This window comes from Pollicipes pollicipes, unplaced genomic scaffold (genome assembly GCF_011947565.3).
Source record: "Pollicipes pollicipes isolate AB1234 unplaced genomic scaffold, Ppol_2.1 Scaffold_7231;HRSCAF=8579_pilon_pilon_pilon, whole genome shotgun sequence".
In the NCBI taxonomy this organism is placed as follows: domain Eukaryota; kingdom Metazoa; phylum Arthropoda; class Thecostraca; order Pollicipedomorpha; family Pollicipedidae; genus Pollicipes; species Pollicipes pollicipes.
This window is the reverse complement of record NW_023597034.1, coordinates 41293690-41437868: the sequence shown is the minus strand read 5'-3', so window position 1 is coordinate 41437868 and position 144179 is coordinate 41293690. Positions and strand designations below refer to the sequence as shown.

The 144179-nt window shown below is 49.8% G+C and overlaps 2 protein-coding genes, 1 long non-coding RNA gene and 1 pseudogene across 5 annotated transcripts; 2 read left to right on the top strand and 2 right to left on the bottom strand.

The window, feature by feature from the left end:
- Nucleotides 1-25723: 25723 nt before the first annotated feature.
- Nucleotides 25724-61225, top strand: LOC119109565 (NADPH-dependent diflavin oxidoreductase 1). Of its 3 annotated transcripts, none has more exons than XM_037233238.1 (6): nucleotides 25724-25779; nucleotides 27184-27337; nucleotides 27745-28828; nucleotides 46859-47020; nucleotides 57490-57713; nucleotides 59430-61225. In XM_037233238.1, exons 2-6 carry the CDS (start codon nucleotides 27204-27206, stop codon nucleotides 59656-59658), a joined length of 1833 nt encoding a protein of 610 aa, XP_037089133.1. In that variant the 5' UTR covers nucleotides 25724-25779; nucleotides 27184-27203; the 3' UTR covers nucleotides 59659-61225. The 3 variants fall into 3 exon arrangements, with proteins under 3 accessions (XP_037089133.1, XP_037089131.1, XP_037089134.1); XM_037233236.1 differs by having other exon boundaries at nucleotides 25772-25847; XM_037233239.1 differs by lacking the exon at nucleotides 25724-25779 and adding an exon at nucleotides 26595-26671.
- A 1061-nt stretch (nucleotides 61226-62286) lies between these two features.
- LOC119110139 (plasma alpha-L-fucosidase-like) lies at nucleotides 62287-63725 on the bottom strand (annotated as a pseudogene).
- A 774-nt stretch (nucleotides 63726-64499) lies between these two features.
- On the bottom strand, nucleotides 64500-66029 carry LOC119110138 (uncharacterized). Its single transcript, XM_037233875.1, has 2 exons — nucleotides 65932-66029; nucleotides 64500-65835 (listed from the first exon to the last, which is right to left on the bottom strand). The coding sequence occupies exons 1-2, from the start codon at nucleotides 66027-66029 to the stop codon at nucleotides 65064-65066; spliced, it is 870 nt and encodes a 289-aa protein (XP_037089770.1). The 3' UTR covers nucleotides 64500-65063.
- A 55807-nt stretch (nucleotides 66030-121836) lies between these two features.
- On the top strand, nucleotides 121837-123015 carry LOC119110605 (uncharacterized). Its single transcript, XR_005095517.1, has 2 exons — nucleotides 121837-121957; nucleotides 122516-123015. It is a non-coding gene; the product is annotated as an uncharacterized LOC119110605 (long non-coding RNA).
- The last annotated feature ends 21164 nt before the right edge of the window (nucleotides 123016-144179 follow it).

Genomic DNA, 144179 nt, shown 5'->3' with positions numbered 1-144179 from the left:
AATTAATTCGCACCGTTCAAACAGGAGATCGGGTGTATCTTTTTTACATTTTTGAGGTTGTCCTCTGGACAAGTTGGCAGTTGCGCCAACGCGAAAAACAGGGATTCTACCTTTCCTGTTCCAGTACCACTTCCAGATTCCAGATGTCCAGACTACCTTCCAAAGGTAAGATTTGATGTCCTAGAGCACTTGAAAGGTGCTTCTTGCAGAAGCGTCCCCATTTTCGTCCATCCGTTGGCCACGGCTCAGTGTTAGCCAAGAGATCAATACAGCGCGGTCTTCGGAGAGTGCAACGCCTGAAGTCGAGGTTTTTGTTGCAAGATTTGCGGGCGCGCATGCTTTATATTGTGTATCCCTAACCGATTCTGACCGGCTGTTGAACATTTTCAGACAAACATGACTTGGCCATGTTAATGCAAACTGTTGATCCATTTCGAACCAGAGTCTACATTCACCGGGTCACTAAATATATGTGAACAACACATACAAGTTCGGAGAAAGCCTCCGGGCTCCATCGGCTTAGAAAGAATTCATTGGACATCATAGAAGAAGAGCTCCGGCGATTTATTTCACGCAGTTATTTAACGCACCATTTCTTCACTCTATTGACTTAAAATTCAGGGAGAAGAATCTCGTGACATCTTCTGGTGTTTATTCCAGCTATAGAAGGTAAACTTGAAAAACATCAAGGAAAACATGCCCTTGATAACAAACGTGCCATATCCAGCAATTTTTTCCGGGGGGGGGGGGGGAGCCTTCAACTGTCACGGGCCTTTTGTCAACCTTGTGTCTCCCCCTTGCCAAAGCTCTGGCTGCGCGCCTGGCTTCGAGCATGAAGCATCTCCCAAACACTTAACAGTCATCTTGAAACCTTCTGTACCTCCGATTTCAGTGAGTTCATCACGCTGCTTTCTTACAAAGACAGTAGAAGTAGACTGATTTCTCGGAGAAAACCAAGAGAATGGAAAAATAGATTTGTTGACACCTCGGCAACATGCCTGTATTGAAACAACAGAGAAGATAATTCAATATTTTGAATTATCCGGCCCCCAGTCGCAGCGGCCGTGTGCCGCTGCGACTGGGGGCCGGCAGAGACGTGGCCTGGCGCGACGACCCCCGTCGTCGCCGGGCTCGTTTCCGGCGCGAACCGGCGCCTTCGGACTGCTGGCTGCGTAAGTAGACCTGTGCTGCATGCGGCTGACGTGGAGTATGCGCGCACTCGAGGTTTGTGTGCCATGGTGCTCCATGAAGCCTGATATTTACGCACGGGTGACAGGTGATTGTAAAATGACGAATCGACGTTGCCTCCGGTGAGGTGATGTTGACGTTGCCAAAATGACGTTGCCTCCGGTGAGGTGAAATCAGCATGTTTATTAAATGTGGTAAACTGCTGTTGTTCTATCGGTGGCCATTTATTGCATGCTAGATGCACAACTATTGCAGAGGTGGATGATGAAGCACGGGGAGGATCAATGAACCGAAATTGAGGACCGGGGATAATGGCTAAGATTTGAAGCGAAAGACTCTTGAGCAGCTTGTTATTGTTGACTGCGAGTATCTATGAAATTCCGGCATGCATCACCTGTTGTAGCGACCAAAGTACCAAATTAAAGTGGCATGGTAAGGTACAGAAATGGTGGGGAGGGGGGGGCTGATGTTGTATTCAGCGGACGTCTCAGCGGAGTGACGAGCACGCTTTCAAACACCAATATTGTGCCTCCGATCTGGCTCCTGTTGGGACGTGGGCAAGCATCACAATATGGAATAGAAGGGCAAATGCCGTTATTTGCATGATACAGCCTTGCGTAATGAGAGACTCCCAGATTTTTAGCGATGCCATTGCCGCATAACTTATTTAAAGAATTCCCACATCAAATCGTGCGATGATGCAGGACATTAAAGATGTAACTGAATATTTCCAACAGCAAAATGCTGTGCCCCAAACATTTAGGGGCTGTCCGGTTATTTGTTTGCTTTAACTTCGCGTGGTTAGTTACACCGTGCAGCAGTGTTACATTTTCTAAATACGGAATGCGTTTCACGTTATCACCATATATTGGTGATTTCTACTAAACCCGTTGCCTACCTTGTACTAGTGACGTCGCATATGACGAACTCAAATATCATAAGACAATATTGCATGGTTTAATACAAGTGGGAAACATTGAACTAGTTTTGCCTGCATGTGATAATTGTGCAGACTAGGCTCGACTGCACTACACTCTATGCTACACTCCACACTGCTTGCATTAATTGCCTCGTGAAGTTTGCACCATCTGGCCACTACCTGACGCCTCACGACCCGTTCACAACCAAGCGAATTACCGCCGCTGACCCGCATCGCAAGCATTTGCCTCTCTCTTATTGCTATGGGGATTGAATTGGTATTTTTAACGGCTTTTTAAAGTGTCATTAGCTCGGTGTATTTTTCAATTCGCTTCATATGTTTTATTATTCACTCGACATGTTATTATTTAAGAGCCTCTGTTGAAGCTGAAAGCACACTTTGTAACTGAATTTTTGATCGATTATGCTTGCGGTTGTTATAATGTGACCGGCTTCCGAATCGATGCATGCAATTTTCAATGTTCTCTCCGTGATAACCTTGTTTGCAGCTTTGCATTGCCTTGTTTCAGCTGTGGGTTTGTGGCGAAAATACAAGTGTCTATTGCAACACAACAAATAAAGATTTGCGCGCACATACGGGACCGTCTCTAAAAGTCACTTGTAAAAGTTTTAAACATCAGCCCTCTATTTTTGCAGCGTACTTGCAAGAATTTCCTCTGCCTCGACTCACTCCGAGCGTTTCTCCTCGATATTCTTGGGTCGCACTGAAAAACATTCCTCTTCCCCGGTCAAAATTCCTGCATCTGACAGTGCCGTGATCGCACCCTGTCTTTAGTGCCGTCCATAAATTACTCGACGCATCTTGGCCACTCCCCACGCCCCGGCCTACTTACGCTGGTCGATCCCACCAGCCCAGTTGCGCTGTTTTAAGTTTAACGTTCCAAAAAGGTAACATCCGTTTAGCCCCTAATTGATATTGGCATGCAGAACAAGACATGCGTGCTGCTTGTCATGAGAGGAAGTCAACAGTTCCCGGCTTTATGGTTTTAAACACTTGAATCGCACATGAGCGTCACTTTGACCTACCCGACTCCCTACCCCCCCCCCCCCCCCCCCCCCCCCCCCCCCCCCCCCCCCCCCCCCCCCACCCTCTCCTCCCCTGTTACGCTTGGGTTAGGCTCTATCAAACAGTTCCCCTCCATGCGCAATGTATTATGTGGACGGTCCCTGAGCGTTGCCTCCTCGAAGCCTCCTTATTTTTACCTTAAAATGGAAGATTCTATCAACAGAAAAAATCCATATCAAAATGCATGTGAATGAACAGCGGTGGCTGGTCGATCCCCCTGCACAGTGTACGGGCTACTTTAAAATTATTTTACATTGACTGCATTCATCACACATTACTTCATCACTCTCTTATCTACCTGTTGAGTATCTTTCAATGTTCATGCAGCATGCTGCTCTCCCCCTTTTTAGGTGAGCAGCATCGCCTCTTTCGTTGTTTTTGTCTTGGCGTATTAAAGGAATTCGCCCGCAAAATATGTCTGGGCTTAATAGGTAAAAAAGTTGCGCATCTGTCTTTATCCATTTGTGATTTGGGAAATTCATCCCATGCTTTGTTGACACAATCATTCATGCACGATCAGTCGTACTTATATTCCCATGCATTTTCTGTTTCCTGTACAATAGAGCAAGTGAGGAATGGGACGCGAGAACTACTTGACACTAATTTCAAATTCACTGTCACTGGGTCCATGGTGTCGGAAAACAATGCACCACAATTACATCTCTTGTGCTGTTCGCGATCTGTTGGGGTGGAAAACCATATCTGAAATTAGCATCGTAAACCTATGCCAGGCAAAATTGAAAAAAAAATGTAGTCGGCCCAATCGCCTTAATTCTCGTGCATAGAGTTTCACGTCCCATTGGGAAAGGGCGCATCACGTGAAGAGTTTGCCATTGCAGACGTTCCTCGCAGCTTCAGGAGTGGGTGGAGATGTAATGCATAAACGTTCAGAAATCACGGGTGTTTCGATACCCCTTCGTGAGATTACCCCATCATTTTGTTATTATTATTTCCCAATGAAAGGTTCAAGCACAACAAAAACGTCTCTCAAAAATCAGCAATCAGCAACAAAATGGAGAACTTTCACCTTCTACGAAATCCATGTCTACCTTCCCTTTCTCAGTTGAACTTTGTAGCGCCTCTTCAACCATTTTATGTTTACATATGCATGCACACAGCATTCCTTTACTTTCATATGGACCAATGAGCAACCGTTGTGGGGCTAAAGAAACTCACACTTGCTTGAGATACGACGAGCGCATGATCTCAAATCCCCCTACTTCGACCAACCAACATAAGTCCCGGCACTGACTCCTCCCCCGCCGCCATCAAAGCTGTTCGCGATTGGTCAACACGACAGTCGCGAAGTTCAGCCGCAGTTTATTCGCGGATTTTCAACGGCTCCACATTTTTTCGACGCCGAGAACCGGCTCACGAGCGTTGAATGCTGATGTGGTCCCGATCGTAAGCAGCCGTCGTGCTTGCGATTAGACCGGTGTCCTCGAGATCACCGCGGGGTCGGGCCGATATCCATCTTGAGCAGCGCCCATGCGGATTGTTTGGCGGCCGTGGCTGGACCATGAGCCTCAGGGGTAAAAAGCGTCCATTCGTGCTCTCATTCTTTAGAGTTTTATTTCTCATATGCTCTCACAAGGTGTCGATTGTGATGAAATTGCGCGCATGATGACACTGAAAGAGGAAAATAAGTTTTAGTGGCATAGACATTTTCAGCCCTGCCGTGTGGGAGACAGTTTGTAGGCAAGATGTGGGCAACACTCTACTGTCTCCTCATCTTTTGAAGGGTCATTCAAGCCCAACTTGAGACGTAAACTCATCATATGAACCCTAACTAACGTCATGCAACCATCAAGCAGAAATTGTGCATCAGGTTTGTTTATTGGAGGAGTTAGAGAGGTAATTCAGTTAACTAGTAAAAGCCTTAAGTATATTTCGTATTGACACAAAACGGTGTGGTGTAGTAATGGTGATTTAAAAACTAGAGACGTCATTGTTATCTTTGTACATGACTTCGTTCTTGTCAGAGTAGCGAGGTTCGCCTTAAAATGTGTCATTACGGCGCTGAGCACAGCCAATCATTTGGGTTCGCGTTCCGGTGGGTGCTTTTCCAGAGCCATTTGAGGAGCTCGTAAATATAGACAATTTTGAATATAACATTCGGTGGGTGAGTAGTGTGAATTCTGAGTAGAAGTTAGCTCCATAAAAAGCTTGGTCGAGGTGTACAGATAGCGCATACCCAATTTTGCGGAGGTGTCTGTCCAACAATATGTGTGATGTATATGGCTTTGAATGGAGCGTGGGACTGGATATCTAGATTCTGCTCATTTGTTCTGCTATGTGAATGTGTTAAGTTCACTGCATTTTACACCTGGCAGCAAAATTTCAACAGCAGGCCTCAGTATGGGGACAGCATAATTATGAAATTCGCCCTATTTTATGTTTGGAAAAGACACTGGAAATTGGTCACATTTGACAACGCTTTGTTGGAGCAGCGCTGCAGTAGAATCCCATTGTGGAATTCGCTCACGTAACTTTGGGGAAAATTCAGCATGTGAAGGCAATGTGTTTGAAGTTCAGTAAGGTTTCCATTTCTGAAGAACACTTGCCTGATAGGTAGTGCCACGAATGGGGTAAGAGGGTGCGGTTTTTGGGGCAATATTTAGGCTGATTTATATACCCCATTGAAATCTTTGTCATGTTTTGCCGCTTAAGAAAGCTGATACCAGGAGCCCAGAGTTGTTTCAAATCACAATGTCCATAAATATATATGCTAATATATACAAATGTGCATATGAAAATGCCCATTACAAAATGCCCTGAGAATGTACTAAGTATTCCAATTTTAGAAGTATTTTCACGTTCGATCTTTGGGAATTTTTTTGGATGCGTTCCAAATGGGTCCTAAATTTTGTGTGAAATCATATGTTGACGCACGTTTGGCAAAGCGGAACACTAAATTGGGACAGAACCTACCCATCTGGTGCAAGGTTCAGTATGTCTTCAGGCTTAACATCTTGCTGATGTCTTTGCCATCACATAACAACATAGCTCGTATACAAGTTTGATTACTTGAAAGCAACTACCACTGGGTAGACTGACTTGGTGTCCCATGAAAAGCAAGCCGAGCCATGTACGCACGGTGTCTTGATTCACGCAAGTTATTATGCATGCAAGAGCTTGGTAAGATTTTTTTTGTACAATACGGATGCTTAGAACAAACAATAATGACATGCTATTGGCGTCTTATGTATACGAGACAAGTGGGAGGTCTGCCGCAATCACTTTTTCAGTGGTATAAATGAAAGGAAACTCTTAAAACTATTCCTCTTCTTGCTATTAACGCATAGCTGACGGGAAGGAAGTTGCAATGTAACTCCACAGAAGGGTGCAGTAGATAGAATGTACTTGAACATGAAGATCAACGAGCTACTCATTTAAGATCCGGCTTCCTCGTTCCGGCTTCAAAGCATGTTAACCCTCGGTATGAGTTCTACAACGAACCCCCTCCCCCCACGTAATGTTTTTGAGAATACCTCTCTCGTACATTTTGCATTCGCTCCCATATGTTCAGCAGCCTGTGAGGCACCCATTACCCGTGCTTCAAAACTACAAACGTGCTCCTAGCCTTTCTAGCTTCGGAGCTTTCTGGTTTGGAGGTTTTTTGGGGAGCAATGCACGGCGATCTAGGGCCGGCGCGGGGGCGGGCGGCAACCGACAATGCCGAGGAACACGCGCGGCGGGCCGGCGGTGCCACATTAACGGAACCGAATATCATCAGCGAGCTTTATATCAATAAAAAATATTTTTACCGCCATGTTCCATACTGGAGACGCAGAAATGAGCGTGGATCTCCAGATATTATGTTATCACCGATCACAAAACATGGAATACATGCACTTTTGCGCATTATTCACTCAAATAATCTTAACCAATGTAGTACCTAGTAACATTCATTTCGCGGCATAGGACGAGCGAGGCGATGTCAAACGAGAGCATTGCCATTAAGTGCATAAATAGAACCTAAGCCCACGCGAATAAAGCAGGTTGCCGTTGTAAGCTCATACCAATATATCGCATCACTGCGATGCAATATCGCCAATGGAATAATTGTTCCGATGGTCGTCTTCGTTTGATACTGGTATATATTTGGAGCATCCCTTTTTCTGAGTAGCATGCAAAAGTACACTGACGCTTCGCGTCCTCTCATACATATTTAAATAGCGAGGTCAAAAATGGGGTACATTTGCACACGGAATGCTTCGTGACATCAAGGAATTCGGAACGACTCATGTTTTTGTCGACCGTGACTAAAGGAAGCTGCAAAACGATGGTCATACTTTGGTCGAAAATTGTCTGGAAGAGACCGGACTAAATATCTACAGAGCTTGTATGCATGAATCGTTCTAGGCTAAAGCCGCAGTATGTTGCTTTCGAGGCCGGGTTCTGACAAGCTGACATTCGCCGCTTCCTGCTCGGTCACTGATGCTCCTTTGGGTCGAAAAGTTGCGAAATATCTTTGCAATTGGCATAAATACATTCGACTACATCAAGCAGTTGGTTTTATGTCTTTTCCTGTTTTGGTTTCCGTGATCTGATCTTGATTACAAGAAACAATCCTTAAAAAGGACGAATTCGTTGCTTGCGCCCGGCAGCGCGCGGTCAGATGTTCACTTCGTCCCACACTCCTGCCAGTGCGATTTCTCGCTTTCTCTTTCTTCTGCATTAGTACGTCTTGCGGCACTGTCATATCGGGTCCTTAAGATCACGATCTAGTTTTGTCCGTGTTCCTTGACGATTTTGCACGCTGAAAACTGTATGTTTTCCGTGATAATATGCGCTCGGGTGGTCAGCTTGACCCCTCAAAGATTTTTGCAGGATAATTTTCGAGCGGCATGGTATAGTCGCACAAAATACTCCATAACTGCAGACAACTAAATGGCAAATATTTTTTTACCAAAAATATAGATGTCCCTTGTAAGGTCACTGACTTACGGCAGGTCAAAATCAGGCCATGGATTCAGCGAATACAATATCCACGAATCGTTTAATCTGATGCAACAACTAAGTGTTAAATGAAACCATGCATCTCTGAAATAGTTTGTTAGGCAACACTTCAACTAAATCGACAAATTTCATTGGTCCAGGGTCATGTATGAAGGTCAGACCAGGGTCAAGACCAATCTCTTTTTTGATAGCTTTTAGTGGAAAACACCAGTGAATTTTTCTCAACGAGATCCCGCGACTGGCAACACTTGTATTGTGCTGTCGCCAATTGGCTGCATTTTGCCAAGTCAAATGTCAAATTTTCCAGAGAAATTTAATTTTTCAGCTTAGCAACATCATTTAAACGAGACCACGTCTTCTGCTAATACGAAATCTAAACAGTCATGCTACGTTTCTATTCTAGGCAAAATGGTGTATATCATTATGTTTTGTATCGCCAAGGACGCGAGAACCGGGTGGCTAGTGGGGGTAGCACGCCCCCCACCCCACACACACACACATACACATTGAAAGTGGTGGGCAGCGCTCCCCCTCCCCCCCCCCCCCTTTCCAACTCTGAGGGCCTGTGGATGACCCATCGTTGCATGTCAGGGGCCCATTTAGGCTTGTGTAAGGCCCATTATCAGCTGCAGAATGCCCGTCTGCCCTGAAGACGCGCACTTTTGGCTGTGGATGGCCAATTCCAATCTGTAAAGGGCCAATTCTGACTAGCTGAGAGCTCGTCACTGACTTGGAGAGTCCATTCTGGCATGAAGAGGGCCCATTCTAATCTGTAGTGGGCCCATTTTGGCTCGCGGTCGCCGATTTTGGCATTTTGGAGTTTTTTTCATCTTCTCCCCCTCCACCTCACCCACACATAAACACAGTTCCTGAGCCTCTGTATATGGCTTCGTTAAAGGGGGCGTTCCACATTTGTGGTTTTAAACTGGAATAGTCATATTGAAGATTATTCGTTGAAGTTTATAGCCCTATTCTTCTTAAGACCTAACTCCCTCTAGTTTCGCAACTACACGCCCGCGGAGATGTGCACGCTATTTCGGGTGACTACTTCAAGGTCACCTAGACAAGCATGACGCGATGATAACATCACTTTAATTCTTCTATTCTATTAGCCATGCGACGATTAAGGCCAAGAAAAAGATGATTACCGCCTCGCTCATATGTGGCGTTTGTGAGGACGATTGCGAGACGTAACGGCCGTCAATTGACCCTCAGTCCATGTTGTGTAACGTGCGGGGACGTAAGCAAACAATGACATATTGAGGGACATATTTACTAAACAGAGAAACTGTTCGGTCTTTTCCACGTAAAAGTACACCAACAGTTACAAGTGAGCTTATTTCATCATGTCCGGCTCTTGCTTCAATATCTTCAAATGTGGAACATTGCATTTAACGTAGCAATGTCGGCCCGCTGCGCTTGTTCCGTGTCATCGTCGGTCACCGCCCGCCTGCCCGCTCAGGTCACAGATCGCCGCGCAGTGTTCCTTAAAAACCGACGCTGCTCCAAAATCACAAAAGCGGGGAACACGTTTTCTGATGTCGAAACACGCGCAGTAGATGTCCCATGGGCTGCCGAAAATTTAGGCGGATTGCACAACATGCTACAGAGGTATCTTCAAAAGAATTATATTCGGGAAGGCTGTATTATTTCCCTCCATCAAGGCGAGGATTCATAGTGCATCGATAATTTTTTTCTCGAATTGTAACGTTAGGGCAAAGTATGTCTGCTGGAAATATGCATAAGCAATGCCTTTAACATAATATAGCGCAACTGTCAACAATTTCGCTTCCAAATGCCGAAAACTGCACCAATTTGCCTTCGGTGGTTGCAAACCAGCTACCTTCCCGAAAGCGTAGCGGCCGGGGCGGGCGGGCCACTCAACCTGAAAATCGCCACACAGGTCAAGTAAGTCTTACTCGGTCCTCGGCTTTTCGTGAAGTTAAATCATTAACCCTCGCCGAAGGTGACATTTCCACGCGTCTTGTTGGAGACCCGGCAGGCACTCCCCGCGGACAGTGTGTCTGGAAACAGCTCCCGAGAGCCATGAAAGGGACAGCGAATAGCGTAGTGTCCAGGAAATCCAGCGATATCCGTTTCGACCACCTGGAGCCACAAGGTAATCTCCAGTCCAGCTCACCAGATGATTGGGAATGCAAAGCAAAAGTAGCAGGTTTCTGGAGCAACTGACAACACCTCTATATCCAAATGCGCACAAAATGGTGCCCTGGATTATAGTCTGCAGAAGGCGTTGGAGTTGAAATCAGTTTACACATTTTTTCAACGCGTCAGATACGTGTGCCTATCTCCAGGCTGTAAACTGTGTACATGCCTACTCCAACATTCTGCTGAATGTGTCCTAATCTTCGACACTTATCCACGCTATACACACCATGTGCTTTCGACCTCCATATCCCGTTTGGTATCGCCGAACAGTCTCTGAAAAAATTAGCCCATGAACCAGTTGTATTTTCATAATAGCACAGATGGTCAACGGCATGCCAGATATGATATTTGAGACATCTGCAATCAGCCAAAATGGGCAACAAGCTTTTGGCCTCAAGCCGTCGACGGGTTTTAAGCTTTTCCACCAGTTTAAGCTTTTGTGTTTTGTCAGTTTTGTAAAGGATTAGCCAGGCAGGCCTCTTTTGTTCTCGAATATTCAAGGTGACTTAAGAAGATGTTTGGATCTCAATCATGATTTATATTACGATGAACAAGCCCTGCTGGATCTCGATAACAACTCACTCGGGTATGCATTACACATTGCAGTTGTTCTCATACTGTCACCTTCTTTCTACGCGCGTCCGACGCGCTGAAAGAGCCTGTGTGAACAGAATATCGGTTTCCAACTGGCCATCATAGGACGTTGACACTGTTTGATCTTGTAGCCTTTTAAGCGATCTTGTTGCGTTGATGTAAAGGTTTGGTTGTTCGTCATTTGTCGCCCCGCCTCACCGCCTCCTGTGACACGAGATGACCGAGGTAGCCGGTCCGTGTCTGCTTGGCGTTTTCCGTTCAGATGTTCCGCCTTCGAGATAAAAGAAGCTTGTAAAGGTGTTTAACTGGGAATGAACGTAATTAATTGCTGAATATGTGATAAGACGTCACACTCGAGTAAAGCGGACCATAAACAAAATTGTCGTATGTGTGTTTCAAGAAATGTGTAATAGGTCAGCATATCTGCAAATAATGAAGAACGAAGCTGCGTCATCAAGGATGATTGTCACAAAGAAACGATGTAAACAAAACGACACACCTGAAGTAGGTAGGCAGGAACCAAGACCTGTGTCGTGCTTATGATTACAAGTGACCACAAGCACTTGTTGACTCATCGAGTTTTGTCAATACAAATTTGCAGCAGCGCTCACTTAGCGAAGTCGGTTACGCAGTATCTCATGAGATACTGAAGGTAGCTCACTGTCAATCATGCTGAAAAGGGAGGAACTCGAGGCCAATCTGTCCTATGTCGCCAATCTTTCAATCTTCAAACAACAAAAGAAACAGGAGCTGAAGGCTTATCTTTCTCACATCAAATTGAAAAATGTCCTTGGCAGTGCTCAATGGCGAGGGAAATGTGGATGTAAACAGCGTCTGCCAGACTTTTATGGGCGCAGCGACCAGGCCCGTCAGACGCTGATTGGTTATTGCTGCAATTTTACAAGCTGCAAAGCTCTTTTGTTTGTGCTGGTGATGGGGAGTGCAGTGTTGCATTGTCCGTGTTGTCTGCGCCAGAATTTATTCAGTATGCAGAATAAGTGGTTTTTATTCAAGTTCAGAATAAAACGGTGTCATATTTGTGCAACGCTGCTGCACGAAGCCGGCCGTCAAACCTAGAATACGGCATCAATATTATACGCACTTCAACGCGTAAAATGTAATTGGGGAGGCATAGAATATTCACCCACATTTCTTAATATTGTTTTAATTTAGTCTTTTTTTCCTTTTTAGTCTTTATCTTTAGTTTACTTTTTTATTTCATTTTTAACGAGGTCACAACCTATCCTATTGCACATATTCTTGGTATCAGCACCCACGCTAAGTGGGGCTTGTTGCGTGAGCCCTGGTGCCGCAGTCCGATCGTGAAATTCCGAATCAGCGGCATAATTTTGCAGACAGCCTAAAATGCCGCAAAGTTGGCATTTGCCGCACGGTCCACCCTGCCCCTGATGTTGCCTTTCCTTCGGCGCGGCCGCTGCCACCTGTCGTTTGCCATCCCAGCTGGACGAACACAGCGATCGGTCGAAGCGACTCCCACCCCCAGTGGGCAGAGGCACGCGCTCCACTCAAATGAGCTACCTGGACGGACAAATGGATACACTTCTGAAAGTAGGCATACCAGGTGCAGTCGACTAGCTGCAGCAGAAGCCAGCTGCCAATTAGGCCATCTCAAACCGGAGTACTGAGAGGGGGCTGACGGCCGGACATGTCGGCTTGTCAATACGATACGGTCGACTGCCAGATAAACAAATTCCCCCAGATCTAGATCTGTTGCTGTGCAAGCCGGCGCGTATAGGTGGGCTAGTGTGCAGCACGGTCGTCGGCCACCGATTTTTCTCTACGTTTTTTATATCAGCGAGCGGTATGTGGTCACGGGAGAGACGCATTGTCTACAAAAGAGCACACGCCACGTGTAAAAAGATGAATATGTTCTGCAGATGTTAGATAAGAATATTAACTTGTCTCAAGGCGCCCTTGGCCCTCGGCTTGGTTGTAGATCAATTCGACCCGCTGAGATCTAAAAAACTAAGAGAGCTAGAAACATTAAATTCACAGAGTTGGTTGGCCTGTATACAAACTCACCTGTACCCCAAAAATTGAGGTTCTTTAGTAATGACTTTTGGGTCAGATAAGGTCGAACAAGATCAAATTTCAGACTGGTATTCAAAGTGGTCCAGGTTTCATCTTGTAACAACCGGGAACGTAGATACCTGCTCTAGGAAAAAGGTCAAACATGCTCATTTTAGGTCAGTGACGTTGTTTACCGCAAGATGGTGATGGTGGCCAAAATCCGACGACGTTGTTTTAATTTTTGTGTCTGAAAAATAATCAGGGATTACGACATGTGCTATATTCCCCAAAAAATGTTTTCCTAGCTTATTTTATGTTGGTGACCTTCTCAGACCTTTAAAAGTGAATAATATGTCTGTTGACGTCTCTGTTATTAACAGCTTTGAAATGAGCATCAGAAACTACCTCATACAACGAGCTCTCGAGAAAAAGATCAGGTTGGCTTTGAACTCGGTCTGACCTTCATACCTGACCCTGGGCCAATAGAATTTTTGCAATTTTAAATTGAATTGTTGTCTTGCCTAAAAAATTGTTTTAGAGATGCATGACTTTGTTTTACGCTCCGTTGCCGCATCAGGTTCAATATTTCCCTAGAAATTCCAACCACTGACAGCCACGGCCTGATTTTGACATGTCATAGGTCGGCAATTTTACAAGATATATCTAATTTCTTATGAAAAATATTCAATATTTAGCTCTTTAAGCTAAACAAAGTTTGCTGCGACTACGCCGCGCTGTTCACAAACTACTCTTTAAAAGCCTTTGTGGAGTATCAAATTAACACCAGCCCTGTAGCGTGTTAAGTGTTGCGACACAATACGTGCTGAGACAATTTGCGGGTGGGGGGGTCTAATTAAGGGTTTTTGGTCCGTTGATATCCAGCTTTAAGTCAATACCACTTTCTATGATAATATTATGACTTGGTGGACTCACATGGGCCGATCTTTTTCTTCTGCAAACGATTTGTGTCGAGTAGAACATTAAGCACCTTAACCTTCATGACGCTACTTTGCTTTGTTTTCCCTGATCTCACAAAGAACCGCCGGGGGAGAGGAGAAGCAGGAGAAGGGCGCGCATTCAGTCGTCTCGTCGATAAGCCCACGATTGGGTCGACTATTAGATTAACCAAAAAAGTTTTCAAAAGAAGAAATCAAAGAACTCAGGAACCGTATTTAAAAAGACCTGAACGAATACATCAGTTCTCTCTCCCTCTCTCTCTCTCTCTCTCTCTCTCTCTCTCTCTCTTCTCTCTCTCTCTCTCTCTCTCTCTCTCTCTCTCTCTCTCTCTCTCTCTCTCTCTCTCTCTCTCTCTCTCTCTCTCTCTCTCTCTCTCTCTCTCTCTCTCTCTCTCTCTCTCTCTCTCTCTCTCTCTCTCTCTCTCTCTCTCTCTTCGGACCCAGCGCCAAAAATTAACTAAGGCTCGGCCATAATAAAGACGCGACTACCATGTCTCGCCTCCCACAGATGCCATGCCAAGGCTAAGCTTCTGCTCGGAATTACCGCGATTCGAAGAAAACCTTGCAAAAAATTGGATTGGAACTGCAGTATTCCACGCGTTCAACTCAAAAACGATGTCCGGTAGGTCTACTCCTTTCCGCGAATGGGAGATGTGCAGCGCATTACCTAACAGTGCACTCGACGCTCAGCCCATTTCGCCTTGAAGTTTCTCAATACTTGAGGCAATCTGTCATGAAACACAACAGTGATGCAATGACTTTCATTTTCAGCTGCCGCCGTTTTCTATTCTGCACTGAACATGCGCATAATGCATTCCGCTTACTCCAGATATTGACTTCCAGCCATCACTGGTTGTTGGCAATAGCGATGGATTACCCTGTAGCTTGAACAGCGGCGAGAAGTGCAGTGCTCCGTCTGGTGGTGTAGAGATCTACGCGCGGGACTTCGAGTGTCGCAGCAGCTGCAGTGCACCGTCGCAGGCAGTGTGTCCCGCCATCCGTCCAGAGACCCGCTCTCCCGCCCGCACGGCGCCACTAGACAAGAACAAGGGTAATGGATGGGTATGATAAGAGCGGAAATATGAAAATTCATGTCAGCATCCCATCGTCAGAACTTCTGAGATAACGTGATACCACGTTTAACTTTTTTAATGATCGTTAGTGGATATGAAAAGCGTTGTGGCTAGAATTTTTAACTACTTGTGTCTACCATGACACCACCTCCACGTACTGGTGTGACTTCTATGCAGGCCACACCACTCACTGGGCGCCACAAAAAAAAAATGTACAGTAAAGAAACAGAATTAGGATGCGACATGTGCTCATTGTTCCAGGTTGGGACAATTCAAATTCACTGCATCAATAAGGTCGAAAGTCAGTAAGAAAGTAAAGGGGCACGCCGAGCAATGCTGCCATACGAAACCTTAGTGTAGCGTACCAGTGTTGTATTTAAGCGTGTTTGGGACCGTGACACAGTTAATGGTGAGTTTGGAATATGTTATGGTGTAGACTGTGTTCGGCCGATGGGGCCCCTGTCGGCACGGAGCCCCTGTTCAGTGTAGTTCAGTTCAGTTCAGTGTGTTCAGTGATCCCATGTTTAGCATCGGGGCGACCTGTTCAGTAACTAAGCTACACAGGCAACAGAGGGTCCCCGCAATACCTCAGCCCCCTTAGCGATGCCTGAGGAGCCTGACGCCCTAGACCGGCACGAAGCCCCTGTTCAGTATTGTGAGCCCCCTTCTCATTTTCTGGGCCCCTGACCAACAAGAGACCCCCTCAATGGTATGAATGCCCGAATAGCTCTTTCGATTGACCGAATTTAGGAGCCTGGGCCACCAAAGTCGAGCGGTTTATAGCCCCATAGCCCTACCCCTTGTATCCATCTCTGCACGCAGGTCATTATTTATATCGGGTCCGTAGTGGAGATGACTTTTCACTTAACCCGTTAGCTCCTGCAAAAATAAAAACAGTTAGGGGAAAGGCTCATTGGGTGTCACCCCAGCTAAATACGGTCCGTACAGGAGAAACACAAGTAGACAAAACGACGTGGCGCACAGAAACTACCACCAGCCTAGGACCGCAACAAAATGACGGATCATGCGAATCAAAATTCCATCAGTTCAGCATTGCAAATGCCTGCTGTGCGGTCGGTGTCCGGCGGTATCGGTTTGGGTGCGAGACTGTGTAAGTGGCACGCATTTCGGGCGATTAGGTTGCAGAGCGCTCTTGCACAGCTTAACGGACTCAGTGCGCTGGGGATCACTGGTCGTGACAGCGTGTTGATCAGCGCACAGGTTTGGTATTCGTCAAGTTCTGTCGTTTGTATCCCGCAGAGATGATCTCGATAAAATCAGAGATGTGGTCGTGTCACCTACGACCGGGGTCAATTTGACCTGCTGAGATCTCAGGAACCGAGAAAGCTGGAGAAAGCAAATTCAAAGGGTGTGTTGGCCTGTACGTGAACTCATTTAGTTCAAAGTTTGAGGTTCCTAAATCATGGCCTTCGGGTCAAATGAGGTAAAAAATGTTCAACTCCCAGGATTGGCCTCTAAAGTGCCCCCAAAACCTAGTCACCAATTCTAAGCAAAAGGTCACCTGCTCATTTAGGTCATTGACCTTGCTCGAACTTTCAAAGGTCATGGTGACTCAAGCCGGTCAAGACTGCTAGAGTTTTGCATTTGAATAAGCGACAAAGATTACGCCATGCAGTATGCTCCTAAAAGAAACACGTTGACCTGGATCATTTTAGGTCAGTGACCTATTCTGACCTAGGAAATCTTTGAAAGATGTATAATGTGGTTCTTGTTATCAGTAAATCGAAATGAGTATCAGAAGCTACACCATACAGCGAGCCCTAGAGTGACCTTTATACCTGACCCTAGGTCAATGGACTTTGTTCAATTAATTGCTGTGTCGCCTAAGAAGGTGCTTCGGAGATTTGTGGCTTCGTACAACACTCTGTTGTTGCATCAGATTGAACAATTCCCTAGAAATTGACTTCTCTGAACCCATGGCCTGGCTTTGGCGTGCCGTAGGCCAGTGACCTTACAAGGAACATCCAATGTTTTAATAGCACACGATCCGCCATTCAATTGTATACAGCTATGTAACATTTGGCGCGGTTGCACCGCGTCGTTCGGATACCATGCCAGCAAAATTTTGGAGGGTCGAATTTCCCGCCTCCCGAGCGCGTGTTAATCCGCATTCTTTTGACGCCGACGCGTCTTTGAATTTGATTCTTTGACGCGTCTCTTCTCTTCTTTGAGAGACACCGCACAACTCCCGCGCGCTCATGCATAAGAGACGACGGAGACTAGCAGTCCCTGCACGATTCGTTTCTGCGCGTTTGTAGGCTAACGGTCCTAGGGGTGACTGAGAGTGGTCGGGCTGCCGGCGCATTCTGCAGCAATCCTGTGAATGTGGGTGCGGTAATTGAGATGTCGCTCTATTTGGAGAATTCAAGTTGTGCCGTCTTGGCATCTTCCATTACGGTTCCACAAACAAGTTACCGTAACGTGAGGAAGACTTGTCAGCATTGCTGTCGTGCCAGGCACCTGCACTCCAGATTTTGTCGGGTTGGCTTGCATCCTGTTGTGGTAAAATTATCAATGGATGGAATCCAGAGCTGTCTCCATGAGCCATATTCTGGTCGCTAATTTTTTTTCGCAGAGGCCTGCGACCAAAAGTTGAGTGTCTCCAGCACACTGAGCAATGGTAACACCTTTGTGCATGTAGAGGCTCAGGTCGTTCGGAAGCAGCACACGTAATCAGGGGTGCAGTTTCGCAAAATCACTTTGGGGGGCTCAACAGTGAAAATGACGCAACCTGCCAACAAAATAGCCCACAGACGATTTTTCCCTGATTTGGCCCACTCTACGCTCAAAGCTGGGAGGCTGGGACCTCAAGCTAAGGGGCTGGAGCCCCCCCCCCCCCTCCCCTCCCGACCACCTCTAATAGAAAAGAAAACTACACCCGTGCGCGCAACACAAAGCTGAAGCTCCCTCTTGCCATGCCCCCACTTTTTCTCCCTGTGTCAGAGACAAAATGCTCGAACTGTTAGCACTCCACACATTTGGCGAACCAGTCGGTATCAACACCATACAACAGGGGTGAAGTTTCCTATTCAGTTGCGGGGGGCCTCAGCCCCACACATACACAACTTGGGTTCCAAGTTCCGTCCCCCCCCCCCCCCCCCCGGTTCTTTGAGTTAAAAGTGGACCAAATCAAAAATGCGCTTTGACCGTTCCGATAGCTCATTTGGTTAGAACGCCTGCCTTTCGATCCATCCAACCGAGGTGGGGCTTGTTCGAGTCACTTCCAGGCGCTCGCTATTTGACCTTGACAAGTATAGCTTATGACCGGTGGCGGCGGTCACACTCAAAGTCAAGTAACGACGGAGGATATGCCGGGCCGAGCCGAGCATTGGGTCACGTTAAACATTTTCAACCAAGTTCAGCCGTTAGCCTGAAATCGCACGACCGGATGGTAGGTGCCAGGGCTTGCACAACAAATAATGTTTAGAGTGAACTGTGATCCCAGAAATGTATTCATCAAAAAATATTGGATTAAATCTTAAAAGGGGGAGAAACCAGCTTTTGGAGATCTTCAGGGTAGGTTTCGTCACTTATACTATGCATGCCCCTTCCCAACTCATTTCGCGAAACTGCGCCTCAGTCATATAGTCTGAGCTTTCGAAAAGTTTTGATGAGGCACTTTACCGAATTTTTTTGAAAGATCGAGGACGAAAACTGAAATATCATGTTGTTCTCCATCGCCAACATGACTCGATCAGTGCTGACGATGGGTTGTCTCGATAGTGTTGTTTCTCATCTCCGTGCAGTGCGGCAGTCAACAGTGTCTGCAAGTAGATCTCTTTTCGGTCATGTCATTATAGCCGTGGCTCAGAACTACGCTGATGGCGATGGCTTATGTGCATCGATGCCACGATGCCAAGCGTGCAGCGATGCCACCTTGGCTTGACATCGGTAAACATGTTTGACAGCTAGCTATCATTGCCGTTGATACATCACCGAGGTTACCAATAATAGTATCACAACCGAAACTTTCTTTTACATTTGTGACGCATTATTCCGTCTCGAATCTCATAGCAATACATGACAGTTGCCGAGTTGCAGGAAACTGACCAGCACGGAGGGCACCAGAGAGCCTAGCATTGCAAAACATTCAAACGAAAAGCCTTGAAGTTGAAATTGTCTGCGCTTCGTCCGAGACCATTGGATGAATGGGAATCTCCACAGCCAAGATCACGCGATGTCTCGGGACGAAACAAAACTGCTTCTCACATGGAGACAAGCCTGTCAAAAATTGAAAATATGACACGCATACATTGCAGTTACAAACAAAATGCGTGCAGTACTGGCAGGTCGGCGGGTAATCTCGCTGTTATGAAATGCCGACCGAATTCCGTACAGTGAGGGGTTTCCAGCCCACTTCCCCAGTCGGTCCGAGGGCATAGGATCACCGAACAGAAACCGTTCCGAAAGCGTTTTTGTAACTGCGCCTGAGAGTGGTCAGCACGCCTGTGTGATGTCAAGAACGGCTGCTGTCACAAGGAGTCGGCCTACGGCCGGGAACGGCGATCTTCTACCGTCGGAGCGTCGTGCCACCAGCGGCGCAGCCAGGAAGTGTAGTAAGACCCAGAACATAGCTGCCGAGATGGGTGAGATGGGACGCAGATGGCGGTGTCGATGAAGCCACCGTTGTACGGACTTGTCTGATCAGGATCCGCCACCGCACCCTGCCGACGCGCAAGAGCGAAGTAGGCTTTCGTGGAGAGTGATAGCATCTGAACTAACGAGCCGGAACAAAGGACCCAAGATGCCGTTCTCAGAAGGGGAAGTGGAAACCAGGAGCCCACAGCTAGAACCAGGCACGTGTCTGTCCAGCACCAGAACGAAAAGGGGCTTCGTGACCAGCACCTCTGCTGCGTGCAGCCTTCTGCGGGCGACTATGCGGCTGGTGACCGTCCCAAAATATGTCTGGACAGATAATTGCATGGACATGCATACAGGCCAGAAGGGTATCCATGGCAGATCGGCCACCTGACAGTCTAAGGGCGTGTTCCGCATGGTTCGGCATGAGTACCTGAATGCCGGCTTTCTGCCGAGGGCGTTTGTCCGGTGACCGCGGGTGGGCCCAAATCAGCGGGTCGGGAATGTAAAGTGGACAACTCCACTGAATTCAGGTGCGCACCCGTTTGCATTCTGCAACATCCCTTGTCAAGCCAGGTGTCAAATGATTCGGATTCTCCTGTCTTTAGTTATATTGACTACATGCTTGCTTTCTTTAATCCTAAGTGACATTCAGTAAAGTACTTTTTGTCGCAAAAATTGCTTTCCAGCCTGACTTCAATTTTGTCGACTTGTATTCCTTACGACCTATTCCAATTCGAGCTTTATCCCTGTTTTTGGACTTTTCAATCTTCTACCACTAGCGACTTTTTCCCCTGGTTCACAGCCCACCATGAGGCGCAGACGCGTTGCCGCTAGACATAAAAGAGTCCCAGCGAGACCGCTACATCAGTGGCAGCAGGGCATATTTAGGATCCGGAAAAACAATGATGTTGGATGGTAAAAAGCAGAAAAGTATCAAACACACACTCGATTCTCTTGTATGGTTGACATTTCCCTTCATTTTGGAAAGTTTTATTGAGATTTCGGGGTTAAGTTACCCTACTGCACCCTCCATAGTCACGCCACTGCGCGGAGTGCTCACCTTCCGAACGTTATTAATTCTTGCACATCCATGTACGGTGTAAATTTGAATAATCTATCATCTATTAATATTTTAATATGCCATCTCCCCTAGCCAAACAGCTCCCCTCGGGCTTGATAGTGCGCATAAATTGGTCTTAATCGAGCTCGACTCTGGTTGCGCTTTGTTTTTTTTTCCAGAATTAGCGGGTGCAAAACCAAGCAATTTCTGCGCAATAAACTCACATTAAATTTGCACGCCTGTGTTTTGGGTGGGTAAACAGAAACCACCGGTCAAGCTTCTTTTCAGAATAGATCAAGGTCATTGTGTAATATTCGAAATGCATAATATCATGCAGATGATGACATGATATCTTGCACGAACTATATACGTTTAAGTACTATTTGCACAGACTACATTGGCTTCTGATATAGCTTCGATGAAAATTCAAATATGACTGTGAGAAGAATAAAATGCCTTGGACATACAGAATGTAGGTTTTCCTAATACCGGCAGATTCAAAACCCACTCCTGGTCAGTTGGCTAAAAGACATGATGATATTTTATCCTTTTTTTCGGTGGGGGCATTGCCGTAATATTGTCCGCTGATATGTCAGCGTCCGGCTACGGTAGAATATAAATGAAAAAGAAAACATTCAAGCGATTATGAAATTTCAACAGGCATAGTGCATTCTCCACTAAAGCGTGATTGTCATATCACCAAATCCTTTGTACTAGATTTCAAGCAGCCAAATCATATTGAATGTGCGAATTTCAAATATCGGGTCGCTTTTGTTTTACGGCGGGAACATCGCTGGCTTTGAGCCGGTGTTTAGTAATGTCGGAGGCTAAGTTCTAGGTCAAGGCTTGCAAGCTTTGTGGAAAACAAGTTCAGTTTCAAAGTTCATAAATCTGAACTTTTCTTGCATTATCTACTAGCTTCCATCGTCACATTTGAACGGAAATTAATCGTGTTTTACCTGCCAAGAGGTGTAAGCCCGGGATAATCTGTGGCTTTCTTTACAAACAAGGGCATATGAGAGAAGTAACAACCAACACTAATTTGTCGACGACGCGTTTAGATTTTTAGATGGATAATTGGGGGCCAATCCACATGACGGGGACCAACCTAGCATTGGGGGAGGACAGTTCAGCAATGGGGCAGCGGCGACCTCCGCAGAGATATCACTGCTTTGCCAATGCGAAACAACTGCCGGACATCGGTGGAATGGCGCTGAGCACCGGAAGTGGCGAGCGCGAGCTCTGCAATTTACGGCAGGAGCTCTGGCATTTACGGCACGACAAGCTCACTGCTAAAAGGGTTTACGTGTAGGATGTTCGATTCAGTGTTTCTACGGCGCTGTAGCAATCATACCAAATGCTTTTTGCGCTCTGTGTGATTATATCCTTTTACTTGTTTCACCGGCACGCGCGTAAGTACATGCATTGGTGATTTCGGGTCTGAGATTGAAGGGCACAGTCCCCCACGTTCTGAAAGTTGCAGAGCTCTCAAAGGTGAAAATCACTGGGTGATTGCCAGATAACTGATAATGGTTCAAGGTAGATATATGTCGTAAGCGCTTTGAGTGGTGCAGCATGCCAGAAAAACTAGGTTTTCAAATAATGCCAGTGTTTCATTTACCCTTCGCAAAACCATCGCTTTTCCACCATCTGGTCGAAAAGTTTAGGTATCAGTTGAAATGCCACGGGCTTAATGTTTTTTTTTTCCATTGGCACCATTAGAACGCTGTTTGTCAGACTAATGCATCATCATTAAGCGTGTTATGAAGCGCCGGAATAAAAAGATAGATGTCTTAAGCAAGACTTGACTAAAGCAAGTAAAAGTAATGCTGCGAAGCCGATCAATGTTTGTTGTTTCCTACGAATGCTGCTAAGTGTGCTTCGCATTATAGAACGCAGCTGGCTACAGTAACCCCCTCATACGTCAGCCTGTTTTACTTATGCAGAGTAAGTCTTCAGGAAGGTGTCGGCACGTTCGAGCATGTGCTGAGAACCACCGCAGCGAACAACAAGAATCAGAGAGTCCCGAGTTTGCGGAGGACATTTCTGAACGGTTCCGGTTTCAGTGACAGGGGTTTGCCAAATGCGCTTGTCGAGCATGGGAAAAACAGCGCGGCGCCATGCACCGCAAGTGCTGCAAGCGCGTGCGATGCGTCAGTCTACCCGTCACGGCTCGGTGCCCTCTGTCAACAAGCAGACTGAGACAAACAAAGAAGTTTGTTAGTCCCTTAGAAGCGAACCTTTTCGAAAGAGAAGACTGTCACCTTTCGTTATTGTCTTTGAGTGCTGCTGATTATGGGCCACGTTAGATATGTCAGTTCTTTCTTTCCTCGAAACACCACAGCCTTTTCTCTCTCGGTAAAGTCCGAATGGGCTGTGGAGACGACTGTATAAGACCACTCTTAGCCCAATTCGACAGAAAAAATTGCTTGCTACCGTCCAGGGAGCCTTTCACGCGTTATCAAATGCATCGGCACGGCCCCGCCGTGTTTTCGGGAGACCCATCTGCCTCCACCAGCTGACATTTGCCGGGTCAAACAATCAGCTGCATCTGGGAATGGAGCCCAGGTGCCTACCACGTGCTGGAGTCGGGAGTCGGAACCACCTGGACACGACTGCGGAAGCCGGGTTTAATGAAAATGTATGCGAAATGCCTCAGGGATCGGCTATCGAATCGATGGCTTGTCGTGACTGAGAACGTCACGGCCGACGCTTGAAGAGCTAGCGCAGATTGTCCTGACTTATAAGGCGTAAGCTCAATGAACAGCATTGGTCATTCAGTTGCACATGGAACATAAATGGCAATCCTAAGTATTCTACGCCGGTTTAGTCAGCTTTTATTCAGGCCATTTTATTAAGTGCTTAAAAGCTATATGTGTATTAGTCAGGTAAGTTAAGTCATGATGGTGATTACAACAAGTGCCTGCAACCTGGCAGGCATTTCAAACAGCGACTCAAACTATTGATAGGATGGCGTAATCATAGTAATTTAACAGGATGTGTGTGAAAAACCGGCAATGCACGGCAGATGAAACGCCAACTATGTTTCTGAAATGCTTGGTTACGCTGGTTATGCTACACGCCTATGCAAATATAGGTAGCCAATTTGCTTAATAAGTGTATGCTTTCGTCCTGCATGCAAAGGCGGATCCAGTCGGTTAAGTTAAAACACGAGCAAGTGAATGGCCGGTGGACTGTAATTCATGCGTGAGGCAAGCAGTTTGTCGAACATTTGTATTCTGCTACAGCTTGGTGTGAGGGTAGATAATACCGAAATAGGCTCTGTAGCAGGCGTCCCACCTGCTTTACACACCAACAAGTAGTGGTGCTGATCCACCAGTATGCAACGGGGCAGTCACGCAACTGGTCAGTCACGCGACAGCCCCGCAGTCAGTCACACGATCGGCCCGCGGTCGGTCACACGGTCGGCCCGCAGTCAGTCACACGGTTGGTCCGCAGTCAGTCACACGGTCGGCCCGCAGTCAGTCACACGGTCGGCCCGTGGTCAGTCACACGGGTCAGTGGTCGTCGCCGGCGGGCAGCCGGTCCACGGCGGTGGCTGCCAACGGCGCCCACCGAGGAATACCTGACAGAAGGGCCTCCATTTTGGGACTTGATTCTGCACAGGAGAAACTCCGGTGTCATGGCTTTTATCACGTTGCTTTTGTCAGACAGTCTTCGGAGCTTCCGAAATGGTTCATGCCTAAAATGCTGCGACGAAAGTTTATCTCGTTAGGAGTAGTTGTGAAATCAAGACCGTGAACAACTTTGGGATACTGTGCCCTACGAATTGGAACGAGAAATTCCGACCATTCTATACCCAGGCCTTGATTTCACATGTAGACTGTGGAGCAGGCAGTTGCCTCCCAATTACTCAAAGTGACTCCCTGCTCGTAAAGAATACTGAGATGGATGAAAAATTGGATGAAATTTTGTAGCCTTGTTTGCCGGATTGTGTGGAGGAATCGAGTAGGTAAGATTGTGCACCAGCCGAAAATGTCTGTATGTGCATATAGAACATGGTAACCAGACAGAGGTGTGGTCTCCAGTTTAGTTGGGGGTGGGTTCCAGCCCTCCTCTCAACTTGGGCTCCAGTTCCTCCCCCCCCCCCCCAACTTTGAGAAAATGTAGATCCAAACCAATGTAGATTAAATCCAAGGAGAAAATCGTTTGTAAGCGTAGTTTTGGGGTAGGTGTTTCATTTTTCACTGTTTAGCCCCCGTTCCAAAAAACATTTCCGAGATTACTCCCTCACAGCCAGGACATTAACTATCTCCAAAACTGTGTTATGGTGGATGAAGAGTTTTCAAATCACTCCAACTCTGTACATGGTCACCCGGCCTTGCCTTCCCAGGAAAAAGCCTTATGTATGCCCTGAGAAGCTCAGGGCATACTTAAGGCAGCTGTATCGTAGGGGAGTAAAGGACGTCAGCTGCTGTCCTTCCCTACTTTTTAAAACGTTCCTGCGCTCCATGAGCCGAATTGCCCTATCCGAATGTCGGACACGGCAAAAGAAAGTGCAGGTGTACGAAACGTGGACGCTTCTGTCAGAAAACAACGAATGCAGCGATGTCACAAAAAGATGTTTGCCCTTTCCTCTAAGTTACGGTGTTCTGTTTGCCGAGTTTGGCTGCTCCATGTCACCTTGTGATAAACACGTGACTCAGCTGCTGCGTGAGGGCGCAGGTGTTAATTTTTTTTAGCTAAATTCTTATCTTGGTTGGGAAGGAAATGCCGAGCCTTATCAAGGGTGGAGAATCGCTGTCATCTTGTCCGCGCTCCCTGCCTTTCGGGGACACAGCTCATAATTCCAATCGACTTGTGTACAATGAGGTACCCACGTGGAGCCAATCGGACTGTGGGCCTCCGATGACGGACAAAACACCAAAATATGCTCTAGCCCTGTACTGAACTGTCAGACGCAATATCTAGCAAATGTGGGCAAGTCCACCCGATCAAGCTGGATATATCATTTGCTAATAGCGACTCGCTCCGCATTAGCTGTTTGCGGCTACAAGTTGGGTGCATAAGTGACGCACATATGACAAAAACTTGGTATGAGTAATCAACAGCTCTAAACATGGGGAAGTGATCGACGCGGTCATCATTCGGCTTCTGTAGTAGCCATATAAGAATTTAAAAGTACGTATCGTGAAAATGTTGGACAAACGTGATGAACGTAGGAAGCGTTATGTGTCAAGCTGAGCTTAGTAAGGAGTTTGGGAAAAGGGAGGGGATGGGCGAGCTTTGCTTTGTACATACTATATTTTTATACAACTATACGTAACTATATTTTTTGTTTATTAACATTGCCTGGTGCTCCTACTGCAGTGGTCGTATGGCGCCCACAAAATAATTAACCAGGATGTGTGTTGCAACTGCCATTTACTTATAGACCAAGGTTAGGATGAATGAGAATGCCACATGTGTACTGGATAAGTTGACTTGATAATGCTAAAGACCAGGCAGGCAATCATCAGTCAGGCCATGAATTGTGATCTCAATACTCATGAAAGTTTGTAATATTTTGCACTTGACGTTTTCAAGAACAGTAAATATCTAAATAGTTTTGCACACACATTGCATGGGAGATACATACCTGGTTCTTTGCTCGCAGCTTGTACATCATTAACAAACCAGCAGGATTGTTATATTACCTTGTTTTGTTGCTGATGATATGTTGCTACCATCTTGGTTATTCACAGTTGTAAAGAAGTAGGTAATAAAAAGTTTGCTTTAGTGGCCTTTTTCTTGCTAAAACATCCAATCAACTTGTAGTAAAGGTCTCCTGGGTAAAACATTGTGATGCTCTTAATTATGATTGCTAGGTAGTCTGTGAAAACATAATGTTCAGTGGCAAATCTTATAGTGCTTGATGAAAAACCAAAGGATGTTTTTTATTTTATGGCATCTGTCCGCTCAGGTAGATAATATTAAGATGCAAGAAGCTGTCAGTCAATTTTGGCTACATTTCTTCAGGATTTGAGAATGCAATGATAAGTGGAAAAGTGAAACTGCAAGAAGAAGTCCTGAGGTAAAATGGACCATTGTATTTTCCAGTGTGGTGAAAAGGACCCAAAAACACTGTTTGTGCTGCTTGCAGTGTGTGTGTGGTGTGTTTGTATAGTTGCAGCAAGTGGAGATTTGAGTACCAACTAATGATAACATTGGTCGGGTGATATTATTAGGGTTGCCACCACTTATAATTGTTGTGTAAAAGTCTACATGCCATTAGGTCTGGTGGCTTTTCAGTGATGTTGTTCACATAGGTTTGTCTTCCCCACCATTCATCACTCTGTGCCTCTGCCCTTGTCCAGCTGGATGCCAAATGATTTGACAGTGTACTAAGATGCAAGAGATACAGATTTATCTTGTTTTCTATACTTGAGATGGTATTATTTAATTTTGGTATGGTCCTGAACATTTTACTTGATGATCATTGTACTGCGGTCTTCCCTGAATGTGAAGCATAGAGCGTCTTTAATGAATAGATGGCTGTCATCCACACACCACCAATGAGATTAACACTTAACCCTTACTTAACAGGTATTTTTGGGAGTGTGCAGATGGAGCTGGGCACCAGTGAGAAAGAGGCTACTGGCCAGGTGCCAGAGACCCGCGGCCGTCTGGTGGTGCTCTATGGTAGCCAAACAGGCACAGCTGAAGATCTGGCCGAGCGCATTGGACGCGAGGCAAAACGGTAGGGCCCCTGACTTGTTAGTGCTCACCACCTCCCTCTGTCCAAGCCACTTTTTGGACAAGCTCTAAGGGTGTAACACCCGCTACTTGTGTCTGCCCGATCCCAGCGAAAGAGATTCATTATGTTTATTACCATTTTGTCGAGTTTTAAGAGATGTGTGTTTAGTGCGAGATATTTGGTGCTGTTCGCAGGCCTGCGGGACTTAAATGCGCTAACAGTTACCTGTGTAAGTCCTAAAAGCATGCAACCAGGCATGTCTTGCACCAAAATCCATTCTCATGTTGTGTCCCCCTGCTCTGTCCAGGCCTTTTTGCGCTGTTCATGTCTCGGCCCGGCCCGGGGCGACGGGCTCGCTCAGTCGCCCGTTACCTGCCGCGGCCATCCTGACCACGTCGCCTCTTCCACAGCCTGTTGTTCGAGTGCGAGGTATGCGCCCTGGACGAGTACCGCACGCCGGCGCTGCTGCACGAGCGGCTGGCGCTCTTCGTCGTAGCCACCACCGGCCAGGGCGACGTGCCCGACAACATGGCCTCCACCTGGCGCCTGCTGCTGCGCAAGAGCCTGCCGGCCGACTCTCTGCGCGCGCTGCGCTTCGGCGTGGTGGCACTGGGCGACTCGTCCTACGCCAAGTTCAACTTCGTCGGCAAGCGGCTGCACCGGCGGCTTCTGCAGCTGGGCGCGGCGCCACTGCTGGCGCCGGCGCTCGGCGACGACCAGCACGACCTGGGGCCGGACGCTGCCGTCGACCCGTGGCTGACGCAGCTCTGGCGCCAGCTAGACGCGCTCTGCCCGCTGCCGGCGGGGCGGCAGCCGCTGCCGGCCGACCGCCGGCCCGCGCCGCGCTTCACGGTCACGCACGTGGACGAGAACGGTGGTGAGCACGAGGCTCTGAATGGCGTGGCGCCGGAGGAGGAGGAGGAGGAGGAGAAGGGGGAGGCGGCGACGGCTGACGGCCTGTTCGTGGGTCGGGTCCGCTGGAACCGGCGCGTCACGCCCGAGGACCACTTCCAGGAGGTGCGCCTCATCAGCCTGGACGTGGCCGGCTCGGGCGCCACCTACCGGCCGGGCGACGTGGTCACCGTCCAGCCGGAGAACCTGCCGGAGGAGGTGGACCAGCTGCTGGCGCTGCTGGAGTGGCCGCCGGACCGGCTGGTGCTGGTGGACGGGCCGCGCGCGCCGCGCCTGCCGCGCCCCTGCTCGCTGCGGCACCTGGCCACGCACCTGCTCGACATCCACGCCGTGCCGCGCCGCTCTTTCTTCGAGCTGCTGGCGCACTTCGCCGCAAATGAGATGGAGCGCGAGAAATTCGCCGAATTCGCCTCGGCCGCCGGCCAGCAGGAGCTGTTCGACTACTGCAACCGGCCGCGGCGCACGGCGCTCGAGGTCCTGGCCGACTTCCCGGCCACGGCGCGCCGGCTGCCGCTGGAGTACCTGCTGGACATGGTGCCGGCCGTCCGGCCGCGTTCCTTCAGCATCGCCTCCTCGCAGAAGGTGGGTTCAGCCCCGACCAGCAATGGTCCGCCATCTGGGTCGCAATGGCCCCGCCCTTGTCTGGCGCGACGCAGCATGAATTCGTGGTCGTGTTTGATTCGTTGTAGATTCGTTGTGATCGTGGAATACACGAACAGTTACGGATTATGCAAAGAACGATGTCTGAAAGTCTCATGATACGTTAAAAATAGAGCCAAAAACGGCAAATACGCTTTACCTTTACGGCCTCCTCCTCAGTGCAGTCCTCAGTGTTTGGCTCGATGACACTGATGAAGCCGCAAAAGTGAAACGTATGTCCTGGTTTCAGCCCAATTTTGATGTGTCAGGAGACTTGGTTATAGTTCTTTCATGGAGCATGAACTCCAAGTCTCAGCTTTGAACTCAATCAGAGTTAACCAGAGGTGCCGTTTTCAGGGCGTTCGTGTTCAAAGTTTAATCCAAAGTCCAAGGATAGACCATCTGTTCGTCCAAACAGTGTCTGAAAAAGTCAGGTTGTTCAAACATTTCCGAGTTAGCAAAGTTTACAGCTTATCACAAAAGCGGCAGGCGTAAAACGGGGATCCAAAACTAGTGTCCACTGTGAATGCTGGAAAAATCGGCGCTCGCGCTTCCATCTCACGAAGTCCCATAGCCTAGCGAATGTGTGGCAGTGAACATCGACAACTTGTTTGCGTTATCAAGTCATTTTTAAGACAAACAACCTTAGATAAGTTGAGATGCATACCAGTTCGTGGCGCGACAGAATGATATCGACTGTCGAAAACGCAAATAGTTTTATTCGTGTCCGTCCAATTTCTAAAATAAACTTTGAATGTCTTTCTGGAATTCCAGAAATGTGATCTAGCCGGTACCTCTAAAGAGAATGCCCACGATCATGTTCGGTCTGGAATTATCTGCCTACCTGGAGACCTTTTTTCCGTGAACCGAGACAGGTCAGGCCAGCGTTCCTTGGACGTGTTTAGTCATTTGCTCTATGTGAGATGTTTTGTTTGTACGAGGTGTTCAAATTTGTGTAGTGGTTGTTGGTCATTGCCATTTGGTGCCATTTGGGTAAGTTAGCTCACGGAAATATTTCCATTTGCTCTGAAATATATTAACCCACCACAAATTGGCATTATGCTTCGTCATGGTGAACATACGGATCTGCAATAGACAAGGTGGTACTGGTAAAAGCATGGCATCAGGTAATCACTGGGATGTACCCAGTATGATGCATGGGATATACAAAAGCTGCGCTCGCACATATGTATAAAATACATTCTAGAACAGAGATGCAGAGGCGGGATTTATTTTGTTGTGATGTGACGTCATGGTCACTAGATGTTTTTAATGTTTTCGTTGTGTTTTATGACGCGAATCCTGCCGGATTTAATGACTTCACCCGGCAAGTCCGGGATCCGGTTGCATATAATTCGGGATCCGGCCGTAAATAGTCCGGGATCCGGGATATTACTCCGGGATATTACCTCGGGGTATTAGTCCGGGATATAGCCCGGGATCGGTCCGTTACCTCGTGCGCTCTTAACTTGTGTGATTGCAAGCCCATCATGAAGTCGGCTGCTGTGCTTCGAGCGGACAGCGTCGGGTTTAGTGTTACCACTAACCAGGGATGCACGCGCCCGCCATTACCCGGCCACCGGGCCTCCTTAAATCGCCGGAGATTTGTGGCCGCCACGCTCATGGCGTCGGCAAGCGAGTGCGTCGTCGAATAAGCCAGCCATTACGCTATGGAGCGCTGCAGACCCGCCGAGTCGTGTAGCATGTTGACGGAGGTCTCCTACTGCTGCAGGGGAGTAGGGGAGTGCTGCACGGGTGCTCGCTTGCGCCTGGAGATCATTGATGTCCATTACGAATTAGGAGGCAGTCGGTGTATTCTCGCAACGGCATCCATCGTCAGAGCAGTTTGTCAGGTTTTTAGCACTTATGTTGGCTACGGTATTAGTTTATCCCAATTGCTCTCCAGATGTAATTGTTTCAGATGAAAATGGTGCTGTTACTTTTGTAAGATGTTTATAGGTGTTGTAAATGCTATCCCCTTGACGCCCACGCAGTCGTTTTTTTGTAAAATATGATGGGCGCTTTTCGCGCAATGTCGCTTTATTCTTCACGGCCTGTTGCACTTCCACCGTTGTAATAGTTATTCCAGCTTTCTTTGACTCGGGAATAACGTGGCCTCGTTCCGGGCAGGTAATTTTCGAACGTCAAATTAAGCGGGCTGCATTCGAAAATGAATCCGTCAGAAATGAATTCATATGTTGTGCCTCGCAGAACCTATTATGGTTCTGCGAGACACATGGTGGTCTCATGCACCTGTGGTGCATGAGAAAGGCCTGGCCAATGATGCCACACATTCATAATATGGCTAGGCTGCCGTCAGATTAGATAAGTCGGGTGATGTTATGTGCAGGCCTTCGCCGTATCTCATTTCCCGTTTCCACGTCTGCTTGCGGGATATCTGCCCGGCGCCAGGTGTGCAGACCCTGTCCGGTGGGGGTCAGGGGCTCGGAGAACCGTCGGCTTCCTAGAGACGCCTCGCCTCCGCCCGGAGCGCGCGCCACTGCCGCCGCCCCCGGTAGCCGCTGCAACGCCCACGCCTGTGTGACATCAGACTGCCGCCTGGGGCCAGGCTGGCCGCCGGCGGATAGGCGTTCGCTTTTGGCACATCCGCCTCGCCGAGGCTGACGCCCGCCCTCCGCTGCCGCTGCGGGCTTCTGAGTAGCACTGCTGCACGGCCGGCAGCGGTCGCGCCTGTGTGACATCAGCCTGCCGCCTGGGGCCAGGCTGGCCACCGGCGGACAGTCGTTCGCCTGTGGCACATCCGCGTCGCGGACGCTGACGCCCGCCCTCCGCTGCTGTCCTGGGCTTCCGAGTAGCACTGCTGCACGGCCGGCAGCGGCCCCGCGAGCAACAGGCTGTAGAGCCGGCGTGCGGGGCGGTCAGGAGCGACGCGAAGAGGAGTAGCGTGGAGGCGTTCACGCGCGACGGCATGTGGTAGGGAGAAAGAGAGGGAGAGACAGAGAAAGAGAGAGACAGAGAAAGAGAGAGACAGAGAAAGAGAGAGAGAGAGAGAGAGAGAGAGAAGAGAGAGAGGAGAGAGAGAGAGAGAGAGAGAGGAGAGAGAGGAGAGAAGAGAGAGGAGAGGAGAGAGAAGAGAGAGAAGAAGCGAGAGAGAGAGAGAGAGAGAGAGAAGAGAGGAGAGAGAGAGAGAGAGGAGAGAGAGAGAGAGAGAGAGAGAGAGAGAGAGAGAGAGAGAGAGAGAGAGAGAGAGAGAGAGAGAGAGAGAGAGGAGAGAGAGAGAGGCTGATGCTGGTTTCCACCTGTGATTTTCTCGGAATGTGCCGTTTGGCCCCGTTTTCTCGCACTTTGTGTGCACAAATTGTACAGAATTTGTGTTTTAGCTCCGAGCAAGGGCGGTGCTTCGTTGTAGTGAGAGTCAATTGCCCATGCCGGGCACAATTAGAGCTACGAGTGTGTGGCATAAGTGCAGTTGGTTGGGTAGCATGCAGCGCATGGCTTGTAAACTGAAATACACGTCTGTTTGTGGCGAGGCAGTTTAGTCTTAGCCACTTAATTTTATTACCAATTGCTTGTGTTTCTGGTTTCTGGAAGGAATGGTGTACGGCTGCACGTAATGATGGCTTATGTGGAAACAGTTATTTCTAGTTTCTGTAGGCAGCGCGGAACTGCACGTAATGATGGTCTGAGTCCAAACAGCTGCTGCTAGCTTCTTTAATGTATTCGGAACTGCACGTAACGGTGGCTGAAGTCAGAGCAAAGGTGACACGAGACTGGAAACCGGCGGGCACGAAGCAAGACGCCAAGGGACAAAAGGCATACGTGTCTTATCGTGCGTAAAACAGAAACTGATGCAACTGAGAAAGAAACCAACACAACTTGCAAGCCATACTTACTTTATATTGCCATACCAAGCCAAGCCATACATACATACATGCATACTTACATACCTGCAATGGCTTCGTGATGTAACATAAGCTAATCAGTCACACTGAGCTGTGCGTGTGCACCAAACCAGAGCTCTGACCGGTGGCACCAGGCCCAATGTTTGAAGTCACGTGTGATGCGTTTTAGAGCACCGCAGATCAGAGGCATTTTGACTGTAGTTTCTGCAGCCACTCCATGAGTCTGCAGGTGGTGCGGGCATGTGTGGCCGGCCGGTGCAGTGGCTGCTGCGCGGCGCCGGTCTGGGAGATATCTGACCGAGTCATCAGGTCCGCACGGGGTGCCTCCGTGCTCGTCTCGGTCCGTCGCCGTCACCCGTTCGTCCCCGCCCACCGCAGTTAAAGGGCTCCCGCCGGCCGGGGGGTCGCGCCGGCCGCTTGCTCCCGGGCTGGATCCCCAGCGGAGTCCGCAGCATCCCGGGTCGGTGGGTGGGAGGCCCCGGAGTCGGGCCCCCGTCTGGAGCCCGCAGCAGCCCGGACCGGTGGGTGGGAGGTCCCGAGTCGGCCCCCGGCTGGAGCCCGCAGCAGCCCGGACCGGTGGGTGGAAGGAGTGCGAGTCGTGGTGCCGCTCCAGAGGGGCTCCAGTGACCGGAGCAGCACCGGGTTGAGCCGCTCGCTGACACTGGTGGGGGGAAGGCCGGTCCGTGTGGCCGTGAGTGGCCGGTTCGTGTGGTCGTGGAGGACGTTGGCGGAGCAGCTGTTCCCTCCCCCCCCCCCCCCCACCCCGACACACACACGCTTGCACACACCCCACCCCCCTTCCGCTCCCGCCAGATGCTAGTTTTCTTTCTCGGAGATAAAAAATACGTGCGTCTTGTCAGCAACGTACAACAACCCTGCGTTTGAAAGGCTGGACCCGTGACATGTAGGGGCGCGCTTTGGTCAGTCTGAGACCTTTGATCTGGGAGTAATTTCAAAATGGCGATGTGGTCGTCTCGCTCTGTTCACGTCAAATGTTTCTCCTTCCTCACTACGCTAACTAACCAGCCCTTTGTACACACTCAATGCATGTTATATTTTGTTCGCTTTTATGATTCTAGTATTCGTGTATTTTTTTACGTGTTGACGTATCAGATTTGTGCAGTTGTGCCAAAGTTGACTGGACAAAATCTCAACATGGTTGATTAGACTGGTATTGTTCCTTCGTTACACAGTTTTCAGTTTTCGTTCCGTTTTGGTATGTTTCCAATGCCAGGCAAAATGAAGCACTTCAGTTGGCCCAGTGATATCTATGCGGTGGCGATCCCAGGTTATCGTTTTACAAAATGGCATCGGTGCCACCGGTGGTGATGCTTCCCAAAAATAACTAGAAAGCAGATCTGTGCAGAATCGCAGAATCATTTAACCATTGAATCATTAATCAATTTTCGCAGAATCATTTAACCACTTCTTCACTGGGATTGGACAACAGTTAAAAGACAAGATTCCTAAATCATCATTCGACCCCCTCCAGCTCACCACAAATGTAGAAAATTAAATGGATCTGCCCCCCACTAATGAACAGGAATTAATTCTTGTCATCAATGAGCTAAACAGCGTCGGAACTGGAGTCGACAATGTTAATTCAAAAATATTAAGTTGTCTTATAAGGTAAAACTCAAAGCAATTCTCCACCTTTTCAACAGCTGTTTGTTCTCGGGGATATTTCCAGGCATTTTCAAAAAAGCCGTGATAAACCCATCTTTAAAAGGGGGACTCGCATTTTGTAAATAAGTACAGACCTATCAGTATTTTGCCGTTTATGCCCAAAATTCTCGAAAAAACTTATATATAATATACTCGTCCTTCATCCAAACCAAAACCACCCAATTCACCAAAATCAGTTCGGATTTCAGAAGAACAAAAGTACTTACATGTCAATTCTTCTTCCGCAGGAAACTGTCACTAGGGCTTTTGAAAACGGGGAATATGTGTTAGGTTTGTATTTAGATTTGAAAAAGCCTTTGATACTGTAAACATACACCTTCTACGTAAACTTACTTAGTATGGTATTGGACGGAAATCTCAAGAAATCATATCCTCAAATTTGTCTGGCAGAACTTAGTGTGTAAAAATCAGGAATTATCTATCAGCAATCAAAAACGTAACAATGGGGGTACCCCAAGGATCCATTCTCGGCCCAGTTTTCTTCTTAATGTGCATAAATGACTTGCCTAAATTAAGCAGTAACATGATTTGTCTGTCTTACGCTGGTGATACTGCGATTATGTTCAAAAATAAAAGTATTGTTGAACTTCAAAACAATGTCAGTGCGCCTTTGCTTTCAATGACTTCCTGGTTTACTGCTAATTTTCTTTCCCTGAACGTATCAAAAGCATTCACACAGCATTACACTACCCTTTCTTTGCATTTCTAACTAAATGTGCGAGTTAATAATTCACCTACTAATAAAAAGAAATAAAATACCTCGGTGTAATCATTGACAAACCTTTTAAATTTACTAGCCACACTAATTTTGCTGCAAGCATAGTAAGTAGAAATATTGCAATAATAAGTAGGGTTAAGTACTTCATTGATAAAAAACAACGTCACATCTAATCTATAACACGTTGATTCTTCCTTATTTAAATTACTGCTGCTTGATTTGGGGTATAAATTATGCTTTTCAACTAGGTCGGTTAGTAATTCTGCAAAAGAAGTGTGCGTCTTATGGAAAATGTGTACCCTCCACAAAGCTCAGGGCCAGTCTTTAAACGATACAAAATTTTGAAACTATCGGATATTGCTAAATCCCCAATGTTAGTTGTGATGCACAAATTTGTGACTTCACAGCTTCATGCATCATTCGATTCAATTTACAAGCTCTACGAGTCAAATGGCATGGATATGAGGTGAGCAAAACATTTAGACCAACCTTTCTTTAATCGCAATTATAGACTATTATTAACAGCATCTTGCCTTGGCCCTAAGCTGTTGAACGACATTATGGTTTCATATTTTCCAAGAATAACTGATATTTCTGTATCAAAAACCATCGTTAAGAACATCATCCGCAAGCATTTCGTGAATACATATTAACGTATATTAACATAACATATTTGAAGACATCGCAATCCTTTGCGCTGCACATATCCAACCCACTTCATATTTGACCTCCTTCATGTTCCATAATCAATTTCAGATATAGTTAAAGTCATGCACATATACCCAAATTCACGGCGCTAGCTCCGGGAGTTCTCCCAACAACAAGCTCTGCTTAGCTGGGTGAACTCCCTGAAGATTCAGCTCAAAATCCGGGACGAAAATGGCCAGGTAATTGCTCCCTCCGACTTGTTTGGCTGTATAACCCTTACTAACACGCTGAATTGAGTGGTTGTCGCTTATTGGGCGGTTATAGCGGGCTGTCATTAGCTGACTTTGGCTAATGACTACTTTAAGCCTTCTCATCTATGATTTTTCCCTGCCTATTACGTAACACAATTTCTTCGGGTCTGCGCCACCTCTTCGCCTGCTTCTTTACGTTTGTTCCATTTTGCTAGCTGGGAGTGCCGCGACCTGATTTTGTGTTTTCTGGTGCTAACGTACGGTTTACTGCATTGCTGTGATTGAAAGAGGGGCACTCCTGGTTACCTGTTCTTGGGTAACGGTATAGAAAAAAAAATAAAAAAAGAATTCAAGGGCATCGAGTCTTACCGCGGACAGCTCATCAGGTGAGATACAGCCTGTAATAACTGTAATTGAGCTGCTGGAGGCGCTTGTTCACGTGGTGTATGCCTCCGGGGACCGTGGCCACCGGTCATAGGCTACTACAACCACTCCTGATAATTGGTGTTATCTTGTCTTGTTCGGAAACTCGCCTGCAAACCGAGCTGATGTTTTCTCGTCCACGTCAATTACAGGCCTTCGCCTGGCCAGGATGCGCTGACGTCTGTATGCAAATGCCTATCAGACCTTGGATCTAAAACGCTGGCTCATGGAAGTGCCGCCGCCCTGTCGGGCCAACCAGTTGCCGTTAGATGATATCCACCAGAGGGGTGTGAATAACCGTAAGGCCCGGAATATTTGCAGGCCGTTTTTCACGTAATCGATGCGCCAACGACTGAGTGGGAGTCGAATGGTGATAGGTTGTTTTCGTCTATCTTGCGATCAGTACTTGTGTCGATGAGCTTGGTGCGTGGGCGAGAACTGGCGCACGCTCCCCGCCTCCCTATCAGGGCTACTGCGGGCCTCGGGCGCCGTTTTTCGCCAATGATGCCCGCCGGTGGGCAGCACCCACAAAATGTGAAGGATCGGTGGGCGTTACACCGCCGCTGGGAAAGGTGGAACTGAGCTCCAGCACCAGGGGCACCGTGAAACATGGCGCACGTGATTGTCTGTGAGGCGTTTGGCGCCTGTGTGTATATTGCCCAGACCGCCGCGTCGAAATTGACGGTGCTTAGCGGGTTGTGAGTGTCGACTTGTAAATGTCCTGTGGAGCATACCGCTGTTTTCGGTGCATTTCCGTTAATGGTACACTGGTGGTGGTAAGCCGCCGGCTGTGGGCAGGGATTGAAAGGGCGAGTCCAGTAGTTAACGATGCGGTCCCCCACGTGGGGGGCATGGTTTTCATGGTCGAAACTGTGGCCAAAAACGCCACTGGAGGTTGAATTCTGTGGACTTTCTGGCAGATTCAAACTTTTGTTCGGGGAGGCCAACTAAGGACTTGGTTGTCTGCTGCTAATATAATAAAATAGGCCAGGGCCTTTTTAAGGGCTTTGGAGTGGGAGAAATTCCAGTGATATGAACAATCCCAGTTATGGATCTACCCGCCACTCTGTTCTCTTCTCGGATTTTGACCGCGCTATTCTGGCTTTCTGATGGAAAACGACAATGCACACGTAGCGAATTGGCTGCGATTTTTGACTGGGCTAGAATGGGGCCAGACCAGCTGCCAGTGGGGGAGGGAAATATCTGGTCAGTGTGGGCGGGGGATCTAGCCGAATGCCCACTCCCTTGAACTTGAAATGTCAAGGTTGGTCCTGGGCTGGACGATGCCTCAAGGGGCACACGGAATACGGTCGCTCGCCTTCTCCGACACACCGCCAACGGTTATCCAGCGCCACCATTGTCATTAGTCGTTGACGTCCCATGAAAGGGAGTGCATTGGGGCGCAGCCCAAGCCTTGGGTGGGGAGGAACAGTATGGGTAGGGGTTAAAAAAGTCCCAGTGATGACGACCCGCTCCCCAAAAAAGCGATTGGCCCACTTGATTTCCAAGTGGCATGATTTCCTTCCTTGTTTTATTTGCAACGTCTTTAACTGGAACAGAAACAAAAAGCTGCCGGAAGATGCAATTCTGCTTGTATTTGAAGTTAATAAACTGAATGAAGTGGGTAATAAATAGCTGCATGGAATACTTCTCTGGCGCTATGAACTGTGCAATGTTTGAGTGGACTCTTTCTGAACCGATAGAACTCAGTGAATTTGCCAGCATTGTTATGGGCTCTGCAGAGGCATTGAGGCCCCGCGAGCGTAGGTTGTGGATAAAAATCGGGTCAACAATTCGTATTACCGTGGCCAAACCTTGTTCGCTTGGAATGTTCAATTTCCAGTTAGAATCGGATGCTGAGAAAAATGATGTGACAAAGGTTTTAACATGTGCGCTCGCAAGTTTTAGCAACTAAAGCCTCTATGCCGGCCTTGCGGTCTCCGTAGATCTTGCTGTTTCAGCCCGGCGGCCAACTCGCGGGTGAAAATGAGGACGCATCTGAGGGATGTGATTAATGATAGAAACAAATCAGCATTTACAGCCCCGACAACTAGTGCTGGAACCTGGTGGTGAAACTGGAAAAATAAAAGTAAAATTTCTATCTTTCGTGTTGCAGTGATTGCTAATCCGTTTAGAGGAACCCTCAAAATTGTATGATGGTGAAATAAATGCCCCGTCTAATTTTTGAACAACGTGAACTGATTTTGAAGGACTTTCGGGGGCATTATTGACCACGGTTGTCCTCGCGCGCCAGTGCCGGTCGCCTGGTCTTATCTGCAGCGGCCGGCGCCGTTCGGTTTTACGGAAACTGCAATCTCGGCCATAACTATTTTTGCTCCTAAGGTTGAGTTCGTAGGCTCAAAACTGGTTAGTGTAGTTTGTTTCAGTATTCGATTCTGCAAAAGCATGAACGGTCTCAGGCAAGCACGGGGTAGTCTTTTTTATCTTAAACCTCATTTTGATTGGTTCTATTGAGCACTCACGAGACCTTTTACGTTCTGCCGGACAAGGAGCGGCGTGGGTAGAACACGTGGAGGCACATTGTTGTTCCCGGCCAAGGGCTGAAGCGTCAATCCGTGCCAGCGCGAGGCGCGCACTGGCTGCCATTCTGGAGACAAGGGGGCCTTGTCGGGAGGGGGAGGGGAGGGGGCGATCGTGGCCGACCCGAGGGCTCTCAGAGGGATATATCATGCATTGACCCCCTCCCTGACGCGGGAAGTCCTCTGACCCGGGCAGGTGGCCCCAGATCGACGCAGGAGTCCTCAGGACGCAACAAGATTCCTTATCGCAGCAGGTAGTCCAACAACTGGCACGGAAATTCCAGTTCAGCTAAAAGGAAATGTTCCATATCTGAAGATAGCGAACCAAGCATCAGATAAGAAATAAGCTCCTTGATTACTATTGGTATGCCTTTAAGTAGAAAAGACTGCTCTTGACAGTAATATGTCTTTGTTTAATACATATGCTCTGAATGCTCTGCTGCCAGGGTCTGAATCGGTGCAGCAGGTCTCTGACCGACATTTGAGGTCATGGTCCTACGGTCATATATTTGGGTCCTACGGGCTCTCAAGCCGGGAGCTAAGAGGAGCGAAGGGTGGGGGGGGGGGGGGGGGTACGTCTGTAATTCCAAATATTGGCAGCAAGTAGGATCAGCCGATTCAAGCCCACGGAAGCATACAGCGCACAGGTATGGCGCACTTGAATGCTGTTCGATTGAGAGGCTATGGGCAAGTTGTGTGGCTGAAAACATCGTCGATCAGTATCCACATGCGATCAACACCTGCCCATTTGCCCAGCACACAAGGCCGTCAACAGCACATCGACCGTTGCTAGGTATTGTTATGTAAACAGCCCCATCTTTCTTGTAAACAAGCGCACTTACTGCGCCTCTCGGCCGAGCAGCAGATGGGCTTGAGCCGTGACGTCATATATAAGTAACGGGCTTGCCGGCGATCCGGCCAGCAGCCACCCAGCCAGGGATTCAAACATTGCGATTCGCTGCGGTTTCTGTGAACAGTACAGCGGCTCAAACCAGATGGTATGCGGTGGGTTCATGTCTGCATACCGCGTGCTCCTGGCAGCTGGTCTTTATGCAGTGCGGCGGCGGGGACCCGTGGCGCGTTACTGGGCTTCGCCGCGTGCCGCCCCGCCCTCGGGCAGAGGCAGAGTTTATGGCCGGCGGCCGCCGCTGGCGAGAAAAAGTAACTGGAAGGCTCTGGTGTCCTTGGATGTCCCTCAAACTAACGCTGGTGGTGAGATGATGTGGCCTTGGCTGTGCGGTGATATGCCCTCATAATTAGCACAATGAAGGCCCTGAAATTTATGACGAGTAAGGTCATGGAAGTACAGAAGGAACACTGGAATGCTCGGATATGTTTGCGAGCTGGCCCTAAGTACGAAATGGCAGGGGCTTGATGCGTTTCCGCCATTTTTCGAGGGGAGATGGGGCTATCTTAGTTTGTTATATTTTCACGCCAAACCGAGAAGTTTTAGTTTATTGCGATTCTGGAACACCTACATATGAAAAGGTCAACGTGTGCTACGACGCACTCGTGACGCCGAACACATGTACTGTATCATTCTATCTGGTGGTCCTGAGGCTACGAACTGTTGTGGCAATGAACCACACCAATATGCAAAACTATTGCTAGGTCCGAGTACATGAGGGTATTAGGCTGGCAGCATTTTTATGCGGCCACTTACTTTGCCAAGGCGCGATCTGTTTTGTGGCGTAGGAGGTAACTCGGGCTGGGGCAACTGAGATCCACAGAGAAATACTAGAAAGAGTTAAACGTAAATGAATTGCATGGAGGTGTGCTCGCCGCCAGTCGTCGGACATTTCCCTTCAGCGCACGCATCCTGGCGCAGTACTTTTGTGGGAGGGGGGGGGGGGGGGATGTGGCAGCCCGCTGAAGACAACGTGGACCCATGTTTTTTTTCGGAACGTGCGGACTCCACAGTCACACCATCGTTCTTTTCATATGGAATGTTTCCGCGCGGCAGTCTATCTCTGCTGCGCGTACGCGGGGTTTGTTTGATGTGACCTGCGCTCGGAATCCCCGTTTGATGTGACCTGCGCTCGGGATCCCCGTTTGATGTGACCTGCGCTCGGGATCCCCGTTTGATGTGACCTGCGCTCGGGATCCCCGTTTGATGCGCTTCTGTTCCAGCATCCCCAAAATGCGAGACGGTTTTAGCGAATGCGCGGTGTAGGTTTTTGGCTACCAAGTGTGCTGCAGTTCAGAAGGAAGGTGGCCGGGTACGTGCTCGCACTGGAACGTTCGTTACCGATCGTTTCACTCTCATTCAGGCCGTCGTGACGCTTTTTTCTCTAACTTTTTTAAACTTTTTTCCTAACGCTGTGTCTATCCGCTTAAGTAGTTGGAATAAATGCATTTTGTATTGTAACAAGCCGCTACATAATCTATGGTTAGGAGCGACAGGCTTTCATGATCGACCAATAACCTAAACTGAAAGGGCTACCCCCAGTCAGATGACCAACTCAGCGGAAAGTTACCTCACGTGGCAGATCGCGAGCCAAATTGAAGGGTATGCGTCGATGGTGACGGAGGAATCATCGAGGGCCGAGGTCACGCCAGGTCACGTCTTGGAAATTGTCCAAAATAACGCTGAAATGACCTTTGTGGTACATCATTATCAGTATGGTACATGCAATTTAGAAGCGTCATGTCATCGAAGACCAAGATTATGGTGGGTGAAGTGATGACGCAGGCTGCTTACCCTCAGACGTAAACAGAGACGCGCTTTGACATGAGCGGCTTTGAACGATGCGTACATCTGAAAAGCGATAAAACCGCGATGTTCCCTTTTTTGGTACGCGCCGACAGGTCATCCATGGGTGAAGGCCTCAGTGGACAGGTCATCCGTGGGTGATGGCCCCTGCCGACAGTTCGTATATGAGTGACGGCCCCTGCTGACAGGTCATCCGTAAGTGATGGCCCCTGCTGACAGTTCATATATAAGTGATGGCCCCTGCTGACAGTTCATAGATGAGTGATGGCCCCTGCTGAATTTCATATATGAGTGATGGCCCTTGCTGACAGGTCATCCATGAGTGATGGCCCTTGCTGACAGGTCATCCGTAAGTGATGGCCCTTGCTGACAGGTCATATATGAGTGACGGCCCTTGCTGACAGGTCATATATGAGTGACGGCCCTTGCTGACAGGTCATCCGTGAGTGATGGCCCTTGCTGACAGGTCATCCATGAGTGATGGCCCCTGCTGACAGGTCATATATGAGTGATGGCCCTTGCTGACAGTTCATATATGAGTGAAAGCCCCTGCTGACAGTTCATATATGAGTGATGGCCCCTGCTGACAGGTCATCCATGAGTGATGACCCCAGCTGACAGGTCATCCATGAGTGATAGCTTGGGATGACCGGATCGAAGGTTGTGACTCACGTACAGTAACACGTTAAGGTGACCGAAGTCGACCTCGTAAGCCATGTACATGATACAGTACACCGTGCAGTACAGAATGGGCCGTTACTCAGCGTATGTACCGCATCGTGCTTTGGATCGCCAGGGGTCGTATAAACGCCGAAGATGGCACGGCCGCTGAAGCTGGCAGGGAATTTTTGCCTCCGCCTGCTCCTAACGTTTGCGTCTCATGCTCGTCTTGAGCAGAGAGCGATTAAGTGAAGTACATGTAAGTCGATTTTTGGCAAAGCGGTGGTGTTGGCAGCCAGACGGATGGCAGAAAGGCAATAGCTGTTTGTTTCCGTATTTGCCGGCCTGTTAGTCCGAACTTGTGCTCATTATACGATTAATCGGATGCACCAAAAGTATGTTTTTCTGTAGCCCGACGAGAAGAAGGTTGCATTGCATGTGCTCCGTCCAGACTTGTCATCCGCGCCTGATGTTTCTGCGAAGTTTTGACTGTAACATCTCAGCCATAGGAAGCTAGTATCCTATATTGGTGTCAGCATCGGCATTATTACAGACCGAAATGTAAGGACACTGTGAGGGCAAGTTACGGCACAGCAACGGCCGCATTTTGGTGTCACCTTCAGTGCGGGTAAGAACAAATTCACGTCGCTGTTGGAAGGCTGACAGCTAAACTAAGGTTTAAAAATTAGCTGTTTTGAATTAGGGTTTTCCTGGCTTAAAAATGTATTTTCAAAATGTGTTTTGAACGCCCAGTGCCCGTAACAGCAGACAGGGCCATGATCTCATTCCTTGTTGGATCACTGGGTGTTAAATGTGAATCAGTCGTTTCGCCATGCCAGTGTTGCTCGTCCCGTTGTGTACACAAGTTATTCCGTGACCAGCGGTGCGGACTGCATGCATGAATGACGATCCGAAGGTGAGTTATCGCGGCTCGCATCCTATTCCTGTGATTCGTGACAGGAACATTGGATCTCCGATCGGCAGCCGCAGCCAGGGGCGTAGTTTCCCATTCAGTTGAGGGGCTCCCTTCCCTACCCTTCCTACCTGGCTCCAGGCCCCCTGCCCGGTTTTTAGAACAAAGTGGGCCAACTCCGCGCGGAAAGCACGTTTTTGGTGTGTCTTGGGATGCGTTTTGCCATTTTTTACTCCTCAGCCCCCTCCCCCTAAGTCATTTTGCGAAATTACGCTCCTGGCCGCAGCAACGGTACGCCTGTTCTGTCCGGCTGCTGGGCATCGAGAAGAGACTAGACTGAAACACTGTCTCCTTCCACTGTCAGGTGGATGAGCCTCTTAGGACTCGCATAATCCTTCAATTAAAGGGTAGTGTATTTGCTGAACGATGCGCCTGTCGTGCTTCCAACTCCTCGCTGGAGATTCTCGTGGCGCCTCCGAGACCACTGCCGTCGTATGGGGCGGCGAGACCGTCGGCTGCTCGTGTAGAAGCTGTACAGCCATGAGCACGCTCTTAGGTACCTGTATAACGATCTGCTGATCGTGCAGGCCAGTGCGCTCATCTCGTGGACGGAATTTATGCACTGGAGCCCTGTCGAAATGGCTTGTATCGGCTCCCGGTGTCTGGACGTTAAGTGCGGTCTGTATGGCTATATGTGACGGACAAATCAGCGCCCATCTTCGGAACTGCGCGGTTCATGAGCGAGCTGCCGGCGAAAAATAACTGGATGAGGTTATTAAACTGCAGAAATAGATTCAAGGGCATGGGTTGTGGAGCGAGCTGAAATGGCGGTGATGTAAGAACATGTGCCTATTATGTCGCCTCTAACGCCCGTAGCGCCTGCGAGCTTTATCGTCGGGCATGTTGTAGGTCAGCGTATCCGGCTTTTGCTACGTATTGTAAGCGTGCGCTTGATTGCTGTAAGATGCTGGGGCTCATAGTGTGGTGTTCAGACGAAGGAAATGGTTTAAATCACGCGAGACATAAGCCATTGCGCTACGTAAAAACGCGAGACGGGTTTGTGAATGTCAAAACGATTTTCATTAAAGATTAGAATATTGTTGCCGTCACTTATTAAAGTGTGGAACCGGGGTTGAAAGAGGAGTAGCGCGTCCACAATGTCAGAAATGGCGTGGCACAAAAGTTGGATACTCTTGAAAAGCTCAAGAGAACAGTGGAGCATTCTTCCTCTGGCCTTGCATGGCATGGATGAAAGCGCAGCTCAGATGTATTTGATGATATTCAAGTGGTCAAATTTGACTTTGAATTATAAGTTTTCGAATCATAGGCATTCTCCGGTGCAAGGGATCTGAATCAGCCTCTCTGCCTTTCCAGAAAAAAAACGATGGTGGAGAGTTGTGATGTTTTAAATAGCGCTCATGTCAGGATGTCGAGGTCCGGCTGATTGGGATAGTTTTCCTGTCTCTGCGGGGATCGTCGCTGTTTTCCTCCCCATTGTCTCCGATTAGGAGCAAAGTATGCCTTTTCCAGTCCAGCGTAACGGAACGATTTGGTGGGCGGCGCCGGTAGCGACCTCGACGAAAAGTCTGGAAGAGATATGTGAGAGTTAGCCAGAGCTCCGCGGTTTAGTCGGCAGGCGGGCGATCTGACAGTCTAGCCGAGTGGAGCCGCTCTGAGGTCAGACGGTTACACCTGTATTCGATCCGACGCTCTTCACCTCTAGCCCCCCCCCCCCTCCGCTTAGCAGAGGGGTCACACCTGTGACACCTGTAGTCGGTGCCGGCGCGCGGCCAGACGCCCCGCCACCACCGCCACGCCGTCGGTGACGTTACGAGCTCAGATAGCAGCCGCTAACGGATCACGGCCGCGTCACCGCTCGTGGGGCCGGGCCCGGCACGACCGCGGCCGGCGGCGGCCGAGTGATGCTCTGGTCGTGGCGCTGCCTATACACGGGAAGATGCGTGGAGGGGGGGGGGGAGGGGGCGGTGGCGGAAGCGGGCGCAGCGCAGCGCAGACGCACGCCGCGCACGACGTGACCCCGGCCGGGTCAGACGGCCCCTGCGTGTCCGCGCGCCGCCGGCACGCGGCGCCTACGCGCTCCGGCCGCGCTGAGAGGCCGGGCCGTGGCGGGGACGCGAATTACGCCAAGGTCAGAGCGGGCACCTGCCTCGCCGTCGATGCCGCCCCGATAGGACTTCCTGGCAGCGTCCTCAAGTGCCGTTCCATCCCGGACCTCCGCTCTGCCAACTGCATCCGGAGGGACGGGCCTCGATGACGGTCCCGGCCCGGCTAGCGGTGTATTACGAGCTCTCATCTTCGGGCTGGTGCGCGATGACGTAATGGTTCCGCCTTCGTCCCATCGTGATAAGCTTTTTATGGAGCGGGAGGGGAGCGCGGGGAGTCGGCCCAAGTCACTGGAGAGGACAGAGTGTGTGGGAAGTGCAACTTAGCGGCGCGCCTCGTTGCCGTAGGAACTCAGTGCCTCTCCGTAGCGGGTCCGGCCCTTCGCCTTCGGCTATGGACCAACCGGCCGTTGCGAACGGTGGGCTCTATTATGGGGCTAACGCAGGATCAGCTACGCTCGGAGCACATGCAGTGATCGGGATCCATAAGTACAGGGAGTAGGGCAGGTCTCATGGACCCCGATGACTTTTGCACTTAGGGGATTGAAGTACCACTGAGGCGGCAAGTTTCCAGTCCCTTCATTAAGCGCCTTGCGAAGTTCGGAGGATTTTGCCGAGTCGGTAGGAAGTTAAAGGTACCTAGAATCCCTATGCAGTGCAGCGCGTTTTGGTCCAAGTAACTTTCTTATCGCAACGGTTATAGGCGCTCGTCCTGCGCTTGTCCGGATTTGACCCCATATGTGAAAGCACCGGACTCGATCACAGGAATGTAATCGCAATGGCTGCTCACGCTGTTGTACTTTGAGGTGCTTGTAAGGGGCCATTTCATGAGCGGACTCCTGATCACATGGCGGGATCAGTGAGCGCACTTGGGGCCCGTCCTCCAATAACTCTCTCGCTTGATATCAGGGTCCAGCTCTTCACACGGTGCCAGCCGTTACAGTGTCATTTTTATTTGAAATGCAATCAATTTATTTCTCGATGATGTGGACGTATGCAAGCCCTCTGCTTTATCGGCGGGTAGCGAATCCCTCGGTCGCCATACGCTCTGGAACATTAACTCTGCCATTTTCCGCTCTTTGATTGGTGGGTGTTACTAACTTGCCGTTGCATGACGAATTTTACGTTCATGAATCATGAAGCGGTTGTTGTCCAACACCCACACCTGTCTTCAAGCTGCCAACTATGCACGGCCCCGTGTTCCGTTCGACCGTGTCCGCAGATATTATATAACGTTCCCCGCGTGAGCATGCTGATCCGTTTACCGGGTGTTGTTTTTCACCTGGCTTATCCGCTGTCAAGAGCAGATAATGTGGCGGCGAGTTGTCACGGTGCATGACGCCGGTACAGCGTGTTTGTCTTGGACGGACCTCATCGCCTGGATCGGGCGTTCCGTCGTGTTTGGGACCTGTACGCTGTCTTTGTGCCGTTGCAGGTCTGCCCGGATGAGATCCAGATTCTGGTGGCTGTGGTGCGGTACAGGAGCCGGCTTGCCAGCCCCCGCGTGGGGCTGTGCTCCACCTGGCTGTCCCGCCTGACGCCCGGTCAGCCGGTCACTCTGGCCGTCAAGCCGGGCACGCTGCGCTTCCCCCAGGAGGTCAGTGAGTGCGCCCCGCTCTGTTCGCTTCCACCGTCCGCTGTGCGACGGCCTCTCGCCGCGGCGGCCCCACGCGCGTTAAGTACGTTCCTTGTTTTTCTGCTACACTGGATGTCAGTGCGTAGCTTCAGTCCGAGCCCGCGCTAAGCAGAGGTCGCTGTCGGCGCTGAACCCCCTCCCGCCTGGCGCTGTCCCAGCTCAGCAGAAGGTCGCATGTGTCCGCCGAGCCGAGTCAGGCCGCGCCGGTGGGCTGTTCTCGCCGCGCGGTGTTAACACGCGGCCGGCGGGCCGGGCCGGTGGGCTGTTCTCGCCGCTCTCGCCGCGCGGTGTTAACACGCGGCCGGCGGGCCGGGCCGGTGGGCTGTTCTCGCCGCGCGGTGTTAACACGCGGCCGGCGGGCCGCGCCGGCGGGCTGTTCTCGCCGCTCTCGCCGCGCGGTGTTAACACGCGGCCGGCGGGCCGGGCCGGTGGGCTGTTCTCGCCGCGCGGTGTTAACACGCGGCCGGGTGGACCGGGCTGGTGCCGCTGGCCGAGCGCCAGCTGACCGTTACATAATGACACGACAAACGACTCGCTGTCGCTGTGTCTGAAGCCCGGCGCTGATAGACCCGAGCCACCAGTCTTGCCTCGCCGGCTGCCTGAGAGCCGCTGTTGCCTAGGCTACTTTTGCATTACAGACCGGCAGCATGGCCGGAGAAATACGTTGCAGAAGGGGACACACGAATGTTGTGTTCGTGGGCCGTGGGATGTATATCAGTACTTCGGCCCCACCTGTCACTGACGGTCAATAAGCAGGGTGATAGCGTTACCGGGGATGGGTTTTTAAATGCTCATTTACTTGGCGTCGTTGGTGCTTCTGGTTTCATCATTGTCTCTTCATATTTATTATTGGCTACTTAATTGGGTCAGATATGCACGAAGAGCGCCTCTGGCGGGTCGTTATGGACCCACCGGCCGTCAATAGAGATTTATGGCCTGCCGTGTGGTTCGTTACCGATATGGTCCTGCGCAGCGCCCCCAAAAAGGCTATCGCTGCTCAAATGATATACCGGCTGCACGTGGCTAATTGAATGACCATTGCAACATTACTGCGGTGCTTGTATGCATAAATTGCTTTCGTCTCCTAATGTTATCTACCGTGCCGAAAACGACGACTTCGTGACTCGTGAAACTTGCATGGGTGTGTGCGGGGAATTGAATGGCGTGTTCTGCTGCGCCGGCCGTGCTTTAGCCGGGCTTATCTGGCGGGGCATCCGCCGCCCCTACGAACGTATGGCCGTCTGTCCTGACGTCTCGCCCGTCCATGTGCTCCCTTCAGGGGGTTGTCCGTGAGGAAAACTGGGTTAGTGGTCATAGTCCACTTTTGCTGCGCGATTTCGTTCACATCACGTCCCCCCTCCCCCCCCCCGCCCGTTGTCAGCGGGGCGGATTTTGCGGATCTGATTGGCAGTCAGACCATGTCCCTCTGACCAAAAAGTTACCCCTTGTTCGGGCGTTGTTTATGCCTTACGATTTGCGTTATGCTGAACGAACTCCCGCGCCAACAGCTGCCTGCTCCACATCCGCCGTCCCATCCATCTCCCTGGCCCTCTGGCCGCTTCCACATGCTCCAGAAAGCGTCTCTCCAAGGCCTTACCTCGGGACGTACGCGCCAAGGACTTCTCCCGGTATCCGAGCCGACGACGAGATGGCGCCGGTCGGCGGCCGACTTTGGCTCGAGCCGGAGGTTGGCGGCGACGGCGTTCATCGTTCGCTCGGCGGACCGGCCGGCGCCGGCGACGGCGCGTAATTTAACGGTCGGCCAATCACTCGGTTGCCAGCGAGGTCATGGACTGCCATCGGAGGGGGCAGTAAGGGGAGGGGGAGCGGGGGTAGACGTCCGCCCACGCCTGGGGACGGCGCTGCGCCGCCGTCGGCGTTGGATACGAGATACGCGGCGGGACGGCCGGGCCCAGTGTCGGCGTGGTTGTCTCTGGGAGGGTGGCTCTCCGGAGGCCGGCGGCGGTGTGGAGTGCGGCTGACCCGGTCAGCGGAGCGCGGTGTCGCGCCGGCGGCGACTCGCAGCGAGAGTCGGCGGCTGCAGCTCTCCGGCCGCGGCAGCCCCGCGGCGGCGGCCGAGCGGTGCGCCAGGCACGCCCCACCCCCGCCCAACACCCCACACCCGCGCAGCTGAGAACAGCTCCCGGTCCCGGAGCCCCGGTGGCGGCGGCGCCCGACCCGGCCGCCGGACGGCGGTGCCTGGTGGCGTGGCCGTGCGGGGGACGACGCCTGCCCCGCCCGTGGGCGGAGCGGAGCCGGCGCCGCGTCTGTCGTCGGGCGCTGGCCGGCTCTCCTGAGCGTCTTCCCGTGCAGGCCGGTTTTCAAGGCCTGCCGGGTCGGCTCGGGAAACGAGACCACTTTTTAGCGGCGCCCGGATAAGACCGGTGTCGCAAGGCACGTCTGGACGACAGGCTGCCGCGCTGCAGGGCAAAACAAAGGCTTCTGGGAAAAGGCGATGGTGGTTAGGCTGCGTTTGGGAGATATGCGTGCCCTTTGTTCGATATGTCCTGGTGCAACGACTTGTGTGTGGAAGTCTGCTGTTTGCCGCGCTCTGGCCCTCGAAGCACGTTCACAACCGTGCGCGCTTGCCGACACCTGAAGCTGGGATAGCCCTCGAGCGACACGTTTCAAACCGACCAATCTCGGCCGCCGTAACAGCGCCAGCAACCATTCCGGCACTGACGAAAACCGACCGACCAAAGCGGCCGCGTTCGGCTGGTGGTGCGCGCCTCACGCCCGCCCCCTACCGCGGCGCCGATCACCTCTGACCCGCGCGCGCGTCACGTGCCTTCACCGTGGGTGCCGCCGGCCGGCCGGCCGGGCGACCCCGTCGCCGACGACGATCGACCGCGACCGCGCCGGTCTCCAGCCGTCGGCGAACGTTCCCGCATGACGGACGTGGAATGTGGCCCTCGCTCGCCGGTTTACTGCCGGCCGCTCCGCCTGCTAATTAGCTAATTAGGCTGGGGGTCGGTGTGGCCATACGCAGGATCCTTTACGGGGTGTCAGCCAGTGCGCCTCAGCGAGTGACGCACGCGACCGGTGGCGCCGGCGAACACCGGCGCGTGTTATGCTGCGTGTAGTGCGCTTTTGGTAACTAGGTGTTGCTTGTCGTTCCGCCGTTTTTTGCGCTCGCTTAATGATTTCTATTTTGGTCAGGCCGGTTTTTGCCATGCTGCCTACCGCTGATTACACTGCGAAACGAATTCGAGGAAGTCCGCGAATAGACTGCGAGTGCGTAGTGCAACTGAGATTGGTTCGGAAGCTCGGTGGTGAAGACTAGATGCTTCTCTACAGCGCTGGCGGAGGTGAAAGCCGTGGAATGGTCGCGGGCCCATTATTATTTTGATTTGATCCTGTCCAAACTTCGCCGATCAATTCCATTTTGAATCGAAGGAACGTCAAGGCTGGATGCCACCATGTCCTGCCACGTGGATCGTTCTGTCCCCAAGTCCTGCCATCAATCTTGCACCTGCATCTGCGTCATGTGACTGGCAATGCGGTCGGGGAGCTCACGGAGCTCTCCATGCTTATATCACGCTGTGAACCGTCATTGCGCAGTAGCTAGGAAGCACCTGACAGCACCTCGTCTGATCCCGGGCTGTAAGACCGAGTAATCGTCATCCTACATCATTGTGAAGCTCTCCGGCATGGGAACAACCCTCAGGGCGCGCTGAATTCATTCAAATTCGCAGCTTAGTTCCACAGTCCCCTTCGCTGACCTTGGCCGTCTTCGGCGCCAAAAAAAAATGGCGCGCCTGGTGCATCTGGCTGGCTGGTGGCTTGGCCGGACCTCACTGAAGTCCGTGTCGGTCGCCAGGACCGTTCCAATGTGATTACTTTAGGAAACCGGCTGAGCTCAGGCACTGAAAGAACTCGCTCGAAAGGCGAGCAATTTGTTCCCGTGAACACCGGATCATTTAGGGTGCAGTGAACATCTGCCCGGTTGGTGCTGCGCTGCACCGTTGTTTCTAGCAGGGAGCAAACATTATGGGGCTTTGAACTGAAATAGCTATTTTGAGGACATTGCCATCATGAAGGTCTTGATTGTGCAGTTCACAGCCCTGCCTTTCTTAAGACCTGAACCCTTCTAGTTTCCAGGCTACGCACCCGCGAAGATGTGCAGACTATTTCAAGGTCACCAAGGCATCCATGACGCCATAATAATTTCATTCGATCCTGTTATTACATTGGCCATGCAGCGATCAAGGCCAATAAAAATATACTTGTCGAGTCGTTCATATATGGCGTTCGTGAGCACGATTTTCAGATCTGACGGCCGTTAATTGGCTTGCAATCAATGTTGTGCAAGGTACGATGATGTAATCAAACAATGACAGATTGAGGAGCACACAGGAAAACTGTGTTGTCTAGAGCAGCCTTTTCCACTCACAAGCATATCAAGAGTTATAAGTGGGCTTATTCCATCATATCTGATGCTTGCTTTGATGTCTTAAAATGTGGAACATTCCCTTTAACGTTGACTTAACAATGATGCATTTATCGAAAGTAGGTGTTCACAATCGGCCTGGGCTTGAAGCGACACTGCGGTCCCAGGAATTCTGCGTCTTCTGCCACAATGCTTGTAATAGGAACGCTTCGTCTTCTTTCCCGGTGATGGCGTGGAATTCAGTTATCGACTAGAGTTGAACTGAACGACACAGCGGCGCTCCTTTTCGAAGGTCACAACCTGAAAGGAGAGAGGCCGAAGGTTTGCCCTTTCTTCCCACTTGATTACTGATCCCTTCTCTGACTCGCATTACCTTCGGCAGTTTTTTGTTCGGCGCGGCCATTTATTTAATTATCTCTGCCATCAACCGGAATCGTTGTAGCATTGGCAACACCATATGGTGTTGATGATGGGGCTGTAGCCCATCGGCATTTACACTCGGACGTCCTGGTGCCACCCGGGGTCCGGGTAGATGAAACATTTCCTGAGGACGGGCAAACGGCGCCGACAGTTCTCCCCAAATGTGTTTTAGTCCCTCCGATTACTGGTTTCGAAGGCTCGTTTTCGCATCCCTCGCGCGAAACAGTACTATTTGAGATGTTACAGTCCTTCACATCCTGACCCGTCCCCCGCATCCCCCCGTGCGGGCGAGCGCGCCGGCCGCCGGTCGGCCGCTCTCTGGCACACCTGTTTTGGAACATTATGTAAGAGACTTCGGCCGACACGCCTGCTCTGGAGCATTACACGGGAGACAGCAGGGCTTGGCGTCATGACAGCCCTCGCCACGCGCCGGACGGTGCAGCCGGCTGCGCTGATGCGCTTGGCGGCCTCAGGCTTAGCTGGGTGCTGGAGATGGGCCTGCGGTGGTGTTTTGAAAAGATACATGACCAGCTGTGCTGGTAACCCACAGTTTATCGTTAAGTTGTGCGTGTATGCGATACAGAAGCAGAAAAGCAGCTCTACCCGGTCGTAGCAACGCTTCTTGAGCAGCCAGTCAGAGTCGTGGATGGCGGAGTCCACGCGCGAGGACTGCATTGGACGAACGGGCGGGGGCGCCAGTTACAGTGCTGCTTTCAGTTTCCATTCGGAGGTGGAGGTTTGCGTTATCCACGTGCCAGGCGATAATGCTTGGCGCCGGCCGAACTCCCGGTGACGTCACAGGCGTGGCTGAGGTCACCGGCCATTGTCCAGCGTCATCAGCAGCCTTAGCCCGCAGTGCTCCCCAGCCGCCAGTGCGCGCGACAGCAACCGGAGAAATGGGTGCCCTGAAGGGGCTGAAATACACGATGAGACATGCGACTTTTTTGCGTTTCTAGACCCGGTCGGACCCCAGCTGACCACACATGATACGGTACGTCGACATGCCCAAACTGCCAAACTTCATCAGCTCAAATTAGGGCCGACTTACCCGGGAGTCGCTCCGTCCCCTCGCCGGCCACGTGCTCAGCAACACCACCAGCATCGAGCGCGACCGAGCTGTCGTACAGACAGTCGTCGGTGAACACGGTCCAGTCACGGGGAGGCCGCTGCTGCCAGGAGCCAAGAGGAACCCTTGCTGCACTGTCACCGGCTCACTGGGCACAGACAGCTATACTAGAGTGAAGAGAGCTCCGTTAACCGACCCCTAGCAGCGTGCCGGTAAGTATGAAAGCTGCCGTTGAAAACAGTATCCACTGGAGCATGTCAAGATTATCAGTCTAGACTGTCCATGCTAACGCTCGTTGGAGATCTGCAAGATCTGTTAGTCCAGGGGGACTCGGCCAGACACTGTAGAGACGCACCGCGTAAGGCCTCCAGTGAGTATGTGCAGGCCTCCTCCAGGAAATAATTCACGTATTGAATCACAAGAACTCGCGTTCGACACAACTCTGCGACACAGCAATCGGCGTGAGCGCCTTGAGCACACTCTCGGTCCCAGACACTGCGCCGTACCCATGGGCGTCCGTGCACGGCACCAGCTCAAGCTCCAGCTCCAGCTCGTGCTTGGCTGACGCAGGGTGCCGCGTCGCCGCGAGGCTGGCGGGGCGGCAGCACGGGCAAGAGTCATACTTTCCGCAGCGGTCACCTTCTCCGGCTGACAATAAAGCCAACGAAAACGGAGCCATGCCTTCTCGAATAAAAACATCCGACTTTTTTAGCAGTTTCGAGCGCTGTAGTGTAAGCCCAGCTCAGAGCACCCAGATTGTCGTTGTAGTTTTAGCTCTGAAGCTGAACGTGTGGAGCCGGGCCAGGAAAATGGTGCAGCGCTGTTACGGCGACCTCGTCCCAATCACCAGGCTCAGAGACACTCCTCCGTGGACGACTTTCGCTCCTCTTGCTCAGACGTTTGTCTTTGTACCCATCACCTGCTGTCTGCCGGTCCGGGCGCGACCAACGCAGCACCGTCATCGCACCGATGCAATCGCCAGTTTTGCAGCTGAAATCGTCGCTGGAAAACACTTGCAAACAGTTCTCAGATCCGTGACGACACTTCAGATGGATGCCTTCCAGCCCCGTGATGGACTAGAGGGGCAGAGTTATACATGTGGTGGATCGCAATGGATTACAATATCTGAGGGGGCGTCCATATATTACGTTACGTATGGAGGTGGAGGCGGTTCATGGAGCGTAATCAAACCGTAATGTAGGGAGGGGCTGGACGGAGTAATGTTGCGCTTAGGTTTGTTGAAAATAATCATTCGGTGTTTTTGATGCATTTTTAAAAACTGAATTTAGACATAAACCGTTAGCTTGCTCGCGAGACAGGCAAAACGCCCGTGTTTGTTTCGCACTTCTGGCCCAGTTGGGAGGCAGTTACTTTTTGGGACATTACGTTTGAGACGGTGTAACCAGGGGGAGGGAGGGGGTTATGCCCTGCATAACCAGTGCGTTACGAGGTTAAGGGGTGCTGGAAATGGCCAAAAAGGCTTGCGCATAAATTTTGTCACCGATGGAGGAGAGAGGTGGGTGAGTTGATGGGGCGCAGCGAGGGCGTGATAAGTAAGGGAGGAGGATGTTTTGGACAGTGTAACAATTTGTTCAGGTGTAGTTTTAGATCACGCTCAAGTCTTTACAAACGACTTAATACCAAAAATACTAGATGTAGTTGGCTTCTTCTCATGACGAGGAACGCCCGCGCTATTTGTGTTCTCCGCTGCTGGCTGAAGTAGGGGCCAAACGGGCGTGGCGTTTTGGAACGTTTTCTGGACGCAGCGTTACCAGGGGCAGGCGGTCTCCCGGTTTAACCAGTTACGTATGTACCAGTATACTAGGTATAACCAGTGCGTAACTGGGACGGGAGAATATGAACAAAGCCAGAAATGCGCAAAGTTATTTCTGCACGGCCCCCGACAGCTGCTGTATCATTCTGAGCTGACATGTGAGCACACCATCAGCAAGCCGCAGCCGGAGTGCGGCAAACTGGTGTTTTATTCGGAGAGACCACTAAATAGACCGTGCCTGTTCAGGTCACAGGCCCATGGTGTAAGTTCGGCAAGGAAACACGTAGGAGTAAAAGAACCGGTGCGTTCTAAAACTGTGCTGGCGCTACTAGTGTTCAAGCTTGAGCATAATTTATACCAATGGACTTGACTGTATCTACTGCCTATCGGTCGTAACGTATGTGAGCATTATAACATGTCAGTAGTCGTATGTTTGTGCGCCTTTTACTACTGTGTGCCTTTATCTGTTAGGGCTCCGTTCAGTCACCACGGCAGCTCATATCGTATATCACCATGGGTTAATAGTCAATTGTCAGCCGGATACCGCAAATCACTGCAACAAATAGATAAATTAATAGGTATCGAGTCGAACCACGGCGTGACTCTGACGTAGGACAACCGAGAGCATCATTTCTCCCGCGAGGTAAACACGTCGGGCGTTCGTTTGGAAGCGTTGTAAATTTCGGTATTCGTTCTCTGTGTTTTCGTGTGAGTCTAACAAAATTCACGCTCTTGGGAGACGTTCCCATAATTCTTAAGTAACTGCACCTGAGCAAAGCTCCGCAACCGAGCGGCCCATAGGCGAGTTATCACTCGTGTGCCATAAAACTGTTTTAAGCGTTCCATTTTTGTGGATACGCTGCATATTTCGTCGATGTTTGTCAGCCTGAGCAATTCCAGCGTTCCTTGCAACGAAACAAAGAGTGGTTAATCTGAGCCCAGCGGTGACTAATGTACCCGCTCACTGTGTTCTGAATACCGGTCCGTGAGAGCAACAAGTGGCTAGCAGGGCGCAGCGGTGGGGAGATTCCATTCGTGTTTCACACCCACGGGCGTGCGGTGCGCACTTACTCAGACACCGCGCCGCCCAGTGGTACACCTGCCTGCTAACGTGCTCTGGAACAGCTCGGGCTGACATGCGCCAACCTGCCTGTCCGAGAACGGACCTTTTGCAGGACGCGGTGTGCTGTCGATGGTGTTAGACCCCCCCCCCCCCCCCCAATTTAACGTGCAGTTTGTTCCACGCATCGCGATACGACTGCAAGACACGCATTCCACGAACATCTTACGCTTTGTACTGTACAATGTGGCCAGCTTTTCTTTACTCCAATACTCGGGCAGGCATATGGTATCCCTTTCCGCATCTTAATAACAGAGCTTAACTCGCGAAACCTTCAAACGTATTTGACGTTATTGTCGGCTTTCATGCTGCTCCTGGCGTGATCTGGTTTACTTTCCTTTTCGACGCGGCCGGGCCCGATCACGCTCCGGGTCTGTTCGGGATAGCCGCGCCAGATTTCGCTCCAGAATGCGCCGGCGCTTTTGTGTGGCTTGCCGTCGTCAAGGTGACAAACGTCAGTCTCGTGATCGATCAGCCTTTGTTGTAAGTCACGAGCTTTTCGCGGCCGGGCTTCGTGGACATGAGCCTTCCGGGGGATTGTCGCATGTCACTCCTTGGCATTCACAAAGGCCCCGATTTGTCCCCGTCATCGTGACCTTGGCTCGCACCCGATCACGCGTACCCACCCACGATGCGGCCGGCGCTGTGTACTACAAGGGATGGTGATGCGACGAAGGCGGTGACTTGAGGCACTCCGCCCATGCTGAGTGATCCCTGCGCCATTCTTTTGACCTTGTCAAAGTGTGGATGCGCTGCCTGTCAGACCTCGTGCCATATTTTCGCCATCCTGTTAATCCTTCCTACCACTCGGACCTTGTGAAGCCAGCCTGACGTCCGCCACACTCGCACGACACCTGCTGATTGCAGGACCCTGCTTTTAACGACCTCACCTCTGCCGCGGCTGCTTCTGGCGCTGAGCGCCGCCGGCCAGCCCTCTGACCGGCCAGCCGGCTGACCGGTGACCGCTGACCGGCTGACCGGCTGACCGGCCGACCGGCTGACTGGCTGACCGGCTGACCGCTGACCGGCTGACCGGCTGACTGGCTGACTGGCTGACTGGCTGGCCGCTGACCGGTGACCGCTGACCGGCTGACCGGCTGACCGGCTGACTGGCTGACCGCTGACCGCTGACCGCTGACCGCTGACCGCTGACCGCTGACCGGCCGGCCCTCTGACCGGCCGGCCGACTGACCTCTGACCGGCTGACTGGCTGACCGCTGACCGATGTCCGGCCGGCCCTCTGACCGGCCAGCCGATTGACCGCTGACCGCTGACCGGCTGACCGGCTGACTGGCTGACCGGCTGACCGCTGACCTCTGAACGGCCGGCCCTCTGACCGGCCGGCCGACTGACCTCTGAACGGCTGACCGGCTGACTGGCTGACCGCTGACCGCTGACCGCTGACCGCTGACCTCTGACCTCTGACGGGCCGACCGCTGACCGCTGACCGGCCGGCCGGCTGACCGGCTGACCGTTGACCGCTGACCGCTGACCGCTGACCGCTGACCACTGACCGCTGACCGCTGACCGCTGACCGTTGATCGCTGACCGGTGACCGCCGACCGGTGACCGCTGACCGCTGACTGTTGACCGCTGACCGCTGACCGCTGGCCACTGACCGCTGTTCGCTGACCGCTGACCGCTGACCCTCCTCCGGCAGCCGGAGCGGCCGGTGCTGATGATCGGACCGGGCACGGGCGTGGCGCCGTTCCACAGCTACATCAGCGAGCAGGCGACGTCCGACCGGCCGCGGCCGCTCTGCCTCTTCTTCGGCTGTCGCCACCGGGCGGCCGACCTCTTCTTCGGCGACGAGTGGCGTCGTCTGGTGGACGCCGGTCGGCTTCAGCTGCACTGCGCCTTCTCTCGTGACCAGGAGGACAAAGTGTGAGTCGCTCCGTCGCGCTGCAGGGCCTCGGCCGCCTCCGCGCCGCCCAGGGGCTCAAACTGCGTGGACAGGTGGTGCTTTTTGTTATGTTCTGATGTCTTTACATGATGGGACATAGTCGATGCCTTGTTATGTTGGATAGCATTGCTATGTGTACTCACCAGCTAACAGTCAACCATGATGGCAAAGCGGCACTGTTACGTGTGTGCAGTTCTGCGTGTGTCATGCTCACAGAGGGCAAACTTAAACGGACAGATTAAGAAGCGTGTTGCCAACCATATGCTTATCATAACAAAAGTGGTGTGCCAATAGATTTTTAGATAAAGTTCGTGAACGCTACCTCGTCAGTATCATCCTATCAGAATTATTGGCTGGTAGTATGACAAGCACGATTATTTATATGCCAATGAACTGTTCTATCTGGGAAGGCACACTGCTAAAAACGACTGACATACGTTTTCATCGGTCGGCGAACATCTAGTTACGATAGAGGACAACAAGGAAAAAACAATTTAAACAATTCCGAAAGTTTAACAGGCATCCTTAAATTACTGCCATGGTGTTACAGAGAGAAAGAGCGCGAGGGAGAGGGTGAGGGTGAGGGTGAGGGTGAGGGTGAGTGGTTAGGTGAGGGTGAGGTGAGGGTGAAGGGTGAGGGTAGGATGAGGATAGGATGAGGATGAGGATGAGGATGAGGAAGAGATAGGATGAAGATGAGGATGAGGGTGAGGGTGAGGGTGGGGGTGAGGGTAAGGTAAGTTAGGGTCAGTAGAGAGAGATAGAGAGATAGAGAGAAGAGAGAGAAAGGAGAGAGAGAGAGAGAGAGAGAGAGAGAGAGAGAGAGAGAGAGAGAGAGAGAGAGAGAGAGAGAGAGAGAGAGAGAGAGAGATCGTTAGTAATTACTAGCGTACGGTCATCACACGTTTTTTAATTTATATAGTAATATTGAGCCACGCATGCAGAACACACTGCATGGATTCCAGCGGGCAGCTTTTGTGCAGCGTTGCACTGATCTGCACGGTCGACGGTTGGCGCCTGTAACGAGGACGTCCTTGAGGTGCCCCAGGTGCTGGATGTGCTCGTGCATGTCAGGCGTTGTGGGGTTATGAGCGCCGTAAACGCACCTTTTAGTTTATTTATTTTTGGATTGTGAGATTGCAGGTGTAACAGATGGCTTCAGTCTCCGTAACCGGCATAATTGAGCTATCTCCCCGCTGTAAACGCTAAAAATAAAACCATGGCCAAGTGCGAACCGGCGGAATTATGCGCCTAGCCCCGATGGCCGCGTTGCGCTGCAGCTATCTGCGACTCTTGCTCGGTCGGTTGGTGTTAATCGGCCGTGCCTCGGTGCCTGCCGGTGTTCCTGGCCCTGACGACGCATTCTTGGCGGCCGTAATCATGCCGTTACCATGCATAGCCTGAGAGCGCTGACATTAAAGAATGTATAAAACTGCCTCAGCAGTAGGGATCGTTCCCCGGCCCGCTCTGCTCACCGTTACGAGCGGTAGGCCCGGTCTTGGACTGTCATGATTGCATCTCGCCGTTATTTCGCCCATCACCCGGCCGCCGCTTCTTGTCGCCGACCTTGATCGCTATCGTCGTAACTCACCACCGCCTGTGTTCCGTGAAGACGGGCGTCACCTGCAACGGTACCGCGATCGGCAGCCGCACGGGCAGTCGCCGTCCCCACGTGACCGGACCGTGCGCTCCGACAGGTACGTGCAGCACCGGCTGCGACAGCAGGCGGCGCTGGTGTGGCGGCTGGTGGACGCAGGTGGCGCCACCGTCTGCGTGGCGGGCAGCGCTCGCCGCATGCCGCAGGACGTGGCCGAGGCGCTGGTCGACGTGTTCAGGGAGCAGGGCGGACTGACGACCGAGCAGGCGGAGGCGTACCTGCAGCGGCTAGAGCGCGAGGGACGCTACCAGACCGAGACCTGGTCCTGAGGGACCAGCGGCGGCGGCAGCGGGGGCCATGACTGGTCGACGCTCTGCATGCTGGGCGGCGCAGAACTGCGCGCCGCCCGCTAGTAGTGAAATATGGCTATCCGCGGGGCCAACCCTGCGTTCGTCCTTTACCAACTGTGCACGAATACACGCAGAACGGCGTAGACTGTAGAGCTGTTCGCAGAGACGTTGGTGTCGGCCCAGCTGAGTATCCCAAGTAATAACGGTGCGACCGAGGTAGTGATTTGTTCAGTAGCTCAGTGATTCTCTGAATCCGTGTCGCACTCTGTGCCCATTCGGTGCTGCTGGGCGCTCTTAGCACGATGTGCGTGACGGGAATGTATATTACATGCACAACCACCGCTGCTTCTTTGAATTGTAGTTGCATGATCTTTGACGATCTTTTTAGCACCGCACCGCATGTGATTTCACGCAGTATTTTTTCTTTTATTCTTTTGAATCTACGAATTAAATATGGTAACGAAAAAATGGCAGCTGCGTGGCCTTTGGCTATGAATTAGCATTGTTCTACATAGGATTTCCCCGCAGTTAATTTGTATGTTAAGATTTACCCCGTACGTTTACTTGATTGACTCCTGGTACCAGCACCCGCCCCAAGCAGCGCTGTTGCGTGAGGACCGAACCTGCCATCCGATCGTGAAATTCTGGGTCAAAGACAATTCGGCGGCGAAAGCTTAACGCATAGCAATGATCGGCACGTGCGTGCGCCCTGCGTTCCAATGTCACGTGACCATGAACGCGACCGTCGGCACCATCCGCAGGCCATCCTGGTCAGGGATAACCAGCGAGTGCCTGAGCGAATTTAGTCCTATCACCGCCACGGATTGGTAAATTGATGGGCAGGCTCTCTAATTGACTGAACTATCGGGACGGGCAGGATTTTGCTTGCATTGCGGAATTGCATTGCGGCTGTGTAAAAAGTGAGACCAAAGGTAATTTGAACTATGGTCTCACTTTTTGTGGACTTCACGGGTGTTGTGTACGAACGTTGTCAAGCAGGGTGGAATGCAGGCCGTGTCATATCCCCCAGCTCTGGATAGTAGCGCGGCCGCACTTCTGCTCCTCTGCAGTTCACAGTCAGGGCAGGCGGAAAATTTATCCGGAACGGGGCACGATCCAAACAGTTCACGAACTTGTGGGCTACACCTTAAGGTGCCACGAAAGTTGCTGACATACACATTCAGCAATATGGAGGCGTGGATGGCCTCAGATAGGAATGAGGAGCTGTGCTAATGAAGGTTAAAAGGGAGGCACCAGGAATCTCCGCATTGACGACTGCTTGGGGCCTTCGCCCCGAGGCTATGCAATTGGAGAGACGAATCAAACGGGACACTGTGTGCTCCTCGATCACAGCGTTGCTATTACTCACATGGATTGGATCCCAGATACTGGACTTGCCCCCCACCCCTTCTGGCAGAACAATATGAAGATTTCCAAATCGTCGGTTACGATACAGGCTTGAAATCGTGACGGCGCCACACTCTTAGCGGTGACGGGGACGGCAGCAGGCTCTTGACGGTGACGGGGACGGCGCTAGGCTCTTGACGGTGACGGGGACGGCGCCACACTCTTGACGGTGACGGGGACGGCGCCACACTCTTGACGGTGACGGGGACGGCGCCAGGCTCTCGACGGTGACGGGGACGGCGCCACACTCTTGATGGTGACGGGGACGGCGCCGCACTCTTGAAGGTGACGGGGACGGCGCCGCACTCTTGACGGTGACGGGGACGGCGCCAGGCTCTTGACGGTGACGGGGACGGCGCCACACTCTTGATGGTGACGGGGACGGCGCCGCACTCTTGAAGGTGACGGGGACGGCGCCGCACTGTTGATGGTGACGGGGACGGCACTAGGCTCTTGACGGTGACGGGGACGGCGCCAGGCTCTTCGTGACACCTGCTGAGGGGTTGCAAGCGCCCAAGCAAAAACCACGGGTTTCGTAAAGGTCTGTTGTCCGGAGAGACCTCAGGAGCTGGAAAGTCGTGATGACCCGAAGAATATGTCAGCCCTGTGACCCAACTCAAATTTCAAGAAAAGGCTAAGCGCAATGAAGAGATGTCGGGCAAGTAATCGTTCCATGATTTGGTGCATTAGTCAGTTGAATAGTGTATTAATTGACCTACATTCGCATCACATCATCATCATTTATATCACTGAATATGAATTGGTGCATTGGAATTCATCAGCCTTGTACAGTATATCTGGGAGATCAGCCGATTACAATATATCTCCAAGAAAGTAGTAGCCAGCAACGTCTTTAATTGGCAAGGCGTGGCTCTTTCAACATACACAGGATGATCAACTCAGGTATTCAGGGTGCGATGCGTCGGTAATATCAGGGCACCATCAGAGCGTGTCTTGGGCAGCCGATTTCACCCCTTCATGTTAGACACGGTGGTTAAACGTCAGAATATTGCCCCGTTACCCATGCATGCGATGTTCCCGACGAGGGAGTTGCCAACGACCTGTAGCGATCATATGATCGCGTTGGGAAGCTTATCCCACTGATGGAGTCTCGCTCGCCGCACTGTCAACACACGCATTGCTGTCCGATTCCCACCTTGATTACCCAAGTCCTGTTCGGTCCCCGCGTCCGGACATCGCTCACAGCAGCTTCGTGCGGCGCTGATGCAGACCCCTCAGGGCGCAGGCCGCTCTGCAGCGCCCAGCTCCAGCACCCAGGCCCAGCGGCCGGCGACGCGCTGCAGCGGCGGGAAGGAGACGACGCTGCCGCTGGCGGCCAGCTGGCCGTAGCCGAGCAGGCGGCAGCCGGAGAGGCCCGACACGGACCCGAGCGTCAGCTGACCGCCGGCCGGCCAGTGCAGCACGGTGGCGTACAGCCGGCCGGCGCGCTGCGTGTACCACACGCCCGGCGGTGGCCGTGTCGTTCTGCACGCGCCACGGCCGCGAGCCGTACACCGCCTCGCCGTTGGTCGCCAGCCACCCGCCGAGCTGCGTCAGCCGCTCCTGGAAGATGGGCATGATGATGCCGTCCTTGGTCGGGCCGACGTTGATGAGCACGTTGCCGCCGCAGCTGACCGTCTCGATCAGCGTGGCGATCAGCGCCTCGATGGAGATGTAGACGCCGTAGTGGGAGCGCCGGTCGTAGCCCCAAGACTCGAGGTCCAGCGTGAAGGCGTTCTCGAACTTGCGAGGCTGCAGCACGCCCGGGTTGTACTTGTCCTGGCAGGTGATGTAGCCGCCGTGCAGGCACGCCGTCCCGTTGCCCCAGCGGTCGTTGGTGACGACCGTTTCGCGCACCGGCGACTCGTTGTACAGCCAGGCGAGGAACTCGCGCGAGCGCCAGTACTCGGGCGGGTTGGCCCAGTCGCCGTCCGACCAGATGACCTCGGGCCGGTACCGCTCCACCAGCTCGTGCAGCTCCGGCAGCGTCTTGCCGTCGACGAAGCGCTGCCGGCCGGTGCGCTGGTCGTCCAGGTACAGCGGGTTGTACCACTCGTACAGCGAGTGGTACAGGCCAAACACGAGGTCGGTGCGGTTGCGCACGGCGGCGGCCAGCTCGCCGACCAGATCGCGCCGCGGCCCCACGTCCATGGCGTTCCAGTTCCACGAGTACTTGGACGGCCACAGGCAGAAGCCCTCGTGATGCTTGGACGTGAGCACGACGTATTTGGCTCCGGCGCGCTGGAACAGGTCGGCCCACTGGTTGGGGTCGAACAGCTGCGTGGTGAGCTGCGGCGCGAAATCGGCGTACGTGAAGTCGGGCCGGTAGTTGTCCTGCATGAAGCGCACGTGGAAGGGGTCGCCGTTCTTCCAGTTGTTCCAGAACCAGCCGCCGTCGATGCTCGGCACCGAGAACACGCCCCAGTGGATGAAGATGCCCACCTTGGCGTCGTCAAACCAGGCCGGCAGCGGGCGCGAGTCCAGCGACTCCCAGGTGGGTTGGTAGGGCCCGGCGCCGGCCGCCGCCGCCGCCGCCGCCGCCGTCATCCACAGCGCTGCGCACACGGTCAGACGCATGGCGGTTCTGGACTCGCGCTGCTCCCCGGCCACGGTCAGGTACGGCCCGACGCCGTGCGTCTGTTTCCACGCGCTCGGTCATCGGCCCGACACGGGACGCGGGGTGGGCGGACGCAGGCCGGGAGAGCTGCCGGATCGAAACCGGCCCCAGCCCGACAGCGCGCACGGGCTCGAAGAATGGCGGGTTGACGAGCTGGGAACCTGCGGTCGTGGATCTTCAGCAAAATAGCGGAAGTTGAGTGCCAGGCTTCGTGCAAAAGACATCACTCGTGTCGCATCAAAGTCTCGCATCAGTTTCTTTTCTCCGTATGTCGGCATTTTCACCAGCGAATCTTGATGTAACGCGAGGACACAGGAACGGTGAATAACATCCTTTCCAGGTTAAGTGGCTGAAGTTTGGAGCTCGACAGCACGCCAGTCTAACGGCTGCCACGGCTCTCACGCCCGTAAATCTGCCGCTCTCTGGACGCCAGCGTAAACATTCGGCGCTGCACAGTAACTCAGTGCGCAGTTGCCTTCTTGTGCCGTGAAGCAAACGGGTCACGCCGAGCGTTCCCACCCTGCAGCCCGCCGTGTTGCCATCCAGCGGCCTGCGAACAAGCCGGCCAACTGGACAGTTTTAGATGTGACGGGGAAGGCCGGGACGGACCAAATGGCGGGCTGTCGAGCCCCTCTTCTCGGGCTGGCGATCCTGGTACTAAGTTATCACACGCCAGCTGCAGCTGGTCGTCTGGAGCTGATCACATCAGCCCCGAATGTCAGCCCTCGCGCTATGTTCTCGCCTCCCGAGCTGCCTCCTAGCATTGGTTGCGGCATCAAAATGGGTGCCAAATATCGTGTTTTATTCAATAATATCTTCTCCGCAAGTTACTTTTGTGCGACAGATTGTGAACAAGCCTGTCATAAAATGCAATGGCCGTTATGGAGAAATTGCATGCAAACACCTACACCGACTGCTACACATACGCTAACTAGTGCATCAACACTAACTGGTGCATCTATACTAGCTGGTACACCCAAACCGGTACACCTATACTGGCACACCTATACTGACCGGTGCACTTATAGTAACTAGCATACGTTAACAGACTGGTACAACTACACTGACTGGTGCATCATTACTAACTGGTACACCCATACGAGTCGGTCCCATTGCATAGGGACCTATACTCGTTGATTCTTTCGCGTACACAAAAGGGGCAGCACACGCTGGTGCTATTATAACTTAGCTCAGCCCTACACCGTCTCCTTACGTTGTGATGCGTTTCAAGCGCATCGCTGGCAACAGATGTCTGAAGCAAAATGATGACCGCTGCATACGTAACAATGAATACACCTACTGTCTGGCTGGCACCCAGTTACCAGCGAACCATGCTTCCTCCCTGCCGCAGCCGCACTCGTCACTCCGCGAACAGACTGTCTGATGCCGTGGGGTTCGGGTAGAACGGACAGAGCACCGAGTCGGTGACGTCCGAGCCGGGCGGGGCCGCCGCCGCGCGTAGCAGCTGGTCCTGGAACTGGCCCTGCTTGGCCAGGCGGCCCTCCTTGCCGTGCAGCGCGCGCGCGCGAATGAACGCCACCACCAGCTCGGTGCTGACACGCGCCATCTGGAAGGCGCAGCCGTGCGCGATGAGCACGAGCGGCCGCTGCCGGTCGACGCGGAGCGACGGCGTGACCACATGCTTGAAGATGCAGCGCAGCACCAGCGAGCGCAGCTGGCGCAGCTGGTTCGGCTCCACACATGGGTGATGCAGCAGCACGACCGCGCCGTGCTCGACGCTGTGCAGCCAGCGCTGCGGCGGCAGGTACCGATACGAGCCGTACACGGGCCAGAGCGGCCGGTGGTGGCCGTACGTCGGCACGCCCGCACCGTACTCGATGCTGGCGTTCATGCAGACGTGCGCCAGGGGAATGTCGTCCGGCAGGCGGCGCTGGCAGTCGACGCGGCCCGGGATAGGTGGCACTACCGACAGCCGCTGCTCGGCCGGGCAGACGTAGGGCCGCGCGCCCTCCTCCCAGTCGCGGGTGAGGTTGGTGCGGCCGTCGTCGCAGCTCGGGTCGGACACGCCCATCAGCACCTCGTGCCGATGCGCCACGCTCGGCAGCTGGCCGGCGCTCCTGATGTGCAGGTGGCGCAGGTAGGCCTTGTCGTACTGCGGGTGATAGTGGACGCTGACGCCGGCGTCGGCGCCCGGCAGGCGGCGGGCAGTCAGCACGTGCGGCCGCCCGGCAGCCGAGCGCAGTGGCAGCGGCAGCGACGGGGGCGGCGGCAGCGCCAGCCGCACGGAGAGCGCGCCCAGAGCCAGGCCCGCGCACAGCAGCACCGGCACGGCCGGTCGAGAGTGCATCACCTCGAGCAGCGGCATCAACGTCCACCGGCGCTCCCAGGGCTGGTCGCTGCTCTACACATCACGCTCAGACGCAGGGTTTGTGGTACGGATCATCTAGATCTGACCGCAAGTACTCATGAACTATAAATGCACACATTTGGTTGGAAACAGGAAGATTTCGATGACCTGGAGAGTAAGGAAGTATTTTTCGGACGCAACGCGTTTCGTAATGCCAACGGCACGGGATTGTCCACTCAACAATCCTCCTCTTTAGCAGTTAGTGCTCGCTTTCCAATGACAAAATGAACAGTGTAGCGTCTTTGTTTCCAATTTTTTGCTCACTACACGAAACGAGCGAAGAGTTAAAGCGCTGCATTTGTCAAATGGGAGGGAGACTAAGCCATTTTCCGGCCATGTTTTTTTTCCGCAAGTGCAGCAAGTAGAGGCAGTAAAAGCATTGACCAGTCCTATCTTTGCGCATGGCTTGAACAGTATAATGCGCTGGAATATTTCCGAAGTCAGTAACCGTTTTGATACATGCTAATATTACGGCAACTGTTATCAGGTGACATTAAATAAACAAGATGAAAATAGCAAGAAATCATCGACCGGGGAACGCTTCGCAGACAAAGTTCGTGTATCAAATTATTTACAAAGAGCGTTTACACAGCTTAAAAACAAGAAACCAAACCTGGAAAGGCATTTGCTCTCAGAGACCGATGTGCCCGTAATCGCACCCCAGGCACCAGAAGCGACGGCTTAAGAAACAAGATATATCGATGTCAGGGTACAGCCCCACACCGGATTTATTTGAAACGAAGAATGCTATGTTTACATCGTGCATTAGAAAACACATTCTTTGACACAGAACCAGTTACCTAAAACACATCGCCCTAGACGGCATCGCTGTGCGGCCAACCCACGTCCCGCCAGGTCGCCCCTTGGCAACTGGCAGGACCGCACCGTAAGCCTTTCATGAACACTTGGCCGCGGACAGTCGGTCGGAAACTTACTCATCTCAAATGTGCGTGTCTGTGATCATCCAGACCTACACAGACAGCTGGTCAGGGTCGCGACGGGTCAGCTCCGGCCAGCTGACCTGGCAAACGGGCTCAAGCCTGGCCAGCTGGCCGCCGCCAGTGGTCACGTGCTTAGTTTGCCGCTGACAGGTGGTCATGTGTTCAGCTCGCCGCTGACGGGGTGGCCACGTGTTCAGCTCGCCGCTGACAGGGTGGCCACGTGTTCAGCTCGCCGCTGACAGGGTGGTCACGTGTCCAGCTCGCCGCTGACAGGGTAGTCACGTGTTCAGCTCGCCGCTGAGAGTGGTCACGTGTTCAGCTCGTCGCTGACAAGGTGGCCACGTGTTCAGCTCGTCCGCTGACAAGGTGGCCACGTGTTCAGCTCGCCGCTGACAGGGTGGCCACGTGTTCACTCGCCGCTGAGAGTGGTCACGTGTTCAGCTCGCCGCTGAGAGTGGCCACGTGTTCAGCTCGCCGCTGACGGGGTGGTCACGTGTCCAGATGGCCGGCGACGGGCGACTCCGTGTTCAGTTGGCCGCCGACAGGGTGGTCATGCTGTTGAGCTCGTCCCGGAGGCGCGCCATGAGTCGCACGGTCTCCTCGTCCAGATCTTCCGGCGGACTATCCGTCAGCTGGTCAGCCGTCTGCCGCGAACACGGAGTCGGCGTCAGGTCAGGGGCCGGGGTCACCAAGGGCGGGAGCAGAAGGAAACCCGAGGGCCGGGACACCAGGGACCGGACGTCTGGGTAGTCGACCAGGGTTAAGGAAACACGACAGAGGATTGGGACGGAGACCACCGGAATCACGACTGGGACACCAAGAGCTTCATATGAGTTCAGGACAGAATCAGCTACAGGTCAGACTGCAGGAAACCACATGCCACAACGGGGCCGACCAAAGGCCGTGACAGGGGTGACCAGAAGTTGTGACGAGGGCGATCAGAGGTCATGACGATGGTGACCGGAGGTCGTCACCGTCACGACCAAAGGTCATGACGAGGGTGACCAGAGGTCGTCACCGCCACGACCAAAGGTCATGACGAGGGTGACCAGAGGTCGTCACCGTCCCGACAAAAGGTCATGACGAGGGTGACCGGAGGTCGTCACCGTCCCGACCAAAGGTCACGACGATGGTGACCAGAGGTCGTCACCGTCACGACCAGGGGTCATGACGAGGGTGACCGGAGGTCGTCACCGTCACGACCAAAGGTCATGACGAGGGTGACCGAAGGTCGTCACCGTCACGACCAAAGGTCATGACGAGGGTAACCAGAGGTCGTCACCGTCACGACCAAAGGTCATGACGATGGTGACCGAAGGTCGTCACCGTCCCGACCAAAGGTCATGACGATGGTGACCAGGGGTCCCGTCAGCCAGACGCCACGACAGGCGGACCCAGCGGTAACAGCGGAGGAGACCACAGACCGGAAGCGGGAGTGCAACGGAAGGTCAGACACCGGGGGTTGATGCTGAGAAAACCGCGTCGGGCAGAGAAAACTGAAGATTAGGACAGGCACCCGTGGATCAGGAGCTGCCACCAGAATCAGGGCAGATACTGACCCAGAGATCCCGACACCTTTGAATCAGTTCGAAGGCGAATACAGTCAGAGCTGTGCTCAGAGCAGGCGACATTTCGGGGCACGCAACACGTCCGTGATTGTCGTTTGCCCGACACGGCGGCTGTGGCGGCATACCACGCCCGCGACAGGAGTGATAAGGGCAGCTGCGGTCAGGAGCCACACGTCCTTCGATGCCTTATGCTTCGACCGACAACATTGACTGAAAGTACACCGAGATACCAGGGAACGGATACAAAACACATCACAGCAAGGTAAATCGAGCAATCGCTGGAGTGGTCGCTTCTGGAGGTGCCCAAGCGTAAAGATATTTTAAACTCGGCCGTGAGGCATTCCCTTGGAACCGCGCGTTGCTAGCTTTTGCTGGCAACCATACCCCATGCGTCACGCGCACGACAAACGTCACCTCCATGTTCTAAAGTCGTCGCGATTCGCTCGCGCCACGCACAACCCGACGCCTGCTACGACTCGCGCCGGCGCAGTGGTGAGCCGCTCCCGCGCGCCGAGCCAGGCACCCGCACTGGCTGCGGGCGCGCGCCGCCCGCGCCGCCGGACCCACCTCGCGTAACATGGCGTGCAGGCGGCCTGCGCCGGGCGCCGGCGGCTCTGTCGGCGCCTCGGCCGGCATGACTGGGCTGCCGCGCAGCGACATGAGCAGCTCCTGCGGCCGGTGGCGCCGGATGGTGCTGGGCGCCGCGCGCTGCACGGTGCGCGGGTCGAACTTGGGCGTCACGGCCGGCGTCGAGGCGTGCAGCGGCCGCAGCGGCTGCACTGGCGTCACCAGCTCCGGCGCGGCGGCGGCGGCGGTGGCCGCGGCTGGCAGCCGGCCGCGCTTGCGCGTCGACTTCTTGTTTTGGACGGTGAGCTCGGCCTCGCGCAGCGCCACGTCCACCGAAGAGAGCACCGGCGGCAGCGCCTGTCGGCACGGAGCGGGCCGTGGCCACGACCGTCGCGCTCGCGCGTCGACACTGGATTTTTGACTGGGGGCCCTGAATTGTCGCCATTCTTCAGACATGCAGGGGAAACATGAAAAATTATAGACATGCAGGGGAAATATGTCTGAAACATGTCCGAAGCCTTTTTAATTAGTGACAACTAAAAAATTTTCAGACATGCAGAGGAATGATGAAAATGCTCAAAATATGCCACTACATTTCAGACATTCTTCACACTTTCAACGTTAGACATGGTCCACAAAGTCACTTGAAACAACTCCGCGATTGTCAAAAGAGCCTTATGAAGAGGAGCGAGTCATGAGAAGTAAACTCATTTTCAGCAGTCGGGTGAAGCACACATTGTTCTGGATGCAGCAAATCCGCCAAAAGGTCACGCTCTCAACAGTGGCCACGGATGGGTGTGTACTCCCGCTCGGCGGTCACGAGCGTCACAATCAGGCAGGGGATTATTCTGCTTCCGAATAAGTGAGGGTGATCCTCAAAGCATCGTTTTGGAAGTGCAAAACACAAACATGGGTTGACAAGCATGTCAGCGACGACAGTTTTCCGGACAATCATCGCTGACCTTATAATTTTCGAAATTTAAAAAGCGGTACTTTCGAGGGGCTAAGTATGTTATTTATTTAAACACACGGGGCAGGTCAGATCCAGCTCACCTCCAGTTGCACGGACCAGCTCACCCGACCCCCGACCGGGCCACTCACCTCCTGGCTGCTCTCCCAGAGCGTGCTCTTGGCAGCCGACGGCATCCGCAGCAGCGCCAGCTTGAAGATGCCGTCGATGGACGAGACGGCCTGCTCCGTTTTCCGGCGCATCTCGTACACGCGTCTCTCCACTGGCGGCATCACAAGCAGCCAGGTTAGGCCAGGTGAGAAGTGATCCCCTGTCGGCGGCTGACTCACGACCACGCGAGTGTGCCACGCGGTATCCGCATTAGCTAACACAGCCGCAAAATGATCGAATTTGTACGCTTGCGAACTTCGTCCACAAATTCTAGTATAACTGATCACTGTCGCGCCTTCATATCGCTCAAGTCTAAAAATTGCGGCAGAAGCAGCGACTTGTGCAACAGTGTTCGGAAGGGTTACTCCCGTGGTCCTGGCAAACTACTTTACAATGCACAATGACGCCGCACTCCTAAGTGGGCAGTCCAGTTTACACCATCAATGTGTTCAAACAAAGCATGGAGGCGCGTGTTTGCTCATGATCTCAGGATAGATCAAGAAAGTGGAGAAAGCCATTCATCGGGAAGAACTGGTTCCCCAACCGCTCTCCTCGCGCGTGAAGTCAACTCTTTGCGTAACCTAGATACGAACGGCAACGCTGCGCTGCCGCAACGCGACCCAATGATGCGGCTCATTTGATTGTGAGAGGATGCTGACTCCATGAAAGCCTCGAGGCGAGCCCCTATCTCATACAGGCTTGGCAAGGCCATCTTCCAGGGTGTCCCAGTTATCTCGAGCTCGCTGTGGGTAACTGTGAGGCTCACTGGTTGCATGATTGCCTGTGAACGGAACTGACTGCAACAACAAATCATTTCATGCCGTTTCTCTCAACGAGTGAAAAAATTGCATTCCTAATCAGTATTCAGCACTAACAAATTACGAATACATGAAACACTGTTGATACTGTCACTTTTGTGCTTTGTCTTCGGCCCCCACGCCATGGACTTGAACGCTGTCATAACATTGGCATCACCATACGGTACTTGCCTCCATTTGGGCTAATGGTAATGCCCAAACTTTACAGCATAATCCCATGCAAAAAGAACAACCCTGGACATACCGGACAAAGCAGGATAATAGGTGGCCATCCGTCGCATCCTTAACTAAAACGCATTTGTTTTCAGCTCTTTAACGTTTGCTTTCCCTGCGTAAATCACACCGCTAAGAGCACTTCGCCGAAGCGTGGACCTTACGCCTGAAAGTTCCTGCCTAAAATATGAATGTTGAGTGCTCTTCATAAGCAATAATTAATTCCATGAACAACAGAAAACACTATAAAAAACCACAGAAAACACTATCTCGGCGTGATATGAACTCGCGGTCGAAGCGTCCGAAAGCCCCACTATCCTGTGCCGCCTGGCTCAATTCGTTCAGCGACTTGCCAGGTTTTCCGGGATCGTCGTCCGTCGATCGATCGTCGATCGTGACGTCGTTCAACTTTTCCGTGCGCATCACTCATCAGAGAAGAGGAACATGATCCGAATGGAGGATGGGAGCGCAGCCCTGACAACCATGTCTTAGCAATGTAAGCAACATGCGAGCGCGCAACGTGGATAGAGTTTGTGCCTACTGGCCAGAGTGGTGACCCCGAAATTCTGTGTTTTGAGCGTGAGGCTGGTGCACGTAGTGACCTCCATGTCCAAGCACCCATTGGCAGTAAACACGACCATTAGGCTTAAGGCTCGGACGAATGAAAAAGGTGCACTCATTGGCAACACTACGTCTTCGACACATTTAACATATAAGCTAAATAAATGGCCCCAACTTAAATATACAGCAAAGTCGGAGCATGTTTAATTGACCATCCACAAATACTGTTATGTCCTGGACAGGAAGTGCAATTGTTGAGAAAATGTGCGTGGAAAATTGAGGAAAATATATCTGTATGTGAGGGTTGGTACATCGGTGACCATTTCGATGGAATCTCGTGTGAACATTGCCACATGCACCACGACACATTGCCTTACAACAATCCTGGAAGGGATGGCCAGGCTTTTTTACCTTAAACCGCGCCCAGGCAGGTGCGTACTGTGCGACGTCCTCCACAACGATCATACACCAGAAAATGTTTCATGCTGCACATAAGCCAAAAAATGGAGCTGCAAACTGTGAACTGTTTGGAAGCTATGCAATTCAATGTGTGACTAACAGAAAATAGTTGAAACCAGATCAGCCACCAGATGAAACCAGATCACTTTACGCTATTCTATTTTCATGCAAAGATTTCATCCATACAAAGGCATCGTTCACGCACACCCATCAAACCCAAGACAGTTTTGATATTGTAAGACACCGAATGAAGAGGGAACAGAAAAGGGAACGGAACATGATACAATGAATATGGATTGTGGAACAGCCTGAGGACGACGTTTCAGCTAACAAGCCGTGAGTGACTATTGCACGCGTGCGAAAATGCTCACCTTCCATGTCGAATTGCTTCAGCAGTGATTCCAGTTTTTCTTTTCGCTCTTCATCTTCCGGTTTTGACTTAGGGCGGGCATTCTTTTTCCGTGGCATTGCTTATCAGTTCTTATTTTCTCTACTCAGAATAAGTTCTGTTCCTCTGAAAAAAACAAATGCAGATGAACTGGCAGGATAACATCACCAATATTCTTGATGATGGACGATGGCTTATTAAATACGATTGGGAAATAATACATAGCTGAAGGGATATAGTGAGAGAGCAGTGAATTGCTTAAGGCCCGTCCACACTAGCGCTCAGTTACCGGACGCGCGTAAAGCGCAGGTGACGTCGTGAGAACAGTGCGACGTGCAATACATATATGAAGGTGCTGAAACTGAGTTCTGCTTGTTCGTCGCAATGTATGCTATACCTTGAGTCCAAGTCTCCGTTTAACCCCTTTACGGGCGAGGGGGCGGGGAGGCCGAGTCCAGCCGCCCTCTCGGGTTTCCGCTGGTTTTCCTTTCTGCGTTTGCTTTCAAATACTTAGGTATGTGGTATGCGCAGAGGCGGTTTCAGAGGCTGAAATTGGAGGGATCCTCCAATGATATTCGCCGATCTTACCAAGATGGTGGCCTCTCCGGAGTCATATGCACTGCCACCCGTTTACAGGAGAAACTGATAACTGGTGAATACGACGGCTGCAGCATGGGTATGGTTAGTGAAATATGAGAAAACTAGCATGACGGAGCAGCTTTCAGGATTCTAAATGGGGAGATTCCGAACAGTATGAAATGCGATGTGGGTCGGCGGTGCACGCCCTTTAGTAATAATTTTTGGTAGACATGGAAATACATGTCGTTCAAACAACATCATTCATATGGTGTGTTCAGACTTTGTAAAAGGGGTGCAAAGCAGCATGGCCTCAAAGCTATACCAGCACTACAGTTTATGACTGCGTGTCGTAGGAAATATTCGCGCAAGTTACGCTGGATGAGCGAAAAGAGCATTTCTGCAAGAGGCGCTTCCAAGGATTTGAGCGACGAGGGCTCATAACACCCGGAACACGAAGACCTAAAATGGGTTGGTACAGTCCGTCATTGACTTCCGTACAATAAACAGCATCTTAACAAAATTGCCAAAGGCGAGTCCACCAACAGCGAAAAGGGGCGGGGTTGCAGTCCACAGAAACAGCTTGCCAACATCTTTGGGCCATCAGGCAGCGCCTGTGGCAATGGACCAAGCTTCCACCACCCCACACAGTTGGTGCTCCCCTCCTTGGGAAAACTAGGCATGCCTATGGCACCTGAACATACATTCTATACAGGCACCACACATCAGTTACAGTGCAAAATGTCATTGCAGCCAGTGACAATATCTCCACTCTGCTAGCTTCTCCCTTCCTCCACCCCAATGGTCACCCTGGCTTTGTCTATGCTGAAATTGGGTTCATTCCCATGCATTATAACAAAGCAAAGCACCCCTTTGTTCCACACACACTCACTTAAAACAGCATTTCACTGTCAGAACTGTACTATTCCATTTACCCCACATGCACTCACTTGAGTTGTTTTGACACATCACACAACTGTCTAGAAAGACGACAAAAAACTACAGAATTAACTTGGTACCAGCATGATTTACACAGGCAGTGTATTTAGCACTATTGAAAACTGGGGCAGAAGTCTTAATGCCCACCAGAATGATCATTATGTTGCAAAGATGCTAATAAGGTGCTGGGAGATGAGAGGTGAGCCTTGGCAATTATAGCAAGTGCAACACACATCTCCAGCCTGTAAGCTCCTGTAACCCTATATGTGCAAATCTGCAAATGTAAATATAACAGTTCAAACTTATGTCAAATAGATTTTTGGCAGTTCCTGCACACAGTATACTAGATACAGCAATGTAAATAATTTTTTAACACCTCAGTGATCAGGGCACACTATGCCTGGTGTATATTTGTGCAGGGCTCAGTTCAAGCCAGAATGTGGTGAACTTTGAACTTAATCTGGACTTTGCAAAATTGTTGTGCAAGAAATTATAGCACCAATCATTCAATTATCTGGGATATTGGTTTCCCACACAATCAATCGGGTTTAACACAGAAAACTTGTTGGACATGGATTTGGTGTGCATATTCACTGAAACATTTCATACAGTTTGATCATAAATGTAGCAGTTTCTCAGATACTTTTCTCAGATCTCAGATACTTACAGTTAGCCTGAAACCACTCTCAAAACATCATAACTCCTTAAAACATTGGAACTGTGTGATGAGGTCCGTGGTTTGTGGGTGTACCAAATTATTAGGTCTTGTCAGACATGTTCAGAGTAGTGTGTAAGTATGCCAAAAGTCTGAGTGCCCGAGTTTGGTGCAGTAAGCAGCTAACACCAATTCCAGTGCATGGAGCAAACATTTCCAGGTATTGTTTGTTGTAATGAGGATTTCAACCAAGCATACTTCCACAATGCTTTCAGCATATGTAATTGGATAACTTCCACAATTTATCCTGAGCTGCGCACAAGTTTAACTCATTCAGTCCATTTATCCACATATATTGTCCAGTGCAGTGGGTGGACTTTTTCCACTTGTCCCTCCATGTCATCCAGCTTCCCATTTATAGTCCAATAGACAGAGCAACAGCACAAAGGCTTAAGCATTCTGCATGGACACACAGCTTCTCCTCTCAAAAACAAAGACAGGTAACTACACACCACATCGTAGTGGCTAAACACACATTTAATCCACAGCATCACACACATACACACACGCACACACCCACCAGCTCACCTTGTAGTAAACGATCGCCACAGTCGCCACAAAACACAGATATTTCAAAATACTGGCGCTGCTTGTGCGGCTGCAAGGCCCAATACGTCGTGACACTAAAACACTGTCAAAATTTGAACTGAATTGTTCCTCAGTTTAGTGTACAGTGGGGCTGCATTAAAAAGCAAGCGCAAAAGGCCCTGTAGACTGTTTTCTAATTGCAGGCAAAAATCGTGATCAAAAGATGCATCATTAGCGAAATAGGTGCAGAGTAACCTGAATATCGGAATATCGCATGCTTCCAGGAGCGCAGCCAGAACCTTGGCAACGGGGAGGGTGGAAAGACTACAGATTTGACAAAGAGCCCCTGAAAGTGAATTCTCCCCTCCTCCCAAATTGCTGTATACGATCCACTGATTAATGAATACATTTTTCCATTGCTATTTTTCATGTTTACCCTCTATAACTGGACCAGAAGCGAGAAGCTACCTCGAGATAAATTCTGTCTTAACTTTAAAGTAAAACTTGAAAACATCGAGTGTTTAACGACTGCGTGACATAAATCGCCGGTGCTCTTCATTTTACAATGGTCTAGTGAATCCTGGTCCATTCGATCTGTTGTCAGCCTGATTGCCAGCTGGAATGCGTGACGTCATGCGTGCTGACGGAGTGCTCGATGTGAGGGCTGACGGGGAAGTTTTTTAACTTTGCCTTGATTTTTTCCATTACCTTTTACCTACATATGGCCATACACTCTCTGGATGACCGCTGACCATTACGAACCACCTATAAAGCGGTGTTTGGAAGTGTGGATCCTGCTCAGATATTATCAGCATCTATTCCGTCCGTACTGTGGAAAATAAGAGCTTCGTGGAAGTTTAGCAGACACTGAACGGTTGCGGCTTCGTTCCGCCTGGGTGCCAGCCGACACTTAAAGTCTACGCCCGGTCGCCATCGGAGGTGCCGTTTGCACGGCCCGTCCCGGGGGCCGACGCTCAAGGTCGATGACTGCCGGCCCGGGGGACGGGACTGCATTCCGATGCTACGCGGCTCACGCAACCTGCAGCTCAGCAGCATCCGATGCTACACGTGCGAGGGCGCCGAGGCAAGCACTGGATCACCACGTCATCGCCAGCCTAACAGAAAAGCGTCCGATGCCACGCCACCGTGGGCGTAGGACCCGTGCGTCACAGCGCGTAACCCTACAGCTCGGCACAGCCACAGGGTCGCCGCTGCAGGAAGGTAACGCGTCCCCTACAGCTCGAGAGACACCGCGTCGTCCACGCAACAGACCGCACAGCCACTGAGGCCACGCAACCGCGAACACAGGAGCCAGGCGTCGCCGCGGAACCAGCAGCCCGGCATGGCAGCTGTGTCACGCACGCCTGGCGAACAATTACCCGCCACCACGTCGACCTCGGGGAACGACACGATCCTAGCGTCTCATCAGTGTCAGGCCGGCTCACCTTACCGAACTATTACCGACCACTTTCGGCGGTATAAATGGGTTAGTTTTTAGGATTTCTGCAGTCACCTTTTCGCCAGGACTGGCGAGGGCCCGGGCTGCCTGTGCTGCTGTAACCGTGTTCTCCACTGCGCTCTTCAACAATGTAAGAACGTCAGCCTTTCATCCCTGACTAGCCGGGATTACATGCCCTCCGTGAGTGTCACTCTCTAGGTGTTGGGGTTTTATTCTTGTGCATTGTGAGTGCCACATTTTACCCATTCCTACCGGCGCGTTGCCTTGACACTTTTAGCAGAGTTTGTTGTATGGCAGTGCATGCTTTCAAATGCGTGAATGTGCTTTAATCTTCTTCACAGGTCGGGTGTCTAACCACCCAGCAGGACAGCCAGTAGCAGGAATGAGCTTCAGCGGAACGATGCATGAACAATTCCAATAGTACTTGCATTGGCAAAGCGCATATTTGAGACACGTGGCGTTTCGTCCTGTTCTCCATCTTTAGCGACTACTCCAACGCTATTAATTTACGGCGGAACGTGACCACGAATCACACCAGTCGCTGTCTATTGTCTTTTCATCACTTTCCTTGACTGTTCAATTCCCCTCTCATGTATCCTTCGTTGTGCTCCCCCAACTTAGAGACATGCCCCCTCCCTAAACGTTCTCATGCACGCAAGAGCTGCGAAATCAAATTCCCGCCTCCCTGTCAGAAGGGTCTTTTAATCTGGTAGCGCTTTCTCTGTCGTCAGCACGATTGTCAGCTGGAATGCGTGACGTCATGCGTGCTGACGGAGCGTTCGATGTGTAGGCTAACGGGAAAGTATTTTAGCTTAACTTCCCCTTCTTTCTCTACCTTTTAGCTCAGACCATGCACCGTCTTACCGCCGATCATGACACACCACCTATAAAATTTTGTTGGGAAGTGACTTCTTTCCAAGCATTACCATCATCTGTCCCATCCGCACGTTCAGTGCTTCTTTTCATTTCCAATTCATTTCAAATTCTTCTCTCTCATTTAAGTGTTTACTTATACCGCTATTAGTTTAATGGTGAACACAGTCACACATCACACTTATCACTGTCACTCACCTTTTTATGGCTACTTTTGGCACTTCAATTCCCTCCTTATCTGTTTAACGTCGCATTTCCCTCCAAAATTAGAGACAAGTTTCCCCACCCAACTTCACGTACTCGCCATCGCTGTAGCTACCAGATCCGAAGCCACGCTCGATCTGTCGTCAGCACGTTTGTCAGCACCGATCACGGTCCAGTATTCGCCCTACGTCACGTCACGTCACGTGACCACAAAGTCACGTGACCCGTGACATCACGCGCCGGCTGACGCTGAAGCCAGGATTTTTTCAGCCCGTCGGCTTGGAGAGAAAGCGATACTAGACTAAAAATCAATCTGAAGCGGGAGTTTGATTTGGTAGCTCTTGGGTCGGCGAGTACGTTACGTGCCGTGGGGGCACTTGGCTTTAATTTTGGGGTTACGCGGCGTAACATAGATAAGAACCGAATCGAAGTGCCAAAAGTAGTTATGAAAACGTGAGTTACAGTGATTTGTGTGGTATGGGGTTGCGTTGCCGAGTAAATTAATAGCGTTATAAGTAAACACTTGAAATGGGAGGGAAGAAATTGAACTTAATTGTAAATGGGAAGGAGCCCTCAACGTACCGATAGGGTGGGTGATGATTATACCGGACCAGAAGCCACACTTACAAACACCAATTGGTTCGTAGTGTGTCATGGGCGGCGGTAAGCCAGAGTTAGGTGTGTGGACTAAGTAAAAGGTGAAAGAAGAAGGGAACTTAAGTTAAAAAGCTTTCCTGTCGGCCCACACATCGAACGCTTCGTCAGGACACATGACGTCACGCATTCCAGCTGGCAAACGTGTTGACGACGGATCGAACGCGGCCCTGGCGTCATCGTCAGCCGGCGCGTGACGTCACAGACCGTGTGATTTTGTGGTCACGTGCCGTGACGTAGGTGGAATACTGGGCCGTGACTGGCGCTGACGACAGATCGAACACGGCCTTTGGCCGCCTTCGATCTATCATCAGCACATTTGTCAGCTAATATTGCGTGACGTCGTGCGTGCCGAAGGAGCACTAGATATGTGGGCTGGCGGGAAAGTTTTAAATTTATTTTACCTTCTTCCCTTACCTTATACCTCAGACCCCACATTAACTCTGGCTGACCGTCGGCATGACACACAACCTACAAAGTGTTGTTTGGAAGTGTTGCTTCTGTTCCAGTATTACCATCATCTATGCGTATATTGAGTGCTTCTTCCCACTTCCATTTCATTTTAATTTCTTCCCTCCCATTTTAGGGGTTTACATATGACGCTATTGATTTGCTGGGGAACGCAACAACACACCACACCATCACCCTCACGCACCTTTTCATGGCTACTCTTGGCATTTCTTCTATCTATATTTTCATCTATTCCATGCGTACGTTGAGTGCTTGTCCCATTTCTAATTCAGTTTAATTTCTTTCTTCACATTTTACGCGTTCACTTATGACGCTATTGATTTACTGGGGAACGCAACCACATACCACACCAATCACTGTTACCTTTTCATGACTACAGTTGGCATTTCAATTCCCTACTTATCTATCTTTCCTTACAAATCTCCCAAAATCAGAAGCAAGGTTCCCCACACCACCTAACGTAATCGCCAATGCATGAGCTATCAAATCAAACTCCCGCTTTTTCTTCCAAGTGATTTTTGTGATCTGGTAGCGATTTCCCTCCATGCTGACGGGCTGACAAAAACCCTGGCATCATCGTCAGCCGGTGCGTGACGTCACAGGCCATGTGACTTTGCGGTCACGTGACGAACTTGCTGACGACAGATCGAACGCAGCCAAATGCCACGTCAAAAAAAAACGTCACGCGCCGGTTGACGCTGATGCCGGGATTTGTTTGTCAGCTCATCAGTATGGAGAGAGAGCGCTGCCAGATTAAAACATTCATTCCGACAGACAAGCGAGAGTTTATTGGGTGCTCTTGCGATGGCGAGTACTTTAAGTGGGTTTGGGGGCATTTGTCTCTAATTTTGGAGAGCGCAACGCAGGACAGATAAGAAGGAAATTGAGCTGCCAGGAGTAGTAACGAAAGGCGAGCGACAGTACTTGGTGTGGTGTGTGGTTGCAATCACCATTTAATTGGCAGCGTTGGAGTGATAGCAAATAATGGAGAACAAGAACGAAACGCAACTTGTCTCGGTAATGGGGCTTGTCAGTACAAGCGGGAGTTTAATGAAAGGACGGACTTCACGTAAGCACAAGGAGCAGTGAAGGATTGATAGACCTTTTCCAAACAAAAATGGGTGAAAACTTGAAAAAAATGAGATGGGATTGGTAAGGATCACCCAACTTGCGAGTGGGAAAGATGGTGGTAACATCAGAGCAGGATCCACAGTTCAAAACACGGTTGGATAGTGTCTCATGGTCGGTTATAAGCCAAAGTTAGTGTGTGGTATGAAGTAGTTAAAAGGTAGAGGAAAAAGGACGGCAAAGTTAAAAACTTACCCGTCACTACGACATCACTCTCGTCAACCCGAACAGCACTGGTGTACGTGGTTTCCAGACTACCCTGAAAGACATGAGTATTGAACAATTGGTTGTCAAGCCCAACCAGCTCCACCGGACATCAACACTGGTAGACCTGATCGCCATCAACGTGACCGGTCTCCGGGACTCAGCTAAGGTTCTCCTCGAGCCTGTGGCGGACCACAAACCAGTGCTGCTCCGCTCTCCCGTCCCCAGAAAGCGCCGACGGTCAGTCACCACCACCGTGCGGCCGTGGAAACGCGTCGACTGGGACGCGTTCAACCTGAGTCTGCTGCTCGCCAATAGGGAGCCGCTTAAAAAAAGAAGGGATAACTTCGCGGATCCTGTACATCACCAGGACTGCCTTGATGTGCACAGGACACTGCATGCCCCCTAATCTCCCAGTGCACCGCGTGCTCTATTCGTGACGCGATTCAAATCTTCCCAACATCAAACTCGGGCTGTTTTGGGCGTTGCTGGCTCGCTACATGTGCCGCGCGTCCGACTCGCCGCCACCCAGCGGTATTTTCCACACCGCGTCGTCGTCGCGTGGAACCGGCAGTCTGTGGTGGCCGTTCGTGTCCCCACGCACCAGGAATTCTGACGGTATTAAATCGCTGATTCATTGACCGAAATTGCTTTTACATGTGGGTATATGCGTACCTCTGTGTACTGCGTGTGTGTTGTCATCATTTCTTGTACGACGAAGCATACAACAACCGCCACGTGGACTCGCCTTCAGCAAAATAAATATAAATGTAAATGTAATGTCACACCTTTGCGGCATGTTAATGAACATACCCTAATGGGGCCTTAGGACTAGTCATGAGAACTCAGGACTAGCCACTGTGGTAAACGCGACAGGTGAGAAATTAAAGCCATGGTGTAACGTTTCGTAGAATTCCCGGGCAATGGCTTGATGTTCGCGTATGTTTTTGGTAGAACTTTGTTTCGAAGTTTTTCGAAGTTTTCGAAGTTTCCTAACACCTATTACACAAAGGTTTGGGTACATTAGTATGTTGCAAGCCATACAGGACACACACGTTGGAAAAAGCCAGGCATTAAGTGTATTACTTTCATAGTGGTGAGCAGGCAGTCAAATGAGATTTCCCCTGCAGGGTCCGCTGCTTCAAATCGAAATTCAGAGCTATTTGGAAGGTTATCGAGAACACTGGTATTACTGATTACATCGTGCACGTGTTATGAAACAGTAAGTGAAAAAGTGCAAAAAAGTGCTCTTTAACGGGGCTATGTTGGATTTCAGTTGGGGGGCCCGCTGTTAGGTACCGGAGAGCCCTTGGCTGGTACAGGATCCTTCCATTGTCTCAAGGCGAACACTCATCGTAAGTTATCATGTTTCCTTTCAATGTCAAAAGGCCCCAAACGACGCAGGGGACCGTCTGGCGTTCGGAGTTCCATCGTAGTCCCTGTTCAGCAAATGCTCCCTGGCCGACTTGCGGCCCCTTGTGATAGTGGGTGATAATGAGTCGTCTCCAGAGGGGCCGATTTGCGGCCCCTCTGATAGGCAATGTGGGCCCCTGGACGATGCAGGAGCCCGGCATTGTTGTAGGAGCCTCTAGGGGCCTCCAGGTGTAGGGGTCTGGCCCCTCCTGACCTTCATGAAGTTAAATTAAGACATCGTCTGGAGTTGTTGTGATCCAAGAGTTTGAAATCAGCGTCAAAAACTATTCAAAAAACAAGTTCACCAGTAATAAAGCGATTTGGTTTTTACCTTGATTTGCCCTTCATATCTAACCCCAGGTCAGCGACCTAAGGAGGTACAATTATTTTTTATCCCAAAAGTTCGGTTATTCGATTGTCTGCAGCTGTACCAAGCAACGTGCATAAGTAATTTTGGAAAAGCCTTTAGGGCGGGCACCTTGACCTCCTTCCCCTGGGCCCAGGACGCGTGTTAATAAATTGTGTGGTCAGCGTTTTACCAACGAGTTTGAAGTTTATATCAGCAAGAAAGGCCATACGCTCTTGTTGTTCTGGCGTTATGAGTTGGAGTTGTCTGAAAATAATCGACCTACCGTTTTTGAGATGGTTCCGGTTAAATGTGATTAAGCAAGCAATAGCCGTGTTCAGAAAATTCGCATCGCAAAGCTGTGTTCATGACCAGATTTCAGCGTGTCTTGACTCCATTACTCGACACCCTTTTTGTGATGCAATCCGGAGGAAGATGCATCAATGCATTGTACCTTAAGTCCATGGCCGCACCATCACGCCACGTTAAAATCAGACACACCCTAAATGACCACTGAGGAGCAGTCCTTATGCCCCAAGTGAAGAGAGCGTGGGGCGCATCGTCTGATCTCTAGCAGAGAGAGCGCAGTCGTGGTAAACTAGCCCTCAGATAAGACAGTAGTAATAGTCTTATTCCGCGGAGAAAAACCAGGGGAATGGAGATGTAGTTTGGTTGATATTTCGATAAAGGTCTGTTGCCGAAAAATCAACCCAACTATATCTCCTTTCTCCTGGCTTTTTTATGGAATAAGGTCATCACTACTGTCTTATCTATGTGAATAATGTTCCTCGCTAATGCACTGAACCACTTACGCAAACAATCTCTTCTTTTCAGAGAGAGCCGATTCTCCGAACACCATGTACGGTCCACTGCTGTGCAGTACGTCATCGATTAACGTAACGGGGGTGTCCGCACATGGAAGCTCCCGGGGGATACTCCCTTCCCCGGTTAACAAATTTCAGACATGTATTGATATGTACGCGACTGAATGCCGACAGTTTTACATTCCAATTAAACACGCAAAAATGAAAATATCGAGAATATGCCGTGATGTTTTACAGCTCACAAGAAATTGTGGTCACCTGCGTCACGCTTAATACGGCTCTTATTTGTCTCATTTGTGGCATCCTGCGCAAGCCTGCAGTTAAGCAATGGAACAGGTTCCCGATGAAGTCGTGGAAAGATGACAGACAAATTGTCTAAACGCCGAGCTCCCGTAAATGTATGCCAAACTGTGCAAGCAGATGAATGCCATCTTACCATAGAGTGGTTTGCACGGTCTTCCAGTAGCGCTAGGACTGGTCGCGCTAGTTTCAGGCAGGGGCGGCACCACGGATTTTCGGTCGGGGGAGTGATTTTCCAGAGGACTCCTGGACAAAATGGGGCGTCTTCATAAGGGGCCTTCTTGGCAGTGTCGTTTTCAAGGGAAAGGGACACGGAGGGCATGTGCCCTCTTATCAAAGTATTACATGTGGCGTATCCAAATGAACGCATGTCGACAATTAAAATCATTCTGGGTGGGGTATTCTGATTATGCAGCTAAAGGTCACGCCATCTTAAAAAGAGCACCCTGTTCCAGAAAAGGGCCTTCTGATGCATTGAGGACCTCCTGATCAGAACAGGATGCTTTCCATTCACGGAGGGGCCCCAAATCTAGCCAAGGACCTTGTTATCCTAAATCATGACATCTTGATCAGGAACCGCGGCCATTACATGCATAACAGGGGCCTCCCGCTCCAGAAATGAGACCTCCATAAAAAGAAAGTGCCCCCTAACCAAGAACAGGAGTCTATTGCTTCGCAATGAGCCCCCTCCTTAAACATAAAAGCACTTACTCATTTTCCTCGCAAAAGCACTTAAGAACTTGCGTAATATACGGGCAGTTGCGGTGCCCTGAATTTGAGGGGAAAATGAGCCTCCCAAATTTTTGAAGGGGCAAAAGCAAACTCATGCTCCCTCTGCCTACCTCCTGTTGCGCCACCTCGGGTCTCAAGTTCATGTCAATTCGATCATTCCACGAGACTCTTCTGTGACCAGTTGGTATTAGTGTTCGCCAGACCTGCGTCAACCGGCGGAAAGGAAGATGCGCATGGAAGAGCGTAGCAAACAAGGCCCCTTGAAACCTCTCCCAATGAATATTACATGAAGGCCAATAAAACGCAGCAGCGTTCTTGACCGGCTGTGGGAACACCTTGGAAACGCACATTTACGGGGAGCGTACACACCATTAGATAAGCACATGGCAGCTTGATGCAATTGGTGGCACCTTGCGATTCGGGAATGAGAGACAGGCACTGAGTGCACGACATTTGTCGAGGCTCGAGCTTGCGGGGGGGGGGGGGGGATGGGAACGGCAGGGCTGGTCTGATTGCCAAACCCGCATGATTCATTAGCCGTCATACGTCATTGACGGGCGATTATTGCGGTTCCGATCATGACATAACGGTCTAAACGCGCCCTCCCATCCCCCATCAGACTGCTTTGTTACTGCTGGTATTGCTGTACAAGTAGGTACATCCGCGCACATAACCAGGCGCTCACATATTTGAGAGGTAGGCCCAAACGTAAGCGATTTGACGCCGGTCGGACAATAGGGCTGGGACCGCGCCTCTGCACCACGACTGCGCGAGGCCAATGCATTACTTTTCGGTTTTCTCCGTACCTTTAAGTGGGATGAATTTCTGACATCAGCGCTATGCCGCACTGCGCAGTTGTTATTGCACGAAGCCTGACCCCACAACCCGGTCGTGAAATTCCGAGTCGACAGACAAATGTTAGGGCGAAATACCGCAATGGCCGACACTGCCTTCTGAGGTCACCCGACCTTTAGCGCGGTCGCTGCCGCCGGCCGCAGGACATTCCAGTCGGGGCAGATAGCGATGTCCTTAAGTGAATCAACCGCACCCCGCCACGGGTGGATTTGGAAAGGAAATGCAGGAAAGGAGTGGGAGGGCAAGGACTCTAACAAAATGAGCTCTCGAGACAGACGAGACATACAAGGCGTTGTGGAGTTTTCCCCGAACCCTTCCTTTTTATAAAGACGCGCTGCTAATTGAAATAATTTTTCTTTTTTTGAAATAGGGTTGTGCGAAGGAATAAACTTTAAGCCCAAAATAATTATTTATTCATCTATGCGCTGCGTTGGTATGGGTTTGTAGCAATGTCGTCATGCCAGGGAAGAAACTTGAGTAAATGAAATCGGCCCATTGCCAACACCTCTAAAATGTCTTAGAACCAACGCATCACCCAAAAGTTAAAAAGATGTCAATTCTCTGCAAAATTTAGGAGCACTGAGAATTAGGCACTTATTACTGCTTGGTAGCTCGTTTTCATTGTCAGTCTTGGCCTTCCACGTCCGCACGCCGCATACTTCGCCATGAATTTTGAGATTTTTGGTAATGATTTGAAAGGATTCCTAAATGCTTGCCAATACTTGGTATGAAGCAGTGTCCATCAGATTTCAAAAAGTATTTGTGTTGACCCTCAGACACTTTGAGCGATCATAACTTCGGCAGAGGCTTGGCCTTCTCAATGTTTTCCATTTTCTCCGACGTATTAAGTCACCGCGGTTCAGAGAACCCGACCAGCCACGTCATGCCCCACCCGAGGTCCGCGCTGTGACCTTCCGTCCGACGGCGCGTTAAAAGCGCCAGCCAATCACGATGACCTTTTCGTGACCTTTTGGCGTGATCATCCGTGTGATTTTGGAACAACGATACGCTGTTTGCCAGAGGCCTTCGGGTGGGATATCCTTAGCCCGATCTGCCCGCTACCCATAGGGCTGTGCCTAAGTGCATGTGTCGCTCATTCGTGCTCACTGTTAACTACTTGTTACCCACCTTTTTTACAGAGCTTCGGTTTTGAATTAAAGAAGAGTTTTAGGGAATGCTACTACTGAGACTTGCTCTTCTGAGTTGGTTGTTGCAAAACAAGTGTGAATAGAGCCAACGAGCACTACAAACTTACTATCAGTATAGCATCGTGGCGTGGTAGTTCGCCAAGCTTCGTCCCAACTTTTCATAAACGTCCCACCCGTACACGTGCCATGCTCGTGACTTACCAGGGGGTGGTACGCAACATACCCGTACCGTCCCCGCAATGTTCCCAAGTTTACATTTAACACGCGCCAGGGTGGCCGGTTGAATACACTCTGCTCGGGTGAGGGAGTCGGTTGACCCCATGACTCAGGGGTAAAGAGTTTTTTTCTGCCACCGACGAATTTGGAACACTCAAATATCACATGCAGCCAAATCTATAAGAAATCATCCCATTAGAGCTATAAATGCGTTAAACGACACAAAATAAAGATGACTACAATTCAACAAATCATAAACATCATAAATATATTCGTTGCGGAACATGCACTTGCACTAGAGTATCATTTCGTGGCCATGTCAAAAGTTCCGGTGGTTAGGGCGTACGGCTTAGTGCGTGAGTGGCCGGCTCAGCGGGCTCAGGCTGGTGAACACATTGATTCACTTCAAACCTAAGATGCCGCATGTACGGAGAAAGGCGAGAATTTGTTTGGTCATCGGCCGTATCGCAGCCATAAATGAAACGTAACAAACTCCATGTGCTATCTAACAACATACTGAAGCAATGGCAGTGTTGAAGAAAGGGCTCTTACAGGGCGTAATCCATTCATAAAAACCCGTTCTACCGCTTTGCCATCAGTTGTGTAATAGAGTTGATGTTACAAACTACGTTACCTTAAGTTGGAAATTGTTGTTTTTTTCTTATAACAGTTTTGACCCATGTCGGTAGCCCCAGCGTATGAAATGGAATTTATTTGTTTTCCATACTGCCCAAAACTCAGGTTTTACAATCCACGCCTGACACTTTTGTAGCCCCAATCCAGAGCCGCCTGCCAGATCGAATTGGGGGCGCGGCAACTATTGTGTTATATGACTACCTGGTTTTGTGTTGAGCAGCGACCCTGATTTCAGATTGATTCAAATCAACGATTGATTTCAAAACATCCACCATTCACCACCACCATTTGAGCAGCGTGCAAATCATAACCGCCCATAGCATTTTTCCGCTAACTTGTTATGGGCACACCCACAGCACATATTCACGCACAGCACATCATATGTTCCAGCTATGGACCTAGGGCCTAATGGCCACATGTCACGAACCCTCAAAAAAAGAATAAGGCGTGAAATACTTGATTGCACTGAGCCGCACTGTACCATTACAATGCTCTGCATCTGACCGGAGCGTGCGGCGCCAGTGCATCACTGCAGCGGCGGTGAGCCGCTCACTGGAACGTCGCTTTTTCGATCGCTGGGACTGTCGAATGTCCGGCACAGGAGCGACCCGTTTCCGGCACAGGAGCGGCCCGCTTCCGGCACGGAAGCGACCCGTTTCCGGCACAGGAGCGACCCGTTTCCGGCACTGGAGCGACCCGTTTCCGGCACAGAAGGGGCCGCGTATCGGAGGCAGGAGCGGCCGTTGGGCACAGGAAAGACGGCGCCTCCGGCACTGGAATGGCCGTGCTTCCGGCACAGGAGAGGTTACGTATGCGGCACAGGAGAGGCCACGTGTCTGCCACAGGGGAGGCCGTCCGGCACTGGATTGAGTGCGCCTTCGGTACTGGGGCTGCTGCGTATCCGCCACAGCAGAGGCAGCATGTCTGACACAGGAGGGGTCGCATGTCTTGATAGAGAGAAGGGGGAGTTGATGCGACCCCCTCCCTCTCCTCCTGCTGTTTCCGAACTAGGACCAATCGAGCCTCTTGGAAAGCTTCGATTAACAATAAGTTGCATGCTGCTTGTTCAATAATTGGCTCCACCAGACCAGGCCAAAGGCCATATTTTCCTGAAAATCGACCTTTTTGAATTTCGGTGCTCGCGCATCGTCGGTTCCCGCCCGTCGCCCGCGCCAGCCATGGATCGCCGCGCGATGTTCCTGAGAGCCAGTAGTTCTAAAAAAGCAAAACTGCTAGGGGCGCGTTTCTGATGTTTAAACACTAGAAAATGCCCTAGAGGACAAGGATGTCGATTTTCATTCTTTTGGGTGCCCCCCCCCCCCAATGTCCAATCTGGCCCCCCCCCCCCGCCCAATCATCGGACAGCCGGGGCCCCCAACCTTCTGGAGCTCAAGTGCATGTAGGGCACTAGAAGTAGGAGCTCGAAATTATATCAAACTTAAAGAAGGCCTCTGCTGGTTGTTGCACAGGTAAAGACCCCCCCCCCCCCACCAAAAAAAAACTGCGATATCACGTCTAGTTAAGTGCACCTGACTGAATAAGTCACACTTTTCAAGCTCATCGGTCGTACCGTGTTTATTTCAGTTTTATCCATTTTTTCCGCATGCTGCAAGACGATTTACATCTCTTGTTGACTCTGGTCTAGTTTTGTGTTACTGTGGTATTGTGTTGGAATTATTCAGCGTTGCTTCAAGCTATACCTACGGGCCGCAGCAAGTTGCGTTATTTTACTGTATCTTATCGGAAAATAAACACAAAGCGGTGGTATGTTTGCGTCCAAAAAAACATGGCCACGTTTTTAGCAGTCGACATTGGGAGGAATCTTTAGCATATCTCGACCTTCTCTCCGACGTGAATATTCCATTAAAAAGTTGTAAAAACCCGACGATCGACACCAGCCGACTAAATCGATAGCGATAATCGTCCGGCCATGACCACCAGCACTAGCCCCGTCAAACATTCCTTACGGGAGTGCTGTACCTGCACCCCAGCTTGCGGCAATCGTCCGGAATTTCCATAGCAGTCATTCTCAGTCGCGCAAATTAGCTCAGACTTGTTGCTCCCGGAGCCGTACACGTCAACAGCGTCTGAAGCCACATATCATCAACCCCACGCCGATTACCCAAACCTCGAGATGGCCGAGGATCTGAATCAATCTGGTATCGACGATCGACGGCAAGCAAAATTATAATGATGCCAAACGACCACATCTTTCGCAGAGACAATGCAAGCAAGTGTATTAGACCGGGACTTTAATTTCCTTTTTATGCTTGGGGGAGGGACTCCAGCTCTACAATGTCGTTAATAGGAAGCTGAGTCAAATGCAAGAAGTAACCTGTTTTTAATGTATGTAGTTTTTGCAAACCTGCACTTGTATTGTGGAGTCTTAACGACGGTGACGGGCAAAATATTTGTCACTAGATTATACTCCAGGGTCAGTTCTGGGCCTTAGGGCCCATTTCCCAAGCAAGGACAGGGCCGGAATCCGCGGTTTCCATTGGTCGGGACCCTAGTAGATGTTGGAAGATACATGGATTAAAATTTCCCAGCGATGTGCTGCACTCTCGACCAAAGTCCTCAACTGGTGACGATGCGCTGTGCCCTGTTAAGGAGTGATACATACCTCACACTTCTGGGTGAAACCCTTCCAGTCCAGTCGTACTCCATTGCCGGGGTCGGACTCTAAGCTGCGTGTGTCAACGAAACCCAGCCCCCGATTTCCGATGGTGACCACTTCCCGAATTCGTTAACCCAGCATTAACGAAATCGGGAAGTGGTCGCTACCAGCTGTGTCTCCGTCTACCGACCAAAAGATGCCGGCATCAAGCATGGTGAGCATACTGACAGATCAATCGCTGAATATATCAGTCGGGGTAAAGTAAGATGTGCTAGCTTGCCAGCGTTTAGAAGACAGAGGTCATTTTGGCGTAAAAGACGATCAATGCGCCGTCTCACGTCATACGTCTCAGTACATCCCCGAGCGGTATTGTGGCTATTGAAGTCGCCGAGTAAAAGAAAAGATACGGGTAGCTGGATCACCAATTGGTCAAGGATGCTAGATAAATGGTTATACCTGGTGGAATGCATAAGGAACAGAGCGTTTTGGTGGGCGTGGTGAGGCAGACAGCCACAGCTACTGCCTATATGTCTGCTTGCCGTGCTATCGGTCTGGAAGGAAGGCTGTGACGTACAGTTACCGCTACATATCCGTGAGCCATGGTATCTGTCGCTACGTCTTTTCGGTATAAGACGTAACCTTTGAGCAACACAGGTGCGTCCCTGGCCAGCTTGCTTTCTTGGATGCAGGCAGCCATTGGCGCGGAGTCCACGGATGCTCCACTGTAAAATCGTCTTCAGCATACCACCGAGAAGATAAAGGAAAAGGGCACATGTGGCCAACAGGGTCATAAAGAGCATCACAAATGATCGGCTGCACAAGACCTTGGGAAGACCAGGTCCCTTCGGCGTCGACGGTTATCCGCAGATGCCAAGCGGCCTCTGACCGCGCCGGACTGAACCCTCGGTCGGAACCTGGTTCCCGGCTCCGGACGCAGTTACGCCGCTCTGAACCCCCAGCGCTCCGGGGCTGCTCCGGGAGACGTCTGGGAGGGTCGCTTCAGGCGCTGCCGGCCCTCCCGACGGCGGAGGGGTCGCGTTGCCAGGCGAGGTGGAGACCACGCCTGTCATATCGAGACATGACGGTGACACACCTTAGGGCGGAACAGCTGTGTAAGGAGGATGACGAAGTCACCCAAAGTCATGTTTCGGAAGGCGTTCATTTTTGTATTAGTCGACAGGTCAGCAGCTGCCGGTGTCGCCACGGAATGGGTCCTCGGCTGGGCAGCGGCCGCGTCCCCGGTAAGAGCGGAATGGGTGGTTTTCATTGCGTTTCTTTTCAGCTTCACGTTCAGTTGATCCACTGTTCACCGTGATGGCTAGGACTTCTTTTACCTTTTTGCAGATGTCATACGTGTGAAACCACGCTGGGTGACCTCCGCCACAGCTGGGGCACCTCGGCGGAACGTGACTTGCAGTTTTTGCGTCATGCCCAACTTCTGCTCATTTCCCGCAGGTCACCTGTTTCCGACATCTGTCCTTGAAGTGCCCAAACGGATGACACTTACAACACTACGCGGGATCTGGCGCGTAGAAACGAAGCGGAAAGGAAGTAAACCCGATTCGTACCATCTCTGGCACTAGACAACAGTTAAAGGTGAGAGTAACGGCGCCGTGAGCACCAGCTCACCACCTACCCTTTTCATAAGGTGCTTAGCATTCGTTATTCCTTCGGCTCGTCATGCGTTCGACGACTGCACCCGCGCTCACCTCCCTCAGACCCCAGCCGCTGATGACACCCTGTACTGAGTTTTTGCCAGAATGGGGTTTTACCTCTATCTCCACGGACTTCAGACTCCGTCCACGAGCCCGGAAACCCAGCTCCTCGGCGCTCAGTATCCTCCTGATCTCCTCATCCTTCGAAAACTGAACTTCCAGGTCTCCGTCTCGCTACTTTAACACGTTTTTGGAATTGCCAAACTCTGACAGAGCCTGCTTAATCTTGAAGGGGTTGAGTTTTAACGGCAGACCTTCCCTCCTTTTCCACTTTCGATGGCCGAATGATCATATATCTCCCTAGGTCAATGGAATGTATTGTTAATCGTAGTTCAATTGCTTTATTGTCTAAGGAACTATCTCGGATATGTATTGTTTGGTCTAATAATCCGCTGTCTCATCAGATTGTAGGTTTTCCTAGGAATTACCTTGGCTGACAGTCACCGCCTGGCTTGTACCTGCCAGAGGTACGTGAACTCGCAAGGTGCCTCCAGCTTCTATACCAAATGATCCACCAGTCTATATAACCACCTGCAGCTATAAAAAGTTAAGCGTGGCCTACTGCGCCATTCGCAAATGATTCATTCCTGCAAAAGGTTCTCAGTTTTTGGAAAAAGTTTTTGAAAAGCCTTATGTAGGGGGCTTAACTGGACTTCCCTCCTCAGCCGAGTGTGTGTTAAGCGTCAGCTTGGGAAAATTGCGGGTAAAGATGTTAATTGGTGTGACGTGCACATAGCAGCCCACCACAAAAACTGTTCTCATTTGGTAGGCTCATGACAGGTTTTCTCCGCCAGTGTCGTTTTGATATGGACATGCATACGTACATATGCACGTGCCAGACACATGCATGTGTAACATTCGAATACGAATACGTAAGGGGCTGCATCGTCTTGTCCAAGGGTTTCTTTATACTTTTGTGATAGCCGTGTTGTATTACGCTGCAGTGTTCTATTATCGAGTGCTTCATCTTTCTGGCCTAAGGTTGGGTTAATGCAAGATGACGTCACCATTGTGTGCTGCAAAATAAGACAGCCGAGCCAAGCATGCCACAAAAACATAACGCATCTTTTCCGGTCCGTAAATGCATTCATGCGATTGTGGCGCTTGACTGACAGTCAGAAGAGGAATCTACAAAATTAACTCAGAGGCCGTGATGCAAGGTCCATCCAAAGAGGTACCCAGCTTCACAAATTGTGCCAATGATGAAAGAAAAGCTTTTATGGCTGCCACCTGCGTTAGTCCTGGAGCAATAAATGTGAGCATAGAATGCATCGTTGCCAAGAACCTTGTTTTTTTGTCATTACAGACTACAGACGCTAGGTAGAGCGATAAGCCAAAGACCGTCCCGCTGTAGTATGCAGCATCCAGTATTCCACGACGAAATCAGCTGATCCCTGAAACGACAAGAATACTAAACTTCGCCCATGAGCGGTTTTTCCACCTTCGTCGTGCGAGGGGCCTCAGCTCTACAGAAAGCTAAGCTACATACAGTTTCGCAAACGAAGCACTAGCTAGAGCCACAGCGAAAGCGGTATTAGAAAGCTCTTGTCAAAGTATGTCAGATACATGTAACTAAACAACAGTGAGTGAAATGAAATCATGTCGAAGTGCTACCCTCTTTTTTATATATTTAAGCAGCGGAGTACGGTCACGCCAATAAGTTTTGAAAGGCCAAAGCACCCCTTGGCATTAACTCCTCACATGAGTCATCATGAGGTTATGGGGAGGGAGGCACCTGTTGACATGAGACACGTGCCGTGACAACGACGCTTACAAAATGATGTACTTTTGACAACCTTTGCATGACAGCTGATCTGCAATGCGAAAGGCAGCAGGTCCCTATATAAGCGGGCTTCAGCTGCAGCGGTCAAACATCGATCTGCCGAGCCTCCGCCCACACCTCCAGAGGTCACCATGAAGCTGGCGGTGCTCCTGCTGAGCGTCACTGTTGCCGTCCTGGCGCTCAGCTCGACGACAGAGGCCACAGGTAAAATGAACGCGTCTTTCACAAGTGTGAGGCGGCACTTGACTCAACACTCACGCGGGCCCATGAACCTTTCAAAGGTCGCTTTCCCCAACAGGTGACAGCCATTTTGTAAACAATTACCGCAGCGGTTGGGAGGCTCCTTCATGCCTTTGGCAGTCACATGAGTGTGCTCTTCTTCCGGAATGAATGCTTGTATATCTGCACGTGTGTTTCATATTCCTTTGTAATATATTAGACGCCCAGAGCAGTAATTATGTTTGTTTACATTAGACTCAGAGGCGTGATTACTCGGGATGCATTAAACGCTCAGAGCATCGATTATCTCTGGATGCACTTGGCGCTAGAGCAGCTATTACCTTTGTATGCATTGTTCTCAGAGCAGTCATTGCTCGGGATGTATTAGACGCTCAGAGCATTCATTATCTCTGGATGCATTAAATGCTGGAGCAGTCATTATCTTTGTATGCATTATACTCAGGGCAGTTATTACTCGGGATGTGTTAGACTCTCAGAGCAGCCATTATCCCTGGATACACTAGTCTCTAGAGCAGCTGTTATCTTTGTATACAGTGGACTTGGAGCAGTCATTACTCGGGATGTATTAAACGCTCAGAGCATTCATTATCTCTGGATGCATTGGATGCTGGAGCAGTCTAATTACCTTTGAAAGTATTTTGCATTTTAAAAATCACGACGAACGTTGTCGTTCCATACCCAGCACCGAAATTTGTTTACCGGGTCGATTAAATGATCGAGCACAGCCATGCACATGTCATCAAAGCCTGCGTTCGCCGTTTTTGCCTCCATTAGAACTCCGATCTTTCGTTTCAGGTGGCAGGTGTGGGCAGGTCGGGTTTTGCCGCAAGTGCAGCCAGGTGGAAGAGTGTGACTGCGATTGCGACCACCTCCGCTGTAACAACAGAAATCCGTGCTGGCACTGTCATGCCCTTAAACGTACCTGCGACTGCCGATGCGAACACCAACGATGTTTCCCGGGCCATCCGTGCTGGCACTGTAAGGAAAGTACGTGCAGTTGTGACTGCAGCCAGCTGTCGTGTTCTCCAAAACATAAGTGCTACCACTGTCACACCGGTGAGAAGTGTGAATGCCGCAAATGTCGTAGCTCCCACTATCTGATCGGAAGCGGCTAATTTCACAGCTGCACAGAGTGTCGTATTATCGGTAACTTGGGAAAATTAATCTTAGCTGGCATACGTTGATGCACCCACTGCACCGAAAAGGTCATCCAAAGGCCTTCAAATGGATCCTGCGCGGGGTTCCCCGCAGCTGCCGCGATCTAGTGCGTTTGAGGTGAACTGAGCATAATAAATGCAAAAACTCCACAACATGCATGTGTTTCTATCAGCCGCTGCCAGGTGAGATACAATAGGGCTGGATCTGCCGCAAAGCGTAGACAACTGGAAGCCCACCACTGACTTCCAGAGCCCACTGACCTCATGCTCTGCACATTCAGTGTCTTCACAAGCCGTCCCGGTGCAGCCTAGACCGCTGCGGACGGGCTCCCCGATGCGTAAAGCGTGTCCCGTGCTGGCCGTATGACGTCTGCTCAGCTGATGAGCTGTGTAGGCTGCTGGTGCTGCAATGCTACACCGGTAGTAAATGCATTTGGGAGTCTGTTAAAATGTTCTATTTATTTATATAGTGCAAGCGCCGCAGCACCAATTTACTGTTTGGCAATGCTGGGATGTGAATGGGTGTCTCCAGGCTATGTCTGCAGCGTTCTCTTTCTGAGTTAACTGGGAGGTCCTCCCGGTTCCATTAGTAAACGAAATGCTTGCTGTTCTTGTGAAGGCCGTTTAAAAATAAACTTGTTCAATATTTCAGAGCATGATCCATGAATGCGATCGCTCAAATGATTTTGACCAAGCACTGGTTGTGTTGAATAGAGCACCTACTCATGAAACGGAGAAATATGCGTGGGTGGGCATGATCTAGCCGGTGCGACGGTGGCCACACCAACTTTGTCTCCAGAAAGGAGCATTTTAGCACGTGCTTTCTGGAACATCCTTGCTCCGTCAGCTCTTCCACACATCTAAACACAGCAACCTATGCTATCAGGTCGCAAGTGATTGCATGCCACATCAGCGATCACTACCTTATCACTCTGGACACACCTTTCCCGAAAGCTAAAACTGCCCAGCGACACATTACAGTCAGATCGACAACAAACACCGACTTTGACCACCTAATGCTCGACCTGCTGTTTGCTGACTGGCAGCCCATCTACAGTGCCACGTCTGCCGATGACAAATACGCCGAGTTCCTGAATATCTGGAACCTCCACATCAACGCTCACTGTCCTGTCAAGATGATCAGCTTCCGCTGCCCTGAGTGTCCCTGGTTGAAGCGGTAGCGAGGAGCTGCAAGACCGGCACGCAAGGCGTGACACCGCTCGGCGCGCGTGACATCACAAAGACGAACGAGGCAAAACGTCAATATAGGGCCCTCAAAAAGGAATTTCCTAGTCGACTCAGGACTGCCAAAACTGGCTGCTTCAAGTGCGACCCTACCCCAAGTGCGACCCATCAAAGAAAGCCTGATGGAAGATGAAGAAATACGCCATCGCTAACAAACCGGCAAAATCCACCAACACTCTGGACCCGACAGACGCTGACAAATTCAACGAATACTTCGCCACAGTGGGACAGCGTATCACCGCCACCCTGAACAGCGAACCCGGTGCGGACCTGTCTCTGCGGCTGCCAAAGGTGGTCAGTGGCGCTTTTCGCGTCAGATGGGTCACCCTGTCGGAGCTGTCTCGCGCTGCGCCGCATGAGCAACTCCAAGGCAGTAGGTCCTCACAATGTATGCCTATCCGTGCTCAGAGCGTGTTTTGGAATGGTTGGTCCTCACCTGTTACACATTATAAACCGCTCTATCACCGCTGGTAACGTCACGTCCATCTGAAAGCTTGCGACAATCGTGCCTTTGCACAAGTGTGTGTGTGGGGGGCGGGGGGGGGGGACACGCGTCTGAGCCGTCGAATTACAGGCCTATCACCGTTCTCAGTGTTGTAAGCAAGCTGACGGAGAAGGTTGTTTGCACCCAGCTTTTAGAATATGTGACTAGTCACCACATTCTTGTTGACTCACAATACGCGCACCGTCCTCACCACTCCACCGAGCATGCAGCCGTCGATATAGTTACCCACATAAACAACGACATGAACGCCGGTATGGTGACCACTATCAGCTCAACTGACCTGCCAAAAGCCTTTGATTGTGTAGACCGCTCTGCTCTTTTAGCCAAGCTGCAATGCTATGGTATTTCACCGCACTACTTTTCGGATTATTACGCCGACCGCCGACAAGCTGTGAAGGGTGAAACGGGCGGAGCCATGATATGGCGTGGTTCAGGGCAGCATAGTAGGACCGCTGATGTTCATCCTCTCTACCAACGACATCCAGTGTTATGTGTCAGCTACGTGTAAACTGGTGTCATATGTAGACGACATGCAGCTCATGCATAAATAATCACCATTTGCATGTGGTCTCGCACAACTGCGTCCGTGTGTTGGATCCGATCTGACTGCAGTCTCAGTATGGTTTTGTCACAATGGCATGAAAACCAACCCATTAAAAACTGAATTCGTTTTTGATGACACTCCCGCCAACACCCGCAAAGTCGGCGGGCTGAGAGTGAATCTGTCTCCTTCAGAGTACATAAAAATACTATGGGTGCTCATCGACGAAAATCTCAACTGGCAGCATCAAACGGTCAAAACTACTCAGCGCTGTTTTGGCTCCCTCATAGCTATTAACAATCTTAGGCACGTGCTTCCCAGCCCCACAGTAAAGTCCCTGATTGAGTCTCTGGTCTTCTCTCACATCAGATATTTCTTACCTGCATGGGTCCCGACAACAGCCGTTCAGCGCCAGCGCCTGGATAAGGCTATTAACTTCGCGGTCAGAACTGTTGCTGGCAAACGCAGACGGGATCACATCACGGAATGCCGAGAACAGCTAAATTGGTCCAATTTCGAAAGGGCTGTCACCTACCGCGACTGCATATGTTTGTTTGTAGACGAGTTAAGGTTGTTTTTAAGTAATTAAAGTGTGGGCAAGCCTACTGACGTCTCGCATTGACATTGACATGACATATCTTGCAATTGTGACAATATGGGTTACATCTGTACTGTTGCAGTCGCTGAATATTTTTACCTTGTTGCTGAGTTGTCCCAAGCCATATTCTGATAGATATCGAGAAATTTCATCCCATACTTTTTTTTACTACATTGGCATGTCAAAATAAGTGTTTTAAAGTTTCCGAACCTTCCACAGAACAACCATAGATCGTTTTCCCGCGCTTGGATTAGGTTCAGGAAAGTGTTAGTGGATGAAAGTTTGCATAACTTGCTGAACTGAAAAGACGTGTATCCGGTTGCACTGATAAAACTGCTGCTTGCATATATGACCGAGAACAGCTCAAAAGCCTCAACGTCTCTGACCCACCTGTTCTTGATTTTACAAACGTCATTCTGTGCTTCGTGGTCATTTTGAAACAACAGTCTTGCAAAAAATATTGTGAATGTCGTATTTTTTGAAAAGTATTGCGCGCGTCCTGGCATTGACGGTCGTTGATACCATCCCTTCTCCTAATCTCTTTTTAGGGATCCTGACAGATGGCGCAGTAGGCTATAATAAACTATATGCAGGGAATATTACACATTTCTCTACATCTATGGCACATCAGTTTCCTGTCCTCGAAGAGATCGGCCACAAATATTATACCTCTTCTCGCCCACCTGCTATATTTCCCACTTTTAAACTTAGCAGCATCAGAGTTGAATATGTTTTTGTTGCAAAGAAGTGCACGGGGTATATAGAGAGAGTATATAGAGAACAGTTTCGGAAATGAAATCCAGGCAGAGACCACGTCTCTCCAGAAACGGTTCGTCACATTAGCTGCTTGCTTCTTTAAAGCCACTATACAGAAGTTTCAAATGCAATCTATTTGAATGTTGTGTGGCACAAGTAGGCAACAAGTGGAACTTATCCAATCATGGATCTTTTGATCCATTTTTTTCTTGAGGTTTCGCAAATGATTGCATGTCAATCATCGCTAAGCCGTTGTCAAACAAAGATTGACACGATCGTTTTCTTTTGATGGCGTTTCTTTTCGACCCCCATATAAAGTGAATAGTACTTTAAGTGATTTCCGTAATTGTGGCAAGGCTGTGGTATGGAGGCGAGAACAAAATATGAGTAATCTGTGACAGTAATAACGTTTTTCCACAACTCTTTTCCTGGTCAAAGTAAGATGTCGATTTTGCCATATTCTGACTGTTCTCAAGATTGCCTCCTTTTTTACTGACATCTTTTACTGGACAGTATTGTGGCAATTTGGTTCCAAAACAATCCCTAAAATCTTGAGTTTATTTACTAAGTTCAAACCAATGTTAGGCCATATCTTTTCACTTTTAAGTACCTTATTACCAATCTACATGGCATGACATTTTGAAACATTTGTTTTTAGACCAGAAAACTTTGCAAATCAACGAGCTCATCAAAAACTTTCCTTAGACATTCTTTCGTGCCGCTTATTATATGCATATGCATTTCTGGATTCATGGCTAGGTTTTAGTCACCATAAAAATATTACGTCGTTGTGATCGTCAGAATTGGCTAACTCAACAACTTCTTCCAAAATGCGGGTTTGTCGCGGTCTGAGGGGCCATATACATTCGTTATTTTCAATTTGTTGCCATTGATTTTCAGGTAAAGAAAGATGGCGCCTCCTTTTATGTGCGATTACCTTAATTACCTTGCATCCAGTGTTATTCTAAATCCAGATCCCGCCGCCTCCCAACGTAGAGCAAAGAGGCGAGACCCATGCTCTCCCTCCCCACTGGTTCCGGAAGATGCGTTCATTACCTGAAGTTACATACACCTCTGGTATGCAAATACTGTCCGCTGTTTACTTTTAGGGAAATCAGATTCGTCCTTTCTCGTCCTAAGGCTGGGTTAATGAAAGATGACGGCACCATTGTGTGCTGTAAAATAAGACAGCCGAGCCAAGCATGCCACAAAAACATAAGCCACTTTTTCCCGTCCGTAAATGCATTCATGTGATTGGGGCGCTTGACTAACAGTAAGAAGAGGAATCTACAAAATTAACTCAGAGGCCGTGATGCAAGGCCCATCCAAAGAGGTACCCAGCTGCACAAATTGTGTCAATGATGAAAGAAAAGCACTTATGGCTGCCACCTGCGTTAGTGCTGGAGCACTAAATGTGAGCATAAAATGCATCGTTGCCAAGAACCTTGTTTTTTGTCATTACAGACTACAGACGCTGGGTAGAGCGATAAGCCAAAGACCGTCCCGCTGTAGCATGCAGCACCCAGTATTCCACGACGAAATCAAGTGATCCCTGAAATGACAAGAATACTAAACTTCACCCATAAGCGGCTTTTTCCACCTTCGTCGTGCGAGAGCCTCAACTTTACAGAAAGCTAAGCTACATACAGTTTTGCAAACGACGCACTAACCAGAGCCACAGCGAAAACAGCATTAGAAAGCTCTTGTCAAACTATGTCAGGTAGATGTAACTAAACAACAGTGAGTGAAATGAAATCGTATCAAAGTGTTACCCTCTTTTTTATATATTTAAACAGCGGAGTACGGCCACCACAACAAGTTTTCAGAGGTCAAAGCACCCCCTGGCATTAACTCCTCGCATGAGTCATCATGAGGTTATGGGGGGGAGGCACCCGTTGACATGAGACACGTGCCGTGACAACGACGCTCACAAAATGGCTCACAAAATGGTGGCACTGTAGGGGAAAGAAGTGCAGTTGTGACTGCAGTCAGTCGCCGTGTTCTCGAAAACATCCGTGCTACCACTGTCACCTCGTAAAGAAGTGTGCATGCCGCAAATGTCATCGCGGCTAATTTTGCAGCTGCACTGAGTGTCGTATTATCGGTGACTTGGGAAATTTAACCTTAGATGGCGTACGTTGATGCACCCACTGCACCGAAAAGGTCATCCAAAGGCCTACAAATGGATCCTGCGCGGGGTTCGCCGCAGCTGCCGCGATCTAGTGCGTTTCAGGTGAATTGAGCATAATAAATGCAAAAACTCCACAACATGCATGTGTTTCTATCAGCCGCTTCCGGGTGAGATACAGTAGGGCTGGATCTACCGCAAAGCGTAGACAACTGGAAGCCCACCACTGACTTCCAGAGCCCACTGACCTCATGCTCTGCACATTCAGTGAACGGTCTTCACAAGCCTGTCCCGGTGCAGCCTAGACCGCTGCGGACGGGCTCCCCGATGCGTAAAGCGTGTCCCGTGCTGGCCGTATGACGTCTGCTCAGCTGATGAGCTGTGTAGGCTGCTGGTGCTGCAATGCCACACCGGCAGTAAATGCATTTGGGAGCCTGTTAAAATGTTCTATTTATTTACATAGTACAAGCGCCGCAACCCCAATTTACTGTTTGGAAATCCTGCAATGTGAGCAGAAGTCCCAAGACTATGTTTACAGCGTTCTATTTCTGAGTTAGCCGGGAGGTCCTCCCGGCTCCATCAGTAAACGATATGCTTGCTGTTCTTGTGAAGGCCGTTTAAAAATAAACTTGTTCAATGCTTCCGTGCATGGTCTATGAATAAGATCGCTCAAATTATTTTGACCAAACACTGGTTGTCTTGAATAAAGCATCTACTCATGAAACAGAGAAACATGCGTGGGTGGGCATGGTCTAGGCGGTGCGACGGTGCCCACACCAACTTTGTCTCCAGAAAGGAGCATTTTAGCACGTGGTTTCTGGAACATCCTTGCTCTGTCCACTCTCCCACAGATCTAAGCGCAGCAACCTATGTTATCAGATTGAGTTGTTTAGAGTATGTATAGGTTCATATTGACACGTACTTTCTCAGTATATTTAAAGAGAGGGAGAGGGAGAGAGGTAGAGAGAGAGAGATAGATAGAGAGAGAGAGAGAGAGAGAGAGAGAGAGAGAGAGAGAGAGAGAGAGAGAGAGAGAGAGAGAGAGAGAGAGAGAGAGAGGGAGAGAGAGCAAAGACGGAAAGAAAAAGCGGCAAAATGACAACAGGTCAACAAGACAAAAAGTGAAAAACCAAAAAGTAAAATGAAGGGTACAAAGGGAAAGATCTATATGTGAAGAGTTAAACGGACAAAAAATCATAAGTAATAAAAGTCAAATGGATAAATATCGAATACATAAAGGTCAATGCACAGAGTCAAACTGACGAAAGTCAAATGGATAAAAGGAAGGAATTGGAAAATGCCAATTGGAAAATGAAAATAATCAAAAAGTAAATAAGGATAAAGGAAAAACAGAATGCCAGTCAAAACACACCTGTCCTGTCTCGACACCCTGGCTTTCATAGGTTGTATAAATGCACTAGGGGCCCGTGGTCAGTTGCTTCCCCAGGATGGTGATGACTGGAGGAAGGCGAGGGAACAGCCGCCTCTGCTTTGCCAGTGGGGTCCAGCCAATTAACGGCCTCGTGAATGTGCGGGAAGATGTCTCGGCGTCTCGGATTTCGATTGGAAGCGCCACCCGTGCAATGTTAAGCGTTTCGACGCGTGATGATTTTTTAGTATTATGGTGCCTCTTACCTGATCTGTACGATGCGCAACCCTTCAAACTCATAATATGTATGACCATAAAAAGTACACTGCCTACAGCCGTCGCAAGATTTTTGCTGAGAGAAGAATTTTCACTGGCTTTTTACACGAAATGGGCGTGCTGGACGTGCGTTGAGGTTAGCGATTTATTTAGTTATTTATGTACCGACGAGCTTCAATTACGAAGAAAACGCAGCAGATGGTCAACTATGGCACGAGAACAACGAATCGGACGTCCTTTTTCAACATCACGTGACCTCCAAGGTCAAATTCAAGGTTAATTGGCTGAAACTCCATAACACAGAAACGTTACCGGCCGGTTTTGGATTTTTAAGCATCAGAATAGTCACCAGCGCGTGAACTAGCGTATGTTAAAAGTACTGACCCCTCAAGGTCACCCCAAGGTCAATGCATGTTCAAGTGACGGGGAATTCGGTGTCACCAAACAGCCACTGTACAATTTCGAACATTTAAACATCAGAATATTAACTAATGCATCAACTAGCGTTCATTAAAACGTCCAGACCTCTCAAGGTCATCCCACAATATTAATTAGCGAGGATTTCCATGTTAACCCCAAAAAATCCGGTCGATTTCGAACTTTTGAGCATCAGAATTGTTTTCAACGCATACGCTAGCGTCGGTGATACAGTCCGGACCTTTCAAGAACATCTTAATTTGTACCTGAAGGGTGATCTTGAGAGGTCAGAACTTGTCAACGAAGGTTAGTTCATATAGTATGAATGTTTTCATGCTCAAACATTCAAAAAGGATGATCTGAATCAAAATGGATCTATCAAAAGACGACACAATCGTGATGTTTTAAGGGCCATACAGGATGTAACTGCCTACGTTACAAGTGCGGACAGCCCGAGTACATTGTCTGCTTTTGATTTTAAAGCAGCATTCAATTCACTTGAGCATTGTCTGATATTTGATTTGTTGCGACGCTTCAAGATCAGCGAATATTTTGTTAAGTGGGTGCGCCTTGCATATACCCTTTTGTAGCCGGCTATAATAAGCACAGGATGCACTTCTCACTGTTTTTTTTTTTGCACCAAAGATGAATTATGCAAGTCGACTACCTCCCCGGAACTTTTTTTCGCCAGCAGTTGAAGACTTGTTAATCAGACCCAGGTCATACGCGTGTCATACACAGCGTGCATAGGGCCTCAGATAACATCAGATTTCTACGTTAATTTGGTCAGCATTAACAAAAAGCAAACAAGAAAATGTTGCACCTGCTGAGCCCCGAACCCCCGACCACTGTCAACAAATCTGATCAAGTACCAATTTCTACCCCTTCAGTATCGCTTGAGTCTTCTTCAAAACGATACGGAGAGTTGTTTTCTTTACAAATATTGAAACCGCGCACTTTCAGGGGGTCTCATGAGTCCGGCAGTTCGGCAACCGATGGAAGTGATCTAATGTAAGAGATGACATTTTTCATTGATAGCTAACGCGGGACAGTGCCAAAACGCTTAACTAGTGCTTATGGTATAGAAGTGATAAATGTTTTTTTTTTGTACCTGTGTCTATATTTTCGCTTTGTTTACTTCTATCAATGACATTCTCAACAGGTCACGTTTGAACGTCCCGCGCTCTACCGTTTCTCGGAGAGGTACACCAGACTGGCGAGCCAATCAGAGCACCAATAACTCCTCTACCGACTCTACCGAGAATCACGTGACTGGGCGGAGGTAGCGCCACCGGCAGCGGAACGGGGGCTGCTGCGCAGAGACGGATCCGGGCATCGCCGAGGGAGGCGGGCTGGCCGCCGTCTGCAGCGGCGCCGCGTGGAGCCACTGGAGGCTGAGAGACTCCGCGGTCCGTGCCACGACTATGATCGCGTTCTCACCCGGCTGCCGTGTGCGCCATCACCTGGGTCCGCCGCTGCCGCTGGCCGTGTCATACCGGTCCACGTGGGACACCGGCCGGCGCGCGCCGGGCTGGGGGCGGGCGAGCGGCCGGCCGCCCTTGTCCCTCCCCGCTGCCTGGCGTGGCCGGCTCGGCTGACCCTGCGTCAGACCATCCGCCGGGCCTCTGGCGATTCGGCTGAGGGAGCGCCTACACCGGCTAGCCGGGCACAACTCGACCCGTGCCCTTCTCGCCTGCCTGCTGATGGCACAAGTGTAACACAAGCCAGCAAACGGATACGTATCGTTCATGTCAACGTACAATCACTCATGTCATCTGACAAGATCGACAGCGTTCGTCTGCTACTGGAGGGAGAGCATCTTGACTGTCTCTGCATCTCGGAAACATGAGCATCTCCGGGCAGCGCCGTCGACAGTCTTCTCTTTCCTGACTTCAAAATACACCGCCTCGATCGTCAGATTCCTCGCGGCGGCACACGGGCCGTTCGCGGCGGCGCTGTCGCCATCGGCCTCCGTGAGGCGCCCTCTGCACGCGGGCTCGACACGATGTCAGACCCGGCGGGGGGGCTGGAGGCACTATGGCTGGACATCACCGGCAGGAGCACCAGATCAGCTGTCGTGGGCGTCGCCTACCATCTCCAGGGCTCACCACCTGACTCTCTGACCGACCTGGTTCGGCAACCCACCCATCCAGCTGCCCTTCCCACCCTCATCGATCACATCATAACCAACATTCCTGATATCACTCATCACGCCAAAGTGGTTGCATGCCACATCAGCAATTACGACATTGCCACTATGGACGCACCTTTTCCGAAAGACAGAACTACCCAGTGGCACATTACACTCAGATCGACAACGAACACCGACTTCAACCACCTAATGCTCGACCTGTCGTTGGCTGACTAGCAGCCCATCTACAGTGCCACGTCTGCCGATGACAAATACGCCGAGTTCCTGAACATCTGGAACCTCCACATCAACGCTCACTGTCCGGTCAAGGCGATCAGCTTCCGCTGCCCTGAGTGTCCCTGGTTGAACGGGAGCGAGGAGCTGCAAGACCTGCAGGCGAGGCGCGACACCGCTCGGCGCGCGCGTGACATCACGAAGACGGACGAGGCAAAACGTCAATACAGGGCCCTCAAAAAGGAATTTCCTAGTCGGCTCAGGACTGCCAAAACTGACTGCTTCAAGTGCGACCCTGCCCCAAGTGCGACCCATCAAAGAAAACCTGATGGAAGGTGAAGAAATACGCCATCGCTAACAAACCGGCAAAATCCACCAACACTCTGGACCCGACAGACGCTGACAAATTCAACGAATACTTCGCCACAGTGGGACAGCGTATCACCGCCACCCTGAACAGCGAACCCGGTGCGGACCTGTCTCTGCGGCTGCCAAAGGTGGTCAGTGGCGCTTTTCGCGTCAGATGGGTCACCTGTCGGAGCTTAGTCTCGCGCTGCGCCGCATGAGCAACTCCAAGGCAGTAGGTCCTCACAATGTATGCCTATCCGTGCTCAGAGCGTGTTTTGGAATGGTTGGTCCTCACCTGTTACACATTATAAACCGCTCTATCACCGCTGGTAACGTCCCGTCCATCTGAAAGCTTGCGACAATCGTGCCTTTGCACAAGTGTGTGTGTGGGGGGCGGGGGGGGGGGGGGACACGCGTCTGAGCCGTCGAATTACAGGCCTATCACCGTTCTCAGTGTTGTAAGCAAGCTGACGGAGAAGGTTGTTTGCACCCAGCTTTTAGACTAGTCACCACATTCTTGTTGACTCACAATACGCGCACCGTCCTCACCACTCCACCGAGCATGCAGCCGTCGATATAGTTACCCACATAAACAACGACATGAACGCCGGCATGGTGACCACTATCAGCTCAACTGACCTGCCAAAAGCCTTTGATTGTGTAGACCGCTCTGTTCTTTTAGCCAAGCTGCAATGCTATGGTATTTCACCGCACTACTTTTCGGATTATTACGCCGACCGCCGACAAGCTGTGAAGGGTGAAACGGGCGGAGCCATGATATGGCGTGGTTCAGGGCAGCATAGTAGGACCGCTGATGTTCATCCTCTCTACCAACGACATCCAGTGTTATGTGTCAGCTACGTGTAAACTGGTGTCATATGTAGACGACATGCAGCTCATGCATGAATCATCACCATTTGCATGTGGTCTCGCACAACTGCGTCCGTGTGTTGGATCCGATCTGACTGCAGTCTCAGTATGGTTTTGTCACAATGGCATGAAAACCAACCCATTAAAAACTGAATTCGTTTTTGATGACACTCCCGCCAACACCCGCAAAGTCGGCGGGCTGAGCGTGAATCTGTCTCCGGAGTACATAAAAATACTATGGGTGCTCATCGACGAAAATCTCAACTGGCAGCATCAACCGGTCAAAACTACTCAGCGCTGTTTTGGCTCCCTCATAGCTATTAACAATCTTAGGCACGTGCTTCCCAGCCCCACAGTAAAGTCCCTGATTGAGTCTCTGGTCTTCTCTCACATCAGATATTTCTTACCTGCGTGGGTCCCGACAACAGCCGTTCAGCGCCAGCGCCTGGATAAGGCTATTAACTTCGCGATCAGAACTGTTGCTGGCAAACGCAGACGGGATCACATCACGGAATGCCGAGAACAGCTAAATTGGTCCAATTTCGAAAGGGCTGTCACCTACCGCGACTGCATATGTTTGTTTGTAGACGAGTTAAGGTTGTTTTTAAGTAATTAAAGTGTGGGCAAGCCTACTGACGTCTCGCATTGACATTGACATGACATATCTTGTAATTGTGACAATATGGGTTATATCTGTACTGTTGCAGTCGCTGAATATTTAGTAAATGCATTTGAGTGCCTGTTGAAATGTTCTATTTATTTACATAGTACAAGCGCCGCAACCCCAATTTGCTGTTTGGCAATGCTGGGATGTGAACGGGGGTCTCCAGGCTTTGTCTGCAGCGTTCTATTTCTGAGTTAACCGGGAGGTCCTGCCGGCTCCGTCATTAAACGAAATGCTTCCTGTTCCTGTGAAGGCCGTTCAAAAATAAACTTATTCAATGCTTCAGTACATGATCCATGAATACGATCGCTCAAATTATTTTGACCAAACACTGGTTGTCTTGAATAAAGCACCTGCTCATGAAACAGAGAAATGTGCGTGGGTGGGCATGGTCTGGCCGGTGCGACAGTGGCCACCCCAACTTTGTCTCCAGAAAGGAGCATTTTAGCACGTGGTTTCTGGAACATCCTTGGTCTGCCAGCTCTTCCACACATCTAAACGAAGCAACCTATGTTATCAGATTGCAAGTGATTGCATGCCACATCAGCGATCACTACCTTATCACTCTGGACACACCTTTCCCGAAAGCCAAAACTGTCCAGCGACACATTACAGTCAGATCGACAACAAACACCGACTTTGACCACCTAATGCTCGACATGTTGTCGGCTGACTGGCAGCCCATCTACAGTGCCACGCCTGCCGATGACAAATACGCCAAGTTCCTGAACATCTGGAACCTGCACGTCAACGCTCACTGTCCTGTCAAGATGATCAGCTTCCGCCGCCCTGAGTGTCCCTGGTTGAACGGGAGCGAGGAGCTGCAAGACCTGCAGGCGAGGCGCGACACCGCTCGGCGCGCGCGTGACATCACGAAGACGAACGAGGCAAAACGTCAATACAGGGCCCTCAAAAAGGAATTCATTAGTCGACTCAGGACTGCCAAAACTGACTTCTTCAAGTGCGACCCTACCGAAAAATCAAAGAAAACCTGATGGAAGGTGAAGAAATAAGCCATCGCTAACAAACCGGCAAAATCCACCAACACTCTGGACCCGACAGACGCTGACAAAATCAACGAATACTTCGCCACAGTGGGACAGCGTATCACCGCCACCCTGAACAGCGAACCCGGTGCGGTCTTGCCTCTGCGGCTGCCAAAGGTGGTCAGTGGCGCTTTTCGCGTCAGATGGGTCACCCTGTCGGAGCTTAGTTTCGCGCTGCGCCGCATGAGCAACTCCAAGGGGGTAGATCCGGACACTGTGTGCCTATCCGTGCTCAGGAAGGATTTTGGAATGGTTGGTCCTCACCTGTTACACATTATAAACCGCTCTATCACCACTGGAAACGTCCCGTCCATCTGAAAGCTTGCGACAATCGCGCCTTTGCACAAGTAGGGGGGGGGGGGGGGACAGGCGAATCCCTTGAACAGCTAAATTGGTCCAATTTCGACGAGACTGTCACCTACCGCGACTGCATATGTTTGCAGCGCGTCATTTACGTGCCTGATGGGCCACTGGCTATCAGTAATCTGATCAGGCGCCGATCTGAAGTATCTCAGCGGCACACCAGCACCACCACCGTTGACGAAACTGTACCGCAGACGAGCGCTAAAAAACACCCTCGGTTAGAGTGTGTGAAGCGGGCATTTCCCTATTGAGCCGTAGCGGCGTGGAATCGCCTCCCTGCTGCCACACGCCAGTGCAACAACTTTGATGAGTTCAAGGGCAAAGCAATGTCTTCCATCAAAGAACGTAACTAAATCGACCAAATGGCCATGACGTGCGGGTGCTGTTTGTTTCACACGTCGCTTATGTTTTATAACATCGTATGTGTATCTCTGGCGTTTCGTCTCACCTGCATGTGTTTATCTATGTAGGATGTACGAACGCGGCGCTAGAAAAGCCACTCGCTGGATTTCGCCAAGGTTTGCAATAATAATGATAATGATAGCAATAAACCTGGTAACATCTCTTCGTTTAACCCCATGACACCCTTTGAGATTTGTCAGTGGAGTAGAGCAATCAACGGCAACCAAAAGGAAAATGACAGCGGCACAATACAGCTTTTATCTGACCATGCTTGCACCAGCCATGTCGCCCAAATAGTTGCTTCTCTTTAAAATGATATAATAGAAGAATATTAGGCTCTAGAATAGTAAGTAAACTCTTGATTATTGGTAAGTCATCACTTTATCTAATAACATCCTCTTAACTTAACTAGGGGGTTCGACATCTGTAGAAGTTTTGAACTGAACTAAGCATCTTGAAGACCCTTCGATGCAAAACCTAAGTCTCTCTAGTTGAGTTTTAGTTGAGTTGAGTTTAACTTGAGTTGAACACCCACAAAGATGTGCAGACAATTTTGTGCAGACTTACCCAGGCATCCATGATGCCATAATAACGCCATTCAAATCCTGCTACTCTATTGTCCATAGGGCGATCAAGCCAAGAAAGATATAATTGTTGAGTCGTTCATATCTGGCGTTCTGGAGTTCATATCTTCATATCTTCAAGCGTGTAACATTTCCCTTGAAATACGCCGAACAGCCAATGGCAGCAAGGGGCCGCAAATACCACCAAATTCCCCACTGACCAATGTGTGTATACTACGGATGGGCTGGAAACTCTTGGATAATAAGAAGCTGCCCATCATTTGAGCCTGAATCTGTCCTTGAAGGGTGACCTTGACAGGTCACACCTTTGCAGACGCTGATTCATGGGTGAGTGAATGCTGTGATGCTTGAAATCCTTAATCGGCCAGTACCTATTGGATAGCATGAAGTGCGCCGTCAGTTGAGGCTGATTTGACATTGTAAGATGACCTTGAGAAGTCGGGACTTTTGACGGACGATCGTTTATGCTCTGGTTAATATTTTAATGTTTAAAAATCCGAAATAAGCCAAAACCTTTTTGCTGATATGGATCTCCCATATAGCCCTGAATTTGACCCTTGCACGCACCTGGGTGGCCGGTTGAATTTCTCTTGCTCGACTGGGGGCAATTTGACCCACATAGATATAGAAAATAAGATAGGCAGAGACACTTAATATACAAGGTGGGTTGGCATATACGTGAACTAAGTTATATTGAAATTTAAGGTTCCTAGGTCATCGTGAACTAGGGTTAAAATAAGATTAAACAGGTCGAACTCCAGATTGGTGCCTTCATTACCCCTCATGCCCATCCATCCCATCATGGTAGACCTCCTCATGCAACCACCGTGAAGCTAATATCTCTTCTAAGCAAAAGATCAATGATGCTCAATGGGGTTCAGTGACATTGTTTGACCTTTATCAGGTCAAGGTGACCCAATACCTGAGAGATTGCTATCATTTTGCCATTCGAATAAGCGTTAGGAATTACGCTAGGTGGTATATTCCTCAAAACAAAATGTTGACCTGGGTCAGTTTAGGTCAATGAACTTTTCTGAACTTTAAAATGTCAATGGAGCATGTCTGTCACGGTCCCTGTTAGCAATAAATTCGAAAGCAGCGACAGAAACCACCCTATAAACCAGGCTCTCGAGTAAAAAACAGATTAGTTTTGAACTCGGTCTGACTTTGAAACCTGACCGTAGGTAAATTGAATTGTCTGTAATTCTGATCCAGTTAGTTTATTGCCTAAGAATCTAAGATATGCATGGCTTCGTCAAACACTCCGTTGTTGCATCGCATTGAAGGATTTCCTAGAAGTGTCATTCGCTGACAGCCATGACCTGACCTTGACCTGCCATAGGTTAATCACCTTACAGGGGACATCTAATTTGTTTACATCAAACGACCTGCTATTCAGTCCTATACAGCTATACAAGCCTGTTGTCCAAGCACATTACTCGTTTTCACATCCTAACAATACACTTTTACTTAGCGTGAATAGCCAAAATCCATGCGACTGCACGAAAAAGGGATTAGCATCTACACACCTACAGCAAAACTGTCCCATCATCTGCCCTGTAAGTTAAGTGATATTGTCAGCGACAGACACCAGTTATGCAAAAACAATGTACAATGGAACACCCATCACATCGCTAAAACCTCCACTCAGCTACAGACACCAACTGTGCGAAACAGACATTTTACGAGTCCGGCACGGCCGTGTGACCCAGTGCGGCTGCACACGGCTAGGCCGGTAGGCGGCTAGGTTTGAACGGAACGGACGTGTATCGAGTTACACTGATAGAACTGCTGTTTGCATATATGACCGAGAATAGCTCAAAAGCCTCAACGTCTCTGACCCACCTGTTCTTGATTCTACTAGCGCCATTCTGTGCTTCGTGGTCATTTTGAAACAACAGTCTTGCAAAAAATCTTGTGAATGTTGTATTTTTTAAAAAGTAATGCGCGCGTCCTGACATTGACGGTCGTTGATACCGTCCCTATTCCTAATCTCTTTTTAGGGATCCTGACAGATTGCGCAGTAGGCTGTAATATTCAAACTATATGCAGGGAATATTATATATTTCTCTAAATCTTTGCCACATCAGTTTCCTGTCCTCGAAGACATCGGCTACAAATATGATACCTGTTCTCACCCAGCTGTTATGTTTCCCGCTTCTAAACTTAGCAGCGTCAAAGTTGAATATGTTCTTGTTGCAAAGAAGTGCACGGGCTATAGAAAACAGCTTCGGAAATGAAATCCAGGCAGAGACCACGTCTCTCCAGAAACGGTTTGTATATCAGCTGATAGCTACTTTAAAGCCACTATGCCAAAGTTCCAAACGCAAACCCTTTGAATGTTGTGTGGCACAAGCAGGCACTAAGTGGAACTTATCCATAAAGGCTGTGGTATGTAAGCGAAAACAAAAGATGAGTAATTTGAGACAGCACTAACGTTTTTTTCCACGACTTTTTTCCCGGTCAAAGTAGGATGTCGATTTTGTCATGTTCTGACTGTTCTCAAGATTGCTTCCGTCTTTACTGACGTGTTTTACTCGACAGTATTGTGGCAATTTGGTTACAAAACAATCCCTAAAACCTTAAGTATCTTTACTAAGTTCAAACCAATGTTTCTTAAGTACCTTATTACTAATCTGCATGGCAAGGCATTTTGAAACATTTGGTTTTAGACAAGAAAACTTTGCAAATCAACAAGCTCATCACAAACTTTCCTTAGACTTTCTTTTGTGCCATCTTTTATATGCATATGCATTCCTGGATTCATGGCTAGGTTCCAGTCACCGCAAATCATTACGTTGTCGTGATGGCTATTGCCTATGGCTATGTCCGAATTGGCTAACTTTAACAACTTCTTCCAAATTGCGGGTTTGTCGCGGTCTGAGGTGCCATAAACATTTATTGTTTTCAATCTGTTGCCATTGATTTTCAGGTAAAGAAAGATGGCGCTTCCTTTTATGTGCGATTACTTTAATTACTTTGCACCCAGTCTTATTCGAAATCAAGATCCCTCCGCCTCCCAACGTAGAGCAAAGAGGCGAGACCCATGCTCTCCCTCCCCGCTGGTTCCGGAAGGTGTGTTATTACCTGGAGCTACATACACCTCTAGCATGCAAATACTGTCCGCTGTTCACTTTTAAGGAAATCATATTCGCCCTTTCTCGTCCTAAGGCTGGGTTAATGAAAGATGGCGTCACCATTGTGTGCTGTAAAATAAGACAGCCGAGCAAAGCATGCAACAAAAACATAACGCACTTTTCCGGCGCGTGAATGCATTCATGTGATTGGGGCGCTTGACTAACAGTAAGAAGAGGAATCTACAAAATTAAGTCAGAGGCCGTGATGCAAGGCCCATCCAAAGAGGTACCCAGCTCCACAAATTGTGTCAATGATGAAAGAAAAGCACTTATGGCTGCCACCTGCGTTAGTGCTGGAGCACTAAATGTGAGCATAAAATGCATCGTTGCCAAGAACCTTGTTTTTTGTCATTACAGACTACAGATGCTAGGTAGAGCGAAAAGGCAAAGATCGCCCCGCTGTAGCATGCAGCACCCAGTATTCCACGACGAAATCAGGTGATCCCTGAAATGACAAGAATACTAAACTTCGCCCATAAGCGGCCTTTCTACCTTCTTCGTGCGAGGGGCCTCAGCTCTACAGAAAGCTAAGCTGCATACAGTTTTGCAAACGACGCACTAGCCAGAGCCACAGAGAAAACGGCATTAGAAAGCTCTTGCCAAACTATGTCAGGTAGATGTAACTAAACAACAGTGAGTGAAATGAAATCGTATCAAAGTATTACCCTCCTTTTTATATATTTAAACAGCGGAGTACGGCCATCCCAACAAGTTTTCAAAGGTCAATGCACCCCCTGGCATTAACTCCTCGCATGAGTCATCATGAGGTTATGGGGGGGGGGGGGGGAGAGCACCTGTTGGCATGAGACACGTCCCGTGACATCGACGCTCACAAAATGGTGCACTTTTGACAACCTTTGTATGACAGCTGATCTGCAATGCGAAAGGCAGCAGGTCCCTATATAAGCGGGCTTCAGCTGCAGCGGTCAAACATCGATCTGCCGAGCCTCCGCCCACACCTCCAGAGGTCACCATGAAGCTGGCGGTGCTCCTGCTGAGCGTCACTGTTGCCGTCCTGGCGCTCAGTTCGACGACAGAGGCCGCAGGTAAAATGGACATGTCTTTCATAAGTGTGAGGCGCCACGCCATCCAATATTCACGCGTGCCCGTGGGCCTCTCAAAGGTCGCGTTTCTCAACAGATGACGGCCGCTTTGTAAACAATTACCGCAGCAGTTGGGAGGTTCCTTTCTACATTTAGCGGTCACATGAGTGTGCTCTTCTTCCGGAATGAATGCTTGTATAGCTGCACATCTGTTTGGCATTCCTTTGTGTATATTAGACGCTCAGAGCAGTCATTACTCGGGATGTATTAGACGCTTAAAGCAGCCGTTATCTCTGGATACACTAGACGCTAGAGCAGCTATTATATTTGTATACAGTAGACTCAGAGCATTCATTATCTCTTGACGCATTGGATGCTGGAGCAGCCATTATCTTTGAAAGTATTTTGCATAAAAAGTCACGACGAACGTTATCGTTCCATATCCAACATCAAATTTGTTTACCGGCTCGATTAAACGATCGAGCACAGCCATGCACCTGTCATTGAAGTCTGCGTTCGCCGTTTTCGCCTCCATTAGAACTCCGATCTTTCGTTTCAGGCCGCAAGTGTGGCAAGCCCTGTTTATGCTACAGATGCATCCGGGTAAAAGTCTGTGACTGCGAATGCGACCACCTCCCCTTTTGTATCCCGAAACATCCGTGCTGGCACTGTCATGCCGGTGGAAAGAACTGCGACTGCGAATGCGACCACCTCCCCTTTTGTAACCCGAAACATCCGTGTTGGCACTGGAGGGAAAGAAGTGCAGTTGTGACTGCAGTCAGTCACCGTGTTCTCGAAAACATCCGTGCTACCACTGTCACCTCGTAAAGAAGTGTGCATGCCGCAAATGTCATCGCGGCTTATTTTGCAGCTGCACTGAGTGTCGTATTATCGGCAACTTGGGAAATTTAACCTTAGATGGCATACGTTGATGCACCCACTGCACCGAAAAGGTCATCCAAAGGCCTACAAATGGATCCTGCGCGGGGTTCCCCGTAGCACAATGCTGCGAATTTCTCTGACATTCTTCTTGCTGAGGTTTGTCGATTGCTGGGCGTTGAGAAAACGCATTGCAGCTGCTTTCCATCCTGAGGGGAATTCAAAGTGTGAGAGAATGATGCGAACGATACTGGACATGCTGGCAAAGTACTTGGACGAGAACCATGGCGACTGGGACGCTCACTCGCCTCTGCTCATGCTCGGATACAGAACCAAGGTACATTCTTCGCTGGGACACTCTCCATACTACCTGATGCTTGGCAGAAATCCTAGGTTACCAGCTGCGGTGCAAATCCAGGCACCATCTGCTGTTCCCACGTGTGCCACGATTTCTGAGTATCTGTCCAGACTCACACAGCGGATCAAACTGTCCCACAAGTTTGCGCTGCAGGCCTCAAACAAGCGTCATGCGCGCAACAAGAGATTGTTCGACAAGAAGCTGATCATGTACCACTTTCAGGCTGGTGACGCGGTGTATCTGTTCAAGAGTGTAGCTCAGCGAGGCCAGTACTACAAATTTGTCAGGCCATGGAAGCCTGCGGTGGTTATGGCCAAGCTGTCTGACCTCAATTACATGGTGAGGGTGTTGGGAGGGGAAAAGTCTGTCGTTGTTCACCACAATAGACTGAAACCTCGTTCCGACGACCCCCCCCCCCCCCCCCCCCAGTGCCTGTCGCAGGCCCAGACATGACGATTCCTGGCTCGGCGTTATCTGCGGACCCCGAGGTTGGAGATCAGCCTTCACCCCGATCACCTCGGCCACCAGATGGCGCGTCACCGGAGGGCGACTCGTACTTGTCGCCATTTGCTCGTGGCACATTTCCAGCCGGCGAGAGTTCGGTGACGGCGGCTAATGCTGTGGGCGGCCCGGAGCCTCTCCCCACAGGGATGCCTGTTCCGTCAGAGGTGCAGGATCTATCCGCTGCGGTTCCGGAGAGACGTGTGTGTGAGCACACCCCTGATGTGCTTGATGTGTCCAATTCTGCTCCGGATGGTAGAGATGGACCACTGACCGCATCTGTGTTGGTGCCTGATGGGCTCGTGACCGCTCCTGTGTTGGTCCCTGATGCGTCTCCGATAGTCCCTGCTCCTGTGCCAGACCCCCGGCGCCCTGACAGAGCTTCTAGGCCACCAGATCGCTTTTGTCCGAGTTAAGTCGTTAGTTAAAATTTTCCTAAGTTTGGCTAAATGTGGCAGAAATGCAATGGGATTATATGGGATAAAATGTACTGTCTGGGTGCTTTTCTGATGTCGTGTTTGGCAATGTCTTCGCAGGCCCACCGGTGTAGCGCTACCGGTTGGTGTGTCCTGTTAACGGGACAGTGCACATGGGCATGCCATATCATTGGAGTGTTGCTCACTGACTTCACGAACCCTGTTTCCCAGTCCCCCAGCCATGCCTCAAGCCGAAGCTGTCCTTTATTATTCCAGTTACACTGAACTTAACCGCACTGTGGGTTGCGTGTGCTGCGTATGTCGTGTGTTTTGCCTAGCGTTCGCAGATGGGTCGTCGCTGCGGCCGTGCTGCCCGCGGTTGTGCTGTCCGCGGTCGAGCTCCGCGGCCGAGCTCCGTCGCCGTGATGTCCGCGGCCGAACTCCGTGGCCGTGATGTCCGCGGCTGGGCTCCGCGGCCGAGCTCTTCGGCCGAGATGTACGCGGACGGGCTCTTCGGCCGAGCTCTGCGTCGGTGTTCTGCGGCCGAGCTCCGCGTCGGTGTTCTGCGGCCGTGCTCTGTGATTGTGCGCTGCGACGGAAGATTGCAAAGTGATGTATTCTTCTTTTTTTGTTAACAGGGTCGGGTGTAGTCGGTGTACCTTTTGCATTTCTAGCTTGATTTAGTGCTCGCTTCTCGTTTGTTGAGTCACTTAGTTTGCTATTACCTTGAGGTCTAATTTAGTGTTAGTCAATCCATGCTATTCTCGTATTCATTTTGTATTGCTAATTGTATTCTCTGTTCTGTTTCCGCTCTGTTTAGTTCTAGGTCTAGTCTGTCCATTTCCGAGGTTTCGTTGTTTCCCTGTCAGCGTCCACGAGGAGTCGAGGCGCGGTGTTGGCGATGGGCGGTCATCGAATATAGTGCACATGAAACCTCGGTGTCTTCGACGTAGCGGCCGTCTACATTTATGTAGCTACCTATATCGACGGCTGCATGCTCGGTGGGGACACTGCGCGTATTGTGATTCAACAAGAATGTGGTGACTAGCCACATATTCTAAAAGCTGGGTACAAACAACCTTCTCCGTCAGCTTGTTTACAACACTGAAAACGCTGATAGACCGGGCCTTGTGCAAAGGCACGGTTGTCGCAAGCTTCCAGGTGGACGGGACGCTACCAGTGGTGATAGAGTGGTTTACAATGTGTAACAGGTGAGGGCCAACCACTCCAAAACACTTCCTGAGCACGGATAGGCATACATTGTCCGGACCTACTGCCTTGGAGTTGCTTATGTGGCGCAGCGCGAGACTAAGCTTCGTCAGGATAACCGATCTGACGCGAAAAGCGCCACTGACCACCCTTTTAAAGTCCCTGATTGCGTCTCTGGTCTTCTCTCACATCAGATATTGTTTACCTGCGTGGGCCCCGACAACAGCCGTTCAGCGCTAACGCCTGGATAAGGCTATTAACTTCGCGGTCAGAATTGTTGCCGGTAAACGCAGACGAGATCACATCACGGAATCCCGAAAGCAGCCAAACTGGCCCGATTTCAACGAGACTGTCACCTACCGCGACTACATATGTTTGCATCGCGCCATTTACGTGTCTGATGGGCCACAGGGTATCAGAAATCTGATCAGGCGCCGATCTGAAGTATCTCAGCGGCACACCAGCACCACCACCGTTGACGAAACTACTGCAGACGAGCGCTAAAAAACACCCTCGGCTAGAGTGTGTGAAAAGGGCATTTCACTGTCGAGCCGTAGCGGCGTGGAATCGCCTCCCTGCTGCCACACGCCAGTGCAACAACTTCAATGAGTTCAAGGGCAAAGCAATGTATTTCATCAAAGAACTTACCTTAATTGACCAAATGGCCGTAACGTGCAGGTGCTGGTTGTATCACAAGTCGCTCGTGTTTTATAACATCGTAAGTGTATCGCTGGCGTTGAGTCTCATTTGCATGTGTTGTGTGTCCTGTGTTTATCTATGTAGTACGTACTGACGCGGCGTTAGAATAGCCATTCGCTGGATTTCGCCGAGGTTTGCAATAATAATGATAATAAAAATGACAAAACTCATGACATCTCTTCCTTTAACCCCATGACACCCTTTGAGATTTTTCAGTGGAGTAGAGCAATCAACGGCAACCAAAAAGAAAATGACAGTGACACAATACAGCTTTTATCTGACCATGCTTGCACCAGCCATGTCACCCTAATAGTTATTTATCTTTAATATGATATCAATAGTAAAATGTTAAGCCTATAAAATAGTAAGGTAAACTCTTAATCATTGGTAAGTCATCACTTTATCTAATAACATCCTCTTAACTTAAATAGGGTATTCGACATCTGTAAAAGCTTTGAGCTGAATTAAGCATTTTGAAGACCCTTCGATGCAAGACCTAAGTCTCTCTAGTTGAGTTTGAGTTGAGTTGAGTTGAACTTGAGTTGAACACCCGCAAAGATGTGCAGACAATTTTGTGCAGACTTACCCAGGCATCCATGATGCCATAATAACGCCATTCAAATCCTGCTACTCTATTGTCCATAGGGCGATCAAGCCAAGAAAGATATAATTGTTGAGTCGTTCATATCTGGCGTTCTGGAGTTCATATCTCCATATCTTCAAGAGTGTAGCATTTCCCTTGAAATACGCCGAACAGCCAATGGCAGCAAGGGGCCACAAATGCCACCAAATTCCCCACTGACCAATGTGTGTATGCCACGGATGGGCTGGAAACTCTTGGATAATAAGAAGCTGCCCATCATTTGAGCCTGAATCTGTCCTTGAAGGGTGACCTTGACAGGTCACACCTTTGCAGACGCTGATTCATGGGTGAGTGAATGTTGTGATGCTTGAAATCCTTAATCGGCCAGTACCTATTGGACAGCATGAAGTGCGCCGTCAGTTGAGCCTGATTTGACATTGTAAGGTGACCTTGAGAGGTCGGGACTTTTGACGGAGGCTCGTTTATGCTCTGGTTAATACTTTAATGTTTAAAAATCCGAAATCAGCCAACAACTTTTTGCTGATATGGATCTCCCATATAGCCCTGAATTTGACCCTTGCACGCACCTGGGTGGCCGGTTGAATTTCTCTTGCTCGACTGGGGGCAATTTGACCCACATAGATCTAAAAATAAGACAGGCAGAGACACTAAATATACAATGTGTGTTGGCATATACGTGAACTAAGTTGTATTAAAATTTGAGGTTCCTAGGTCATTGTGAACTAGGGATAAAATAAGATTAAACAGGTCGAACTCCAGATTGGTGCCTTCATTACCCCTCATGCCCATCCATCCCATCATGGTAGACCTCCTCATGCAACCACCGTGAAGCTAATATCTCTTCTAAGCAAAAGATCAATGATGCTCAATGGGGTTCAGTGACATTGTTTGACCTTTATCAGGTCAAGGTGACCCAATACCTGAGAGATTGCTATCATTTTGCCATTCGAATAAGCGTTAGGAATTACGCTAGGTGGTATATTCCTCAAAACAAAATGTTGACCTGGGTCAGTTTAGGTCAATGACCTTTTCTGAACTTTAAAAAGTCAATGGAACATGTCTGTCGCGGTCCCTGTTAGCAATAAATTCGAAAGCAGCGACAGAAACCACCCTATAAACCAGGCTCTCGAGTAAAAAACAGATTAGTTTTGAACTCGGTCTGACTTTGAAACCTGACCGTAGGTAAATTGAATTGTCTGTAATTCTGATCCAGTTGGTTTATTGCCTAAGAATCTAAGACATGCATGGTTTAGTCTAACACTCCGTTGTTGCATCGCATTGAAGGATTTCCTAGAAGTGTCATTCGCTGACAGCCATGACCTGACCTTGACCTGCCATAGGTTAGACACCTTACAGGGGACATCTAATCGGTTTACATCAAACGACCTGCTATTCAGTCCTATACAGCTATACAAACCTGCTGTCCATGCACATTACTCGTTTTCACATTCTAGCAATACACTTTTACTTAGCGTGAATAGCCAAAATCCATGCGACTGCACGAAAAAGGGATTAGCATCTACACACCTACAGCAAAACTGTCCCATCATCTGCCCTGTAAGTTAAGTGATATTGTCAGCGATAGACACCAGCTATGCAAAAACAATGTACAATGGAACACCCATCACATCGCTAAAACCTCCACTCAGCTACAGACACCAACTGTGCGAAACAGACATTTTACGAGTCCGGCACGGCCGTGTGACCCAGTGCGGCTGCACACGGCTAGGCCGGTAGGCGGCTAGGTTTGAACGGAACGGACGTGTATCGAGTTACACTGATAGAACTGCTGTTTGCATATATGACCGAGAATAGCTCAAAAGCCTCAACGTCTCTGGCCCACCTGTTCTTGATTCTACTAACGCCATTCTGTGCTTCGTGGTCATTTTGAAACAACAGTCTTGCAAAAAATCTTGTGAATGTTGTATTTTTTAAAAAGTAATGCGCGCGTCCTGACATTGACGGTCGTTGATACCGTCCCTATTCCTAATCTCTTTTTAGGGATCCTGACAGATTGCGCAGTAGGCTGTAATATTCAAACTATATGCAGGGAATATTATACATTTCTCTAAATCTTTGCCACATCAGTCTCCTGTCCTCGAAGACATCGGCTACAAATATGATACCTGTTCTCACCCAGCTGTTATGTTTTCCGCTTCTAAACTTAGCAGCGTCAAAGTTGAATATGTTCTTGCTGCAAAGAAGTGCACGGGGTATAGAAAACAGCTTCGGAAATGAAATCCAGGCAGAGACCACGTCTCTCCAGAAACGGTTTGTATATCAGCTGATAGCTACTTTAAAGCCACTATGCCGAAGTTCCAAATGCAAACCCTTTGAATGTTGTGTGGCACAAGCAGGCACTAGGTGGAACTTATCCATAAAGGCTGTGGTATGTAGGCGAAAACAAAAGATGAGTAATTTGAGACAGCACTAACGTTTTTCCACGACTATTTTCCCGGTCAAAGTAAGATGTCGATTTTGTCATGTTCTGACTGTTCTCAAGATTGCTTCCGTCTTTACTGACGTGTTTTACTCGACAGTATTGTGGCAATTTGGTTACAAAACAATCCCTAAAACCTTAAGTATTTTTACTAAGTTCAAACCAATGTTAGGGCATATCCTTTCACTTTTAAGTACCTTATTGCTAATCTACATGGCAAGACATTTTAGAAGCATTTGGTTTTAGACAAGAAAACTTTGCAAATCAACAAGCTCATCAAAAACTTTCCTTAGACTTTCTTTTGTGCCATCTTTTATATGCATATGCATTCCTGGATTCATGGCTAGGTTCCAGTCACCGCAAATCATTACGTTGTCGTGATGGCTATTGCCTATGGCTATGTCAGAATTGGCTAACTTTAACAACTTCTTCCAAATTGCGGGTTTGTCGCGGTCTGAGGTGCCATATACATTCATTATTTTCAATCTGTTGCCATTGATTTTCAGGTAAAGAAAGATGGCGCCTCCTTTTATGTGCGATTACTTTAATTACTTTGCACTCAGTCTTATTCGAAATCAAGATCCCTCCGCCTCCCAACGTAGAGCAAAGAGGCGAGACCCATGCTCTCCCTCCCCGCTGGTTCCGGAAGGTGCGTTCATTACCTGGAGCTACATACACCTCTAGCATGCAAATACTGTCCGCTGTTCACTTTTAAGGAAATCATATTCGTCCTTTCTCGTCCTAAGGCTGGGTTAATGAAAGATGGCGGCAACATTGTGTGCTGTAAAATAAGACAGCCGAGCTAAGCATGCAACAAAAACATAACGCACTTTTCCGGTGCGTGAATGCATTCATGTGATTGGGGCGCTTGACTAACAGTAAGAAGAGGAATCTACAAAATTAACTCAGAGGCCGTGATGCAAGGCCCATCCAAAGAGGTACCCAGCTCCACAAAATGTGACAATGATGAAAGAAAAGCACTTATGGCTGCCACCTGCGTTAGTCCTGGAGCAATAAATGTGAGCATAGAATGCATCGTTGCCAAGAACCTTGTTTTTTGTCATTACAGACTACAGATGCTAGGTAGAGCGATAAGCCAAAGATCGCCCCGCTGTAGCATGCAGCACCCAGTATTCCACGACCAAATCAGGTGATCCCTGAAATGGCAAGAATACTAAACTTCGCCCATGAGCGGCCTTTCCACCTTCTTCGTGCGAGGGGCCTCAGTTCTACAGAAAGCTAAGCTGCATACAGTTTTGCAAACGACGCACTAGCCAGAGCCACAGCGAAAACGGCATTAGAAAGTTCTTGTCAAACTATGTCAGGTAGATGTAACTAAGCAACAGTGAGTGAAATGAAATCGTATCAAAGTATTACTCTCCTTTTTGTATATTCAAACAGCGGGGTACGGCCACCACAACAAGTTTTCAAAGGTCAAAGCACCCCCTGGCATTAACTCCTCGCATGAGTCACGTGAGGTTATGGGGGGGGGGGGGGAGACACCCGTTGACATGAGACGCGTGCCGTGACAACGACCCTCACAAAATGGTGCACTTTTGACAACCTTTGTATGACAGCTGATCTGCAATGTGAAAGGCAGCAGGTCCCTATATAAGCGGGCTTCAGCTGCAGCGGTCAAACATCGATCTGCCGAGCCTCCGCCCACACCTCCAGAGGTCACCATGAAGCTGGCGGTGCTCCTGCTGAGCGTCACTGTTGCCGTCCTGGCGCTCAGCTCGACGACAGAGGCCGCAGGTAAAATGGACATGTCTTTCACAAGTGTGAGGCGCCACACCATTCAATATTCACGCGTGCCCGTGGGCCTCTCAAAGGTCGCTTTTCTCAACAGATGACGGCCGCTTTGTAAACAATTACCGCAGCAGTTGGGAGGTTCCTTTCTACATTTAGCGGTCACATGAGTGTGCTCTTCTTCCGGAATGAATGCTTGTATAGCTGCATGTGTGTTTGACATAATTTTATATATATATTAGACGCTCAGAGCAGTCATTACTCGGGATGTATTAGACGCTCAAAGCAGCCGCTATCTCTGGATACACTAGACGCTAGAGCAGCTATTATATTTGTATACAGTAGACTCAGAGCATTCATTATCTCTGGATGCATTGGACGCTGGAGCAGTCATTATCTTTGAAAGTATGTTGCATAAAAAGTCACGACGAACGTTATCGTTCCGTATCCAACATCAAATTTGTTTACCGGCTCGATTAAACGATCGAGCACAGCCATGCACCTGTCATTGAAGTCTGCGTTCGCCGTTTTCACCTCCATTAGAACCCCGATCTTTCGTTTCAGGCCGCAAGTGTGGCAAGCCCTGGTTATGCTACAGATGCATCCGGGTAAAAGTCTGTGACTGCGAATGCGACCACCTCCCCTTTTGTAACCTGAAACATCCGTGCTGGCACTGTCATGCCGGTGGAAAGAACTGCGACTGCGAATGCGACCACCTCCCCTTTTGTAACCCGAAACATCCGTGCTGGCACTGTAAGGGAAAGAAGTGCAGTTGTGACTGCAGTCAGTCACCGTGTTCTCGAAAACATCCGTGCTACCACTGTCACCTCGTTAAGAAGTGTGCATGCCGCAAATGTCATCGCGGCTAATTTCACAGCTGCACTGAGTGTCGTATTATCGGTGACTTGGGAAATTTAACCTTAGATGGCATACGTTGATGCACCCACTGCACCGAAAAGGTCATCCAAAGGCCTACAAATGGATCCTGCGCGGGGTTCCCCGCAGCTGCCGCGATCTAGTGCGTTTCAGGTGAATTGAGCATAATAAATGCAAAAACTCCACAACATGCATGTGTTTCTATCAGCCGCTGCCGGGTGAGTTACAATAGGGCTGGATCTACCGCAAAGCGTAGACAACTGGAAGCCCACCACTGACTTCCAGAGCCCACTGACCTCATGCTCTGCACATTCAGTGAACGGTCTTCACAAGCCGTCCCGGTGCAGCCTAGACCGCTGCGGACGGGCTCCCCGATGCGTAAAGCGTGTCCCGTGCTGGCCGTATGACGCCTGCTCAGCTCATGAGCTGTGTAGGCTGCTGGTGCTGCAATGCCACACCGGTAGTAAATGCATTTGGGTGTCTGTTAAAATGTTTTATTTATTTACATAGTACAAGCACCGCGACCCCAATTTACTCTTTGGAAATCCTGCAATGTGAGCAGAGGTTCCAAGACTATGTTTACAGCGTTCTATTTCTGAGTTAACCAGGGGTCCTCCCGGCTCCACCAGTAAACGATATGCTTGCTGTTCTTGTGAAGGCCGTTTAAAAATAAACTTGTTCAATGCTTCCGTGCATGGTCCATGAATACGATCGCTCAAATGATTTGGACCAAACACTGGTTGTCTTGAATGAAGCACCTACTCATGAAACAGATAAATATGCGTGGGTGGGCATGGTCTAGCCGGTGCGACGGTGCCCACACCAACTTTGTCTCCAGAAAGGAGCATTTTAGCACGTGGTTTCTGGAACATCCTTGCTCTGTCACCTCTTCCACACATCTAAACGAAGCAACCTATGTTATCAGATCGCAAGTGATTGCATGCCACATCAGCGATCACTACCTTATCACTCTGGACACACCTTTCCCGAAAGCTAAAACTGCCCAGCGACACATTACAGTCAGATCGACAACAAACACCGACTTTAACCACGTAATGCTCGACATGTCGTTGGCTGACTGGCAGCCCATCTACAGTGCCACGCCTGCCGATGACAAATACGCCGAGTTCCTGAACATCTGGAACCTGCACGTCAACGCTCACTGCCCTGTCAAGACGATCAGATTCCGCCAACCTGAGTGTCCCTGGTTGAGCGGGAGCGATGGGCTGCACGACCTGCAGGCGAGGCGCGACACCGCTCGGCGTGCGCGTGACATTACGTAGACGGGCGAGGCAAAACGTCAATATAGGGCCCTCAAAAACGAATTCCCTAGTCGGCTCAGGACTGCCAAAACTGACTTGTTCAAGTGCGAACCTACCGAAACATGAACGAAAACCTGGTGCAAGCTGAAGAAATACGCCATCGCTAACAAACCGGCAAAATCCACCAACACTCTGGACCGAACAGACGCCGACAAATTCAACGAATACTTCACCACCTGCTTCAGCTTTGATGGGTTGGTTTTCATGCCATTGTGACGAAACCATACTGAGACTGCAGTCAGATCAGACTCAACGCACGAACGCAGTTGTGCGAGACCACAGTCAGATGGTGATGATTCATGCATGGGCTGCATGTCGTCTACATATGACACCAGTTTACACGTAGCTGACACATAACACTGGATGTCGTTGGTAGAGAGGAGGAACATCAGCGGTCCTACTATGCTGCCCTGAACCACGCCATATCAAGGCTCCGCCCGTTTCACCCTTCACAGCCTGTCGGCGGTCGGCGAAATAATCCGAAAACTAGTGCGATGAAATACCATGGCATTCCAGCTTGGCTAAAAAATCAGAACGGTCTACAAAATAGAAGGCTTTTGGGAAGTCAGTTGAGCGGTGAACATACGGGCGTCCATGTTGTTGTTTATGTGGCTAACTATATCGACGGCTGCATGCTCGGTGGGGACAGTGCGCGTATTGTGATTCAACAAGAAAATGGTGACTAGTCACATATTCTAAAAGCTGGGTACAAACAACCTTCTCCGTCAGCTTGTTTGCAACACTGAAAACGCTGATAGACCGGCCTGTAATTCGACGGCTCGGACGCCTGACTCCCCCCTCCCCCCTCCCCCCCCCCTTGTGCAAAGGCACGGTTGTCGCAGGCTTCCAGATGGATGGGACGCTACCAGTGGTGATAGAGTGGTTTACAATGTGTAACAGGTGAGGGCCAACCACTCCAAAACACTTCCTGAGCACGGATAGGCATACATTGTCCGGACCTACTGCCCTGGAGTTGCTTATGTGGCGCAGCGCGAGACTAAGCTTCGTCAGGATAACCGATCTGACGCGAAAAGCGCCACTGACCACCCTTGGCAGCCCCACAATAATGTCCCTGATTGCGTCTCTGGTGTTCTCTCACATCAGATATTGTTTACCTGCGTGGGCCCCGACAATAGCCGTTCAGCGCTAACGCCTGGATAGGGCTATTAACTTCGCGGTCAGAATTGTTGCCGGTAAACGCAGACGAGATCACATCACGGAATCTCGAAAGCAGTCAAACTGGCCCGATTTCAACGAGACTGTCACCTACCGTGACTGCATATGTTTGCATCGCGCCATTCATGTGTCTGATGGGCCACAGGGTATCAGTAATCTGATCAGGCGCCGATCTGAAGTATCTCAGCGGCACACCAGCACCACCACCGTTGACGAAATTGTACCGCAGACGAGCGCTAAAAAAACACCGTTGCTTAGAGTGCGTGAAAAGGGCATTTCACTGCCGAGCCGTAGCAGCGTGGAATCGCCTCCCTGCTGCCACACACCGGTGCAACAACTTTGATGAGTTCAAGGGTAAAGCAATGTATTTCATCAAAGAACTTACCTAAATTGACCAAATGGCCATGACGTGCAGGTGCTGGTTGTATCGCAAGTCGCTCATGTTTTATAACATCGTATGTGTATCGCTGGCGTTGCGTCTCATTTGCATGTGTTGTGTGTTCTGTGTTTATCTATGTAGTATGTATTAACGCGGCGTTAGAATAGCCACTCGCTGGATTTCGCCGAGGTTTGCAATAATAATGATAATACAAATGATACAATTCGTGACATCTCCTCGTTAGATCCCATGACACCGCTTGAGTTTTTTCACTGGAGTGTAGCAATCAGCTGCAACCAAAAGGAAAATGACAGCGGCACAATACAGTTTTTATCTGACGATGCTTGCACCAGCCATGTCGCCCTAATAGCTACTTATCTTTAATATGATATAATAGAACAATGTTAAGCTATAAAATCGTAAGTAAACTCTTAATCGTTGGTCAGTCACTACTTTATCCAATAACGTGCTGTAAACTTAAAGGAGTGTTCGACATCTGCAAAAGTTTTTAAATGAATTAGGCGTCTTGAAGACCCTTCGATGCAAGGCCTAAGGCTCTCTAGTTTTGAGCTGAACGCCCGCAAAGATGTGCAGACAATTTTGTGCAGACTTGCCCAGGCATCCATGATGCCATAATAACGTCATTCGAATCCTGCCACTCTATTGTCCAAAGGGCGATCAAGCTAAGACAAATAGAATTGTTGAGTCGTTCATATCTGGCGTTCTGGAGTTCATCTCTTCATATCTTCAAGTGTGTAGCATTTCCCTTGAAATACGCCGAACAGCCAATGGCAGCAAGGAGCCGCAAATGCCACCAAATTCCGCATTGACCAATGTGTGTATGCCGCGGATCGGCTGTAAACTCTTGGATGATAAGAAGCTACTCATCATCTGAACCTGAATGTGTCCCTGAACAGTGACCTTAAAATGTCAGATTTTTTAGACGCTGTTTCATGCGTGGGTGTGTGTTGTGATGCTTGAAATCCTTAATTGGCCGGTACTTTTTGGATAGCATGGAGTGCGCCGTCAGTTGAGCCTGATTTGACATTGTAAGATGACCTTGAGAAGTCGGGACTTCTGACGAACACTCGTTTATGCTCTGGTTAATATTTCAACCTTCAAAAATCTGAAATAAGCCAAAACCTTTTTACTGCTATAGATCTCCCACACAGCCTTGAATATGACCCTAGCGCGCACCCGGGTGGCCGATTGAATTCCTCTCGCTCGAGTGGGGGCAATTTGACCCACAGAGACATAAAAACTAAGACAGGAAGAGACACTAAATTCACAAGGTAGGTTGGCATATACGTGAGCTAAATTCCAGCAAAATTTGAGGTTCCTAGGTTATCGTGAATTAGGGATAAAATAAGGTTAAACAGGTCGAACTCCAGATTGGTGCCTCCAGTACCCCTTATGCCCATCCATCCCATCATGGTAGACCTCCTCATGCAACCACCGTGATGCTATATATCTCTCTAAGCAAAATGGCAATGATGTGCAGTGGTGTTCAGTGACATTGTTTGACCTTTATAAGGTCAAAGGTGACCAAATACCTTGATTTTTTATCTTTTTGAACATATTGAAAAACATTGAGAGATTGCTATTATTTTGACATTCGAATTAGTGTCAGGGATCACGCTAGGTGGTATGTTCCTCAAAACAAAATGTTGGCCTGGGTCAGTTTAAGTCAATGACCTTTTCGCAACTTTAAAAAGTCAGTGGAGCATGTCTGTCGTGGTCCCTGTTAGCATGAATTCGAAAGGACCAACAGAAACTACCCTGTAAACCAAATTCTCGAGTAAAAAACACATTAGTTCTGAACTCGGCCTGACCTTCAGACCTGACCGTAGAGACATTGAATTGGCTGCAATCCCAATTCAGTTGGTGTATTGCCTAAGAAACCATCTAAGATGTGCATGGCTTCGTCTAACACTCCGTTGTTGCATCACATTGAAGGATTTCCTAGAAGTGACATTCGCTGACAGTCATGACCTGACCTTGACCTGCCATAGGTAGCCACCTAACAAGGTACATCTAATTGGTTTAGATCAAACGACCTGCTATTCAATCCTATATAGCTATGGGAAGTTTTTTGACGATGAACATTATTCGTTTTCACATCCTAACAAGACACTTTCACTTAGCGTGAATAGCCAAAATCCATGCGAATACACGAGAAAGGATTACCAGCTACACACCTTCAGCAAAACTGTCCCATCATCTGCCCTGCAAGTTAAGTGATATTGTCAGCGATAGACACCTAGCTATGCAAAAACAACATACAATAGAACACCCATCACATCGTTAAAACCTCCACTCAGCTACAGACACCAACTGTGCTGTGACACTTAACGAGTCCGGCACGGCCGTGTGACCCAGTGCGGCAGGGCTGCACACGGCTAGGCGGGAGCAGTGGTGGCGGCAGGTACGACGGCAGAGGGGCGGCAGCAAAGTCGGAAGGAGGGGGGGGGGGGGGGGGGGTCGCCATGTCGATACGTACGAGGCATCAGCGGCAGCAGTGACAGGGCCACACTGTTGGGTGCGTAGCGACGCGGGGCGGAGCCCCAGCCAGCCAGCCGCGGCAGTACCGAACGGCACGCTCAAGAGACCAAGGCGGACAGCACGACTACGTGGACGTTGAGGAAAGAAGGCACGGTGTAGGCCGTGGGAAGAATAGAGGTGTCGTTGGTTGTCTTATCAAAGCTATGTCAGTTTTTCATTCATCCATTAGAATTTAGATCTGTTCATATAGCAGTCCACTTTTTCAACCCTTATTTTACCGTGACTTCTGGCCATGTATTTTTCAGTATCAAAGTCTCTCTTGAGCAGTGTTTTAAAGTAATTAAAGTATGGGCGAACCTATTGACGTCTCGCATTGTAAATGACATGTCTTTTAATTGTGACAATATGGGTTATATCTGTACTGTTGCAGTCGCTTAAAATTTTTACCTTGTTGCTGAGTTGTCCCAAACCATATTTTGATAGATGTCGAGAAATTTCATCCCATAGTTTGTTAACACATGCACATGTCAAAATAAGTCTTTAAGCTTCCCGCACCTTCCCACAGAACAAACATAGATCGTTTTCCTGCACTTGTATAAGGCTCAGGAAAGTGTTAGTGGTTGAAATTCGCATAACTTCCTTGAACTGAAAGGACGTGTATTGGGTTGCACTGAAAAAACTGCTGCTTGCATATATGACCGAGAACAGCTCAAAAGCTTCAACGTCTCTGACCTACCTGTTCTTGATTCTACTAACGTCATTCTGTGTTTCGTAGTCGTTTTGAAACAACACTCGTTGTTTGTTCTCGTTGCAAAGAAGTGCACGTGGTATAGGGAACAGCTTCGAAGATGAAATCCAGGCAGAGACCACGTCTCTCCAGAAACGGTTTGTTCTATCAGCTGATAGGTTCTTTAAAGCCACTATGCCGAAATTCCAAATGCAATCTCTTTGAATGTTGTGTGGCCCAAGTAGGCACTAAGTGGAACTTATCCAGCCATGAATCTTTGGATCCATTTTATCTTTCGGATTTCACAAATGATTACATGCCAATCATCGCTAAACCGTTGTCAAACAAAGACTGACACAATCGTTTTTTTCTGGCGTTTCTTTTTGACCCCCATATAAAAGTGAATAGTACTTTTAGTGATTTCCTTAATTGTGGCAAGGCTGTGGTATGGAGGCGAGAACAAAACATGAGAATCTGAGACAGCAATAACGATTTTCCTACAACTATTTTCTCGGTCAAAGTAAGGTGTCTATTTTGCCATATTCTGACTGTTCTCAAAATTGCTTCCTTCTTTACTGACGTGCTTTACTCGGCGGTGGTGGTGGTGGTGATTTGGTTTTCAAGGGCGCGTCGGCATCGGGGCCACATCATTGTGGCAATTTGGTTCGAAAACAATCCCTAAAAGCTTAACTTTATTTACTAAGTTCAAACCAATGTTAGGGCATATCTTTTCACTTTTAAGTACCTTGTTGCCAATCTACATGGCATGACACTTTGAAATATTCGTTTTTAGACCAAAAAAATTTTCAAATCAACCAAGCTCATCAAAAACTTCCCTCAGACTTCCTTTCGTGCCGTCTGTTATATCCATATGCATTTCTGGATTCATGGTTAGGTTCCAGATACCGTAAAACATTATGTTGTGATCGTCAGAATTGGCTGACTCAAAAACTTCTTCAAAAATGAGAGTTTGTTGCGGTCTGGGGGGGGGACATATACATTCATTATTTTCTATTTGCTACCATTGATTTTCAGGTAAAGAAAGATAGCGCCTCCTCTTATGTGCTATTACTTCGGTTACTTTGCATCCAGTCTTATTCTGAATTAAGATCCCGCCGCCTCCCGACGTAGAGCAAAGGGGCGAGACCCATGCTCTCCCTCCCCGCTGATTCTGGAAGTTGTGTTCATTGCCTGGAGATGCATACACCTCTTGTAGGCAAATACTGTCCGCTGTTCCCGTTTAAGGAAATCAGATTCGTCTTTTCTATTCAGAAAGTCATTGAGGCCTCTCACATTAAATGTGACGATCTCTAGTTGACAAGATTTAGTGATCATTTGACACACTCATATGAAATTTTCAAGAAGTGGCATTCTCTCGCTGTCAACAATGATGACTCTTTATTTGTATCTGAACTTTCGGCTATGTGGCACAACAGATTCCTTTTTTTTGCAAGTAAGAATGGAATCAGGAAAAACTGCACCGCCATTGATCGGGGTCGACAATGTCGGCCGCCGCAGTCTGGCCGGGCGGCAGATCTCTCGCAACACCGCTCGCGACGCCACCACCAGCAGCGCCGACCCTGGCACCGCTGCCGCTGATATCGCTCTAGAAGCCGCCACCAGCAGCGCCGACACTGACACCACTGCCGCCGACGTCGCTCTGGAAGCCGCCACCAGCAGTGCCGACCCTGGCACCGCCGCCGCCGACGCCGCTCAAGAAGCCGCCATTAGCAGTGCCGACCCTGGCACCGCCGCCGTCGACGCCGCTCTAGAAGCCGCCACCAGCAGTGCCGACCCAGACACCGCGGCCGGAAACACTGACCCCGATAACGCCGCCGCCGCCGCCGCCGCCGCCGGTATCGCCAGTGGAGCACGATGGACTGTCATTATAGACTGCAGGCGGAAACAGGCCAAGCAGAGAACAGGGCGAGGAAGTCGTCGCATAGCACAAATGCAACACTGTTGCAACAAAAGGCGCGGAGAAAGGCACAAAACACGACTTGTTTTGCAACAAGATTACACAGCATAGTTGTGCTTAGTAACAGTTCTCCTTTGTTCCCAGTTATAGTTTGGCGTTCGGCCTTGTGAGATCCAAGATCGGCCATGTTCGGCCAAGATCCGGCCTTCGGCCGGATCTTGAACACATGCACGAATAGAGCTTGGACAAGAAGCACAAAGAGGGGAAGAACAACATTAAACAATGCAAACACAGTGAACTGTTGAAAAAGGCTGGGCGAACGTCAGCACTCGCTTTTCAACAAAGCTTCTATGCGGAAATGAACAAAAGTTATGCACGCATATGTGAAAAAGGAAACAGTGGGGCATTAAGCCAAACAAGTACAAACAAAAACACTACATACAAGCAAAAACGAAACGAAAGGAACAGTCAAAATATAAATACGATAAGGCCGTGAAGTGCACATTCGTCCCTCATCGAAAAGCCCAGCTCGCGCAGTTTCTCCGAAGAGCAACGCGCGTGCTGGTTCCGAATTTTTTCGGTATTGTAGTGTGCATGGCCCCACCTTGTACATGCTGCGTAGATCTTGTTTTTCTTCCTTGCTTTCAGAATTCGTCCTTAAGAGAGCTTAAGAGCTTGACGGCGGAAAACGCCGCCAAGCTCTCGCTGATGAAGAGGTTTTGGCCTCTCAGCTCCAGCTGTCGCGCCATCGGCTGCTCTCGAACGCTGCCTAAACGAGAACGCCCCAATCTCGCTGTCACGCGGTTGCTCTGTCCAGGGAGGTGATGCGCTCGGTGGATGCCGTTTTTCGTGACATTGACAATGACAATGACACACGTGACATTCAGTCCTTGCAGACGGTCCGGATGGCAGCTGGTGACAGCTGGCGCGGCTACATCGCTCTGTTTGGAAATCATCCCGGAAATTCTGTAGGAATGTCAATTTTGACCCCTTCCGAGGGTGTGTATTAAAGGGCATGTGATGTTAAAAAGGCTAATTTGATTCATTATTTTCTTACCATGAGTAACCACTTAGCATGTTTTCATCGAAACATGAACTCATCGTTAAATAGATAGTTGAATAATTCGCTAACTTCACGAACCTTTGCTTCGATAGAGCTCAAAATCACTGAAAGAAGGATGACCTCCAATTCTTCTAAACTAGGGAAGAACGCTAGACACAGTTTCGAGAAATATAAATAATTTGCTATTGGGCTCATTTGCCCTCGTCCCTCGCAAGCTCAGGAGGCCCTTCAAAAAGGTTGCCCCCCCCCCCCCCTCCCATCCCTTCTTCCTCGACCAGCGAGGAAATCAGCGTTCGTGAACTTAGTTTGAAGGGTGACGGGGTTAATGAGAGTGACCTTGACGGTGACCAATGTGAGATCAGCGATATCTGCTCACCTTTCAAACCGTTGCCTTGATAGGAAGACGTATTCTTAGTAGACAGATGCAAGTCGTGAAAAACGGCAGATTTTTTGGAAACGTAGTTCGGGTCGTTATATCCTGCTGAACAGATAGATTTTTGATAGCTATGCCCATTATTGATTTGAGTCAGTAGTACAGCTTGAACCGTCGAGAAGGTGCCATCAATAAAACCAAGGCTTGCTTTATGACGTCACTTAAGCACTGCCTCCTGGTATATTGATGTTCGATAACTCAGCATCAGACCTCTGACCTCATAAATGATAGTTTTGCAGGAAAACCAGCACCTGTCAGTAAGGTAGCAATTATCCTCATAAGTGATAGTTTTGCAGGAGAACCAGCACCTGTCAGTAAGATGGTAATTATTTTCTGCCCTTAGTCATTATTATTTGAGATCCAATCCAGGCCCTAGTGTTCCCAGTTTCGAGTATGCGTGGTGAGACTATCGTATCCGATGAGGAAATTTGCGGAGCAAAGAAAAACTTTTGCATGCAAGGAAAAGGTCAACAATGTGATCTTTCATGACTGCATGTTTTACCGAGGGTGGAATGAGCACGAGCTGTGGCGTGAATTGCCCCCCCCCCCCCCATTCCGAATCCAGTGAAGGCATTTGTTTTATCTCAAACAGGGCCTCCCGATCAGGAACACGGGCTTTCTGGAACATGCTACGTGGTGAAAGAGACCCCTGATTCAGAACAGCGACCTCCTGGTTGGTGGAGATACCTCTTAATTCGGGACGCGGGCCTTCCAACTCATCAAGGGGCCTCCTAAACTCCCTCTCCCTTACACAAAACGAGGTCTCCTGATTCAAAGCAGGATCTTGGTAGTCATGAAGACTTTTCCTGATCAAGAAGTGGCCTTTAGATGCGGAAGCAAGTGTCCTGTGCCAAATTAAGGACATGCTAGCCTCCTCGGGGGCCTCCTCGGTCTGAATTTTGACAGCATATGCTTAACTACAAAATTTTCGGTTTGGGTAAAAGGGAGCCTCCCAAAGTAGGGACAATAAATACGCACCATTTCCCTCTGCCGGTAGGTCCGGTATAGCTCAGTTAGTTAGACCGCCTGCCCTTTGATCCACCCACCTGTGGCGAGGGGATTCGGGTCACCAAGCGCTCACCTCTTGCCTTTGACAGATGTGGCCAGCGACCGGCGGCAGCGGCCGTGCCGAGGGTCAGGTGACGTCAGAGGCCAGGACGGACCGTTCCGAACACTAGCGCCATCTGAAATTTTCGCCACCAAGTTCTGCCGGTGACCTGGCATTGCACGATCGGATGGCAGGGGTCAAAGCTTGTATGACAGGGGTCAAAGCTCGTACAACAGGCGCCGCCTAGCAGACGCTTCGATCCTAGGAAGCCATTCAGGGGCTGGTAGCAAGCGAACGATTGCAAGTTCAAGTACGAACTCGCCATCTCGATGAACCAAGTGAAAGGGATCTGCCGCTGACAGGTTTTCGCTTCGGCCCGTGAAATGTTTTTGCTTTTAATTTTGCGCCGTAGAATCATCCGTGATATCAATATCCAACAAGGGGCTTGTGGACAGGTCGGCTCATAGGCATGTCAGGCCAAGGTCAGGTCACCTTATCGAATATGATTTTTTGCTCTTTCGGCTCACACATTGTGAACAAGTTATTCGGATGGAAATGTGTCACTTATGCAAGTCATTCAGATGGAAATGTGTCACTTACGCAAGTCATTCGGATGGAAATGTGTCACTTATGCAAGTTTTCGTCATAACTGGGCGTAACAAATCACCTCGGTTCCACACTCCCAAGTTAACATCACAAGACCTTTAAATACTTCAGGTGGACTCATGTTATCGGGCGTAATCTTGTATGGTGTGACTAGCCTGAGTAGAATTACTGCATGAAGAACCAAACATCATCGTGCAAACCTTCACTGATGACGTCATGACTCGATAACTTGACCGGGAATCTAAAAGTGTGTGTGCATTACGCACTGTGCGAAGCCCGAAGCTGGGAGGACATTCATGGCACGGTTCGGAAGTTATTCTCGAAGCTAAACAGGCGGCCTGTTTAACCCCATTGGCCGTTGCAGGTTAACATACAGTGTGACCAGATCAAGATTAAAAGTAGTATTAATTATTCGCCCATTGCAGGTAAATCTAACAATGCCACCATTGCTGTAACTACAAGCGCTCATGAGTAAGATGATCTTGAATGTCTCTAACCGTAAAACGTGACAGTCTAGGTTCAGGAAGCCTCGAGATCACGTCGTGATCTCGAGTGGAAAAAAATCTGGTTCCAATTTGATGTACTGATTTCGATCCTTGCTTTAGTGTGGTGATTCGTGCTCTGGCATCATATGATAGCATACCCATGAAACATTAGAGAGAGAGAGAGAGAGAGAGAGAGAGAGAGAGAGAGAGAGAGAGAGAGAGAGAGAGAGAGAGAGAGAGAGAGAGAAGAGCGAGAGAGAGAGAGAGATAGAGAGAGAGAGAGAGAGAGAGAAGAAGAGAGAGAGAGAGAGAGAGAGAGGAGAGATAGAGAGGAGGAGATAGGAGAGAGAGAGAGTAGAGAGGATCTCTCTCTCTCGCCCTCTTCTCTCGAGATAGCAGATCTTAGAGAGATTCAGTCATGAGCGACTCGATGAGGAGAGAGCTGAGCGGCGAGATAGCAGTGAGCTTGATACGAATCCCGGCAGATACCAGAGAGAGACAGAGACGAACAGCTTCAGCTAGAGAGCAGAGAGAGAGTTTACTGATAGTAAGGTTGGGTCAAGCACGAGGATGGCGGTTTTTCCACCCTAAGATGACTTGCGCCTTGTCGCACTCTGCTCACATTAATGCCTGCACGCCGGTGCGGTGTGATACGATCCAACGCTCCCAAGATTTTGACTTAAGCCCAGGGATATATAGTGGGACCGAGAAACTCATAGCCAGATATGGCAGCATTATTACTGACAGTCTTTAATGTGAGCCGGTACCATAATTTGCCAAAAACAGTGAGGACAGATCTTTGCCAAACTGTCTAGGCACACATCTAATTTCTTATTCAGTTGGGAGGGAGGGGGGGGGGGAGCGCTGCGACCCGACACGCGAAGAGAAAATTGGAACAGTAAAAAGCGTCTCCAGTCCTACCTTTCCGTCGCTCAAGTGAATACAAGAAGGCCAAATTTATGTGATAGTGATGATTCTAAACTTATCTAGCTCTATGAATCTTGCCACCTCCCGCGTGGTTGTGACTGAGACTGAGTACAAATTATCCGGCAATGACGACCGATAATGATGACGCAAAATATCAGGACCGTGTTCTGGGTTATGAGGCACCCTTTATATTCTAAAGGCCCTATTTCTGGAACAGAAGGCCCTTTCGTGCATCACATGGCCGCCATTTTAGATGTCCTGTTTTGAGAAAACAATGTCTTTTGGCTAGAGTTTGGGGCCAACTTCGTAAATTGGAAGCCTCCTGTTCTGGATAAGAAGCCCATTCTGTGTCGGGAGGTCCTTGTCTGGAACAGGAGTTACTGTATCACAGCGAGATTTTGGTATGGCGAGACCCATGGCTAGACGATCAGAAAACTCAAATTCCGGAGTTTTCAGTAGAAGACGATCAGTATTTGTTTATATAGACATGATACGTGTGACAATTTGATAAGGTGGCACACACATTCGATGTCCATCCCTTGAATACGACAGTGCTCAGAGGGCCCCCTATGAGGAGGCCCCACTTTTCCAGGAGACCTCCGGAAAATCCTTCCTCTAATCCAAAATCCGTTCCTGCCTCGGTGAAACATTTAGGTCTCGTGAAACTCAATGAAACACTCAAACGCGGACAAAACGTTTAAATGGTTATCAGATTGCTCTCATCCAAGGAAATCATTCGGTCTGTGACAAATTAGTGATGTAAAACTCTCTTGAAGTGGAGGGCTTACAAGCAAGCGTCAGTCTTAACCTTACAGATTGTATGAATACACCAATAATTGCCACAAAATATGTCAGATGCCCTCCACCCACGTATGCAAAATTCACCATATGGACACATTTCAACCTTTGGAACGGCTCACGAAATTACTCAAATCGCACATTTCTATATTTTTTTGTATATTATATGCAACTTATTTCTCATTCTTATTTTAGCCCCAAATGGACTTGCTCTGGTCAAAACAGATGCATGCACAAATCATAGGAGTTGAACTGCTAGCCATCATCTCGTGCTTTTACCTGCCCAACGTCCAAGATATTTTCTCAACTCTTGCAATGGTCTAAATGGGACAATTTTGGTGTTAGCTGTAGTCATTCAGACCTTACCACGTAAAACAATGGTAGGCGCTAGGCAATGTTTGATTTTGTAGCGTCTACAACATTCTATTATTGTTGCACTTTATTGTTATAATATTAAAATAAAATGTGAATTTATTGTATTATTGCATTTTTTCATCATTATTTTTATATTAGGAATATGCGAGGCTCAGTCTAATCTTACTGAACATCAAGTTCAAGGTACGGACTTGTCTCCGGAAGCCAAGTGATATATAATATAATATATATATATATGTATATATATATATCATTGCACCAAATATGTTTTGTGCAAAGATCCACAAAACATATTTGATGCGTCAAAACTAGCAGCAAGGATTCTCACTTCGTTCCTTGTCTAATGCATGACTGACACGTTTTGCTCACAAATGGACATGCTCCACAGCTCAAAGCTGCTCGTATGAACTCGACGAACGGCCAGCAACATACATTTTGCCGGCTGGTATAGCTTCTCCATATTCCGAGCTGTGTTCACAGCCAAAGTTCTTAAGGTTTCGTATTTTGATGGCACATTTGTCTTGCATGTCCTTTCGCCGAAGCATAACACACCTGAGAGCCATGGCGCTGCTCGCGGGATTTCTTGCTGGAAGAAAATGGGCAGGCAAGCGCAGCCGTTCGTAGATTTTGGTCTTGCTGCATCGGCGCAACCGTTCACACATCAAAGGTTATTTTTGGTTCAATCTATAAGACAACGTTGGAATAAGCCAGCAGTCTCAGTTCAAGATGTGAGCGATATCATAATGACAGCTCATTGTCTGTCGTGGCATCCGTCCACTCCGAGGTAAGGCCGCTGCATCGGCACCTGCTAGGTGCCGCGCTACACCCTTGATGCGCAGGCGCAGGCCGCCCACCCGAAAGCACGTGAAATTGCGTTCGCGTTGGAGAGCCGTGCATCCGGGTGTTAGTTAGCAGGCATTTGAATACCGCTGAGGTGCCGTCGGTTGACCTTTGAGCGGTTTTTGCGACCGGGCCACGCGACATGACATTTGACCCGCAAACCGCTGTCATGCCCTCTGACTCTGTCCGCTCTTTTGACAATAATCAAATGAAGAAATACAGCACGGGAGAGAGGGAATTATGTTCATGTGGGGGGCGGGGCGGGGCGCAGGGGAGCTTTAAGATACCAAGATGGGCCTCCTAAGATTAGATATAACGCCCCCTACAAACCTAAATGGGTTTCAACGGTCCATCATTGGGCCTCTACAGGCAAGAATTGGCCCCATAAATCCAGAATGGGCCCTCTGCAGGGTAAATCAGGTCTCTGCATTCAATAATGAACCTCCTTCGGGTTAGAATGGGCCCACTACGAGTCAGAATGGGCCCACTACCAGTCCGAATGGGACCTCTATGGGTCAGAACGGCCCTCGTTGGACCGGAATTGGGCTTTCTACAGGCCAGAGTGGTCCCTCCACAGCCAATAACGACTCATCTGCAGGCCAAAATGGACACTGCGGTCAATGATGGGCCCTCCTTAAGCCTGAGTGAGCCCCTGTACATGCCAGAATGAACCCTCCACGGCATGTAATAGGCCTTCCACGTGCCAGAATGGCCCTATACATGCCAAAGTAGGCGCTCTACAGTCCCAACGTGGCCATTCAGTCAGTATTGAACTCTCTGCAAGCCAGAATGTGTCCCTTACATGCCAGAAGTGATGGGAACTTCAGTCAATAATGGGTCCTCCAAGAACCTGAATGGGCTCCTCTGCAGGTTACAGTGAGCCCTCTGAAGGCCAGGATGGGCCCGCCAGTCCATAATGGTCGTCTACTGATCAGAATCGGCCTCTTCAAGCCGGAATGAGTCGTCTGCAGTGAGCAACAGGCTTTATTCCGGACAGAATGGGCCCTCTATGGGCTCAAAAGTGCCCTAGTTTGGTCAAAATGGATCATAAGTAGGTCAGAATGAACCCCCTCCACAGGTCAAAATGGGCTCAAAAGTGCCCTAGTTTGGTCAAAATGGATCATAAGTAGGTCAGAATGAACCCCCTCCACAGGTCAGAATGGACTTTTAAAGGCATGCTAATCCCTTTACAGTTGAAAATGACCCGCATCATAGCACAAGTTTTGTTCTGAACTGTGTTCGGAGTGGGGTGTACCGAATCATCGTTGAGCTAACTCCATCATAACTGTGTCAGGATTACGTGAGATTACTATTCAAATTCGGCCTGGAATTCCAACTGGCGCCGGAATCCTCCAGGCAGTGCATCTTCATATGCCATTCATCAATGTCAATGTGATCTATCTCTACGCTCGCCATTTGGCACGTGGAGGTCAAAAACAAAAGACAGTACTGTATCTCTTGACGTTTCTTTCTTTACAGATCGAACCGTTACAAAATGGGCACAGCCTCACACCTTTTCATTACTATTTTTCCTGTCTGACCTTTCAAGGCCAGCGTAAATATATAACCTCACGGCCGGCCTGGTCACGTGGCGTGATCAGATCTGTGTTCACGCGGGAGCGGGGTTCCGCCCGGGGCGATGCCTGACCTGATCCGGGTCGAGGCTGGTCAGGCTGGTGGCTTGTCGACAGGCGGGGTGCACGTGGAGTTACATCAGGCCGGCGTTTTATGCATCAGCCGCGTTCATCCGCAGTTTTGCACGCGGTTTGGTGCGTCGAGGGAGGTCACCAATGCACCAAACATTCCCCGCAACTTCAGCTGTGACAGCGCCTAACATTGGCGATAGGCAGTGGTGGCAGTGACGCGGTGGTGCCGACGGCAGTGAAGCTGACTTGTGAGTGAACTGGCTGAATTGTCGTCCAGAGCTGAGACCCCGTGATTGGTCAGCTGTCATTTGGGGCGTGAGGAGGAGGCAGCCGCGGTGTCTCGCTACTAGTCATCGGACCTCAGCTGGTCTCTCCGCCCGGGCCCGGACGGCGGCCGCTGCCGTTGTCGCTCCCCGCTTCTGCCAAGGGTGAACACACGCGCCCGCACTCGACGGCCGGTCACCGGTCAAAGAGAGCCAAGTGCCGATACCAGTGATTGGACTTAGATGGCTGGCTGTAAAGCAAAAGAGAGATGGGGAGAAAGTGCAGGAGGTAGAGAGGGAGAGAGAGAGAAAGAGAGAGAGAGAGAGAGAGAGAGACGAGAGAGAGAGATGACAGCGAGATGAGAGAGAGACGAGACGAGAGGAGAGAGAGAGAGTGAGAGCTAGGGAAGTAGGTGAAATACAGCTTAATGAACGAAATAAAAGCCGAAATCATCACTTGGGCGTCCCATCTTGCCTAGAGCGAGTGTGAGCCAGACAAGTAGGAGAAATGCGGCTTAATGAACTAAATAAAAACTAGAATTATCATTTAGGCGTCCATCTTACCGAGAGAGAGTGCCGGCCAGAGAAGTAGGTGAAATATAGCTTTGAGAACTTAATAAAAGCTAGAATAATCACTCAGGCGTCCCATCTTTTAAGGCGCCTCTGTCTCACTCTCAATAAACATTCAGGAAGGCACGCGTTTACACCTCCAATATGCGCTTAACGCGCATGTGCTTTATGATGGTCCCTAAACAAGCAGTAGGCAGCGAATTTTTCGAAAACGTGCATATCATCCGTAAGGGACTGAAGTGAAGTCTCCAGGGTCTATGGATGAAAACCAAAAATACTTCGAAAGTGTACATAGTTTAAAATTGCGCAAGTTGTTCAGTGGATTTGCGAGGAACATTATTCACATGCATAAGACAGTAGCAATAGCCTTATTCCTCGGCGAAAAACCAGGAGAATGGAGGTATAGATGGGTTGATATTTCGGCAATCACACCTTAATCGAAGCAATAGCAGTCGTATCATCAAGGCTTTTCTAATTGTTGTCGTATGTCGTAAAAAATGTCTAATTGAAAGCTATTATAACTGTTACCATAAAGGCTATTACCACTGTCTTATCTGTGAACATAGCTTAGAAACATATACAAACCCAACAAGTAACAGAAGTAACGGGGACATTCAGTTGTATGGTGCTCAGGGCTATGGTCAGGAGGAACTTGCCTTGCACCAAACAGAATTGACGACATCCTTGCAAGGACGGTTTCACAATACTGGAGCCACTATCTCCAGATCTGCTTTAATCGTAACAGCCAGACGTTTGTAGGACGTGATTTCCGGAATGCGAAATTTGTCATTGGTCTCTGTCATGTCATTGTCTTTGTCCTTGTCTTTGTCATGTTCAACGAGACATTAGTTTCAGTGTCCAACGCTGTACCGACTGAACTGTAGAGGCGGATGAGCGGCATCAGCAGTGTGTGATGCCATTCACCAGCTCTGAAGGGTGCTATATAATCATAATAAACACGATAGGAAGATGAAATATCCCTTTGAATAAAGCTCATAACTAAGAAACAGCAGAGGATGGGGAAACGGAACAACGGCAAAACAGTGTGGATTATGAAAAGATGTTAGTCCGCCTGCTGGGCATCGTCATCAATTCAGTCATGTCGTAAGCCGTCCACAAGACCCAGCCATGTCGTAGGCCGTCCGCACGACCCGGTCATGTCATGAGACGGCCATACGACCCAGGCATATCGTGAGACGCCCACACGACCCAGGCATATCGTGAGACGCCCACACGACCCAGGCATGTCGTGAGACGCCCACACGACCCAGGCATGTCGTGAGACGTCCACACGACCCAGGCATGTCCTGAGACGCCCACACGACCCAGGCATGTCGTGATACGCCTACGCGACCCAGCCATGTCGTAAGTCGTCCACACGACCCGGTCATGTCATGACACGGCCATACGACCCAGGCATGTCGTGAGACGCCCACACGACCCAGGCATGTCGTGAGACGCCCACACGACCCAGTCATGTCCTGAGACGTCCACACGACCCAGTCATGTCGTGAGACGCCCACACGACCCAGGCATGTCGTGAGACGCCCACACGACCCAGGCATGCCGTGAGACGGCCATACGACGCAGCTTGGGATGGTTTCTGGTGCTCATTTCGAAGCTGGCAACAGAAACCGCATTTTCATGAACTTCTCAAGCGTCAGAATAAGTCACTGACATACAACAACCCGGGTCAAGATTTTGTTTATAGGAGCATACTGCCTAGCAAAATCTTTGACGCTTATTCAAATGCAAAACTCAAAGCAGTCCTGTATGATTTTGGTCACCATGACCTTTGAAAGGTCAACCAAGGTCACTGACCTTAAATAAGAATCAGTGGTCTTTTGCTTAGAACAAATATCTAGGTTCTGGGAGCGCTTTGGACACAAGCCTGGAGTTTGACCTTCTCTGGCCTTATTTGATCCGAAGGTCATGACCTAGGAACGCAAAACTTTGACGCAAAAGAGTGTGAGTACAGGCAAACACAATTTGCGAATTTGATGTCTCTAGCTCTCTTAGTTTCTGATATCTAGGGAGGGGGTCAAATTGAACATTCCCCACCCGAGCGCAGGATATTCAACGAGCTACCAGGGCTCGTGTTGGGCCAGGCGGCTTGATGTACATGTGCCACCGGATATACGATAGCAAGCACATCTGTTTTCAAATTTGGATTCGATGCACTAAACTGGCGGGAAATTATGGCCGAGCGGATTAACGCTTTGGACTCTTACGTAGCGGAGGTGGAATTTCGGTTGCATGATCATTGAACGCTAAGTATGGTCTATGCAGACGCTGACAGTCCACAACACGACATGGCAGCGTGTATTCCATTCCTTTTTTAATGAGCATTTTTCTGACGAAGTAATGCGTGACCGTGTCCTTACCTCTAATCGCCTGGACGCTGTAGGGTGACCTGTAGAGATATGGTTACGAATGGTGCAATACCTAGCCGCATGGCGAGTGCGAAGCAGCTTTCAGGTTTATTTTCCATGCAATAATGACGATGAAACGCGTGAGCATGTTTCTGGTGTATGGCTATAGATACGTCGTCGAGACGTCGATAGTTGTATGTAAATCTTTGCCCATCCATTGTCTGCTGCCGCCCTTGCTCCTCGATTATTTCAACTCAATAAACGGACATTGACATATGTAGGTTCGCATGAAGAAGGCTTTCCAGTAGAAGATCTTCCGTGTGTAAGTCTTCCGGGCGCATATATTCCCGGATGTTTCCAGAGGATGTCATGCAGTAAGCTATCTCGGAGTACATCTGTGGGGTTGATCTTGATATTTTGACTCGATGGATGCTCGTAGTGTCTGGCGCACGAGCATGTGAAGTTACTGTATTCATACTGTCTGTATTCTACTATTGATATATATGAATACTACCTGTATTCACACTGTCAATGGATGTGACCAACCAACTTGTGACGTCATAAGCTACAAGGAAGGGTTCGCCATCGCCTTGGGTTGGCCGGTAAGCTCGGGGCTTGACGATTTCCGTCTCTACACGGCCTTGGTTGACGCACTATTCGACCTTCTGGAGTGGGGGTGCAGGGTCGGGTTCTCTGTCGGTATTTTTGAGTGGCGAGCAGCGACGGGGCTTTCAACCTCGTCCGGCTAGGTATGCATGCCATGATTGTATTTAGTGCCCCAGTGGATGCTGTCCTTTGGTTGGAAATGTTGGTTGGCTGACCTGGTCACTGGGGCAGGTTACACAATAGATCGCAAAAGACGTCTGCTGCGTGTCGCGGGATATGCTACTGCCGCTTTTGTGTCTGATTTTGTAAACCATAGTAGAAGACACGGATCTTTCGTGCTTTGCCCAGCATTTATCACAACTGGGCAGACTGCCATGTGACATTTTATACTTGATTTCAATGCATCCAGCTGGTCATTGGCTTTACTTTTGTTGCTGACCATGGTTTGGAGGCAAACAATGGTAGGAATAAAACTGAAATCTGCGCCCATTCAAATGTGGTTTGATGGCCAGCATTGCTGAAGTGAAACATGCCTAACGCAAGCACTAATAATATATGCATTCTCGTAACTAACCCCCACCCTATCCCCTTCAACCCAGTGTCCCATTGGCATCCATGTTCCATGCCATATATATGTACTGTATTAAGAAGTTTTGTTTAGCCGCCATATTCTAATTTTGCTTTTCATTCCCATGCAAAAACATCATATTTCCCCACCATGTTGATCAATCTACAAACAATAAGGAAGACTGCTTGGATATGCAAGAAACACATTTTATTGAATTCTTGTTACCTTGAACTCATGCATTTTTATAGTTCTTGATGCGCAGTAATGTTGTGATCATGCACAGTAATGTTGATCATGTGTAGGAATGGCGCCGGGGTCATGGTTGCTGCGCGTTTGCGCTCAGGATGTTTCGCTATCGTAGTTATTTAAGTTCCAAGGTACGAGCTTAAATGACCTTATTTACGATTAATTGCGATGTGTTCTGCCTCAAAAACGACGATTGATATACAATGCTCTTTCTTAACATGAGGTACCATTATATACCCTGACTGGTACATCTGAATTCATGATAATTTTCCTTTCAGGTTCAGCAGTTATTAAAGAGCAATGGCACTAAGGGTAAGTTGGGTGTTGTCTGGCTGGTGTGGGTGCTGCTTATGTAATGAATGTTAGGTGCAAAGTAAAATTGTACAACATGTGTCCCCCAGTCCAGTGAAGTTGAAAAGAAATGAAAATAGCTAAAGGTCATCTATAATGTATATCTTAAAGTTTATTTTGCATGCATGCCC

What these genes read in the sequence shown, in the direction of transcription:
- LOC119109565 (XM_037233236.1), top strand. Translation starts at nt 25,811, where the DNA reads ATGAACGTAGGAAGCGTTATGTGTCAAGCTGAGCTTA. An exon ending in GCATCGCCTCCTCGCAGAAG is followed by an intron (nt 28,829 to 46,858) that starts GTGGGTTCAGCC and finishes GTGCCGTTGCAG; the next exon opens with GTCTGCCCGGATGAGATCCA. An exon ending in CGCTGCGCTTCCCCCAGGAG is followed by an intron (nt 47,021 to 57,489) that starts GTCAGTGAGTGC and finishes CTCCTCCGGCAG; the next exon opens with CCGGAGCGGCCGGTGCTGAT.
- LOC119110138 (XM_037233875.1), bottom strand. Translation starts at nt 66,029, where the DNA reads ATGCCGCTGCTCGAGGTGATGCACTCTCGACCGGCCGTGCCGGTGCTG. An exon ending in TCCGTGCGGCTGGCGCTGCC is followed by an intron (nt 65,836 to 65,931) that starts GCCGCCCCCGTC and finishes CGCCGGCGTCAG; the next exon opens with CGTCCACTATCACCCGCAGT.